Source organism: Heptranchias perlo, chromosome 5 (genome assembly GCF_035084215.1).
Source record: "Heptranchias perlo isolate sHepPer1 chromosome 5, sHepPer1.hap1, whole genome shotgun sequence".
NCBI classification, from domain to species: Eukaryota; Metazoa; Chordata; class Chondrichthyes; order Hexanchiformes; family Hexanchidae; genus Heptranchias; species Heptranchias perlo.
This window is the reverse complement of record NC_090329.1, coordinates 17,308,301-17,452,479: the sequence shown is the minus strand read 5'-3', so window position 1 is coordinate 17,452,479 and position 144,179 is coordinate 17,308,301.

Genomic DNA, 144,179 nt, shown 5'->3' with positions numbered 1-144,179 from the left:
CAATGCAACCAATGGCTGATCAATTGCTACAATTAACTATTTAAAACACTAGCTACTTAATAATTTAGCTTCTAAAATGGAGGAATGAGAAAGCAAATAAACCACACGACTGCTAAAGACATCTGCACAGAAATGTAACCTGGAGAGAAGATAAATGAATGCAATTTTTCCAATTGCTTCTCAATTGCTCGGTTACTCTTTCTTCCTTAACAAAAGACAGACGTGTTTGTATAGTATTTTTAAAAATGGCCACATTGGCTGTGTTCTGTATGAAACAGTAGTGAGGGCCTAGAAATTCGGGTGAGCCCATTTTTGGGCACGTGGGGAGGGGGCGCAGGGTGCGTTCCCTAGGCCTGAATGGTGAGGCCCGAGTCTTCCCCAATATTCCATCAAGTGGGGGAGTAAGAGACAGCCAATGAGAACTCCCCTGCTCTTTTTGGAATAGTGGTGTGGGATCTTAGATGGGGCCTCAGTTTAACATCTCATCCGAAAGACGGCACCTCTGATAGTGCAGCGCTCCCTCAGCACTGCACTGGTGTGTCAGCCTAGATTATATGCTCAAGTCTCTGGAGTGGGGCTTGAACACACGACCTTCTGACTCAGAGGAGAGTGCGCTACCCACTGATCCACGGCTCGAGACCTTTTTTTAAAGTTTGGAAAATGCTGATGCTGATTTTAAGAATAAAAATGTTTAACATGTTCATAGGATATTCCTGTGTCTGATATTCTAAGGGAGGCAGGAACCCTTTTAAAATAAACGCGTTAACAGCCGCATTAAAACAGCAGTCATACGAAAGCATTCACTCACTGACATCACCAACAATCATTTTGAGGCTGCGGAGTATACAATGGATAAAGCTGGCAATTAACTCACATCTTGTACTGCATGCCTCACTGTCACTTCCTGTGTTTGTATGCTGTAAACTAGATAAATTTTAGGCTCACCATAGTGGAAAATCTGATTTGCGAGCGCAGGACAAGTTATGTCAGTGATGGAGGAGCCAGTATTAATTTGCCCAGTGAAGTATTTCATAGGTAAGGCAGGCAATATTAAATACATATATAGTACAAACTCTTAATATCTCCTGTACAAATTACATAACTTTATGGTAAATGTGCAGTATTTACACATACCAATGTCAGGTCCTATACAGTATGTATTGTACATACAGAAAGGTAAAAAATAAATGCAGTTATAGACAAAGGAACAGATAGATAAATAAAAAGACAGATAGGCACAGATTCAATAGTAACTTTCAAAGGGAATTGGATACCTACTTGAAAAGGCTAAAATTCCAGTGCAGTGGTGAAACAACAGCGGAGTGGGACTAATTGGTAACTTGCTCAGAGAGCCAGCAAAAGCACAATGGGTCGAATGGCCTATTTCTGTGCTGTATCATTCTCTGATTCTATGATAGAGAGCTAGAAAGAATGATAGGCAAAGGGATAGATAGATAAATAGACAAGACAGAAAATAGAACTGACACTCCCCCAATTGCTTCGTGAGTTTATCCAGTGAATAACTGAGCCATTAAGAGTATCTCAGATTCCATCTCTGCTTTATGCTGTGGTAGTTGTTCTCCATCCAGGGCAATTTAAGAAGTGCTACAATTGGCCTCAGGACACTGGGGAAGGGAAAAGCAACTGGGGGTTCAGCTTCTGGTGGAAGTGAAAGTGTGTGGGTGTCGAATGGTGAACAGGATTGGGCACGGCTGCAAAGTCATTTCGTCCAATGGACTGTCGACAGTAACTGTCAAGGCATCACACGTCAGTAGTGGGCAGAGAGTGACCAATGACCGTGGAACTGTACCCCTAGCAGGGAGTCAGTGCATTCTGGAGAGCAAAGGAGTGGAGAGAAATGGCAGGAAAAGAAATACAGATAGACAAGACAAACAGACAGAGGGGCAAATAAAGAGACAGACAAGATAAGCTCTGCCAAAGTGAGAGATCACCTGGTGAGACTTCTGCAGATGTACAGACACTGACTAAAAATCACTCCACTAGGTGATGGCTGCAAGCAACATCAACCAGCAAATCACCCACCAAGGCACCCGCAGTAAGATAATTTCAAACTATGCTGCATGCGGTGCACAGTGAAAAACAAGCTATCTTGAAAGATAATTAGATGCATAACTTCACATACCATGACATATGCAAGCGCCAATCAAAATAATCTCTCGTTATTCAGCAGGCAGGTTTCAGGTACCATTAATGGCAATCAGGTTTAATTTTCTCTACCCACAGCATTATCTGTGTTGATAAAGGTGGACGTCAGGATGATTTTCTGCATTTGTGCCAGTTTTAAAATAGCTCAGTGGAATGCTATCTGGAAGTGTGATTCTTAACTCAGTGCACAACTTTACTACAGAAGACAAGCCAAAATGTGTAGGCCTTAGTTGTGCCTGTTCAGCCACATTGGGGGTAATTTTGACTTTGGGCGATAGTGTAAAACAGACAATATCAATGGTCGCTGCTATCAGAAACTTGTCCGCACTTTTCAGCCTGCCTGTACAGTTTCCTATCCATTAGTATCGTGCAGGCTAAATTGATGCTGTCCCTTCCCATGCTCGAATTCCCAATATGCTCTCCCTGTGTGCGAAGCTCTATGCTGGGATTGATAACTCGGAAAATTTACCCCAATTACCGTTGAGGTCGAGGCTTTTTGTTCTTCCTGCCCCCGCACCCCCCTCTCCAGAAACCTCAATTTTCTCCTCTGCTCTGCTGAGGCCACTGACTCTTGTTGGGCTACAGTTCCACAGGCAGGAGCATCTCTTTAGTACCTTGCCCAGGTAAATCTTCATACAGAAACCTAGACAGTGATGGTCAGCACAAAGGGTATTAAGATAGCAGCAGATACCATCTTCATTCAAAGTCCAAACACGTGCACATTGTAGCATGACTCGCTAAAAATTGATTAGAAGTATGAATTCTGGATGATTTTTCCCCATTTCCTAAGTCCACTATAAACTGGATCTGAAAAAAGACCCCTGAACATTCATCCATATTCGACTTGTCAGAGAGCTCCAGGGAAACAAGACTTTGAGCAAAGTGCTTTTCGATTAAAACAGTTATGTCTAGTCGCACAATACCAAGTCAATGAAAGCAAGTAAGCATGACCATGAAGGAAGTAAGTCTGTTGTAAACTCATCATATTTGCTATGGGAGCAGAAAATGGAATTAATCCGTGTCTTAAGAAACTGCTCCCTTTCAAACAATGTCTTGATTAACAGGATGCCCAGTTTGTACTGCAACAGCTCAAATTAATTGTGTGGAATGTGTTTCCCATCTAATGCAAACAAATCCCAGCATCTTATAAAGTACAATGCCACCTCTTGTTATTCAATATTGTTTAGCGAACAATGGGAATTGGCTGGATTTCATTATTTTTCCTTTATTTACAATACTCACATAGGATTTGTTCAGCTTGGGGAGTCCCTTGGTGGCTGGTGAGAAGCCGATTGTAGGAATGTGATCTGACTTTTAAACACATTTTCAGTATGACTACGGCCTCAACTAAATGTAAACCAATCTAAATAAGTTTTCTTTTCAAAAGGTGGAAACATACCGATACGCAATCCAATAAGGAATCTTCACATTAAAAATGGTTGCCTTTTATGATATTTAAAGCTATATCAGAGTTTAAGTGGGTACTTGTATTAGTTTAGTGTTGTGTTCATGAGTTTGTTAGGCAAGGGTATTAAGGGTTATGGAACCAAAGCGGCTAGATGGAGTTAAGATACAGATCAGCCGTGATCTAACGTAATGGTGGAACAGGCTTGAGGAGCTGAACGGCCTCCTCCTGTTGCTATGTTCCTATGAGTCACACACCATTGCTACAGGACAGTGGTATTGATAGTACAATACAGGGACTACTTGTAGCACACCTTTATTTCGTTACCTGTGGCCATCAGCAGACCCGCTGGTCCATGTATTTCTGGGCCTCCACACACAGTTATGAGGTGTTGCTTGAGCAGGTATTTGGGGGTGGGGAAGACGACACTATTTTAATGAAAGAACCAATATAGCCCTTAAGATTAAGCCAGTACTCCTGCATACTGTATTGATGGGTTGCGCTATAGTCCCATAAGCTGTATCAAACTCATCAAATTGATTTTAAAGTTAAACTTTGCAGTACTACTAGTTTGTTACGAAAATGTTGGCAGATCCGCTTTTTAAATAACTTTAAGTGGAACTTTTTTGCGATGTTAAATTACTTTTAAACCTTAGGGCACCATTGACAAAATAACTCATCAGGGGCTTCAAGGAACTGACATTGATCTCCTACCCCTCCCCCTTTCTCATTTCCTTCCTCTTCTTTCTCCTAAGGGTCTGACATTTGCTGGGTTCCAAGGGCACTGGAGACCCTAACCCAAGAGACCATTCTTCTCATGTGTGCCAGGCAGTGAGTGTCAGCAAATTAGTTGAGCAAGGTGGGGGAAGTCATCACAGCTTAAGGATTTTTGGACTTTTCAATAACAGCTTTATGGAAACGAAAGGCTTGACTAGAATCCTGGATGAATTACCTGCTAAAGGAGCTGAGTTTGGTTGGAAGAACTGTTAAACTGACAGTTCAGGGCGGCATGCTGGGAAGGTTGGTCACATTCGAAAAGTCTTATTCAGCAGACCACCTAGAAGGTCAAAGATAAGTCCACTGTGAGGCCTTGAAAGTCTGTGAGAAGCTGTTGTAAACATCAGATGGGATAGAGAGAGTGGAAAGTTACTGAAAAAGCATGTTCTGCACTTGCAAGAAGGGTACAAAACCAGCCATGTTTGCAAGTTCAAGGAGACAGTCCACGAGAGAGTATCCAGTGATGGTCCAGATGAACATCTAACTTGGTTAGATGTCAAGAGGTGGTTCTTTTCCCAGAAAACGGTTGACCTATGGAACAGGCTGCCGGCTCGTGCAGTGGACGCTGATCCGCTGAATTCCTCCGAGTTTCTGGCTGGGGCAGCAATCATCTCATACAAAAGGTAGGTAACTGCATAGAATAATCAGTGATCTCCTGGACTGGTTTCGATTGCCATTGGTGGGGCGGGGGGGGGCGGGCATCGGAAAGGAATTCCCCAGATTATTCTTCAGGAAATTGGCATGGCTTTTTAATCTGGTTTTTCGCCTCTTCCAGGGGATCACATGGTTTTGGGTGGGGTGGATGGACCAGAGGGTCCTTTTATGTCCGTCATCGTTCGTATGTTCGTAACACTACTCAGGATGTCGACAGAGAATTAACCTCCCAGTCTCCCGAAGCAAAAGAATTGGCCGTTCTGAGTTTCGAGTTGTACTATTGACTTAAAGGTTGTATGGATCTCACTCTAAAACTTCTTGTATTTTAATGTTAATAAAATCAATTAGTTAGAAAAGTAATAAACCTTGGTTGATTCTTACCTCTAATTACCCTGAAGGGTTAAAACAAAAACCTTACACAGCTGAACTCCATCCTGTTCTGCTGCCCGTATCCTAACTTGCACCAAGTCCCGTTCACCCATCACTCCCGTGTTCGCTGACCTGCAGCTCGATTTTAAAATTCTCGTCCTTGTTTCTAAATCTCTCCATTGCCTCACCCCTGCCTATCTCTGTAACCTCCTCCAGCCCTACAACCCTCTGAGATCTCTGCGCTCCTCCAATTCTTGCCTCTTGCGCATCCCCGATTTTAATCTCTCCACCATTGGCGGCCATGATTTTAGCTGCCTAGGCCCTAAGCTCTGGAATTCAAATCCCTAAACCTCTCTGTCTCTCTACCGCTCTCTCCTTCTTTACAAACACTCCTTAAAACCTATCTCACCTGTTCTTATATTTCCTCATGTGACTCGGTGTCAAATTTTGTTTGATAATGCTCCTGTGAAGCACCTTGGGAGGTATTATACGTTAAAGGCGCTATATAAATGCAAGTTGTTGTTGTTGTTCTGACCCGACATACGCACTTTCCAGCAGGGGTCACAATATAACAACCAAGAGCAAGAACCCTGCATCTTTTCTATTCTTCCACTCCAGTGGGTACTGGGGATTGTTGGAACCCAACTATTTCCAAGACTGAGATCAGCTAATAGACTTGGAATCAAACCTGCCTCTTTCTGGTCTGTATGGCTTTGTGCTAGGACATCAGGGAAGTTGTCATTGCCCTTTAAAAGATCTGACAACTTCAAAGGCATGGCCAAATCAACGCTCAGGGTCGAGGCACTCCAATAGCCTTTGAAGGCAGTTTTCCAACTAATCAAGGATTGAATTTCAAAGGTGTGGACCACAGGCAGTGAGGTCCTTGAAGGTAGGAGAAAAAAAGGTTAGTTTAGATCTTAAATGTGACGTAAGTTTAGATGGATAGTATCAAGAAGAAATTATATAAAATCGAAGTGAAAATTGAAGAAATAGACACCAAGGAAGGAAGAGACATAGGGAAAAAAAATCAAGAGACAGAACAAAAGTATTTTTTTACATTTTTGAAGTATATATTATGGGAATATCACATTAATATTACAATAATGAGGTAATTGTAACAGCTCAGTGGCATAATTATTTTAATGTTAAGGAGTTTCTTTCTGTACTCTTTTTTGAAAAAAAGTGGGCCAATTAGCAAGAACAGTATTCCCTGGAAATATTGACCCTGGAAGGGTTAAGAAATATGGGGCAGAATTTCCATGGGGATTCTCCTGATCGCCTGCTGTAACTTTTAACAGCAGCCCCAGAGAAACAGCGTAAACATTAATATACACCATTTCTCCCGGGTTTGAGCCGACCCCTTTAACTTGAAGGGCAAGAGGGTACCATAGTGTGGTTCTGAACTAATATGTGGCACAACAGGGAGGTGGGATACAGATATTCCCTCCCTGTCTGCAGCCTATATGTTAAAACCTGTGTAGAACCTTGGTTAGACCACACTAAGAACACTGTGCACAGTTCTGGTCTCCATATTATAAAAAGGATATACAGGCACTGGAGAAAGTGCAAAAAAGATTTACAAGGATGATACCAGAACTGAGAAGTTATAACGATCAGGAAAAATTGAACACGCTGGGGCTCTTTTCCCTAGAAAAGAGAAGGCTGAGGGGTGACCTAACAGGTTTTTAAAATTATGAAGGGGTTTAATAGGATAGACGTAGAGAAAATGATTCCACTTGTGGGGAATCCAAAACTAAGGACCCTAAACGTAAGATAGTCACTGATAAATCCAATTGGGAATTCAGGAGGATCTTCTTTACCCAGAGAATGGTTAGAATGTGGAACTTGCTACCACAAGGAGTAGTTGAGGTGAATAGATGCATTTAAGGGGAAGCTAGATAAGTACATGAGGGAGAAAGGAATAGAAGGATACACGATAGGATGAGATGAAGTAGGGTGAGAGGAGGCACATGCGGAGCATAAACACCGACATAGACCAATTGGGCAAAATGGCCTGTTTCTGTGCTGTAAGTTCTATGTATGACCTGAGTTTTCAGTCGACATCCAGTCATGATACAAAAGGCTGGTGAGGTAAAGAAGGAAGTGAAAATGGGAGTCAATCTGGACAACTCATGCTCCTACTAGTGGCCAGCTGCAGAACAGCACGAGTGGAAGCGAGTCATAAGTAAGTGACAGCAGGATGAGAATTGAAAGGCATTATCCATTGTACCAGTTTTTTATCTCTCTCTCTCTCTCCCTAATAACAAAGACTGGGCTCGCTAGAGCTCATACACCAATGTCAACATGGAAAGCAGAAGAGATTACATCGGATGTAGCAGATACTCGCCATCAACTTGAATAAAAATAAAGCAAATTAATATCACAGAGACGGGTTCATGAATATTTACTAAACAATCACCTTGAAATTGATTACAGGCTCAGAGGTCATTTGAATGAAATTTATCAAAACAGACAGGTGAAAAAAGATGACATGACTCATATTTATAAATCAGAAAAAAAATTGTTGTTTTTTTTAAAAATAGACAGATCTTTGCTTTTTTATGGTTCCAATTACCATTTGCATTTTGGAAGAGTATTTATAATAATATTTTTTTGAAGAATCCAAATCAGCAAACTGCCAGGCTTGTCTTGGGCATATCAGTGAAAGGCAAACTTGAATATGGGTCAAACATACCTTGCTGGCTGCGCCTAAATCTCCCGTGTATGTCTTTCATAATTCAAGAACAATGCAAACACTAGCGGACTGACAAGTCACATTTAATCATTGCACAGTGTCAGCAAGAGAAGAACTGTCGCAGAAGCAGACAGAAAATGGACTTGGATGTGACAATTTCACAAAGATCTTTGAAATGTTTCTGATGAGCATCTGGCTGATTCTTCAAATGGTCACAAAGGGCTAAAATTATGGCAAAGAATTATGGCAGAAAAACACAGCATAACACAAAACTTGGGTAGATTGCAATAATTTCCTGGCCCCAGTTTTCTCCCTTCCATCTGAAGATGGGCTACAGTTCCAGGGGTGCTGTAGCCCTTTTGGTCGCTCACCCAGATGACCATTTTTTTAGATATGAGCCTTGATAGTGAATGCCAGCATGTTATTCCACCAGATTACCTCTGGTTGGGGAGGCAGTGAGGAGCGACTGTCAATTAAAAGTCACTAAGAACGAGAAGGGTTAGGAGGAATTTCCTTATGCAGAGAATATGGATAGTTCTGGCATATGGAGAGTAGTTGGGTCAGCAAGCCATTGCATCTTTTAAGGGAAGAGTAGATAAAACATTTGTAGCAGTGGAAGATAAAGGGCTATGGAGAGTGATCAGGGCATTGGGATTTGCTGGTACAGACACAATGGGCCGAATTGTTTCCTTCAGTGCTGTATATTTCTATGGCACGATTGGCACACTTAATCCTTTTCTCAGCCAACGCCCACATAGGCACAGTGCAGGAGGAATCATGGTGTAGAAATCTGGAGCAGGAGCCCTGGCTGATTTTTCCCTTCCCCAGCCCAGGATTACCAAGGCCAACTGAGCGTTCCTCGCACTGCCCTGGCTGAGATCAGGCAAATGAACACAAGCCAGGGATCAAATCTAGGTCTCTCCTGGTCTGTAAGGCATAGTTTCACATTAGATGTTGCATTTGCCAACTGAGTCAGAGAGAAGCATTTTGCAGTAAGTTCGACACCAACTTAATACCAAGGGGTAAATGCCGATCTGGGTAAATTGCTGCCTGCGAATTAAGTCTAATTTGGGCGGTAGTTGGTAAAATCCAACATAGGTTTAACACAGCGGTAAATCTTTTATCCCAATTATTGAGGGACAGATTCAGCTAAATTTAGTTAAGCTGCACATTCTGAATAGGTACATGTTGTGCACTGCTGGAGTTGAAAGTCTCACTTCCAACATAAAAGTCACATTCTAACAGTCCTTAATTTACATCACAAGATAGAAGTTGCATTTAACTATCTGTTAGAATAAGTCAGTTAAAATTAGGGGGAAATTGGCTGCTGCCTTTCCTACATTATAACAGTGACCACACTTCAAAAAATATTTCATTGGCAGTAAAGCGCTTTATGATGTCCTGAGAACGTAAAAGGTGCTATATAAATGCAAGTCTTTCTTTTTCCTTGTTCTTAATAGTGGAGTTGACATTTCAAGGTTGTAACAAAGGGATTCTCAGAGAGTTGGACACCTAGCCCTCTCACTTATTTCACTGACAAATTTGCAGAATATCTTTAGTGATCCTCACCACAGCTGTGTATTATAACCTATTTTCACACATCTTTTACTCAGCTGTCATTCAACAGCCATAATAATACATTGTTAAGACCAATTGATGGCAATAGCACAATGTGTTGCTTTGTATCAATAAAGTGTCAGCACTCTGATGAGATTTCTTTCTGCCCTGTAATTTCACACCTGGTCCATTGGGAGCCTGGTAATATCCTCTGGAGGCAGGGGTTTCAAACAAAACAATTGGTCCCCCCCTCTTCCTATTCCCAAAAGGTTTCTAGCTTCAGGTTTCACCTCTTCATGAGTGCTGCTTTGAGACAGTGAGAGAAGCAAAGATCTTGCTTTCCTATGCAATTGTTTCTCACACAATATGCTGGTCACACAGGCACTGTTCCCTCCGATGTAAGTTATTTTATTCATGTACTGTGGGTGGTTCAGTCCTTCAGTTTACATGGAAGATCACTGTCTATTTCCAACGCTGCTTCAGTGTGTCTCCTATTAAACTAATGCCTTACTGAACCAGGCACTATATTTGTATGTTACATTGCAATTTACAGGAAGCCTCTGTTCCAGAGATTCCATCAGCTTCTGCCACCAACATGGAATAAACTGAGAGTCTGGCTACATCCCTCAGATATTGTACAGGGTGGATTTTGAACATGAAGGAGGTCCATCTTCCAGACGAGTTGTTGAACTGAGACCCCGTCTGCCGTCTCGGGTGGACATAAAAGATCCCATGGCACGATTTCGAAGAAGCGCACGGGAGTTCTCCTCGGTGTCCTGGACAATGTTTATCCCTCAACCAACATCACTAAAACATTTGTGGGATCTTTCTGTGGATAAATTGGCTGCCACATTCTCCTACATTACAACCGTGACTACACTTGAGAAGTACTTCATTGGTTGCGAAGTGCTGTGAGCCACCTTGTGATTGTGAAAGGCACTATACAAAAGCACATTCTTTCTTTCTTTCACCCTTATCAAGTTCTGGATCACAAGATAAATATAGATGAGGAAAGCAATGTGACTCATCATTACTCAACTGTCCAAAGAGAAATATTTACAGTCCCCGCCTCCCCGCCCATTATAGCATCCAACTAGCTTTTCAATAACTAAGGATTTCAGCTACACTACTCTTTCTGGAAAGTGCTGATCAGTTGACTTGTAATAAAAAGTTCTTCTGGGCATCAGTGCTAATGTCACCTTTCACCAGTTTTAATCTGTATCCCCTGTTTTTTGTTTAAAGTGATTTTGGTTGAGGGATAAATATTGGCCAGGGCACCGGGGAGAAGTCCCCGGCTCTACTTCAAAATAGCGTCATGGGTCTTTTACATCCACCTGAGGGGACAGTCGGGGCCTCGGTTTAACGTCTTATCCGAAAGACGGCACCTCTGACAGTGCAGCACTCCCTCAGTGCCGCACTGGGAGTGTCAGCCTCGATTATGTGCTCGAGTCTCTGGAGTGGGACTTGAACCCACGGCCTTCTTATTCAGAGGTGTGAGTGCTGCCCACTGGGCCACGGCTGATATCATGGCTTACTGGGAAGTCGTGCTGTGGATTTTGCGGGACAAGTAGGGATGGGAGATAAATGCGCCCTTTACCAGTGGCACCCACATCCGGAGACCAAATTTTATAAGTTCCATTCCTATTCCAAAGATTTGCTTGGTTGTCACGAAACATCATGGAAAAATGTCCAAGTTTTATTGTTGGAAGCTTTCCCTGTTTATTCACCTCCGTGAGAGGATGGGTGGGGAGAGTTAATGACAGCACAAACTGTACAGTCTGTGGGAAGAGAATGGGATTCATGGCCTTCCCTGGTTGCATAGTTTCCTATGTACTTACGTTCTCAATCTTAGATGTCATCTACCATCTCTATACATTTATTTGAATGTTACGTTCTACTTACTGAATTGGAAATACTATCAACATTTTAAATTTCCACAACTTTCACATCCCTCCACCTTGAAAATCATAATGAAATTATTTATTTATTTCCCTCCCTGGTTATCTAGTGCAAATTTCTCCTTCGGTGCCAATATGGTAGTTTCTCGTACATTATTCTTAGAAACTCTTTTTACCTCCCGCGCACTGTGATTCCTTAAGTCTTTTCAAGCATTTTTTCCAGATGCCATTTTAATCAGCCCAGTTAACCAATCAGGGTTTGGTTTTGATATTAACCTTACACTGCTAATGTGATATATAATTCACTCACACCCTCTCCCACATAGCCTTAGAAACAGGCCAGGTAAACAACTGAAATTTATGAAACATTGAAATATTCTCAAAAACAATGAGATTGGAAGAAATAACAGATAATTTATGTTATAATCCATGGAATGCACTGTCTGAAAGGGTGGTGGAAGCAGATTCAATAATAATTTTTTTAAAAAGGGAATTAGATAAATAATTGAAGAGAAACAATTTGCAGGGCTATGGGGAAAGGGCAGGCGAGTGGGACTAATTGGATAAGCTCCTTCAAAGAGCCGGCACAGGCACGATGGGTCAAATGGCCTCCTTCTGTGCTGTGTCATTCTATGATTCTATCATTCAGAAATGTCGAATATAAAAATAGATCACAGTTTTAAATTGATATCTACCAATGATGTTGAACTAGCCTTTGCGTGAAAACTGACGCTCTATTCTGTAATGACAAGGAGTCAAACGTGGCTTGACAACAGGGGGAAAAAATGCCACTAAGCAATTTTCTCTGGATTCAAATTTTACTCCATTATTTCAGTGATGCCTACCTCACGCCGTGATGTGAATTAGTAAACCCAGCATTGCCCTCACAACCGCATTACTGACAGTACAAACCTGCTATTTAGTTTATTAAATGCTACAGTACCCCTGTGGATAGTATCATTTTCATTAGAAGTCAATAGAAGGAATATCTTCACTTTATTTTCACACTAATTCAAAGCAGCTTTATTAAGCTTCTCAATCCCTCTCATATATCCTTGCTGCACTCGATACTAAATCTCCCTTATCGACAATTCTTACACTTGGGATCTACAATAACAAAAAGCTGCTTTACTTAAGTCAGATGTCGGGTTGTTCCCACGAGATTTACTACATGCTTAAACATATGAAACAAAAATGCTAATATTGAGGCAACTAATAAAAAACAAACCAAAAAGCCACTGCCGTCTCTCCCTGTTATTTTACTCTTTATCCCTTGTGTCAGCATTCAATTATCTTTCTCTCAATTTCATCCCTGAAAATGACTAATGCAGCTGAAATCCAGAATTTTCGGTACAGCTCATAATATTTTAACTAGTAATCCCACAAAGATTGTTCATATGCATAATTTAAACTCCAGGATCATTATGGATGAATGAGCTTTCTATAAAGAAAAAAAAAATCAATCATGTTCTCTTCGCTAGCACGCCAATCAAAATACACCATTTGATGCTATTCCTTACTCATAACAACTATGCTATCATAAACCTGAAAGTTCTGAAAATACACAGGAAGTAGGTCAGTATCTGTAAAGAGAAAAGAAAGCGGGGAGCAATTTTCAACTTCAAGAATTCCACTGCCTTTTATAGAACCCATCTGATTCTTGTTCCATTGAAAAGGTGTTAATTTTAAATGGGGAGGTGTAAGAATTCTGCGAATTCCACCTTTTCCCTGAGTATGTAAAACTTTGGCCATTGGCCAAAATCCTGAGATGGAAGGATAGGTGAGAGGTCACCAGACGAATCAACAACACACAGTGGAAGGTGGGAGAATTACTGCTTCAGACATGTCTCTGTTTTAATGCAAAACCTACAGCAGGTGGTCAACGATCAGCACTAATTCAAGAGGCAGTAGGCCATTGAGAGAAGCAACTGCTCCAGACATACCTCGGTTCTGATGCAAAACCAATCGACACCGAGGATGTGGATGAAAAGGGAGCCTTGTGTGGCAAGTGCTTGACAATCGGAATGAATTCGAAGAACAATGGTCCATCGAGAAGCAATTGCAACATGATGAGAGACCATCAAAAGCCATCAAGGACTCTTAAGGACTTTGTAAGCACTGTTTAAACAGACATGGAAGTGCCTCATATAACGACGAAAACTATTGTAAGAGAGGGGTATATAAGTGGAAGCTTGAAACCCCTCTGCCCTTTCTTTTTTTGCTCTTTTGCTTTTGGTCTCTTGTTTTTTGCTCTTGTTTGCTGTCTCTGGTTCTCGTTCTTTTGCTTCTTAGCTCTTATCTCTTTTCCAGCTCTCTCTCTTACTCTTAGTTCCTGCTCGTTTCTTTTTTTTTCACCCGAGCTCTCCAGGGAGGAGAGCAGCTTCCAGCAAAACCAACGAACCCTACGTGAGAGAACCGGTCAGCCAGACCTGCAAGTGCAAAGGATTGGTGAGCCTCGACCATACGTGTGTGTGTGTGTGTGTGTGTGTGTGTGTGTGTGTGTGTGTGAGATAGGTATCTCCAGGGTCCCCACTAACCTCTTAGTTTAGTGGGATAAAGTACTGCAGTGGGTGTGTGTAACTCAATGTACTGTGTAGGACCGTTTTTATCATTATTTTCTTCGTGTTGACGGTACAATAAAACCAACATTTCAATTCAATTCAAATACCGAGTTTGTGTGTTCTCTGTGCTTTTCGGCTACGTGATCCATCACCAGGTGCGTTAGCATAAGTCCCGTTTTCCTGAACCCCCAATCCGTGAGGTATAAGTGTTCCTTGGCTAGACCGGGGACCAGATATCTGCACCGATCAATAGGGTGAGAACAACCCCAAGACAGAGGTTTTAAACCGAAGTATATTCATCGAAGTTCAAAAAAAAGCACTGAGACAGGAGGTAGCTAAAATGCCAATGAGCTTGGAATTAAAATGGTTTCCCCAAAGACAAAAAGAAATGCAATTCATGAATAAACACCTCACAGTCACTGTGTTGGGAAGTCCCAGGGCCCCGAGATTCTTGGTAAAGGTTGTCTGGCATAAGCCATCCCTTCTGGTTATGAACACGGGGAGATAAAAATAAGTACAAGAACACACTGACAAGTTGTAAACAGAAGGTTGCTAGGACAGTCATTTGCCCAGTCTCAGAAGGTTGGGATGCTAATTAGAAGTTATTTTGTTCAAGTCAACCAAGGCAACTCACTGATGTGGGGGAAGCATAGTGTGTTTACTGTTTTGTATTAGTACACAAAGAGAAGCTATACTGATTAAATGTCCAATCAGAACTGTTACTCTGGATGATCATTTGCTGTTTGTGAAATAAAATAGATGAATGATTCGTATCTGGCTTTGTCTTGCCAAGTGCTTTTTCAGTCTGCCTTCAAAAAGATTAGATAGACATACATTGGGGGTGGAGGGGGTATGTGAAAGACATGGAATCCAGTTCAGATCACAAGAGGGTACTATTGTTACAACCTAGGTTATGCTATTGTACAGTTAAATAATGGGCAGTACGAGCACACTCCTGAACACAAGACACTCAGACCACTTACAGAGTGACCAACACTGCTGTACCCAAGTATCCAAGGCAGACCTGAATTTGTTACACAGATTATTAACATTTTGGTGTGTGCACTCTTCATCAGTTCGAATCAAACTATACATTTGAAACCATGGGGCAGAAATTGCTTGCAAAATAACAGTGAGCTCAACAGCGCTCACCGTTGTTAGTGTCGGAATGGAGGAGCAAGTTCCAGCGTTCGCACATGTGCAGTGAAGCACAGAAATCCAGAACTTGATCCTACAGGTTCGCCGGTGATATGACAGCTATGAATTAAAGGTATATCATACGCTGCAATCTGGAAAATCATTGAAAAAGTGCCAACTTGTTCATAGGGGCCAAAAAGGACATCTGCGCATGGAGGCAGAGGGCATGGCTGAGGTACTAAATGAGTACTTTATATACGTCTTTACCAAGGAAGATGATTCTGCCAAAGTCACAGTAAAAGAGGAGGTAATTGAGATACTGGATGGGCTAAAAATTGATAAAGAGGAGGTACTAGAAAGGCTGGCTGTACTTAAAGTAGATAAATCACCCGGTCCGGATGGGATGCAATCTAGGTTGCTGAAGGAAGTAAAGGCGAAAATTGCAGAGGTGCTGGCCATAATCTTCCAATCATCCTTAGATATGGGGGTGGTGCCAGAGGACTGGAGAATGCATTGTTCAAAAAAGGGTGTAAGTATAAACCTGGCAACTACAGACCAGTCAGTTTAACCTCAGTGGGGAAACTTTTAGAAATGATAATCTGGGACAAAATTAATACAGGCTTGGACAAGTGTGGATTAATAAAGGAAAGCCAGCACGGATTTGTTAAAGACCAAATCGTTATTAACTAACTTAATTGAGTTTTTTGATGAGGTAATAGAGAGGATTGATGAGGGCATTGCAGTTGATGTTCAACATCCTGGGGGTCACCATTGACCAGAAACTTAACTGGACCAGCCATATAAATATTGTGGCTACAGGAGGAGGTCAAAGGCTGAGTATTCTGCGGTGAGTGACTCACCTCCTGACTCCCAAAGCATTTCCACCATCTACAAGGCACAAGTCAGGAGTGTGATGGAATACTCTCCACTTGACTGGATGAGTGCAGCACCAACAACACTCAAGAAGCTCGACACCATCCAGAACAAAGCAGCCCGCTTGATTGGCACCCCATCCACCACCTTAAACATTCATTCCCTCCACCATGGCTGCAGTGTGTACCATCTACAGGATGCACTGCAGCAACTCGCCGAGGCTTCTTCAAAAGCACCTCCCAAACCCGCGACCTCTATCATGTAGAAGGACAAGGGCAGCAGGCACATGTGAACAACACCACCTGCACATTCCCCTCCAAGTCACACACCATCCTGACTTGGAAATATATCGCTGTTCTTTCATCGTCACTGGGTCAAAATCTTGGAACTCCCTACCGAACAGGACTGTGGGAGAACCTTCACCACACGGACGGCAGCGGTTCAAGAAGGCGGCTCACCACCACCTTCTCAAGAGCAATTAGGGATGGGCAATAAATGCTGGCCAAGCCAGCAATGCTCACATGCAGAGAATGAATTTAAAAAATGTTGTTTATAAGGACTTTCAAAAGGCGTTTGATAAAGAGCCACATAATAGACTTGTCAGCAAAACTAAAGCCCATGGAATAAAAGGGGCAATGGCAGCATGGATATGAAATTGGCTAAGTGACAGGGAACAAAGAGTAGAGGTGAAGGATTATTTTTCGGACTGCAAGTAGGTATACAGTGGTGTTCCCCAGGGGTCAGTACTAGGACCACTGCTTTTCTTGATATATATTAATGACAAATTTGCAGATGACAAATAAACTTGGAAGGGTAGTAAACAGTCAGGAGGATAATAATAGACTTCAAGAGGACATAGACCAGTTGGTGGAATGGGCGGACACATGACAGAGGAAATTTAACACAGGGTAGTGCGAAGTGATACATTTTGGCAGGAAGAACGAGAAGCAATATAAACTAAATGGTACAATTCTAAAGTGGGTGCAGGAACAGAAAGACTTGGGGGTATCTGTGTACAAATCTTTGAAGGTGGCAGGACAGGTTGAGAAAGTGGTTAAAAAAGCATACAGAATCCTGGGCTTTATAAATAGAGGCAAAGAGTGAAAAAGCAAGGAAGTTATGTTGAACCTTTATAAAACACTGGTTCAGCCACAACTGGAATATTGTGTCCAATTCTGGGCACCACATTTTAGGAAGGATGTGAAGGCCTTAGATAGGGTGCAGAAAAGATTTACTAGAATGGTTCCAGGGATGATGGACTTCTGTTACGTGTACAGACTGGAGAAGCTGGTGTTGTTCTCTTTAGAGCAGAGAAAGTTGAAAGGAGATTTGATAGAAGTGTTCAAAATCATGAAGGGTTGAGATAAAGTAAATAAAGAGAAACTGTTCCCATTCGCCGAAGGATTGAGAACCAGAGGGCATAGATTTAAATTGATTGGCAAAAGAACCAAAGGCGACATGAGGAAACTTTTTTTTACGCAGTGAGTAGTTAGGATCTGGAATGCGCTGCCTGAAATGGTGGTGGAAGCAGATTCAATCGTGGCTTTCAAAAGGAAATTGGATAAATACTTGAAGGAAAAAAATTTGCAGGGCTACAGGGAAAGAACGGGGAAATGGAACTAACTGGATTGCTCTGACAAAGATCCAGCACAGGCTCGATGGGGCGAATGGCCTTTTTCTGTGCTGTAACCATTCTATGATTCGCCCAGCTGGAAAGTAACTAATATCACCACAAAACAGGTATGCTTAAAAATACCACGTCTAAACTAAGTTTTAACAGCACGATAACTCTTATGACTGCCAAACAACTAAAAATTAACTTTTAAAATTGTGGAGTCTCATTAGTCCTTACTTTAATAGTTATTGGTCATTAAAAAAAAATGTTTAAATTAAAAAATTATTTTTTAAAAAACTTTTCCCTTCTGTCTTTTTGAATTAATTCAATTATTTTTTTACCCTCTCTTTTCTCTGTCTATAACTGTTTGCACAATGATTTTAATGTTGTGCCTTTCACTTCCTGGTTTTCTCGTTCCAAGCTGGCAGAGACAGTTAACTCAGTGTGTTAAAAATGCTGCAATCTTGATTGGTCGAGGGGAGCGATCAATCCTCTCGCTTCTCCCACAGGTCCTAGCTTCGCTTGAACTGACGCTGGGCTTTTCTCCGCTTCCTATTCGAGGAAGTGCCCGAAGAAATGACCGTGGTAAGTTAGTGGGTTGGTGCAAATCTATGGAGCGGCGAGCAGTGTTGGTTCGTTGCTTCGAACAATTTCTGCCCCATTAACTTGTTTTCATTTGTCTTTACAGATGCTGACTGACATGCTGTATATTTCCAGCAATTTCTGTCTCTGCTTACAATTTCCAGCATTAGCTCTTTTCACTGTACCAGAGCCACATTCCGTTACTCTAAGGTTAAAGACTAAATTCAATTATAAGTCAAACTCTGAAGCTTCCTGCGGATCTGATGGATTGCCTGATTCTCTATTCTGTGGCGATGCTACAAAGACAAACAATCAAACAAACACAGCTCAAACCGATATGCAGAGTCATTACGACTGTCCTTGGCACTAGGATTTGACCGCACAAGAGAAAGCAAAAACAGCAACAACGATTTTCTACTGAACCCGAGTTTTGCTCATTTTACTGAGCTGCGTCTTGTTGAAATCCATGGGTTAGTGAATAATGGATGATACCCAATCAGAGGCAATTTACAGGACACCAGAGTATCTGGATAGTGTGAAATCGAACTGTTTCTTGAGGTTTTAACTAAGTTTGCAAGGGCTGGATGTAGGATTGCCAAATTTGGTTGGATATAGTGAATCTAGCAAGTTTACTTTGGAGGCTGTATGAAACCTGTGAGTTGGCGGCCCACGGCCCTCGCACCCCGCTAAACGCAAAACAAAGACAGCTTTAGTGTAGATGGTTTGCCTCTTGCGCATCCCCCACTTCCTACGCCCCACCATTAGCAGCCGTGACATCAGCCGTCTTGGCCCTAAGCTCTGAAATTCCCTCCATAAACCTCTCTGCCTCTCTCCCCTGCTTTGAGATGCTCCTTCAAACCTACCTCTTTGACCAATCTTTTGGTCACCTGTCCTAATACCTCCTTCTTTGCCTCGATGTCAATTTTTGACTGATCACACTCCTGTGAAGCGCCTTGGGACATTTTACTGTGTTAAAGGCGCTATATAAATGCAAGTTGTTTACTCTGAACCCTGCACCTGGGGGACTGTGGGCCCATGGCATAAAACTGTCCAGAAGTTAACACTAGCTAATAACAAGGGATAGAATGCCTGTTCTGTCAGCTCGGCTCAGTTGGTAGCATTCTTGCCTGTAAATCAGAAGGTTATGGCTTCAAGCCCAGCTGTGGATTTGAACACATTCTCTAGTGCAGTACTGAGGGAGTCAGAGGTACTATCTTTTGGATGACCCCGTTCAGGTGGATGTAAAGGATGGTAGCATGATTCGAAGATGATCAGCGAGCTCTCCTATTGTCCTGGCCATGATTCCTCTCTCAACTATGAAAAGATTATCTGGTCATTTATTCATTTGTTGTTTGTGACACCTTGCTGTGCGCAAATCATATCTGCCAACATCACAACAATGACCACACTTTAAAACGAATCCGTTGGTTGTAAAGCACCTTGGGATGTCCCTAGGATGGGATGAGTTGCTATATGAGTGGAAGATTGTTTATTCTTCCTTTGTTCTATCTTTAATGAATTAGTTACAGTTTAATGGCTTTGATAGAATGGTGAACAAATGAATTGCACTTAAAAGTCGAACCAATTTGATAAAGATATTTGAGGGAAATTTCTGCCTCTACATTGACAATTTCATTCAAAGAGTCCACCAGGATGGCTAGTGTTGGAAATGGAAGTATCACGCTGGTGAAGTTAGGGTGAAGTCACAATAAGGGGTGGAATAGAGGGAGCTTTATTCTGTCATGTTACAACTAACTAGGGGATCCCTAGTGCTAACACCAAGTGCAAAGTGCAGAATAAAATATCCCATTCTCCAGCACTAGTAACACATATATTGACGAGCGCATGTATACACAAAGCAGAGATAAAATGCAATCAGGTTTACATGGCATTTGTTGAGGTGTAAAATTATTCAGCAAAATTAATGCTACATAGAAAACCCAGTAAGGAATCTTGCCAGTTCCATTCTCATGGAAAAAATACAGGTTAACTCATCAAAACGATGATGCTGTCCTCACTGAACATACAATACATCGCCTTTTCATTATCTCAGAATATGTTTGCTCAAGTTTCTTAACAGAAGCTCAGGCAAAGGATAAAATCCCATTTTAGCAGCTTGTTTAATATAAGGCTTGGCCACAATACAATTTACATGCTACTATTAATTTAAAGTTGTTTGATTCAAATTATTGAACAACTTTCAAGTGTTTTTGTATTGCACTAAAGTTCTACTTGGCTGCTTTCTATTCATTGTTTAATTCAAATGATTGGATGATTCTTCTTCAGTGTAAAAGAGGACTTAGCAGACTGTATTTGTAGTTTTTACATTTCTTACCATCAGAATGGTCCAAAATTCAAAGTCAAATCAATGTTTGCAATTGAGAGCTAAGGAACAAAGAAAAACTTGCATTTTATAACACCTTTCACCTCCTCAGAATGTCCCAAAGTGCTTTACAGCCAATTAAGTACATTTGAAGTGTAGTCACTGTTGTAATATAGGAAATGGGCAGCCAATTTGTGCACAGCAAGATCCCACAAATAGCAATGTGATAATGACCAGATTATCTTTTTCTTAATGAGGTTGGTTGAGGGATAAATATTGGCCAGACACAGGGAGAAGTCCCCTGCTCTTCGAAAAAGTGCCATGGGATCTTTTAGGTCCACCTGAGAGGGCAGACGGTACTTCGGTTTAACGTCTCATCCGAAAGACGATACCTCCGACAGCGCAGCACTCCTTCAGTACCGCATTGGGAGTGTCAGTCTGGATTATGCACTTGTGGGACTTGAACCAGCAACCTTCTGGCTCAAAGGCACTCTGAGCCACGGCTAACAACGGGTACATCACCGGATGGATGTAAAGCAGGTATAACCAACACACGTTCTAACCACACAGCTACGGAACACGGCATTAGGGGTCTCTGTAAAAGATGCCTGACAGACCTACAAAACTGCACAGCAAAGTAAACAGAAGACACAGTGTTGTTAACCATTCACCCTGCTCACCATAAAGGCAAATGCACTCAAACCGATTAATCAGGTCAACGCAGGTCGCTCCATGCAAACAAGGCTCAGAGTAGCACTCATCTATGTTCACAGAGCACGTTGTCCCTATAAAGAAAGAAAATAAGACATGGTCACTAGGATCTATTCGAGATGAATGGAATACTGCATCATACAGTGTATTGGCCCTATAAGTACATTATGCTTCCAGAAGGTGCCCTGTGATCTGCCTAAGAGTCCTTAGACACTATGCAGAGCAATAATGCTTTACTATTGCCAACCTTTTTACATTAAATCAATTGTTTTGTATAAAAATAGAAACTTAAACTGAACTATAGCGTCAGTAACATGAAGTGGCAGCAGAGAGGAGCTTACAACACTGCTTTCCCCTCTCGTGGAGAACTATGAGAGCACAATGCTACGTGCAAACATCATTCTGCCTGGGGCAAGACCGATTTTGACTGCTCGCTCATACTCCAATTGTTCATTAATGGGAGTGAATGGTGAAATGTGCCAGAAAGTCATTCTCGGATAAGGACCCCATGCATGTAAACAGACCAATTCTACACAGTTAGCCATGATGTAAGCTTCCTGTTAATCAGATGTACTAATCAATTCAAACAGCTTCATATTTTTAAAACTGTTAATTTTCATTGATAATTGCAGAACATTTGGAGTGGAACAATCAACCCAGTAAATCTAAATAATTTCACCATAATAAAATAAAATAAAGTAGATCAGAGCATACAGTATTAATTAAAATGAATATTTACAACCAGTCCGTACAACTGCATGATTTGAAGTTCAATCAGGCTCTCGGTGTAAAAAGACCTTGCATTTATACAGCGCCTTTCAGGACCTCAGAACGTCCCAAAAAGCTTTACAGCCAATGAAGTACTTTTGAAGTGTAATCACTGCTGTAACGTAGCAGCCAATTTGTGCACATCAAGGTCCCACAAACAGCAATGTGATAATGACAAGATAATCTGTTTTAGTGATGTTTGTTGAGGGATAAATATTGGCCAGGACACCAGGGAGAACTCCCCTGCTCTTCTTCAAAATAGCACCACAGGATCTTTTAGATCCCTGAGAGGGCAGACGGGGCTTCGGTTTAATGTCTCAATCGAAAGACGGCACCTCCGACACTGCAGCACTCCCTCAGTACTGCACTCGAATATCAGCATAGATTTTGTCAGGTGCCTGGAGTGGGGCTCGAATCCACATCCTTCTGACTCAGTGGCATGAGTGCTATCCACTGAGCCACGGCTGACACCTAATTGACACGTGTTAACCAGTCTTCAAGAGTGACCTTCGACCCGAGTGCCTGTGCATTAAAAAGGGTGGGGGGGGGGGGGGGGTGCGGGTTTGAAACTTCTCCATGAATAGTGACTAAAATATTAGTCTAATGATATGCACAAGGTAATTTTCTGATTTCGTGCTCCTGCCAGCGAGCTGCGCCTGCTGAGAGAGCATACAGAAATGTGATCGTGCACGGACCATGCTGAATTTCTGATATTCACTCCCAACGGGTGAGGCGTCCTGCCGGGAGTGCTAAGTTGGACAGTTGCTTGGAACTTGGAATATTTTTGCACTGCGAGAGATCTGGACCTATTTTTTAAAGGCTCTACCACCAATGGTGAACATGATGTGGAGATGCCGGTGATGGACTGGGGTTGACAATTGTTTACCAATGGTGAAGAGGGAGACAAGGAGTAGATCAGAGTCTAAGGAGCAGCGGGTAGAAGTAGATTTGTAGGGGTGCAGAAGGTTGCAAGGGCCGTGCAACCAGACCAGGCCCGGGAGGGAATTATAGACAAGGGTAAGGATTTTGAAATCAATTTGCAAATGGAGACTGGTGAGGAAATAGAGGGAAAATTAGTGTGGGATAGGATATGGATGTTTAAGTTCTGCACGAGTTAGAATTTCTGTAGAGTGGAGCTTAGAAGACAGGTAAGGGGAGTATTGAAACAGTCAAGTCATGGAGGTGATGAAGATTTGGATTAGGGTATCGTTGGCAATGATAGTGAGGTAGGGTTGGAAAAGGGTTATATTTAGAAGGGGGAAGTGGGCAGTCATGGTGATGGAGTGGATGTGGGGTTTGAAGTTCAGCACCAGATGAAGCAGACATCTAGATTGTGCATCTTTTACATCGAGTTACATCGAAACTATAGCACAAAAACAGGCCATTCGGCCCAACTAGTCTATGCCGGTGTTTATGCTCCACACGAGCCTCCTCCCTCCCTACTTCATCTATCCCCATCAGTATACCCTTCTATTCCTTTCTCCCTCATATGTTTATCTAGCTTTCCCTTAAATGTGTCTATGCTATTCGCACTCTTCAGGTAAATGCTTTTGGTTTAACCAGGGAGAACAATCAAGAAGGAGAATGGGACTGGGGAGAAACATGTGAAGTTACCATTCGAAGTCAAACAAGAATTCTGAATTGTAAACTTGAGCTCATCCAAAACTCTGCTGCCCATAATCTAACTCACATCAAGTCCTGCCTACCCATTACCCATGTTCGCTGACCTACATTGGCTCCCAGTCCGGCAACGCCTCAATTTTAAAATTCTCATCCCTGTGTCCAAATCCCACAATTAGCTTCGCCCCTCCCTATTTCTATAACCTCCTCCAGCCCTACAACCCTCTGCGATCTCTGCGCTCCTCCAATTCTGGCCTCTTGCACAGCCACAATTTCTTTCACTCCACCATTGACGACCGTACCTTCAGTTGCCTAGGCCCTAAGCTCTGGGATTCCCTCACTAAACCTCTATGCCTCGCTCACCTCCTTTAAGTTGCTCCTTAACCAAGCTTTTGGTCACCTGTCCCAATATCTCTTTATGTGGCTCGGTGTCAAATTTTGTCTGATAACGTGCCTTTGAAGTGATGTGGGACGTTTTATTACATTAAAAGGTGATATATAAATGCAAGTTGTTGTTGTCCTTCCTTAATTTTGTGTATGATTCCACATGCTCTGCCCAGCAGTGATGTACTGGTCTCATAATCAGAGGATATTAGATGCCATCTTTGCCGAACCATTAAACAAAGCACTCTGTGGTAGAGTAGCACTTCTTCTCAGATGAAGTAGAGGAGAAACACTCGCCAGTCCAGTGTTTTAATCTGGCCACACACTGGCATTTGTAGCAGTTATGGAGAAGTTATTAGTCTTTGTCCTCATGACTAAAGTATGGTACTGAGACATGGCAGTGGGAGTGGGTTCCAAACGGGACAAAAAGGAGGGGAAATTGTAACTGCTTTTTTGTGAAAGGAAAAGCAAGCTCTTCAATTCAAAACTTGAGAGAATTGCCATATAACTGACATTTGATAAAATTCACAGTAAAGAGGTTTTGCCTTTGTGAAAAAGTGATTGCCCTGCAGGCTCAGAATTACTTCGAAATAAGTTGCACCGCTGTTATCGCTTTTTAAAAATGTGCTCACCAATGGTCTGCAGAGGGAGTTACCTGTGGGATTCCTGGGTCTACTCATTTGCAAGTCACTAGAAGCTTGTGCACAGGCACAAAAGTAATCAAAGAGGCTAATGAAATGTTGGCCTTTATCTCAAGGGGGTTAGAATACAATAAGTGAGGAAGTGATGCTTCAATTATACAGAGCCTTGGTCAGACCTCAACTGGAGTATTGCATTCAGTATAAGGCGCCAATCCTCAGGAAGGGAGGGGGTACAGCTTAGATACAACAGAATGATACCAGGACTAAAAGGGTTAAATTACGAGGACAGGTTGCATAAACTTAGGTTGTATTTCCTTGAGTTTAGAAGGTTGCGGGGTGATCCAATCAGGGTGTTTAAAATGATAAGGAGATGCGATAGGGTAGATACAGAGAAACCAGGTTTGAAATTGATATGCATTACGCCCGTCTTTTTAGAAACACACGGAAGCTTTGCCTTCCTTGTAGGAATTCAAATGGAGAAAGTGGCAGCTTCATAAGGAACTGTGGCACATTCCCAGCTAAGATATTGACCAGGGACCAGTCGGTGCCTCCACAGAGAGCTCTGGAGGCATCAGGGAACAGGTTGGAGTGGAGCATAAATTGCACCTTCAAGACCATGGCAACTGCTGAGTCTCATGGCTTTCAGGATGCGGTAGCTGCCATTAAACCACCAATGCCGCTGACCAGTGCGGCCAAAGATCCAGGACCCAGTGGAACGGCAACGGATGGAGTTGCCCTGCCTGATACCGTCGTCACGGAGGAAAGCAGCACAAGCCAGGCCTCCGGCTTTCCCCTTCAGAGCACCACGCCAGTGGAACTTCTCCAGGCTGCCCAGGAACAAGCTGCCACGAGATGAGGTGCCAACCTAGCCCAAAGAGGATTTATGCAGAGAATGAGCAGCCAACCACCTTCTGCAATCCTGGTCCTAAGGTGGTACCTGGAAAAAGCAGAAGAATAGGCTAAAAAAAACAAGGCACGTGTAGGCACTCAGGACAATCACGGTGTTAAGAAAGAGCAGGTTGATTGTGCTATGGAATTCCCTGTAATAAAACAGAACGTGCACTGACATGACACTTTGTTATTGATGGAGGTTAGAGTCATGAAGGGAACTCGGTTGGTGATAATTGGCATGGTCATGTGAAGGCAAAGATGGCTGACATAGGCCCTGTCTGCCTGTCAGGTGGATCCCATGGCAGCGAGAGCAGGAAGTTCTCCCTGTGTCCCAGCCACTGTTCATCCCTCAACTAACACCATCCAAAACAGATTGACTCTTATCTCAGTTGCTATCTGTGGGACCTTGCTGTGCACCAATTGGCTGCTGCTTTTGTCGACAACACAGGTGACTGCACTTCAAAAGTCACGCATTGACTGAGAAGCACTTTGGAATGTCCTGAGGATGTGGAAGGTGCTACATTAGTGGAAGTCCTTGCTTTCTATATCAACTTATCTGAAACATTCCACTGCTCTTAATTCAAAGTTGCTTAATTCAAATTAACTGATAAATTCATTCCTTTTGCACCAAATTCCTATTTTTTGTGTTATTTGCGTTGCTTCATTCAAATTATTGGCTCAAACAAACTATTTAGCTCAAAACTGACTGAATTATCAGGAAAATTGTATATCGTCTGAAGTTTGTGTGTTTTTAAGGATGAGACGTTCTTGCTTAAGATTGTAATATGTTTCAGATACAGCAACAGCTTTAGAAATAAAATTACGCTAAAGTTGTCGTCTTTCTATGGATAGAGTGTGATCAAAGTGTCCTTTGTCTCAGAATGGCCAGCACCCCCTTGTGTTCTCAAAACCGATTCAGTTCAGCTCCTGCACCCTTTTATTGTTAGATTCAAACAAAATACACTTACTTCAAACTTGTCATAGGCCGATGGAACCTGTGCCTCTCCATCCTGACAATCTCCCCTAATCTGACGTGCTTAATTTGTCCAAGCCCCTTGTTTTAATCAGGGACATCTATGCCCATTGATTTGGAGCCCAGATGGCTTCCACCATCCACTCCCCATGGTTCAAGTGCCCTATAATATTGAGAGTTGTTGTACGCTTCATCACAAGAGACATTTGATCCCATTAAAAATCCCTTTTAACCTTTCTACCTCAACAACTGAGGGACTGCTGCAAACCAATTTAAAACGTAAAGCCTGTTGGCTTTCTGACATAAGTTACAACTTTATAAACTCTCTTCTGATTGTTTGAAACCAGTTTTAAAGTTCAGATTTCCAACCAATCAGAAGGCCAATCTCCAATGGTGTGTTTCGTGCACCCATTGAGAATGATGCATGGGGAGTTGCATGGATACAGCATAAAAAGCCTGTCTGTGTCAATATTGATATATTTTACACGTCTGAGATGAATTTAGCATATAATATATACTGCAGGTAAAACCTTTACAAAACCTGGCTGCACAAAAACCACTGCGGACTGTTGCCTCCACCGTGAAATCAACCCCACACACATTTTTTTCTCCTTCCTTCATTGCTCAAACAATCTTTCCCATTGCAGCTACCTGGTGTATAAATACCAATACCTGTGGATGATCCATCTCGGCCTCCTCCTGAGGTCCCCACCTTTACAGATGCCAGTCTTCAACCTATTTGGTTCACTCCATGCGACATCAAGAAATGGCTGAGTGCAATGGACACAGCAAAGGCTATGGGCCCTGATAACAACAGAGACCTTTACCACCTCCGCTTGACATTCACAGGCATTACCACCGCTGAATCCCACACCATCAATATCCAGGGGGTCATATTGACCAGAAAGTCAACTGGACCAACCATATAAATAGAATGGCTGCAAGAGCAGGTCAAAGGCTGGGTATTCTGTGGAGAGTGGCTCACCTCCTGACTCTCCAAAGCCTCTTCACCACCTACAAGGCAAGAGTCAGGAGTGTGATGGAATACTCTCCACTTGCCTGGAAGGGTGTAGTAGTTGTAATAATACTCGACACCATCCAGGACAAAGCAGACCGCTTGGTCATCACCTCATCCATTAGCCTAAACATCCATCCGCTCCACTGTACTTTGTGCAGAACGCACTGCAACCTCTTCAGCAGCACCTCCCAAACCCACGACCTCCACCAGCTAGAAAGACAAGGGTAGCAGGCGCATGGGAACACCACCACCTGCACGTTCCCCTCCAAGTCACACACCATCCAGACTTGGAAATATATCGCCGTTCCTTCATCGTCGCTGGGTCAAAATACTGGAACTCCCTTCCTAACAGCACAATGGGAGCACCTTCACCACACGGACTGCAGCGGTTCATGAAGAGCCACCACCTTCTCAAGGGCAACTAGGGATGGACAATAAATGCCGGGCTTGCCAGCGGCTCCCATAGAGACGCGAGGGAGATAAAATTATTCAGTTCTATTTGCCACTCCATTCAGCCCCGCTGCGAGTTTAACCCTGCGACCTTTGCCGGCAGCTGAGACGCCCGCTTGACTTGGGCTGAGCTTCATTAGTTTATAGTAATCTTTATGCTAATGAGATACATAGGACCCCTTTGCAATTATTTTAAGGGTGTCCTGAGCATGGGGTGCCCTTCCTGGATGCCCCACTCAGTAAAATCTCTCATGGAAGAAGCGGAGGCCCCCCAAAAAAATTGAAGTTTTGAACTTATCTTTGTGGGGCCAGGAGGAAAAGCAAGAGTGCTCCAGTGGGCCCCACAAGGGAAGTCTAGGTCCCTTCTCGCCCACAATTGGGAATCGAGCCTGGGATTTTCGGGTCTGTATGACTCGGGTACTGACTGAACAAACAAAGGACGGGCCATTTGATTGAAACATGATTAGTTGACTGGTTATTCAATGACTCTCCATTGGGTCCACATGTCAAGGTTACTTGCTAATGTACTTTCTGTGCATTTCATCATAGTTACAATTAACTTTCAAGCGTTTCACCAATGACTTACTCCATCTTGCTCTAAGTAGGCACAAACGCTTTGGTACAAGAATGGTGATATACTAAAATAATCTTGGTTACCGTTGACTGCCATCTACGTGCCATGTACTTATAATGTCCTCTAAACTCTAAATTCTTCATCTAGAAGAACAAGACTAAAGGGGTGAAACTGTAGATTTATCTAGCCTGGGACCAACCATAACAAACTCTCAAAGGGGATTAAAATGTCAGCCATCCATTATCTGTGTCAGAAAAGGCAGACTGGAAAACTAGCATTTTTGTCACATTTTCTCCTAACAGAACCTACTTAGCAAAAGAATCCCAAGTGCTCTCTATCTTCAATTTTTTTTGAAGATTATTCCTGTGGTGAGAAGTGGGTTTGATGGTGACAGGAATGGCTATGGCCATTTTCTCATCGAGGGGTAAAAAGATTCAATCCATCTTCAAATGAACCCTTGCACATCCCTCAGAGTTCAGGGAGTGGTATCTCCCTTCAAATGTGCGATCCTGGCACTGAGAATTGAATGATTTAATGAATTCTAAACCTATCCCCCAAGTGCTCAAAAAATCTGTTACATTGCCATTACTTGCAAGCACAATAGAGCAGATGAGGCAGCATTTTGGGTGACGGCAGGCCAGTGCAGTCTCTATTGGATTTTCTGCTTTTGCTATGCAGGAATCTACAGAACAAACAGAATGAGGAAAATAGGGTGGTAATAGTAGGGGACTTTAACTTTCCCAACATTGACTGGGACAGCCATAGCATTAGGGGCTTGGATGGAGAGAAATTTGTTGAGTGTATTCAGGAGGAATTTCTCATTCAGTATGTGGATGGCCCGACTAGAGAGGGGGCAAAACTTGACCTCCTCTTGGGAAATAAGGAAGGGCAGGTGACAGAAGTGTTAGTGAGGGATCACTTTGGGACCAGTGATCATAATTCCATTAGTGATCATAATTCCATTAGTTTTAAGATAGCTATGGAGAAGGATAGGTCTGGCCCAAAAGTTAAAATTCTAAATTGGGGAAAGGCCAATTTTGATGGTATTAGACAAGAACTTTCAGAAGTTGATTGGGAGAGTCTGTTGGCAGGCAAAGGGACGTCTGGTAAGTGGGAGGCTTTCAAAAGTGTGTTAACCAGGGTTCAGGGTAAGCACATTCCTTATAAAGTGAAGGGCAAGGCTGGTAGAAGTAGGGAACCTTGGATGACTCGGGAGATTGAGGCACTAGTCAAAAAGAAGAAGGAGGCATATGACATGCATAGGCAGCTGGGATCAAGTGGATCCCTTGAAGAGTATAGAGATTGCCGGAGTAGAGTTAAGAGAGAAATCAGGAGGGCAAAAAGGGGATATGAGATTGCTTTGGCAGATCAGGCAAAGGTGAATCCAAAGAGCTTCTACAAATACATAAAGGGCAAAAGGGTAACTAGGGAGAGAGTAGGGCCTCTTAAGGATCAACAAGGTCATCTATGTGCGGAACCACAAGAAATGGGTGAGATCCTGAATGAATATTTCACATCGGTATTTACGGTTGAGAAAGGCATGGATGTTAGGGAACTTGGGGAAATAAATAGTGATGTCTTGAGGAGTGTACATATTACAGAGAGGGAGGTGCTGGAAGTCTTAACGCGCATCAAGGTAGATAAATCTCCGGGACCTGATGAAATGTATCCCAGGACGTTATGGGAGGTTAGGGAGGAAATTGCGGGTCCCCTAGCAGAGATATTTGAATCATCCACCGCTACAGGTGAGGTGCCTGAAGATTGGAGGGTAGCAAATGTTGTGCCTTTGTTTAAGAAGGGCGGCAGGGAAAAGCCTGGGAACTACAGACCAGTGAGCCTGACATCTGTAGTGGGTAAGTTGTTAGAGGGTATTCTGAGGGACAGGATCTACAGGCATTTGGAGAGGCAGGGACTAATTAGGAACAGTCAGCATGGTTTTGTGAGAGGAAAATCATGTCTCTCGAATTTGATTGAGTTTTTTGAAGGGGTAACCAAGAAGATAGATGAGGGCTGTGCAGTAGACGTGGTCTACATGGACTTCAGCAAAGCATTTGACAAGGTACCGCATGGTAGGTTGTTACATAAGGTTAAATCTCATGGGATCCAAGGTGAGGTAGCCAATTGGATACAAAATTGGCTTGACGACAGAAGACAGAGGGTGGTTGTAGAGGGTTGTTTTTCAAACTGGATGCCTGTGTCCAGCGGTGTGCCTCAGGGATCGGTGCTGGGTCCGCTGTTATTTGTTATTTATATTAATGATTTGGATGAGAATTTAGGAGGCATGGTTAGTAAGTTTGCAGATGACACCAAGATTGGTGGCATTGTGGACAGTGAAGAAGGTTATCTGGGATTGCAACGGGATCTTGATCAATTGGGCCAGTGGGCCGATGAATGGCAGATGGAGTTTAATTTAGATAAATGTGAGGTGATGCATTTTGGTAGATCGAATCGGGCCAGGACCTACTCCGTTAATGGTAGGGCGTTGGGGAGAGTTATAGAACAAAGAGATCTAGGAGTACAGATTCATAGCTCCTTGAAAGTGGAGTCACAGGTGGATAGGGTGGTGAAGAAGGCATTCGGCATGCTTGGTTTCATTGGTCAGAACATTGAATGCAGGAGTTGGGATGTCTTGTTGAAGTTGTACAGGGCATTGGTGAGGCCACACTTGGAGTACTGTGTACAGTTCTGGTCACCCTATTATAGAAAGGATATCATTAAACTAGAAAGAGTGCAGAAAAGATTTACTAGGATGCTACCGGGACTTGATGGTTTGACTTACAGGGAGAGGTTAGACAGACTGGGACTTTTTTCCCTGGAGAATAGGAGGTTAAGGGGTGATCTTATAGAAGTCTATAAAATAATGAGGGGCATAGATAAGGTCGATAGTCAAAATCTTTTCCCAAAGGTAGGGGAGTCTATAACGAGGGGACATAGATTTAAGGTGAGAGGGGAGAGATACAAAAGGGTCCAGAGGGGCAATTTTTTCACTCAAAGGGTGGTGAGTGTCTGGAACGAGCTGCCAGAGGCAATAGTAGAGGCGGGTACAATTTTGTCTTTTAAAAAGCATTTGGACAGTTACATGGGTAAGATGGGTATAGAGGGATATGGGCCAAGTGCAGGCAATTGGCACTAGCTTAGTGGTATAAACTGGGCGACATGGACATGTTGGGCCGAAGGGCCTGTTTCCATGTTGGAACTTCTATGATTCTATGATTCTATGAATGAACATCTATCCTTATAGATAAAATGGAACAAATCACAGTAAGGTCAGTGTGAGCAGGCATACTACAGGCCTTTGACTGAGGCAGGTAGGGTGGAGGGAAGGAAAGACAGAAATACCGACAGACCGAAAAACCGAAAGACTGACCAGCCGACCAGCCGAAAGACCAACTGAAAGAAAGGCCGAAAGAAAGATCTGCATTTATACAACGCCTTTCATGACCTCAGGACATCTCAAAGCCAATCAAATAGTTTTGCACTGTTGTAATGTAGGAAATGCAGGAGACAATTTGCACAAAGCAAGGTCCCACAAACAGCAATGTGTTAAATGACCAGATCATCTGTTTTTAGGTGTTGGTTGAGGGATAAATATTGGCCAACACACTGGGGAGAACTCCCCTGCTCTTCTTCGAAAAGTGCCATTGGATCTTTTACATCCACCTGAGAGGGCAGATGGGGCCTTGGTATAACATCTCATCTGAAAGACGGCACCTCCGACAGTGCAGCACTCCCTCAAGTACTGCATTGGCGTGCCAGCCTAGATTTTGCACTCAAGTTTCTGGAGTGGGACTTAAACGCACAACCTTCTGACTTCGAGGTGAGAGTCAGAAGAGTCAGAAATCTGTTTTAGTCCTAGGCAACAAGAATGCTAAAATTATCTAGTTTTTTTTTTAGGATTTGTGCGATGTGGTGTTTCTCAAAAGGACGGCACAATCTGTCTTCATCCTTTTTGTCCCTGCCAACCTCAAGTGTTCAATGTCATCTGGGGCATCAGAGACTGGCCCTCAGGGGATTGAGCACAATTGGCCCGCTGGCACTCGGGGCAGAAGCACTGAACTTTGGAGATATCGACACAGAGAGCTCGGAGGAAGCAAAGTTTTCCACCTGAGGTGAACCGTACAAGGAGAGAAGTACCAGAAAAAACAAAATCGAGCAGCAGCTATAATTCCCTATGCATTTGTGATTAGCACGGTCTTCATGTGAAAGCTCTGCAGATTGGCCCAAGTCACTGTCTACACAGGTTGTGGGAAGAGCAGTGGCACAAGCCATTTATTTTCGGTGTGTTACATGTCACAAGCAAACCTTTTCTCCCCCTCCTCTTTCTCTCTCTCGCTCTTTAATAGGTTATAGTTCCACACACGCTGACAGCCTTTCAGTATCTCACCCAAGAGTCCCAGAAGTGCATTTTAGCAAGCTACATGATCAAAAGAAGCTGGGCTTGTTCTCCTTGGAGCAGAGAAGGTTAAGGGGAGATTTAATGAAGGTGTTCAAAATTGTGAAGGGTTTTGGTAGAGTAAATAAGGAGAAACAGTTTCCACTGGCAGGAGGGTCATTAACCAGAGGGCACAGATTTAAGATAATTGGCAAAAGAACCAGAGGGGAGATGGGGAGAATTTTTTTTACGCAGCGAATTATGATGGAATGCACTGCCTGAAAGCACGGTGGAAGCAGATTCAACAGCAACTTTGAAAAGGGAATTGGATAAACACTTGAAAAGGAAATATTTGCAGAGCTATCGCGAAAGAGCAGAGTAGTGGGACTAATTGGACAGCTCTTTCAAAGAGCCGTCACAGGCATGATGGTCTGAATGGCCACCTTTTGTGCTGTATTATTCTAGGAGCATCACAGCCAAGCCTGATCTTGTCCTCACCTCACAGCCACACACATGCATTTTATAAAAGATGTTACTGGATCTTAAGAGAAGCAGGATCTCTGACTGAGTTCACCCTCTATAGTCCAGGATATTGGGGACAACTAGGGATGGGCAGTAAACATGGCCTTGCCTGCGACATATGCATCCCAAAGTCAAATATAAAAAAAGCCGCATCATCACCTTTTGTTAAGATCAGCTAAGTCGATACTAAGATAATTGGTGATCTCTTTTGTAAGATATGATAATAAAACAGTTGCTTTTGTTCCCTTGCAGAACCTGAATTTACAACATTTTAAATTTTGTTGTAGTTTTCAGCGTTTCAAAGTATGCCTTTCAGTACAGTGGAAGGTGTTCCGTTGTTTAGTGACATCTAAGTTGCGCTAATAAAATTTCATTGTTCTGCTAAACAATGAAGCATTTCACAAACTGATTTAGAATCTCCACTGCGTCATAGCTTGGTTGAAATATCCTAAAATGTTGTTTTGATTACTTAGGCTTCCATCCAATTAAGCCATAACAAACATCTGTAAACAAAGTACTAGCTGAAGGACGAGTGACAAATGGTTCAGTTCAGTTCTGTAGATCCCTGCTAGAGTAATGTACAGGCATGTTCTGACTATTCAATGCAACCTTTTTTAGATTTAGAAGAGAATGGCATTGGAACCATCTACATGTGTTATATCTCAAGGTTTTAATGAGAGTCGATGTGTGTCGGGGGACTGGAGAGAGGCTAATGTTATACTCATTTTAAAAAGGGGAGATAACTAATCTAGCTAATTACAAGCCAGTTAGCTTAACGTCTTTGGAAGGTAAAATTTTGAAATCTTTAATTATAGGAGAAATCACTAAATATCTAGATGAAGAGAATATAATTGAAGCAGTCAACACAGATTTCAGTTTGGAAGATTGTGTTTGACAGGTCTGATAAGGGTTTTTTGAGGAGGTGACAGATATGGTGAAGGGGAGTAAATGTGGTCAACATGGGCTTTCAGAAAGGCTTTGACAAGGTACCACTCAAGGTGAGAATTGGAGAAGATTATATGGGGTGTGGAATTAGGCAAAGGCTAGCAAATTGGATCAAAATCTATTCAGAAGGGAGGAAACAGAGAGTGGGAGTTAAGGGCAGTTTCTCAGAGTACTTAGAAATGGGTAGCGATGTCCCATGAGGTTCTGGGACTGCCTCTGTTCACTGCGTACATCAGTGATTTGGGTTTAAAGCTAGAGGGCGTGCTGGCCTAATTTGCAGATGATACTAAAATAGGAGGTAGAATAAATAATTCTGAGAAAGTAAAGGGAGCTGCAATAAAATGGACGAAGGGTAAAAAGTGCCAAATGGAATTCGTTGTCAATAAACATGAGCTAGTACACTTTGTAAAAAAAAATTTGTAAAAGTTATACTTTGAATGAGAGCAGGCCGAGCACCTGAGATTATAAACTATCCACCCTGAGGATTCGTTAATCTTCAACCTACTTTCGCACAGGATTTACAATATACAGGATAATCAGAAAAAAAACTTATATTTATAACGATAGGGGGTAGAGTTTCCACTTTGGGCGTAATGAGGAAATTGTGCCCAAATGGTGCTTGAAATTGCATAGTTCAAGCTTCCGCTAAAATTCATTTGCATAATCACAAATTTAAAATCTTCAATGAGCCAGCGCAATCAGAACGTAATTGTTTCTTTTTTTTTCCATTATAAAGTATTCTTTGATGTATTTAAGAGTGGTAACCTGGTGCTCTTTTATTAATACAGCTGAAAATGGGTTTATCACCAAAAATAATCATTTTTAATACAGGTGTCCAATCCTCCACCTGAGTGTAACCTGATTTAAAATCACTGAATGTGACTTAAAAAACTACACTGAATCATTTACTTGTTTCATTGGTGTACACTAGTCAGTTTTTTAATGAATTAAATATTTCTTGATATGAAAATACTTTTAAAACGTGCCTACTGGTGCCTGTGCGCCTAAGAAAATGAGCCCAATTTGAAGAGCCTTCCCGAACCAGCGCAATCGGTGGAATCTCTCAATGTCGACCTGGGGGAGTGGCCAGTTTTATGGGCGGGGCCTGATCCGGGCGAATTAAATCCTGAACCAGCATAAAAGATCGCGGAAAACATGAACGTAAGTGGTTTTGGGCGTAACTCACGTTTAAAATTCCTCGATCTTTTGTGCTGATTCGGTCAATTCCGCCCGGATTGAGCTGAAATTACTGGCGTAAACAAGCAGAAACTCTACCCCACAATGCTTTATAAAGTCTCTCAGAATCATACATAGCCCAAGTAGTTGATTACAAATCAGAGGAAGTCATGATCAAATGCCACAGTGGGCAGAGGTCAGAAGGTACCTCGAATACTGTGTCCAGTTGTGGTCGCCAAAAGGGAGGCAGTGTAGGAAAAGTGGTCTGGTGGTCTGAATTATGAGGAAAAGACTGAAGAGACTTGAGATTTTCAGTTGGAAAGAAGGCATCTGAGAGGTGATCTTATAGAGCGATACAAGATTGTAAATGCTATGGAAAAGGTTAATTTGGAATACTATTTTAAATTAAATTGTGGGAATAGTCCAAGGGAACACAGGTTCAAACTCATACAAGGTAACTTTAGGGCTGATGTCAGGAGCTATTGCTTCATTCAGAGAGTGATAACTCTTGCATTGGACTTCCTGGTAGAGTGGTGGAGAGGAAAGCCCTGGATCAACCCTGGTTCAATGAGGAGTGTAGAAGAGCATGCCAGGAGCAGCACCAGGCAGACCTAAAAATGAGGTGCCAACCTGGTGAAGCTACAACACAGGACTACATGCATACTAAACAGCGGAAGCAACATGCTATAGACAGAGCTAAGCGATTCCACAACAAACGGATCAGATCAAAGCTCAGCAGTCCTGTCACATCCAGTCGTGAATGGCGGTGGACAATTAAACAACTAATGGGAGGAGGAGGCTCTGTAAACATCTCCATCCTCAATGATGGCGGAGTCCAGCACGTGAGTGCAAAAGACAAGGCTGAAGCGTTTGCAACCATCTTTAGCCAGAAGTGCCGAGTGGATGATCCATCTCGGCCTCCTCCCAATTTCCCCACCATCACAGAAGCCAGTCTTCAGCCAATTCCATTCACTCCACGTGATATCAAGAAACAGCTGAGTGCACTGGTTTCAGCAAAGGCTATGGGTCCCAACAAAATCCCGGCTGTAGTGCTGAAGACTTGTGCTCCAGAACCAGCTGCGCCTCTAGCCAAACTGTTCCAGTACAGCTACAACACTGGCATCTAACCGACAATGTGGAAAATTGCCCAGGTATGTCCTGTCCACAAAAAGCAGGACAAATCCAATCCAGTCAATTACCGCCCCATCAGTCTACTCTCAATCATCAGCAAAGTGATGGAAGGTGTCGTCAAGCGGCACTTACTCACCAATAACCTGCTCACAGATGCTCAGTTTGGGATCTGCCAGGACCACTCGGCTCCTGACCTCATTACAGCCTCGGTTCAAACGTGGACAAAAGAGCTGAATTCCAGAGGTGAGGTGAGAGTGACTGCCCTTGACATCAAGGCAGCATTTGACCGAGTGTGGCACCAAGGAGCCCGAGTAAAATTGAAGTCAATGGGAATCAGGAGGAAAACTCTCCAGTGGCTGGAGTCATACCTAGTACAAAGGAAGATGGTAGTGGTTGTTGGAGGCCAATCATGCAGGAGTTTCTCAGGGCAGTGTCCTACGCCCAACCATCTTCAGCTGCTTCATCAATGACCTTCCCTCCATCATAACGTCAGAAATGGGGATGTTCGCTGATAATTGCACAGTGTTCAGTTCCATTCGCAACCCCTCAGATAATGAAGCAGTCCATGCCCACATGCAGCAAGACCTGGACAATATCCAGGCTTGGGCTGATAAGTGGCAAGTAACATCCGCGCCTGACAAGTGCCAGGCAATGACCATCTCCAACAAAAGAGAGTCCAACCACCTCCCCTTGACATTCAACGGCATTACCATCGCCAAATCCCCCCCCCCCCCCATCAACAGCCAGGGGGGTCAACATTGACCAGAAACTTAACTGGACCAGCCACATAAATACTGTGGCTACAAGAGCAGGTCAGAGGCTGGGTATTCTGTGGCGAGTGACTCACCTCCTGACTCCCCAAAGCCTTTCCACCACCTGCAAGGCACAAGTCAGGAGTGTGATGGAATACTTTCCACTTGCCTGGATGAGTGCAGCTCCAACAACACTCAAGAAGCTCGACACCATCCAGGACAAAGCAGCACGCTTGATTGGCACCCCATCCACCACCCTAAACATTCACTCCCTTCACCAGCCACGCCCACATCCCATGAACGAATAAAAAAAATGTTTAAGAAACAACTGGATGCAACAATGGTGAGACTGAAGGGTAGTTCTGGATGGATTAAGATGGGCTGAATGGCCATCCTCATCTGTAAGTATCTCAAAAGCATTTCTTATCCAATAAATTGCTTTGAATTACAGCCTAGGTAAACAACAGCCATTTTAAGCACAGCAAGAATCCTCAAACATCAATTAGTTATTTTATGGAGTTGCTTGAGGAGGAGACAACGTGAAAATTCTCTGCTTGTTTTTTAAAAAAATGCAACACACCACTGGAACTTGTTTGACAAGCACTCAGCTTAATGTCTCATCTGAAGGACGACACCTCCATACAATGCAGCAGTTTCTCAGTACTGTACTAAAGTCGTGTGCTCCAGTCCTAGACTGCTGTATTGACCTACAATCTTCTGACTCAGAGGTGAGAATGCTGCCAACTGAGCCAGGGTGACAACGATCAGCAGTGTGACTTAACCATCATCGTTAAATACAATCTTGTTTAACATTATTGTGTTTGTGCTTTGGTACCATTTAATACTTTCTGCACATGATCCCAGTACATTCACATTTCCTCAGTATAAGTATGAGGTCTTGACCGCAATCTCAGAAAAAAAAAATCCCTTCCACTACACCTTTTCACATTGCCATTTGCAGATGTTTAACCTGAGTACCTCCTAGCTATTAAAAAAATAAGGAAGTACTGTGCTGCAAGCATGCAATCAAAATGCATGTCACAAACCTCAGCTCCCCATCAATTTAAAGGCATCATTCCAGGGACCAGCTAGATCATTACAATATCTCTATTACTAACAAGCTCACCAAACAAAGAGGCTGCACGTACATTGAGATTCTACACGGAATTAGAGGAAATGAATAACACCCTAAGCTTTTTCCTTGGCTGGTGGGCATTCCCATGAGACTTGGGAACAATGCAAATTCTCCCTTTCTCTCCAGAGGATGCCCTTAAGGCAAAAGCATGGAGACTATTCTATTTTCTCAAGCTATTTGTCTGTTCCTTATAAATATGGCTTTACTGTAAACACCACTGGGTTGAAATCATGCTGTGCAATATTTGTAATAAACAGGTTGCTATGTTTGTGGAAAATTCCTCTATATGCTATTGTAAACAAGGTGTTAACATATTTTTTAAAATATTAATTCTCAGGATGCTGGCAAGACCGGCATTTATTGCCCATCTCAAGGATACAACTGAGTGGCTCGCTCGGAGTGACATAAAGGTCACAGGTAAGGACTGCAGGTTTCCTTCCCAAAAGAACATGAGTGAACCAGCTGGGTTTTTAAGACAATCCGACAGCTTCTTATTTATTTCCGGCTTGGTGTTTGTTTCTCCTCTGCTTGACTGTGAAGCGCTTTGGGGCATTCTTTACATTAAGTACACTATATAAACGCCAGGTGTTGTTTTTCCACAACAAATTAATTACTTTTCAGGTGCAGTCACTGTTTTGTAGGCAAACACAACAGCCAATTTGCACACGGCAGGATGAAACAAACAGCAGTGAGATAAATGGCCAGTTAATCTTTTTCATGCGAGTGTTAGTCAGATGGATATTGCCCAGGATACTAAGAGAAAGGCTTCTTCGCCAAAGTGCCATGGGATTTTTTACTTCCACTTCAGCAGGCAGATGGGGCTATGGTTTAACATCTCATGTGAAAGCCAGCACCTCCGACAGTGCAGCACTCCCTCAGAACTGCACTGAAGTGTCAGCCTGGATTATGTGCTCACGTCCTGGTGTGGGACTTGAACCAACAACTCTCTGACTCAAAGACATGAGTGCTACCAACTGAGCCAAGCATATTTTGCAGTCAAACCGTTCCTTGAAATTGTACTCGCCAAAGATACAGAAACCGGGGGAGAATTTCTGCAGGGATCTCCTTTCAACAGTTTAGGACTTAAAATCATAGGATTAAACAACAGAGGTGGAGGCCATTCAGCCCATCGAGCTTGTGCTGGCTCTTTGAAAGAGCTCTCCAATTAGTCCCTCTCCCCTGCAATTTTTTTTTTCCTTTTTAAGTATATATACAATTCTCTTTTGAAAGTTACTATTGATTCTGCTTCCAACGCCCTTTCAGGCTGTGCATTCCAAATCATAACAGCTCGCTGAGTTAAAAAAATTCTCATCTGCCCTCCCCTGGCTTTTTTGTCAATTATCTTAAATCTGTGTCCTTTGGTTACCGACCCTCCTGCTAGTGGATTTATCCTAGTTCCTTTTCTACAGTCGTCCTGTTCCATATCCTCCTCCAGCACATTCTCCCTTCCGCCGGCATGTCGAAGATCCAATGAAAACGTCTGATATCTCCACCATACCTTCACGCTCCACATATCGAGTCTCCCCCGCATCCGCATGAACTCCGCTTAATTAACTGATTCAGAGGACCTGTAGCTAGCTAACTTTATTACTCAGGGAGGGGAAGAGTTTGACATTATGGGCCATAACTTGCATGGGCAGGCATCGATCGGCGTCTGCCGTTAGTTAGACTTGCCCTTGCGCATTTAGGATTTTAAATTTTTTGCGTGGCAAGTTGCTGAAAGTGCGAGCTGATAACGTCGCAGCGAGGGAATCAGGGCGTTTGGGACCGGAGTGAACAGGGCAAGCAACTGGGTATCACGTAAATCAATCAGATTGTGACATTAACAGCACAAGGATTGAGAATTAAGTGTAAATTTAGAGTGGGTGAATTCAATGTCAAAGCAGATACAGAAAGAGAAATAAAGAGAGAGAAAGAAAGGTTAGATTAAGAGAGAGAGAAAAAAGGGACAGAATAGAAAAGGAAAAAAAGTTTAAAATTTTACATTTTAAAAATCTCCAACAACAATTAAAACCCGAAGGAATGAGACTCCACACTTGTAATAGTTAATTTTCAGTGCCAGAGTGGTTGACGCACAGTAATTAACACTTGTGTTGTTACAAGCGTATTGAGACCGAAATGGACAAGACTTAACTTTCTGTGGTGAGCTTAGTTCGTGTCTATTTTGCAAATGCAGCAACTTCACGTCGTTCAATGTATTTCAATGATGAGTCAGACAGTGAGATGCTGTTTTCGCGAAGCTAACAGCGGAGCGGCACATCTCGGACAGCAACCTTTGGATTCCTGTGTTTAACCGCGCAATGGCCCCTCGCCTGAAGTTGCTGTACCTTTTGCGCATAAATAACGGTGCACACCATTAGCCTCACTTTGACAGCAAATTCTGGCCCTATATTTTATTTAAATACCCAGGGTACATTTCACAAACACTAGCAGTTAAGGGATTGTGAGAGCAGTGATGAATCTCCATTCTTGCTGTCACCAAAATAACATGGATCAGAACAAAGAGGAGCCTTGTAAAAACGTCCCTCTCAAGGTTCACAGTGTAATTCTATCCTCCAGTCTTATTATTCCTTTGCTAGCTTCCAGGCGTCTTTAGTTGTCAAGCTAACATTTCAGTGCAGTACTGAAAGTGCTACACTTTTGGAGGTGCTGTCTTCTGGATAAGACACTGAACTTTACATCCTCTCAGATGGATGCAAAATATCTCATGGCACTTTTGGACAAAAAACAGGGGATATCTCCCAGTGTCCTGGCCAATCCCTCAACCAACACCACTAACATAGATTACCTGGTTATTGATCTCATTGCTGTTTGTGGGACCTTGTGGTGTGCAAATTGGCTGCCATGCTTCCTCTGTTACAACAGTGGCTACATTTCAAAAGTACTTCATTGGCAGTAAAGAGCTTTGGAATGTCCTGAGGTCGTGAAAGGTGCTATATAAATGCAGGTTCTTTCTTTTTCATCTAAAGGTGGGTGATATTACCCAATATTCCTTGCAAGCTCTCCAAATTTATGAAAAACAAACACATAGTTTGTACAGTAATGTGCAGATCAGCTCAGAAAATGTATTTGTTCATTTTCAACAGGCACATTACTTGGCCTGGGTTCAGAGCAGTGCAGCTAATAACAGCTTTAGTATAGAGCAGTGCAGAGTGCAAATCATTCGTTAATCGACTGATTGTTTTTGAAGTTATGAAATCGATGAAGCTGCAGATGAATAACTTTAGGACAGAGATTAAATATTGGAAATAGAAAGCAGGTCTACAATAAAGGAATCATTGGTGGAGAAACTCGACATCTGCCCAAAACGGCCAGGCAAGTCGGCAGAGTGCCCACTCTCCCACGAGCACCGGTGCAAGGCCTGAACGGAACTTGGGTTCAGGCCTCTTAAATGTCGCCGGCGAGCTGTGGGCGCCAAACCTGATGCAGCCGGTCGATTGCGGGAGGATGGGAAATCGGCCGACTCAAAGTGGGTGTGGGGGGCGGTCAAAAGGATCTGGAAGTGAGCCGGAGGTTTTTAAAAATGGGCCCAGGTGGAACACTCCTGCTTTTTTTTGAGTGGTCTCCAGCTGCCCCTTTCAGGACCACTGGTTTGACTGCACAATGCCGGGTACAACTGGGGTGGGGGGGGGCGGGTAGCGTGCGCAATTTTTGCAATCGGGGCGTAGGACCCCGCTTTGCATGTTTCAGGTGGGCAGGCTGCCTCACTCATTTATAGGCCTGCATGAACGTTGCATCAGGTGGGACTTGGGCACCTAAAGGGCAGTCGAGGTACACCTCCCCCCCTTCCCAATTTCAAGTGCTGCCCGCTTGTTTTTCAGGCGCTAAACCAACGCCCGTGAGTTCAATTTCCACCACATTGTTTATTTAATAAGTGTGCAACTTAAAGCAAAGTTATTTTTATTACAATCAATACTATGCTGCATGCCCTTTTTAAAAAAATAATGGATTTTTCCCATGACTCCTGTGAAGAGAACTTAAATAAATGGAAGGATAAATTCATGAAAATATTAATGTCGTATTTTAAGCTGACATGGCCAATGTGTCAGAATGTCACTTCAAGGAAGCTTATGTATAAAGGCCCATAAGAAGCCAAACCCAAATTCAATGTATTGCACTAACAGGATGGTTGATTGATGTGACTTGAGTGGTGATGAGTGCGATAAAACATTGTGCAAGACTTTTCATGAGAATCAGTCAGCTCAGGGTAATCAAGGTGTCCATTTTACTGCTTTTCCTCCACTGAGCATCTCACTCCGTTCCACTCCTCCCGCCCCGTTAAAAATCCTCTCCGTCCATTGCCCCCCACCCCCCCCAACTCTACTCTAAGTTTTGCCCAGAGATATCCTGCCTTATTTCTTCCCTCAGCTTGGCACTGAGCGACTTCTTATTCTCAGTGATTTCAATCATCTCAGCTGCCCTTGCCTCCCTTCCTCCAAAATCACTGCCCACCTGTCAATAAAAACTTTGTTACCCTTGTTCACTGCCAGCTCCATTGATCTTGCTACCTCCCATGGCCTCTACTCCTATGGTCTTGATCACAGACAAGGCTATCTCCAAACACTTCTTTATATCCCCCACCACCCCTTTTAACCCCCTTCCACCCACTTCCATCTGCCCCAGGGAAACAAAAACACTCTCCTTCAAGTCACTTACAACCACATTCTCAAATTCTCAGCTTCCTAGCCTTTTATCCTCCATTCGCCGCGATACCTCTGCATAGTTGATTTGTTCAACCACTTCCTTACTTCCTCAAACGCCTCTGTTGTGCCCTGCAACTTCACCTCCAACAAGTGCAAGAAGCTCATCATTCCTTCATTAGCAAGAAGGAAATGCTGCCTCCCTCTATTTCAAACTGCCGTCATCAGCCCTTCCGCCACCCTTCTATCCTCAGTAACCACTGCCCAAACTCCAATCGCCTTTTTCTCTCCGAGGTCCTTGAACGTGTTGTCAACTCCTGGATCCATGTCCATCTCTCCTGCAACTCCTCGTTTAAATCCTTTCACGTACATATCAAGAAGTCTTGCATATGGTCCCAGCAGAAAATACTTTCTTCGCACATTTTCCTTTGATAATGTGGTTAGATATGGTTTAATGTGTATTTGTGCCTCAGATCAGAAAGCATCAAGGTAATGCTTGGGATTTTGTATTGTGTTAGCTATGTCAATGTAGCATAAAGGCTTTTCCACCCCACATTAACCACCTATACAGTGTTTGCTAAGATTCTTTAAATTAATGATGATCTGTTTTCATAATCCTTAAGGAATGTACGTTATTGGGTGAGGACGGAGAAACTAACTATTAACAAAATTAAAACATCACCTTTTACAAATGAGCTGGATTGTACTTGTTAATTGATCTCAACCAAGGCAGTGGTACATGCAACTCCAATTGGTCTCAATACCCCTGGGCTAAACTAGGTGGGGGGGATGGGGGAGAAATCACACACGGCACGGCAGCCCTTCTGGAAGTGCACATATCAGATGAGGTCTTGACTGGGCTCAGCTGCGATGTCTCCTACCGCTGGATCGCTTGTCATTGCTCACCATCGACATTCACGCATGAATAATGGCCAGTTGGGGCAGTTAACAGACAATGACCGCTAGACATGTTCACCTGTGAATCGTTGCAAGAGGTGATACATACTGGAGTGTTGGGAGGGGAGAAAAATTGAGGAGAAAATTTTGAAATAAAAAAAATCAGCTCAATGGCATGGGATTGAGATTTAAGGACAAGTATGGATACTGATCATAGAAAAATCCTGCACAGGAGGAGGCCATTTGGCCCTTCGTGCCTGTGCCGGCTTTTTTGGTAGAGCTATCCAATTAGTCCCGCTCCCCTGCTCCTTCCCCCCATAGCCCTGTGAATGTTTTCCCTTTGAGTATTTATCCAATTGCCTTTTGAAAGTTACTATTGAATCTGCTTCCACCATCCTTTCAGGCAGTGCATTCTAGATCATAACAACTCGCTGTGTAAAAAGCTGTTTCCTCATGTCGCATCTGGTTCTTTTGCCAATCACCTTAAATCCGTGACCTCTGGACACTGACCCTTCTGCTACTGGAAACAGATTCTCCTTATTTACTGAATATCAGGTGGGACATGAGGTTTATGAGCTGCTGGACCCTTGGAACGATAACAGGAGGAAAGCAACTAATCTGGGATGAATAATGTAAGGTGTAAGGCTAGATAGAAACATAGAAAATAAGAACAGGAGTAGGCCATTTGGCCATTTAATATGATCATGGCTGATCCTCTATCTCAATACCATATTCCTGCTCTCTCCCCATACCCCTTGATGCCTTTTGTGTCTAGAAATCTATCTAGCTCCTTCTTAAATATATTCAGTGACTTGGCCTCCACAGCCTTCTGTGGTAGAGAATTCCACAGGTTCACCACCCTCCGAGTGAAGAAATTTCTCCTCATCTCAGTCCTAAATGTCCTACCTCATATCCTGAGACTATGACCCGTTCTGGACCCCCCCCAGCCAGGGGAAACATCCTCCCCGCATCCAATCTGTCTAGCCCTGTCAGAATTTTAAATGTTATGATGAGATCCACTCTCATTCTTCTAAACTCGAGTGAATACAGGCCGATTCGACTCAATCTCTCCTCATACGACAGTCCTGGGATCAGTCTGGTGAAGCTTCGCTGCACTCCCTCGATGGCAAGTATATCCTTTTTTAGGTAAGGAGACCAAAACTGCACACAATACTCCAGGGTGTGGTCTCACCAAGGCCCTGTATAAGTGCAGTAAGATATCCTTGCTCCTATACTCAAATCCTCTTGCAATGAAGGTCAACATACCATTTGCCTTCCTAACTGCTTGCTGCACCTGCATGTTTGCTTTCAGTGACTGGTGTACAAGGACACCAGATCCCTTTGTACATCAACATTTCCCAATCTATCACTATTTAAATAATCTCTGCCTTTCTGTTTTTCCTTCCGAAGTGGATAACATTATACTGCATCTGCTATGTATTTGCCCACTCACTCAACTTGTCTAAATCGCCTTGAAGCTCCTTGCATCCTCCTCACAACTCACGATCCCACCTAGTTTTGTGTCATCAGCAAGCTTGGAAATATTACATTTGGTTCCCTCATCCAAATCATTGATATATATTGTGAATAGCTGGGGCCCAAGCACTGATCCCTGCCGTACCCCACTAGTCACTGCCTGCCACCCCGAAAAAGACTCATTTATTCCAACTCTCTGTTTCCTGTCTGTTAACTCATTTTCAATCCATGCCAGTATATTACCACCAATCCCATATTCATTAATTTTGCACACTAACCTCTTATGTGGGACTTTATCAAAGGCCTTTTGAAAATCCAAATAAGCCACATCCACTGGTTCTCCCTAATCTATTCTATGAGTTACATCCTCAAAAAACTCCAGTAGGTTTGTCAAACATGATTTCCCTTCCATAAATCCATGTTGATTTTGCCTAATCCCGTTGATATTTTCTAAGTGTCCAGTTGTCACATCCTTTATAATACACTAGCATTTTCCTTACTACTGATGTTAGGCTAACCGGTCTGTAGTTCCCTGTTTTCTCTCCCTTCTTTTTTAAATAGTGGGGTTACATTTGCCACCCTCCAATCTACAGGAACTGTTCTATAATCTATAGAATTTTGGAAGATGACAACCAATGCATCCACTATTTCCATGGCTACCTCTTTTCGTACTCTGGGATGCAGATTATCAGGTCCTGGGGATTTATCGGCTTTCAGTCCCATTAATTTCTCCAGTACTTTTTTTTCACTAATACTAATTTCCTTTAATTCCTCCTTCTCACTAGTCCCTTGGTTCCTCGCATTTCTGGGAAGTTATTTGTGTCCTCTTCCATTAAGACAGAACCAAAGTATTTGTTTAATTGCTCTGTCATTTCCTTGTTCCCCGTTATAAATGCTCGTTTCTGACTGTAATGGACCTACATTTGTCTTCACTAATCTTTTTCTTTTTACATACTTGTAGAAGCTTTTACAGTCCATTTTTATGTTCCTTGCAAGTTTACTCTCATACTCTATTTTTCCCCTCTTAATCAATCTCTTGGTCCTTTTTTGCTGAATTCTAAACTGCTCACAATCCTCAGGCTTGCTACTTTTTCTGGCAACTTTATATGACTCCTCTTTGGATCTAATACTATCCTTAATTTCTTTTGTTAGCAATGGTTGGACCGCTTTTCCTTTTGTGTTTTTGCGCCAGAAAGGAATGTATAATTGTTGCAATTCATGCATTCGTTCCTTAAAATTTAGCCATTGCCTATTCACCATCATGCCTTTTAATGAAGCTCCCCAATTTATCATAGCCAACTCATTCCTCACTCCTTCATAGTTTCCTTTGTTTAGATTTAAGACCCTAGTTTCGGATTGGACTACTTCACTTTCCACCTCAATGAAGAATTCTATCATGTTATGGTCACTCTTCCCTAAAGGACAACAAGATTATTAATTAACAAGATTATTAATTAACTCCTTCTCATTGCACAATACCCAATCTAGCATAGCCTGTTCCCTGGTTGGCTCCTCAACGTACTGGTCTAAAAAAAAATCTCGTACACACTCCAGGAATTCATCCTCCACAGTATTGTTGCTAATTTGGTTTGGCCAGTTTATATGCAGATTAAAGTCACCCTTGATTACTGTAGTACCCTTGTTACATGCATCTCTAATTTCCTGTTTGATCCCATCCCCTACATTACCACTACTGCTTGGATTCCTATAGATAACTCCCACCAGTGTTTTCTGCCCCTTGGTGCTTCTTAACTCCACCCAGACTGATTCTACATCTTGATTTTCTAAGCCAATATCGTTTCTCACTATTGCTCTGATTTCATCCTTTACTAACAATGCCACCCCATCTCCTTTTCCCTTTTGCCTGTACTTCCTAAATATCGAATACCTTTGGATATTCAGCTCCCAAGCCTTGGTCACCCTGCAGCCATGTCTCTGTAATTGCTATTATATCATATCCGTTTACATCTATTTGTGCTGTTAATTCATCTACCTTATCACAAATGCTCTGTGCATTCAGATACAGTGCCTTTCGATTTGTCTTTTTAACATTTTTAGACATCTTTACATTTTTTTGTACTATGGCTCTACTTGTCTTATTACCATAAATATTAGATGTTTTGCCTGATGTACCTTAGGTACTTTTCCTCAAAACACTTAGTAGGTAGAGCTCAGATAGAGTGAATTGTATATGGTTTGTGGAAGGAACCAGTTTGATAGACTGAAAGCTGATCCATGTTTTCTGTCAACTCTTATGAATGAGATGGTTCTATTTTAAACTCTTATTCCCTGAAATCTGCCTTTTTGTATGCTTTTCCAAGGAAAATTAATTGCACCAATACCACTGCATCCAGTGTGCTCCAGATAATACATTACCCATTTGATACTAGACAATCAAACCCATCCAAGGCTAGTAACGGGAAGATAAAAATGTGATATTTGTAAGCAATTCTTCAAAAACACAAAGCTTGGAGAAGCATTCCTTCTCAGCTCTGGTCGGAGTTTGTAAGATGATGAAATTCCACAAAAGAAAAAAAAATGAGGGAATGCCCATTTTTTCTTTTTAATTGTTCACCCACTAACAGAAATGAGATCCTGAGATATCGGAGTTTTAAAAGCCGTCTGTTCCTGCAATTTCATAAGCGGGTCACTAATTATGGAGAAAAGCAGACTCTCTCCAGCTTTCCTTGAAAGAGGAATTTCACCACCAGTCACCAGCTCCTGCACTCCATAAATATTTTATATACTCTACATTTACAACAACAACTTGCATGTATACAGCTCCGTTGACGTAATAAAACGTTCCAAGGCACTTCACCAGAGTGTTAGCAAACAAAATTTGACACCAAGCCACACATGATGATATGAGGACAGGTGACAAGATGGGTTTTAAAGATTGTCTTAAAGGAGGAGAGAGCGGTTGAGGGGCGGAGAGGTTTAGGGAGGGAATTCCAGAGATTAGGGCACAGACAGCTGAAGGCACGGCCGCCAACGGTGGAGTGCTGAAAATCGGGGATGCACAAGAGACCAGAATTGGAGGAGCGCAGAGATCTCGGAAGGTTGTAGGGCTGGAGAAGATTACAGAGATAGGGAGGGGCGAGGCCATGGATGGATTTGAAAACAATGATGAGAATTTTAAAATCAAGGCGTTGCTGGACCGGGAGCCAATGTAGGTCAGTGAGCACAGGGGTGATGGGAGAATAGGACTTGGTGCGAGTTAGGATATGGGCAGCAGAGTTTTGCATGAGCTCAAGTTTACAGAGGGTGCATGATGGGAGGCTGGCCAGGAGAGCATTGGAATTGTCAAATCCAGATGTATCAAAGGTAACAGATAAGCTGAGGCAGGATGAGTTGGAAGCTACACTGATACCAACTTCATTGCTCCAGCAGTTTTGTTGCTCATTACTAGGGCTAAACAGTTAACAATGTAATTTACCTCACTTTGTATATTCCCAAATGGTGGGACACTTAAGCATTTCAATTCTTAATACTGAACCCTTCAAACAAATCCATTTTGGACTTCCAACACTATCAGAAAACACTCCAGCTATCACAAAGCTTCATTGTTATTTCCACACAGGAAGCTTTAAACTAATTTTGTTTCCTGTCATCATCTCTCACATTATTGGAAGGAACAAACAATTGCATCCCTCTATGACTCAATCTTAATTTGGTTGAACAAGCATGTAGGTAAATGCTGTGGAATTTGCCATGACAGCTCCTTATGGTCAGTTGCTTATACCCTTCTATCAAATAGTTTCATTTGACAAAGAGATAATTATGTTTTTTCTCACTTTGATTGACTAACCAAACATCAGAGTATTTCCACGTGGACCTGCCAAGTGTATAATCACTGGAAGCTACGGGATAGCAGCACCATATAGTTAAAATGATACCAACTTCATTGCTCCAGCATTTCTGTTGCTCAGCGCTATGCTAAAAAGCTAACAATGTAATTCTATTCCACCTTCAAATGGGAAATAAATGCCTGGCAAAGACTTATAATGCAGAGTAAATGTTTGCAGTTTACCCTGTAGACAACCTCCAATGAATAAGTCACCAAGAACAATTGAAATACAGTTATACCTAGTGGCTGGATAAACATGTCACAAGAGATGTTATGCTGACTTTTGCTGAATAAAATTACCCTTTCTTGAATAACAACTATTATTTTATACCATACTAAATGAAAATAATCAATATAGTGGCAGGTATATTGAAGGCAGAAACAAGCAGAAAGAGTTTGCATTTATATAGCACCTATCAGAATGTCACAATCAGTGAATTACTTTTGAAGTGTAATCACTGTTATAATGTAGGGAAGCATGCAGCCAATTTGTGCACAGTAAGATCCCAGAACGAGACAAATGACCAGATAGTCTGTTTTAGTGCTTTTGGTTGAAGGATGAATATTGGCCGGGACATTGAAAGAACTCCCCTGCTCGTCTTCAAGTAGTACCAGCGATCTTTCACATCCACCTAAGAGGGCAGATGGGGTCTTGGTTTAACATCTCATCTGAAAGACGCCATCTCCAACAATGCAGCACTCCCTCAGTACTGCACTGAAGCGTCAGCCCAGATTATGTATTCAAGGCTTTACAGTGGGGCTTAAACTTACACCTTCTGACTCAGAGGTGAGAGTGCTACCACTGGGCCAAGGATGCAAGTATAATGAGCAGTCGAAGATGTAGGTAATGACAGAATAGAATGTGCTGAGACCTTCTGCTTTTGTTGGTTATACTGCGGTGGTAAATTATGAAAAGAAAAAGAAAGACTTGCATTTATATAGCACATTTCATGACCCCAGGGTATCCCAAAGCACTTTACAGCCGATGAAGTACTTTTTGAAGTGTCATCACTGTCGTAATGTAGAACACGCGGCAGCCAATTTGCGCACAGCAAGGTCCCACAAGCAGCAATGTGATAATGACCAGATAATCTGTTTTTAAGTTATATTGGTTGAGGGAAAAATATTGGCCAGGACACCAGGGAGAGCTGCCCTGCTCTTCTTCAAAATAATGCCAAGGGATCTTTTACATCCACTTGAAAGGACAGGCAGGGCCTCGGTTTAACGTCTCAACCAAAAGACGGCACCTCCGACAGCGAACACTCCCTCAGTATGCACTGGAGTGTCAGCCTGGATATTGTGCTCAAGTCCATTGAGTGAGACTTGAACCCACAACTTTCTGACTCAGAGGCGAGAGTGCTACCAATTGAACAACGGCTAATTTAGTAATAAAGTCTTGAGTAATAAGTCTAAATGCCAGTTTAAAAATACCTACTTCATTCCGTCAAAGGAAGAGATCAATTTAACATGGGCATGATATCATCGGATTGTGGTATCGTCCTTCTGAGCTGGGCAAATGAAAAATCTCACCCAAAGTTTTCAATACTGACCACTGTTAAATGTCTCTGCTGTAAAGTTGTTGTGCCTGGACATTGGGAGAGGCAATCCCAGGGGGGAAGCTTTGCACAGGTTGGTTTATCTTGATAAGCATATCACTGCAAATTGGGTAACTATTAAATCTCCCCCGCCCCCTCCAACTATTGGTGGATTATCAAAAGGACGCAGATTCTGGATGGTAGAGGACAATGCTCAGTTAGAGGAATTGAAACCACCGAGAAAATAGTTCTATTAAAAGCTGCAATTGTACTACTGGCCTTCATTATCCACCATCTCCATGTATCCCCAAAGCTGCACGCAGGTATCTGAATAAGAACCATTAGTTCGAAATGTTACGTCAGCTCGTCTCAATGCCAGAAGTAAGGTATGTTGCATGATTTCTGACACCTTTTGAAAACCAGGTTCCACTGGGAAGTAAAGATGTAACAAAGCCAATCAATGTTCTTCGGTGTGAGGCGAAAAGGGGCAAACCATTGTGAGCAGTCTTATCTCTCCACCATATGCTCCAGCATAATCTAGCAATGTAAATAAACTGCTGCAGGACGTGTAATGCCCTAAAGGGAATACTAGAAATATATCGCTCCTGCTTGTTGCTTACAATATTATTTTGTGGCTATGAAAAAATATATTTTCAAATTAGGATGGAAGGAAGATTTTCTTCTCGGAGAGTGCACTCCCAGCCCTTGTCTGTTGAGGGCATCGACTCCTTGTTGAGTTTTTGGGCTCCCCAGCCATCTGTTGGTACCTAACCCAAATTGTCACATGTTTGAGCATCGACAGGCAATTCGACCACAAGAGGACATTGTGACCAAGTCCTCACCCAACAACCACTTCCATCGGGGAGTCACTGGATCGTGATCTTGAGTGGGAATCGCACCCGATTTTCCTCTCCCTAATCCTGGGTACTTAGGCCAATTCTACTGCCTCTGCCACTGCATCAGCTAACGTAGCAGAGTTTGGGGATTTAACCGGCAATCTTCCTGGTCGGTATAGCTACTCATTATCTGAGCCAAGATACTAGCCCACTTCTAAAGTGAACGTATCCTAATAGTCCTTTACTGTTGATCCACTTTATATGCTTTCACTGACCTAGTTTTGGGTGGTTTGCTTCTGCTGTCGAAATAGCTACTGAGGCAACCGTATGCAACCAAAAATACATTTTATTTTGCCCCTTTTCAAGGCAAAGTTATTTAAAATGGAAATTCAAGCTCCTTTGATAGCTAAGTCAATAAACACACTGTTAATTCATTCATCCTTTATCGTTGCTGGGTCAAAATCTTGGAACTCCCTACTTAATAGCATTGTGGGAGCACCTTCACCATACGGACGGCAGTGATTCAAGAAGAAGGCTCACCACCAACTTCTCAAGGGCAACTTGGGATGGGCAATAAGTGCCAGCCTTGCCAGTGATGCCCACATCCCGAGAATGAATAAAAATAAAGTTTTCCTTGTCCATGTTTGACCTGAAGCCATGAAACTTCACGGGATCCAGAGTCAAAGTTGAGGACTCCCAGGGCCACTCTCCTCCCAACTGTATACCAGCCAGCTTTCCTGCTCCTGATTCCTATCCTGGGACCCCTGCTAAGAAAGTCTGTAGGTGTGGATGTTAGGGGAGAACATTATCGACCAGTGGAAATTGTTGTTTCCCCATTTACCTAATCAAAACAACTCATGCCTCTGAACATCTCAATCAGATCCCCTCTTAACATTTTTTGTTCTCATGAAAAGAACCCAATTTCTATAGGTCCCCATAACTCAAGCCTTTCATCTCAGGTTCCATCCTAGTGAATCTCTCCATGGCCTTGATATCCTTTCTAAAGTAGGATGCTCAGATCTCAACCTAATATCCTAATTGCAGCCTAACCAATAATTTTGATAGGTTTGTTAGCTTTTGTACTCAATGGCTCTATTTATAAAACCGAGGATCTTTTATGCTTTTTATTATTTTTTTTAAAAAACACCTCTTTATCAACTTGTTCTCCCACTTTTAAAGATTTGTGTATCCGAACCTCAGTCTCTCAGATACTCTGCAACTTACGTTTTACTATTAAGTGTACATTTCCTCTCCTTATTCTTCCATGCAAAATAGATCACCTCACTATTCTGCACATTATATTCCACTACCTTTACTATGTCTTATTGATGGCATTCACAGTCCTCTCTGCACTAAACTGTGCTCCCTATTTTTGTCATTTGCAAATGTTGATATTGTATCCCCTATACCTGCAGGAACATAGGAACAGGAGGTGGCCATTCAGCCCCTTGAGCCTGTTCCGTCATTCGATTAGTTCATGACTGATCTGTATCTTAACTCCATCCTGGTTCCGTAACCCTCAATACACTTTCCTAATAATATATGTAAATTATCTGGATTTGGATATTTTTAAGAACAATGATTGCAGCAGTGACCTATGGGGGACATCACTGTTTTTGTCCAAAAAAAAATCCATTAACCACTAATTTCTGTTTTCTGTCCCGAGACATTAAACCGAGACCCTATCTGCTCTCTCAGGTGGACGTAAAAGATCCCCTGGCACTATTTTGAAGTACAGCAGGGGAGTTCTCCCTGATGTCCTAGCCAATATTTATCCCTCAACCAATATAACTAAAAAACAGAAGATCTGGTCATTATCTCATTACTGTTTGTGGGACTTTGCTGTTTGCAAATTGGCTGCCGCAATTCCTACATTACAACAGTGACTACACTTCAAAAAGTACTTCATTGGCTGTAAAGTGCTTTGAGATGTCCTGAGGTCATGAAATGCACTATATAAAAGCAAGTTCTTTCCTTTTGTTACCTGCAAATCTTTCTTCATACCCTCTCTTAGCCTTTCTAATCTTGTTCTTTTGCTTTCCCTCTATACTATGATTTTCTTGTTTTATTAGCCCTAGATTTGAATTTCTCTACTTATCCAAGGAACTCCAGCTTTTGCTCCACACCCTTTACTCTATGGGAATACATGTGGTCTGTATCATAAAACATCTTTTGTTTGGACATTTCAATTTTACATACAATAAAATGCTGAACCTTAACTGTCCCAGGTTAAGACAACAGAGATGACAGTGGTGAGACTGTCAGCGTTCAACAATTTATTCAAGAAGGTACAGATCCATTAATCATCCTCTAATATCAAGATATCCAGTATATATTCCATCTCCTGAGGCTTTGCATATAAGGAGTGAAAAACAAGTGCAGCATTCAATTTGAACAGGGTTAGAGGGTGGAGGGATAAAGGCAGAGAAGAAAGAGAGGGAGGGAGAAAGGAGAGGAGGATGCAACAAGTGGGAGGGAGGAGAAAAGAGGGAGGGGAGAGGGTGCAAAGGAAGAGGGTAATTAGACCAGAGAGTGAGAAGATTGGAGGGACATAGGAGAGGGCTTTTTCAGAAGATAATCAGGCAGGTTCTATGACATTACCCGACTATTATCATTGCAAATGCCTATCACGGCACTACCTAGAGGAATAACTGGTACTGCAAGTAAATGTAGACACTTTTATAATGGATTTTCTTATTGAGATTGGGTGACATAGGAATTTTCAATGCATTTTGAAATGGAATATGGTGATGCAGCACTCTCTCTCTATAGATAGGAGATTAAATATTTATCTATTTTTTTCACATTGCTAAATAAATTATAGTATGTGTTCAGGAAAGCATTTGTGAGCATTGGCTTTTACTTGGGAAAGAAACTTAGAGTACTGTGCACAGGATATAGAAGGAAAAGATGCAAAAAAAAATCTCCAAGGATAATACCAGAATCAAGGTATACTTATCAGGAAAGGCTCAGCAGGCTGGGGCTTTCTTTTCCCCTCTAGAAGAGAAGGATGAGGGGCAACCTATCGGGGCAATAGAGGTCTTTAAGATTATGAAAGGGCTCAATAGGGTAGAAATAGAGATGTTTCCACTTTTGGTGGGGGGGGGGGGGGGGGGGAGGGAGGGAGAAGAAAGACCAAAATTAGGGGCCATAAATATAAGATAGTCACCAATAAATCCAATAGGGAATTCAGGAGAAACTTCTTTACCCAGAGAATGGTTAGAATGTGGAACTCACTACCACAAGTAGTTGAAGCAACTTGCATCAATGCATTTAAGGGAAAAGCTAGGTAAACACATGAGGGAGAAAGGAATAGAAGGATATGCTGAAAGGGTTGGACAAAGAGGGGTGGGAGAAGGCTCAAGTGGAGCATAAACACTACCATGGACCAGTTGAGCCAAATAAACTATTTCTGTGCTGACTCTATGTAATGCTGCATAAACCAACTGGTTAAGAGAAGAGTTCAGTGTCTTCTAATTTCTAGTTGTATTCAAGAGCCCCTTGAGTCAGGATGGCCAACACTTGTACCACCCTGTGTTCTCAATACAAAGGCAGTTCAGCTCCTGCACACTTTTATTGTTAGATTCAGCAAACAAAATACACTTACTTCAAACTTGCAACAAATCTGCATCTTTCTATCCTAAGAACCCAACCCTAATCTAAACACCTTTTAGTTTATATAAACCCCTTGCTTGTTTGTTTAATCAGGGACACCTATGACCACTTATTTTGGAGCCCAGATGGCTGCCACCAGGTCCTAGTGCCCTATATGTTCGGAGTGGACGTACACTTCATCACACTGGTAGATGATCAGACGGAGGACTCCAACATGAATCTTGTTATGCACATCACATTTCAGTTTGAATCAAACTAATACCTAATACAAATGAAGATAAAACCAGGCAGAATTTCCCAGAGGTTTGGAGGTATGCCTTACTGCGTTCTTCACTTTTTAAGCAATAAGGTTAAGTAACTATATTGCCAGCAACACTGCTTTATACTCACAGGTACTTTTTTTGCTAAATGTGATAGTGAAGAGAGGAAAAACTGCCCTTACCAAGGGTAATTTTCCATTACAGCCTTCTCTAGTTATACTTGCAATTATCTTTTGTACTCTCTAATATTAGGTACAGTAGTGTAGTGGTTGACTCTTAACTGTGTCAAACAGCAGTTCAAGAAGAAGACCCACCACCACCACCACCTTCTCAGGCGTGGGCAATAAATGCTGGTCTTGCCAGTGTCGCCCACATCCCGAGAATGTGAATTTTTAAAAATCACTGCATTGATTTCATTGGAACAAAAATCAGGCGAGTTCCACCATGGGCAATGCTCTTTTCCACCAGGTTACCACCCAAGTGCCACCATTGGAAATTACCTCCATTTTCTTGCAAAGCAAAACAGTACTAAAAATATTTGCAATCACCTCACATAAAGTCCATTCTCCTCATGTTGTAAAAAAACCCCACAGACATCATGCTTATCTTTTTCATGTCCTGAATTTTGTGTTAACATAATGCAATCATTTGAACTCATTGTCATGTGCTTGCATTTGTAAAACAATGTCATGAGTTGGGTCAATATCAGTGCTCGATCCAATCCACAGACACATGTAGAAATTAGTAATCCCTAGAAATACACACAGAAATCAGCAACCTCTGATGAAACCCACATGATAATTAGCAATTAGAGATACACAGAATACAAAAACATAAGCATAAACAAAGGCAGAGGTGAGAAAAAGGCTATTCCATTCATACAAGCAGATAGGTTTATATTCAAGACATGTACAGACAATTATCATCATTTAAACATGATTACAGGTAAATGGCAATTAAATGCAAATTGACCAGCTGAATTGAAAATGAGCAATAGCAAGTAGGAGGTAGTGATAAATGGACACGACACTGGGGGTGGATGTTCAACTTGTCGCTGTGGCGCAAAATTGTCATTGCAGATCGGGCACCAGCTTTGATTTGTTGAACACTGAGGCAGGTGACCTGTATGAATCACATAATCTCAATCCTATCTGTTACTTGTATAGAAACCACCCAGCTTTAAAAATCCAAATCCATCCATGGCCTCACCCCTCCCTACCACCTCCGGCCCTACAACCCTCCGCGATCTCTGCCTTCCTCCAACTCTGGCCTCTTGCGCATCCCCGATTTTCATCGCTCCACCATTGGTGGCCGAGCCTTCAGCTGCCCAGGCCCTAAGCTCTGGAATTCTCTCCCTAAACCTCCCTACCTCTCTCTCCTCCTTTAAGACACTCCTTAGAACCTACCTCTTTGACCAAGCTTTTGGTCACATGTCCGAATGTCTCCTTATGTGGCTGGGTGTCTAATGTTGTTTGATCATCGCTCCTGTGAAGTGCCTTGGGACATTTTACTCGGTTAAAGGCACAATTTATAAGTGGCTTAGAAGAGGGTTTATGTGGAACAAAGCAGCGAGTTGTTAGGATCTGGAATGCACTGCCTGAAAGGGTGATGGAAGCAGGTTCAACAGTAACTTTTAAAAGGGAATCGGTTAATACTTGAAAAGGAAAAATTTGCAGGGCTACGGGGAAAGAGCAGGCGAGCAGGACTAATTGGATAGTTCTTTCAAAGCACCGGCATAGGCACGATGGGCTGAATGGCCTCCTTCTGTGCTGTATGATTCGATGATTTGCTGACGGCACCAAACTATGTACAATGACTCTACAGCAGTTGTTAAATACCTCCTTTAGAACCTTTTGCTCAGATGAAAGAGGAAAAGTTGCATCAGATTAGCATGAACAGTGTAGGAGGATAATGATTAATATATGGTTATAAAATGATTTGGGAGTTAAATTTCTGTGGGGGGTTCTCCCAATTGTCCGCTGTACCTTCAGCGGAACATCCGGAGAAATGGCGCAAACACCATTTGTGTCAATTCCGCGGATCTTCCGTTGAAGTTATGATGGACGATTGGGAGAATCCCAGTGGAAATATAAGCCCTGATGTTCTTAAATAAACAAATCACCTGGCTCATATAACTTCGGCTCATGACTCTTAAAGGACATGAGGACTGAAGTTAGTGAAAATTCAATTTTTTTTGTACGTTCGCTTGATTCAGGAGAGATTCCTAAAAGGATCAGAAAGAAGGTAACATAACTTTCATCAGTTAAGAACATAAGAAATAGGAGCAGAAGTAGGCCATCCGGCCCCTCGAGCCTGCTCCGCCTTTCAACAAGATCATGGCTGATCTTCTACCTCAATGCCATTTTCCTGCACTATCCCCATATCCCTTGATGCCTTTAATATCTAGAAATCTGTCGATCTCTGTTTTGAATGTACTCAATGATTGAGCCTCCACAGCCCTCTGGGGGAGAGAATTCCAAAGATTCACCACCCTCATCTCAGTCCTAAATGACCTACCCTTTATTGTGACCCCTGGTTCTAGATTCCCCAGCCAGGGGAAACATCCTCCTTGCATCTACCCTGTTGAGCCCTGTAAGAATTTTGTATGTTTCAATGAGATCATCTCTCATTCTTCTAAACTCCAGAGAATATAGGCCTAGTCTAGTCAATCTCTCCTCATACGACGATCCCGTCATCCCAGGGATCAGTCTGGTGAACCTTCGTTGCACTCCCTCTATGGCAGGTATATCTTTTCTTGGGTAAGGAGACCAAAATTGTACACAATACTCCAGGTGTGGTCTCACCAAGGCCCTATATAATTGCAGTAAGACATCTTTACTCCTGTACACAAATCTTCTTGAAATAAAGGCCAACATACCATTTGCCTTCCTAATTGCTTGCTGCATCTACAGTTTAGCTTTCAATGACTCATCTGAAAACCACAGACCAGGAAGTTTAACTTCTGTTGGAGAGAAAGTCTTTGAAATGATTTAATGACTAAGCACTTGGAGAAAACATAACCTGTTAAAGGACAATCAGCAATAGGCATGGGTTAATGCTAGGCTTTGTAAAAGAAAGAACTTGGATTTATATAGCGCCTTATCACACCTCTCAGTCATGTCCCAAAGCTTTTGCATACAATCAATTACTTTGATGTGAAGTCATTGTTTAAGTAGATGAACACAGCACCTCATTTGCACACAGCAAGGTGCCATAATGAGCTGAATGACCAATTAATCCGATTTTTTTTGCCGGTGATTGAGGGATGATTATTTGCCAGGACACAAAGAAAACTCACTGCTCTTCTTTCAACTCGTGCCCTGGAGTCTTTCCCATTCACTTCAGCATCGGAAGGACAGCAATTCCCTCAGTAGTGCCATGAAGTCTCAGCCGAGGTCATACACTCCAGTGGTGGGGCTTCAACCCACAACCTGCTGATTCAGGGCAAGAGTGCTACCAACTGACACTTGCATTTATATAACGCCTTTCACAGCCTCAGGACGTCCCAAAGCGCTTTACATCCAATGAAATACTTTTTAAGTGCAGTCACTGTTGTAATGTATGCAAATGCGGCAGCCAATTTGCGCACAGCAAGGTCCCACCGAGGGCGCTCCCTCGATACTGCCCCTCCGACAATGTGGCTCTCCCTCAGTACTGCCCCTGACAGTGCAGCACTCCCTCAGAACTGCCCCTCCGATAGTGCAGCACTCCCTCGGTACTGATCCTCCGACAGTGCAGCACTCCCTCAGTACTGATCCTCCGACAGTGCGGCGCTCCCTCAGTACTGATCCTCCGACAGTGCAGCACTCCCTCGGTACTGATCCTCCGACAGTGCAGCACTCCCTCAGTACTGATCCTCTGACAGTGCAGCACTCCCTCGGTACTGATCCTCCGACAGTGCGGCACTCCCTCAGTACTGATCCTCCGACAGTGCAGCACTCCCTCAGTACTAATCCTCCGACAGTGCGGCGCTCCCTCAGTACTGATCCTCCGACAGTGCAGCGCTCCCTCAGTACTGATCCTCCGACAGTGCAGCGCTCCCTCAGTACTGATCCTCTGACAGTGCAGCACTCCCTCAGTACTGATCCTCTGACAGTGCAGCACTCCCTCGGTACTGATCCTCCGACAGTGCAGCACTCCCTCGGTACTGATCCTCCGACAGTGCAGCACTCCCTCGGTACTGATCCTCCGACAGTGCAGCACTCCCTCGGTACTGATCCTCCGACAGTGCAGCACTCCCTCGGTACTGATCCTCCGACAGTGCAGCACTCCCTCGGTACTGATCCTCCGACAGTGCAGCACTCCCTCGGTACTGATCCTCCGACAGTGCAGCACTCCCTCGGTACTGATCCTCCGACAGTGCAGCACTCCCTCGGTACTGATCCTCCGACAGTGCAGCACTCCCTCGGTACTGATCCTCCGACAGTGCAGCACTCCCTCGGTACTGATCCTCCGACAGTGCAGCACTCCCTCGGTACTGATCCTCCGACAGTGCAGCACTCCCTCGGTACTGATCCTCCGACAGTGCAGCACTCCCTCGGTACTGATCCTCCGACAGTGCAGCACTCCCTCGGTACTGATCCTCCGACAGTGCAGCACTCCCTCGGTACTGATCCTCCGACAGTGCAGCACTCCCTCGGTACTGATCCTCCGACAGTGCAGCACTCCCTCGGTACTGATCCTCCGACAGTGCAGCACTCCCTCGGTACTGATCCTCCGACAGTGCAGCACTCCCTCGGTACTGATCCTCCGACAGTGCAGCACTCCCTCGGTACTGATCCTCCGACAGTGCAGCACTCCCTCGGTACTGATCCTCCGACAGTGCAGCACTCCCTCGGTACTGATCCTCCGACAGTGCAGCACTCCCTCGGTACTGATCCTCCGACAGTGCAGCACTCCCTCGGTACTGATCCTCCGACAGTGCAGCACTCCCTCGGTACTGATCCTCCGACAGTGCAGCACTCCCTCGGTACTGATCCTCCGATAGTACAGCGCTCCCTCAGTACTGGCACTGGGAGACCTTCTGACTCAGAGGCGAGAGTGCTACCCTGAGCCACGGCTGTCATTGCAGATTAGGAAACAATAAAGGGCGCAGACTATAAGGGTGAGTGAAGGAGCAAGCAAGAGCTGGGTCACCTGTAATCAGTTCGCCCAGCACACAAAACGAGTCCCCATCCTTTTTAAAAAATAAAATCCAAGGCTTTACTCTCCTTTGATACAGATTTAATTTTCTCCCCAATTTGAAAAGCGCCTTGGTTTTTTTTTTAATGTTAAAGCCACTATGGCCCTGAGTTTCCTCGTTGTCTTCAGAACTTAAGTCCTTGTTACACCGTTAATGTGCTGAAAAAAATCGAGGAAATTTGCGCTTTAGCGGATTATGCCCCGAATGTGCCGTTATTGCACAAAATACAAATCTCTTTGATATTTTTAACACTGTAAAATCTTATGCCCGTCAAATCCTCTCAGGGCTCATTCGCAAAGCTGCACAGTTCAAGTCCATTGAAGTTTCCTGGGTTTACGCCTCTCCTGCAATCAGCGTAACTTTACACCCAAAAAAAATCCAGTCCAAACTGAAGAAGCTGGGGTTGTCCTCCTTCGAGCAGAGAAGCTAAAGGAGAGATTTAATAGAGGTGTTCAAAATTATGAGGGCCTTTGATAGAGTAGATAGGGAGAAACTGGCAGGAAAGTCAGTAACCAGGGGACACAGATTTAAGGTAATTGGCAAAAGAACAGAGGGGAGATGAGGAGAATTTTTTTTAAGCAGCGAGTTGTGATGATCTGGAATGCACTGCTTGAAAGGGTGATGGAAGCAGATTCAATAGTAACTTTCAAAAGGGAATTGGATAAATACTTAAAAATGAAAAATTTGAAAGGCTATGGAGATTGGGACTTATTGGATAGCTCTATCAAAGATCCGGCACAGGCACGATGGGCTGAATGGCCTCCTTCTGTGTTGTATGATTTTATGACTCTAAAACAGCTCCCCCTAGCACGTCAGACAGAGTAAGTGAGGAGATGGTGAACTGAAGAGGGCACCAACTTCACTTATTAATTACAGGCTTCGGAGGAACTTTTTAAAACCCTTTCTGTCACGTTTTTTTTAATCACTCTTACCTCCATTTAATTTTACTCTGGTGCTTTCCTCTCTTAACAAAGAAAAATAATTGGATCTCCGACCTCGCCCACCCCAAACCCAGACTCAGATTGACTTCGGACCAGGGACTGCTTTCCCCATGGGCACATCACTCGATGCCCACATAATGGAGGAGGAGTTGCAGCAGCAGCAAGTCCAGGTCAGGAGAATCAGGCAAGATGGCAGAGGACAGAATCCCACCAGGTACAATCCCACCCACCTTTCGTCAAGGAAAAGTCATCGACCTGAAACGTTAACTCTGTTTCTTTCTCCACAGATGCTGCCTGACTTGCTGAGCTTCTCCAGCATTTATCTGTTTTTAGTACAGTAGTCATAAATGGGACATCATCAAGCTGGTTCTGATTAGGGTACCTCAAGGATCATTGCACATACAGCAGGGGTTGCTGGATAATTTGAGCCTGTCTAGCTGAGGGACACTGAGGCAAATTGTGGTACTTCTATTGCCAACCCGACTGAGACCAGTCAACTCAGGACAAACTAAAACAGATGAACACAAGATATAGGAGCAGGAGTAGGCCATACGGTCCCTTGAGCCCGCTCTGCCATTCAATAAGATAACATCTGGCCTTTGACCTCAACTCCGTTTTCCTGCCCGATCCCCATATCCCTTGATTATCTTACAATCCAAAAATCTATCGATCTCAGCCTTGAATATACTCACCAACTGAGCATCCACAGCCCTTTGGGGTAGAGAATTCCAAAGACTCTCAAACCTCTGAGTGAAGAAATTTCTCCTCATCTCAGTCCTAAATGGCCGGCCCCTTATCCTGAGACTATGCCCCCCAGTTTTAGACTCGCCAGCCAGGGGAAACAGCCTCTCAGCATCTACCCTGTCAAGCTCTCTCACTTTGTATAAAGTTTGTACCAGGGGGTCTTCCTGATCTGTATGGCTCACTTACTCACTGCCTGAACTACCAGCAGATCTTATGGACACAACTTAATGTAGATAAATATCAGGCAATGCACAAAAAAACATGAAACGTGGATCAAAAAAAAGACGGACCGTTCATTGCGAAGATGATAAAGAGAAAGATTATTGATTATTCTCTGCAAGCATCCAGTCCATCGGAGGTTGTTAACACAGTTGCTGCTGTTCAGGATGCAGCTAAAGGATGGTTGATAAGGAGCCTGGTATGTTGGAGGCCAGATGGTGCAGCGCATTGGGCTGGGACAGACTTTTGACAGCTCAGACCAGAGTAATTGCACAAAAGCCTCTTCTCTCTGGCCCCCTATCCCTGCTCCATATTCAGTTAAGCAATTTTTAAAAAAACTAACATTTTTTGGTGACGACCTTCCCTTTGAGGCCACCACCACCTGATTAGGCCGCATGTAGACCACGTTTCCTGAACACAGCTGGCTCGGCGCTGACTACATTCAGGGCAGCCCAATTTTGCAAAGGGGGCTTCAAACAGGCAGTAGGCCCCCTATTTTCATATGCAAAGGCCGTGACGCCTGTTTCTGGCAGGGGACCTGGACGCCTCTTATTCTGCTTTCACCTAAGCATCCATTATGGCGGTTGGAGCACTTCCAGGATGTAATGAGTGTGCACACATCTCACCCACCATATTGGATGATTAGGCACCTGTTTTGTGCCTGAAAGATTTCTCTGCTGTGGGCTCTATTGGCACAAGACCAGGTGCTGAGCCTGGCTACATACAGCTAAGAAGACGATGACCAGAGTGGTGAACGTTTAAACTGATGGGACACAGGACCTGCTTCTGTGTAAACCAGCTCAAGCATTTCTTTATAACTTCTCCCTTCGCCTGATGCTCCGAGCTCACACTCTACCCTAGACTCCTTCCTGTCTCCATCATCCAGGTGAGTTGAATTCATGCCTCACAAAAATGGAATTGAATGGCCTCCATATTAACCCTCCCACGATGGGCAGGAGAGGGCCTGATGGTGGGGCAGGATGGTTAAAGACTTAAATATAGGGAACGCGACCCTAACTCGCCGCATACGTGCCTGCTGCCTTTTTTACGCCAGCGGATATCAGGGCGTTCGAGTGCCCCGCCATGGAATGGTGGGAAGCTTCATTAATGTATTTAATTTGGGCTCCCACAGTGCGATTGAGAGCCCGATTTAAAATTCTCTGCTGCTGGGTAGGTTTCCCAGTGGTCAGAAAAACCCAGCATTGAACGGGAGGCAGGAGCCACCAGGCTCCACAAGGTAAGTGTCTTTTCCAGCATTCCTGGTAGGCCAGGAGGAGCAGGAGTGTCCCCCCACCCAGCCCCCCTCTCCGGCACTCCCCCTCCCGATCGGTGACCTCTCACACCCCCCTCTCCCTATGGTCAACCTCACCCAGCCCCCGAAGCCACGGTGGTGGTCCTTACCCCCTCCCAGTTGCTGGGAACCGTCCCCAAGGCTCCATGGCTGTGGCCTCCTGCTGCTGGATTTCCATCCCGGTGGGCGGGAAACGGATCAAAAACATGATAATGAGGGCCTGCCTTTAAGTTCGGCAGGTCCTCCGCCGCCGGGTCTTTCATCCGTTTTTGGCCTCCTCCCGCACCCTCCCCGCCTCGCCGTAAATATCGGGGCCAATGTACCTAACCTTAATCATAACTGGGAGAGAAAGAAATCGCACTCTCAAAATGTCCTCTGGACTGCAGCTTATGGCAAATTCACACCAGCAAAAGTTTCACATGACAAACAAGGTATTAAATAGAGACTAAGACCTCGATATTCTTCACATCATGACCCTGAGGGATGTGCCAGGATCACACTCAAAGGTGCCCTCCAGTGCCTTTAACACACATCTAACTAAACAGGTAGTTTGTAGGGTCAGTGGGAGGGCAAATGCGCTTTTGGGTACCTGCTCAACTGCCCATACCTGAAACTCGGACATCCGTTTGACCATGGTGGGGGGGTCAGGGAAGGTGCTGCTCCAGTTCCCAGCAACGGTCCTATCGGTGCCTGAGCAAGGGAGTTGATCTGTGCAAAATTAACAAAACAAATTACCTTGCCCAGCCTGAACTCCACCAGTGGGGACCACATAGACCCTTGTGGAGGCTGACACACCTCTACTTACCAGTACAACACCGAGTCCAGGGAGCCCCCGCACCTGGTCGCACCCGCCTACCTGTCATTAGCCGTGTCAGCATCAGACAGAAGTTCCGCCTCTTAAAGGCATTGGGGAAACTGCCGCAGATGGTGGGCACCCATTGCAATTGTGGTGATACAGAGGGAGAGTAGTGGAACCCGCATGGGATTTCAGGCCCTACTTGTTTAGTTGGATGTGTGTTAAAGGGCTATAATGGACGAGAGGGTTTGGATAAGATTCTAAACCATGAAAGCTAGGCTCAGCAAGCATGATCTGGCTTTGCGCAGATAAAGAAAAGACTTACGAACATACAAATTAAGAGCAGGAGTAGGCCATTCGGCGCCTCGAGGCTGCTCTGCCATTTGATAAGATCATGGCTGATCTGATTGTGACCTCAACCCTACTTTCCCGTCTTCCTACTATAACCTTTGACTCCCTTGTTAATCAGAAATCTATCTAAGTCAGCCTTTAAAATATTCAATGACCCTGCCTCCACCGCTCTCTGGGGAAGGGAGTTCCACAGACTTACGACCATCTGAGAGAAAAAATTTCTCCTCATCTCCATCTTAAATGGGAGACCCCTTATTTTTAAACTGTGGCCCCAAGTTCTAGTCTCTCCTAAAGGGGAAACTTCCTCTCAGCATCTACCCCTTCTAGTCCCCTCAGGATTTTATATGTTTCAATAAGATCACCTCTCATTCTTCTAAACTCCAATGTATACAGGTCCAACTTGTCCAACCTTTCCTCATAAGATAAGATAACCCCCTCATCTCAGGAATCAGTCGAGTGAACCTTCTCTGATCCGCCTCGAAAGCAATTATGCCCTTTCTTAAATAGGGAGACCAAAACAGCACACAGTATTCTAGATGTGGTCTCACCAATGCCCTGTACAACTGTAGCAAAACATCTCTACTTTTATATTCCATTCCCCTTGCAATAAATGACAACATTCCATTTGCCTTCCTAATCACTTGCTATACCTGGATACTAACTTTTTGTGATTCATGTACTAGGACACCGAGATCCCTCTGTACCTCAGAGTTCTGCAATCTCTCTCCATTTAAATATACTGCTTTTCTATTCCTCCTGCCAAAGTGGACATTTTCCCACATTATATTCCACCTGATAATTTTTTGCCCACTCACTTAACCTATTTATATTCCTTTGCAGACTCTTTATGTCCTCTTCACAACTTACTTTCCTACCTACCTTTGTGTCATCAGCAAATTTAGCAACCATACATTCGGTCCCTTCATCCAAGTCATTGATATAGATTGTAAATAGTTGAGGCCCAAGCACTGATCCCTGTGGCACTCCACTCGTTACATCTTGCCAACCTGAAAATGACCCATTTATGCCTACTCTCTGCTTCCTGTTAGCTAACCAATCCTTTATTCATGCTAATATGTTACCCACTACACCATGAGCTCTTATTTTGTGTAGTAGCCTTTGATGTTGCTCCTTGTCAAAAGCCTTCTGGAAATCCAAGTACACCACCTCCACAGGATCCCCTTTATCCACGTTGCTTGTTACTTCCTCAAAGAACTCTAATAAATTAGTCAAACGTGATTTCCCTTTCACAAATCTTGGATTTATGGAGCGCCTTTCATGACCTCAGGATGTCCCAAAGCGCTTTAAAGCCAATGAAGTAGATTTGAAGTGTAGTCACTGTTGTAATGTAGCAAACAGGGCAGCCAATTTGTGCACAGCAAGGTCCCACAAACAGCAATGAGATATTGACCAGATCATCTGTTTTAGTGATGTTAAGGAATAAATATTGTCCAGGGCACCAGCGAGAACTCCCCTGCTCTTCTTCAAATACAGCCATAGGATCTTTTATGTTCAATTGAGAGGGCAGAAGGGGCCTCGCTTTAACGTCTTATCCAAAAGACGGCACCTCCGACAGTCCAGCACTCCCTCAGTGCTGCACTGAAGTGCCAGCTTGGATTATGTGCTCAAGTCTCTGGAGCGGGGCTTGAACCCACAACTCCCTAACTCAGAGGTGAGAGAGCTGCCCACTGAGCCAAAGCTATAATTTTAATATTACAAAATATTAACGCTAGGAATTTCCTCGCAACTTTGGCGGAAAACACAGTTGGACAGTGTGAATGGGTTTTCTACCGATCTTCCTCCGAATTTACGCCGGTCAATTGGGAAGAACCCCACCTCCCCACCCCCCCCCAAGGAAATACCAGGCCACACACACATACATATATATATATATATAAATAAACAGTTCAGTGCAGTTGGCAGAACGCTCATCCATTTGAAACTCACTATTGGAGCAGCAATCTTCTAGCAGTCCTGACGTCCACTATTATGACCAGCAAGCTTTTCAGGGGGTTGGCTCAATGTCAGATGGCGTGAAATGGGTGCTCTTCATAATAATTCTAAGCTACGTGTATAATGGGCTCATGTGGCAGGAAAATAATTTATTTTTAAAAAGTAATGCATTGTTTTACTCGATTAAAAAATTAAAGCTCAAGGAATTGGTTAGTTGATTGGCTAGTTGGTAGAAGACAGAGAGTAGGGATAATGTGTATGTACTCGAATTGGAAGGAGGTGACTAGTCGTGTCCCACAAGGATCTGTGCTTTGGTCTCAAATATTCACTATCTTTATTAATGACTTAAATAACACAATGGAGAGCCATATATCCAAGTTTGCCAAAGATCAGTAGCATAGTCAGTAGCGTAGATGGGAGCATAAAATTAGAAAGAGACGCAAGTAAGTGTGAGGTTATCCAATTTGGACCAAAAAAAGGATTGATCCGAATATTTTTTAAGTGGTGAAAAGCTACGAACAATGAAGATGCAAAGAGATTTAGGGATCCATGTAAACTTATCACTAAAATGCAGTGGTCAGGTACAAAAAATGTTCAAAAAGGCTGATGAAATGTTAGCCTTTATAACTAGAGGATTAGAATATAAAGGGGGAGGAAGTTTTGCTCCAGCTATACAAAGTCCTGGTTAGACCACATCTGGAGTACTGTGTACAGTTCTGCGCACCGGACCATAGAAAGGATATATTGACCTTGTGAGGAGTGCAGCGCAGATTCACCAGAATGTTACCAAGGCTCCAAGGGTTAAATTATGAGGAGAGATTACATTAACTGGGATTGTATTCCTTGGAATATAGAAGGTTAAGGAGTGATTTGATTGAGGTTTTCAGGATTTTGAAAGGAAATGATAGGATAGATAGGTAGAGAGAAACTTTTTCCGTTGATGGGGAGTCTAGGATCGGGGGACATAATCTTAAAATCAGAGCCAGGCCATTCAAGAGAGAAGTTAGGAAACACTTCTTCACACAAAGGGTGGTTGAGGTGTGGAACTCTCTCCCACAAAAAGCAGTAGATGCAAGCTGAATTAATTATTTTAAATCTGAGATTGATAGATTTTTGCTAGTGAAGGGTATTAAGGGATATGGAGCCATGGCAGGATTTAGGATACAGATCAGCCATGATCTCATTGAATGGTGGGAAAGGCTCGAGGGGCTGAATGGCCTACTCTTGTTCCTATGTTCCTATGCCTGGCACAATAGGCTTGAGGATGACTCAGAGATCTGAAACAAGGTTCCATTAATGATTACATTCATCAAATGTCCTAAGGATAATGTTGTTCAATTGTTGTCACTACAATTTCTCATTCTGCAATTTTGTCTAGTACATGAGCAATGCCCAATTCTGATGTAGAATTTTGCTGTCTTACACTGGCATATTTTACCAATACTGTATGAGATATATCTGCTTAAAGAGGTTGAGCACTCGTTGCTCCGTGACTCTAGACTTCTATATAAATCCTGATTTTGCAAGGCTCCACCAGTGGGTCCTCCATTGAATTTACTCCTTTGGGTGAGACTGTGGCTGCTTAATAAGCGTTATCCATAACATGAAGTGCAGGAGTCTCCAGAGGACCTGGCCTGTTGAAACAGGCTTCTTAAAAGGCGAAGGTAGATTTCTTCATGAAGATTTTTCTTTGTGTTTTTATGTACTCCCTTGATTTGTGTTCCCTTGAGTACGGAAGATTGAGGGGTAATCAGATCGAGGTGTTTAAAATGTTAAAAGGATTCATAGGGTAAATATAGAGAAGCTATTTCCTCTAATGGGGAATCAAGAATGAGGGGACTTAAACTTAAAATGAGAGCTAGGCCATTTAGGAGGGAAATCAGGAAGCACTTTTTCACACAAAGGGTAGTAGCAATCTGGAACTCCCTTCCCCAAAAGGGTACAACTGAAGCTTTCAAGACTGAGATCGACAGATTTTTGTTAGGTAAGGGTATCAAGGGATATGGAGCCAAGGCGGGTAAATGGAGTTGAGGTACAGATCAGCCATGATCTAACTGAATGGCGGAACAGGCTCGAGGGGCTGAATGGCCTACTCCTGTTCCGATGTTTCTGTGTACTCCATGGTGAATTTTGCTCCATGCATTAGTTGATTTTTCAGGATGGGCCTCCATTTTTACATTTTGGGCATTTCCCCTGCCAATAATTTGCTTCATCATTTCCGGTTGCTGCTGGCTTTGATGACACATGGTGCAAATAAATAAGGTTCAATATTCCTTCTGAGCATTCTGTATGAGTGAGATGAGGAACAGGAGTTCATGAAGGACTAACAAATAGAAGTTCACTGATCCACAAGGCATTTTGGCCACACCTATCACCAGCTTGGAACCTGTATTGATAGCCTCATCCACATGTATCTGGGCATGCCAGAGGAGGCCCCTCTGTAACACCCCTACTCTACCAGAGCACCAGCAACAGCGTTGTGCCATCTGCTGCACAATGACCCGCACACAGCAGCTCAATGTTACCACAGCAGCACGCTTTCATGCTACTGGAACTTTCCAAGCTACCCCCCAGGAGACATCGGCTCTATCAAGCAGTTTGCACTACCCATCCAAAACTCTGCTGCCCATATCCTAACTCGCACCAAGTCCCGTTCACCCATCGCCCCCCTGAACTCGCTGACCTACATTGTTTCATGGTCCGGCATCACCACGATTTTAAAATTCTCGTCCTTGTTTTCAAATCCCTCCATGGCCTCGCCTCATCCCTATCTCTGTAACCACCTCCAGCCCAACAAGCCTCCAAGATCTCTGCACTGCTCCAGTTCTGGTCAATTTCTGGTCACTTGTCCTAATATCTTGTGTGGCTTGGTGTCAAATTTAGTTTGATAACACTCCTGTGGAGCACTTTGGAAAATTTTACTATGTTAAAGGCGTTATATAAATGCAAGTTGTTGTTGTTGTACACACATGTATTAAACAAGGAGGAACACCATCACTGGATAGGGAGCATAGGTGGCTCCCTCGAGTGCAAAGTGTTGCACGTGCTACTCAAGTTGACATCAAGGCTCTTCACATCAACCTCATGGCCTCCATGAACAGAAAGGATTTACACTTGCTTTACAGTGTCAGTTTTGGCTCAGTGGGTAGCACTCTCACCTCTGAGACAGAAGGTTGTGGGTTCAAGTCCCTCACCAGAGACATGAGCACAAAATCTAGGCTGACACTTCAGTGCAGTACTGAGGGAGTGCTGCACCGTTGGAGGTGCCGTCTTTAGGGTGAGACGATAAACCAAGGTCCTGCCTGCCCTCTCAAGTGGACGTAAAAGATCTCATGGCACTATTTTGAAGAAGGGGAGTTCTCCCCACTGTCCTGGCCAATATTTATCCCTCAACTAACATCACTAAAAGCAGATTATCTGATCATTATCTCATTTTTGTTTGTGGGACCTTGCTGTGCATAAATTGGCTGCCACATTTCGTACATCACAACAGTGACTACACTTCAAAAGGACTTAATTGGCTGTAAAGCTCTTTGGGACATCCTGAGGTCATAAAAGGCGCTTTATCAATGAAAGTTCCTTCTTTCATCTTTCTTTTCATGCACGAGTATGCAGAACAAATGCATACCTAAAATGAGCAAGAGCAGACCCAAAACACAAAACCAGCCTCAACCGAATGCTGCTGGACAGCGACTCGCCCATATTGCGTGGAAAACAACAGCTGGGCAGTGGTGGTGGTGGGGGGGGGGGGGGGTGGGGGGGTGGTGGTGTTTAAGCCGAAGATCAGATCTCACTGGCTTCCCATCAGCTTTACCTGGACGTTATCGGATCCTGATTCACATTTATTGACGAGGCTCCCACCAGAGTCCGACAGGAGCTTCATCCGCCGCCAAAACCAGCAGGGTTAAAATGAGGGAAGCAGCGGGAACGGAGCGGGAAATTGAGTCACCCCATTTTAACTGCTCCCCCCTCTCCTTTCTCGCTGACTGGGGCGAGTGAAAATTCCCCCTAAGAGCTCTTCGTTGCTACCTCATTATTGTAACCAGTAGGCTACCACACCGTGCTGAGATTTCGAATGAATGATATCGGAAAAATGTTAAACCTAAAGGAAGGGAACTTTAAACAACAGGATTGCTTGCTCACATCTTTGCCTATCAGATGAATGCATTGCCCAGCACTGCCTTCGAACTCATTTGTTAAAGCTGTCCTTGACAAAACACTGGCTGGCATAATCACTGAATGGGAAACAATGTGAAGAGTGCTGGAATATTTCCCTCGCCATTATTGTTTGATATAAACTGTTTTTGCTTTGTTTGAACAGCATTTAAAGTAATGTTAGGACATTCTTTATGGTTTCTGATATAACTTAGATCGCTGCCTGCATGGAATTAGAATACTATATCCCAACAATAATGGCTGCTGAAAGACTAGGACGCTTATGATTGGTCCCTAAGCAGTGATTTGCAAAGCGACTTTTGACAAACTTCAAGAATACCTTTAGAAATTGAGTTGGAAAATAAAGTAGACTGCACATTCTGAGCCACAAAACTTTTCTTTCGTTCAAATCACACTTTAAGTTGAACATTTTAAGCTGCATCTTTTTAATATGATTTAAATATTTTTGATCTCAGTGGATGCTTGAACACGTCTGATAGGCCAGAGTTCAATCTGACTTCTAAATGGTCATAGTGTACATGGATTGACTACACTTTGGCACACACACAAACACAAATCTAATCAGTATTTCCTCTGCCCAATTCTGGGCACCACACTTTAGGAAGGATGTTAAGGTCTTAGAGAGGGTGCAGAGGAGATTTACTAGAATGGTGCCAGAGATGAGGGACCTCAGTTACATTGAGGGACAAGAGAGAAGCTGGGATTATTCTCCTCAGAGCAGAGAAGGTCAAGGGGGGATTTAATGGAGGTTTTCAAAATCATGAAGGGTTTTGATAGAGTGAATAAGGAGAAACTGTTTCCTGTGACAGAAAGGTTGGTAACCAGAGGACACAGAAATAAGGGGCATCATTTTAGCACCCGCTATCGGGTGCGTTCCTGGCGGGGGGGCTCCGAAAATCGGAGAATCCCGGAGCAGGACCGGAGCCCGGCTCCAACCCGCCCACTTCCGGGTTCCCCACTGACGCGCCGGCATGCGCACGCCACTTTCAGGCCACTTGAAAGTATTTATCTTACTTGTTCAGGTCATTAACTGACCTGATTAAGGGATTATGCGAGGAGGGGTGGGGGTTTATCGAAAACTTGGAACTGTTTTCCATACTGGGGGAAACACTCCTAGTTGAAATGGACGTGTTGCAGCTATCAGCCTGTGGCAGCTACAAAGGTCCATTTGACAGGTGGGGGGGGGTGGAGACCCTCACTCATTGCAGGAGGCCACTCTGTCACTTGGAACAAAGTTTGGCCTCCACCACCCTCCCCCTGACAATAAAATGCACCAACTTGCACACTTACCCCGGGGTCCAGAGACAGGTACCTACCTTGCGGACCCCCTCAGATGTACATCTTCCGGATGGGGGCCGCCGTAGCTGCAGTCATGACCTCCTCGGAAGGCGAACAGCATCACCAGCCTCACTAGCCTCGCCATCCACGCCGTCCACCTCTGACACGTGGAGCTCCACAACACAGTGCTGTGACACATCCACCTGTACAGCAGGAGGGACGGCAACCGCAGAGAGAGATGCGTCGCAGAGGGCACTACCCTCGCCACAGGGTCCACAGACCGAGGCTCAGCTTCCTGGACCTCTCTGAGCAGCAGTGCACACGGAGGCTCAGAGTCACTCGACATGTAGTCGTGGACATCTGCAGCCTCCTTCATGCCGAGCTGCTCCCGGCTGGCCCGAGCACCATCTTCTTACCTGTCGCTGTCAAAGTCACCACTGCCCTCAACAACATCTCCTCCGCATCCTTCCAGGGTGCCACCGGGGACATCGCCAACGTCTCTCAGCCGTCTGCACAAAAGAGCCCTGCAAATACACCGACACCCATTCTGCAGTGACACAATGGGTGGCATCAGGTGTGGGTCTTCATAGTGATCCTCAGGAAAGGGCATTATTGCACAAACCAGATGAGATTCGCAAAGACGTGGCAGTAGTGGTGCCAATATAATATGTGATGTGAGTTGGTCAGGAATTCAATATAAGTGACAACCATGACAAACCCTCAAACACCCTTGTGCATCCCCTTCATGCTCACGACATGTTTGCCTTACGCTGCCTACTGCACATATGTGATGCATGCCCTGTGGCTGCAGCACAGGTGGTGGCAGGTGAGTGAGGCTGGCCGTGAAAGAGATGCACGAGAGGGTGAGTATGAGATAGAGCCATGAGATTGTATGAGGACTGGGTTGAGTGGTAGTGGCGGGATGAGTACTGGCGAGGTGAGTAAGTGCAGGTAAGATGAGGATGAGGTTTGAGTGGGTATGAGGAGTGATGTGACAGAGTAGTGTTGGCAGTGCAGAAGGAGATGTGGGGTGGGGGCGGTGATGTAGCAGATGGAGTGTAGGGGAATGAGTAAGTGTACTCACTTTGGCTGACCTACTGAGGTCATTGGAGCGCCTCCTGCACTGTATGCAGGTGCGTGATATGTTGGTGGTGCAGGTGACCTCCTCTGCCACCTCGAGCCAGGCCTTCCTGGTGGCAGAGGCAGGCCGCTTCCTCCCGCCCGCCGGGGGGAAGATCTCTGTCCTCCCCCTCCGCCTCACCCCATGTATTGATACCTGGAGTGAGGCATCATTAAACTGGGAGCAGCCTTCCCCCTGGGCTGCTCCATGCTGTAATTTTTTCTATTTGTTGCAGCATCTGTCAGTGGAGGACTGCCCCTTTAAATAGAGCTCCTCCAGCTGACAGATCTTACTGCACATGCGCAGCCCGCCCGACGCGCAGATCAGCAGTGGGGAACCCGGAAGACCAGGTAAGTGGATCCAATTGGGCTGCGATCGCCCGGGTGGCTGACTCATTTCACCGGGTGCAGCCCCCCCCCGACCCGCCGCGAACCCACAGCCCTGCTAACATCGAGCCCAAGGTGACTGGCAAAAGAATCAGAGGGGAGATGAGAAGAAATTTTTTTACACAGCGAGTTAAGATCTGGAATGCACTTCCTGAAAGGATGGTGGAAGCAGATTCAATAATAACTTTCAAAAAGGATAAATACTTGAAGAGGAAAAATTTGCAGGGCTATGGGGAAAGGGCGGGGGAATGGGACTAATTGGATAGCTCTTTCAAAGATCCGGCACAGGCACGATGGGCTGAATGGCCTCCTTCTGTGCTGTGTCATTCTATGATTCTATGAGGTATGAGTATTAGCAATGAATGTTGATGTATTGTTAAATAATCCAACCAGTTGCCCCTGAGAATTATTACACATTGATCTGTGTTAAAGGCATATAACCTTCAATGCATTAAATGAAAAGTTAATTAATCACTTAGAAAGCTTTGGTACTGTTAGCGAAGAATGAGAAGTCACTTTACATGTTGGTTCTGGACAGGTATTTAGAAGTTATTTGATTGATTTGACATTCTATTTAGCAATATTCAAGTGACAAGTGACAAGATACTAAAATGGGTTTGATTGATCACGTGCAACATTCATGTGTCCCAAACAAACAGTAAATGAGTATTGTCAGGTCCTGGTGATTTTGTAGGTGGAGTATATTCATATAATAGAGAAGGCAGAGGGGTGACCTAATAGAAATCTTGAAAATTAAGATGGGGTTTGATAGGATAGATGTTGAGAAAATGTTTCCACTTGTGGGGGAATCCAAATCTAGTGGTCATAAAAATAAGATAGTTGCTAATAAAACCAATAAAGCATTCAGGAGAAACTTCTTTACCCAGAGAGTGGTTCGAATATGGAACTCTCTACCACAAGGAGTGGTTGAGGCGAATAGCATAGATGCATTTAAGGGGAAGCTAGATAAACGCATGAGGGAGAAAGGAATAGAAGGATATGTTGATCGGGTGAGATGAAGAGGGGAGGGAGGAGGCTCGTGTGGAGCATAAACACCGGCATAGACCAGTTGGATTGAATGGCCTTTTTCTTCACTTTAAATTCTATGTAATTCTATGTAAGATAAAGCCTGAAGGTGATTGCTAAATAAGTTTAAATATGGATTTTCCTTCCATTTCCTGCAGAAACTTTCATTTCCAGGAAGTGTTATCTCAGAAAACTGTCCAGGTTCGCTAACGCAGAAGAGAAGAAAACAAACTCTTCACGCTAGATTTCCCTCCATTAAAAGAACAGAATTGCCAATTTTTCTTTATAATTTCTGGAATACGTGATTTTAAATTGCACGATTCTTGAGAAAGTGATTATATTAGCACTAAAAAAGTAGCTGCCTATCACGATACACATGTAACAATCAACCTTTTAATATTTCCCTAATGGCTAATGAGGCACTTAAGCTATAGAAACGTCCCAGAATTCATTATTACAATCGGGCAGTACAGAATTTGTGGTAAATGGCTTAGCCAAAACTCAGAGGGGGTAGACATTCGTTTGGGCCTATTTTCGGGCCCAGACACGGGCAGCGCTCTCCCCAACCAAGAGGCCCGAGGCCAGCCCAAAATTGGGCCTCGGGTCTCCCTAACATTTCACGCACGAGCTGCTAACGCCTGTCGTGCCTCCACAGGGCATTTGAGGAGCACAAAGGTCGATCTGCTTGCCTTGCGGCCTGAAGTTCCGGGAAGGGGATTGTTGTGGGCAACAGAGGGGGGATGAAGTGAGCAACGGAGGGGGCAGAAGCGTCGCTCGTGATGACTGCAGGGTAGGGAAGTACTTCTCATAACATTACTAATGGTTGGTGGCCGCTGCTCAGGCTGCAGCGGCCGCTTAAGAATCCTGACCAGGGTAGCCCTGAAGCCTGGCTCGCTCATCGCAATCAAATTTCTGTGACGGGACCTAAAGCGGACGTTAGACCCCTCATTTACATATTTTTGAGGGACCTAACGCCTGTTTCAGCTGCCGCCAGGGACGCCTGAAAAATCCAATCCATATCGGATGTTTTTCAGGCCTCCTCGGGCTGCAGGGCTTCGGTCGCCAAAACTGGACCTCGTTGCGTCTATTTTACACCAAAGTGTCCCAATTTACAGCCGCACATCCGTCTGCTAAAACGAGTCAGATACAAGTGTGCTCAGCTCCAACTTGATGAACAATGACATCGTCCCGATCCCCACCTTTATCCTTTAGTTGCAATAGCGATTTTATCAGAAGATACAGAATGCAAAGGCGTTTCTTTCGAGCAAAGATAAATCACACTGGTGCAGGACTCTGCTGTCATTTCAAGGGCACCTTTTTCCCCGGTGAAATCAAAGTTAACAGCAAGAGGAACATAAAGTAGCAAAATCTGATAAAAGCTGAGCATATTCTGCTTGCCGTTGTCTGCAAAAGCTTTTATCTGTCTTATTTCATATTGGCTCGCAATAAATTTAATAATAATAAGAATGGATATAGATGCAAGGGAAGCTCGTGGATAAAAATCACCTGAAAGATGTGTTCCGGGCACGTTACTAATTTATTTACATGTCCCTTATTTACACCTGTTATGGGTTTATGGTAGTGATACTAAACATTCTTTTGGTAATATGAGATAATTTTACCCTGGGGTTTTCTGTGCAGAACAACGTAACAAGGCAATAGTTAAGTTAAGTTAAATTAAGTTCCCTTTTTTTGCTCCTCTGGAATCATTTTAGGACTTGCTTCCATCGTCAAGGGAGAGGGGGGGGGCGAAATTGGGCAGGGGCGGGGGATGCAAAACAGGCATTATTGCAGCGGTCGCCTGTTCGGCGCCCCATTGGATATTCAGCTCTGCTGACTTCAGTATAACTGAATATCAGGGAGTGACCTATAACGGGCCCCAAAAGTGATTTCGCCTGTTTTGCGCCCATGTCCAATTTCACCTCCAAGATCTTTTGCACATTAGCACAGAACATCTTGGGATATTTGTCTCTGTTTGAGCCGGGCTCCTTTGATATGATCCTTTGCTTATATCATACTGCGACACAAAGCAGACACCAATCAATGATCAATTAACCATTCCCAATGAAACTTTTTTTGATGACGCCCACTCTCAGGGATTAGTAATTGTACAGAACAGAGTTGGGCTTTGTTGGTCAATCTTCAAAGAGATAATTCACTTTGCAGATAGGACTAGGTTATAAAGATTGTCCCTAGCTGAACCACTGAACAAGAGATATTCTAAAGATCTTTCCGCTAATCGGGCGTAAAGTCTCATCTATTTACAAGGATGATACCAGAACTTAGAGGTTATAACTATCAGGCAAGACCGAACAGGCTGGGGCTCTTTTCTCTCAAAAAGAGGAGGCTAAGGGGTGACCTGATAGAGGTCTTTAAAATTATGAAGGGGTTTTGATAGGGTAGACATTGAAAAGACATTTCCACTTGTAGTGGAGTCCAGAACTAGGGGTCATAAGCATAAGATAGTTACCAATAAATCCAATAAGGAACTCAGGAGAAACTTCTTTACCCAGAGAGTGGTTAGAATGTGGAACTTGCTAGCACATGGAGTAGTTGAGGCGAATAGCATAGATGCATTTAAGGGGAAGCTCGATAAGAACATAAGGGAGAAAGGAATAGAAGGATAAGCTTGATAGGGTTAGATAAAGTAGGGTGAGAGGAGGCTCATGTGGGGCATAACACTGGCATAGACCAGTTGGGACAAATGGCCTGTTTCTGTGCTGTAAATTCTATGTAATTCTATGTAGTGGCCTTAATGAGCATGAAGACAGCTTTCATTACAAACTTGCTTTCCACTGATACTCACTAATCCACTCTCGAGGAAGAGGTAGGTATCCTCAGGTCAGCATTCAGCACACACAAGTCAGGATACATGTTCATCTGCACTGCCTGATCTGGTGGAGTGGATGAATGGAATGAAAATCGGGCAGGTTCTACAATGGGTGGATTAATTACCACCCGCACCCTAGTGACCAAAATGTGCTCGTAGTCCATGACTAAATTTACACCAATTTTTAAGCTGCATTGGCTAAAATTAGCAAGGAGAGGAAATTGCTCTTCATGGTCCCCGCGTTAGTTTAATGGTTAAATGTACCACTGGATGTAGAATTGAGCCGTATAGATCAGCGAGGCCCAAATTCAAGTCCTGTTCTGTGCTGATCTTAGCCAGGAGCAAAGTTGGAGTGATATAATTGGCATCAGTGTTCTCAAGCTTCTCAAGAAGGATATATTGCCCTTGGAGGGAGTGCAGCGCCGATTCACCAGAATGAGACCGGGGCTTAGAGGGTTAAATTATAAGGACAGGTGGCTTAGAATAGGCTTATATTCCCTTGAGTATAGAAGATTAAGGGGTGATCTAATTGAGGTGTTTAACATGATTAAAGGAGTTGATAGTGTAGATAGAGAGAAACTATTCCCTCTAGTGAGGGAGTCTAGAACAAGGGGGCATAACCTTAAAATTAGAGCTAGATCATCCAGGGATGATGTCAGGAAGCACTTCTTCACACAATGGGTAGTGGAAATCTAGAACTCTCACCCCTAGAAAGCTGTTGAGGCTGGGGGTCAACTGAAAATGTCAAAACTTAGATTGATAGATTTTTGTTAGGTAAGGGTATTAAGGGATATGGAACCAAGACAGATAGATGGAGTGAAGAGACAGATCAGCCACGGTCAAACTGAATGGCAGAACAGGCTCGAGGGGCTGAATAGCCTATTCCTATGTTCATATGCTACAAGTGCTCCTACTCCTCTGATCAGTGGTCAGTGACCCCATACTGAAAGATGTGGATGTGTGCATACTGGGCAAGATCAAACTGTCTGATGGCTCTAAGTTCATGAGAAGCTTGAGCAAGGGACCAAGGAAGCCCCAGCGCTCATATCCCCAGCAAGAGTAAAGGCCTTGAGGAGGGAAGGGAGGAAATTAAATTGTTTTTCGGAAACCATGAACCAACCTCCCTTTCCAGATGTCAGGTCTTCCCTAATCACCTTGAACAGAGATAGAGATTTAAATACAAATGGAACATTATTTATACCCAGTCTGCCACTACAGCTGCACATTAAGCTCCTTATGCGGCAATAGTACATCTCATATTAGATTAAAAGCGAGACAGACTTCTGACTATTAACTATTTTAATTGGACAGGGTTCTTCGACTTTTCAAGGGGTTTAATTATTTCTGTAATCTGATAAGAACTGCTTGTAAACGATGTCATGGGCATTGGGTAAATATCTTAATTAGTACGCAAAGAAATAATTTGCTCATTTTGATTTGAACTCTGACCGATGCAGATAGCAGTTGACATCCATCGTGACAGACATCTGATGCTCTTGCACGCTAAGCGCCTGACAAAAAATTGTCGCTCTGCTGATGTTTCCAGCTGCATTACGTTATACATTTGATGACAGAGTGATTGGAAATGTGGTTAATGGGGTCATTTATTTAGTTAAGCATCTTCCCACCAACAATTCTTTGTTAAAGATTTTCAATTGGATTTTGCTTAATCAGAATTGTCTGCTAAATGGAACAATTCAGGGCATCTCAGTTAACAGAGTTCTACTTTATAACTTTCTCTTATCATGCACGCTCATTATTGGTAGGTTACATGGTAGGTCGGAATAGAGCAGTGTTAGCAGAATGAGATGTCTCTCTCTCTCTCTCTCTCGTACTCATGCATGTGAGTCTCACTCATTCATTTACATCTCTCACTCTCTCCTGTACCTCTCTCTGGCTCATGTACATAGGACCATAGGATCAGGAGTTGGTCATTCAGTCCCTTGAGCCTGTTCCGCCATTCAATTAGATCATGGCTGAACTATACCTCAACCCCATTTACCCGCATTTGATCCATATCCTTTGATACCTTTGCCCAACAAAACTCTATCGATCTCAGTCTTGAAAGTTCCAATTGACCCCCAGCATCCACATCCTTTTGGGGGAGAGAGTTCCAGATTTCTACTACCCTTTGTGTGAAGAAGTGCTTCCTGATTTCATCCTTTAATGGCTTAAATTTTAAGATTGTGGCCCCATGTTCTGAATTCCCCCATGTTAGAATTTGCTTTGTGTTCCATCAAAAGTTAATCACATCTTGATGTGACTATCAAATAAAGATATGTGTTAATATCAGAGGTTAGCTGGAACAATGGAGGCCAGCCAATCATCACATTTTCTCTCTGGGATCCCCAGGGTATCTCCTGTCCCTTTCTATTGCCAGGCAGGAGACATCAGGTTAAACTGATTAGCAATTAAACTATCAACACGGCCATTATGTCAATGTCTGGAGGAACCTCACTTCAATATACATTCTAGACATCATGTGAGATGACTCACATTAAAGGGGAAGTTTTTGGACATGTAAGGGGAAGATATAAGAACAAGTAGTGGGCTTTTTGGAGTTAAGCTGACAGGTCGGTCAGCAGTCCAACCTATGGAAGCCAAGTCTGATCACCTTGGATATGCAGGAAACCAGGTTGCATGAGTTTATTGTATAACTGTAATAGTTATTATTCTATTGGTGTCTGAGTAATAAACTTGCATCTGGACAGTGCGCTCGAGCCTGAACCAGGAGGAATCATTTAATTGACTTCATGAGGCTTCTTTACAGCCCACCTGAAGAAAGTTTCTCTGTATCTACCACATGTAGCACGTAATCCAGGCTGACACTCCAGTGCAGTACTGAGGGAGTGCTGCACTGTCAGAGGTGCCGTCTTTTGGAATTACATTACAAAAGCATAACTTGTACATTTACTTGAACAAGTAAATTAGTCATCAGGATCATGATAGAGGTCACTGAATCAACTTGTACTCAAACTCTAGCTGTCACTTCAGCCAAGCGGGTTCAGGAATATTCTGCACCTAACCTACTGTTGTCCCACACTCCACGAGAAAGAGTTGTAGGTGGAACATTCAGAAAGGCAGGTGATCAGCGGGAAGAAGGTGCTTCAGGGAGCTTTAGGAGGGCGATACATTGTGTGGGCATTCACAGCATAGGTGTGGTACTACAATAAGCTTCACATAATCAAGATGGAATAACTTCCTTATGTATGCTGCCCCTGGCATTTTACTTTCTATGGTCGTATAATGATTCATAGAATCATACAGCACAGAAGGAGACCATTCATCCCATCGTGCCTGAAAGAGCTATCCAATTAGTCCCACTTCCCCTGCTCTTTCCCCATAGCCCTGCAAATTTTTTCTTTTCAAGTATTTATCCAATTCCCTTTCAAAAGTTATTGAATTCTGCTTCTATCACCCTTTCAGGCAGTGCATTCCAGATCATAACAACTTGCTGCATAAAAATATTTCTCCCCATCTCCCCTCTGGTTCTTTTGCCAATTATCTGAAATCTGTGTACTCTGGTTACTGACCGTTCTGCCAGTGGAAAGAATTTCTCCTTATTTACTCTTATCAAAACCCCTCATAATTTTGAACACCTCTATTAAATCTCCCCTTAACCTTCTCTGCTCGAAGGAGAACAATCCCAGCAACTCTAGTCTCTCCACGTAACTGAAGTCCCTCATTCCTGATACCATTCTAGTAAATCTTCCCTGCACCCTCTTCAAGGCTTTGAGTTCCCAGTATAAAGTACTAGGGAGGCTTGTTATTTTAAGACTGCAAAGCGACTGAGAATAACCTTTACAGTAAAATGGAAAATATCCTACAGCTTGGCTATCAGTGGAAAGATATAATAAATCCTTCCAGCATGATGCGGAGTAGCACGTTGTCACTCTGTGCCTACAGTTCTGCATGAAGTGAGCTGCTGTCAGAGCGAGGAGATCCTATCAGCCGCCTTAAAGCTGGAGACTTGTGAACAAGTCACCCGTTAGCGAAGAATGTTGCAGGATACGACTGAAAATAGAACTGGAGTCACTACAGGTGGAAGATAATCATGATGGATAGGGTGAAATGATTCTCTTGGAGTTGTACTCGGAGACAGCTGCCTCAGTCTAGATATTAAGAGCTGAAAGATAGAGGCCGAGGGGTAAATTTTCATCTTCACCGCCGAGGTAGTAACCCAGTGGAGCAGATCGCTCGCCCTTTATAAATAATCGTTCCAATGTAACAGTAAGTACACGCCTCTTAAAAGCAATAGGAAAGTGCCCCCTATCACAATGTACAATATATTGTCTCTCATGAAAACTGCAGTATTTTTTGATAAATTTTGTCTTTGTTGGTGCTTTTGTTGCAATTTTGAAGAAAGAAAAATCAATGAAAGAAAAAAATTGATTGGAAGCAGACTGGGCCAAATTGCAATTAGTGATGTGCTGCACAGCCACATGAAAGGGTTTATGTAACCAGAAGAAAATATTGTTGTGATGTTCTGGCTTTGCACTGAAATCTCATTAATTAATGCAGCAATTGTAGGAACATCGGAAACATATGAACAGGAGTAGGCCATTCTGCCCCTCGAGCCTGTTCCGCCATTCAATTAGATTATCATAACGCCATTTAACCGCCTTGGTTTCGTAACCCTTGATACCCTTACCTAACAAAAAGCTATCAATCTCAGTTTTGAAATTTTCAATTGACCCCCAGCCTTAACAGCTTTTTGGGGAGAAAGTTCCAGATTTCCACTCCCCTTTGTGTGAAGAAGTGCTTTCTGATATCACCCTTGAACGAACTAGTTCTAATTTTAAGGTTATGCCCTCTTGTTCTGGACCCTTCCACCAGATGAAATAGTTTCTCTCTAACTACCCGATAAAATCTTTTAATTATCTTAAACACCTCAATTAGATCACCCTTTACTCTTCTATACTCAAGGGAATACAAGCCTAGTCTATGCAACCTCTCCTCACAATTTAGCTCTTATCATTCTGGTGCACCTGCGTTGCACCCCCTCCAAGGCCAATATATCCTTCCTGAGATGCAGTGCCACAGCTGAATGCAGTACTCCAAATGCGGTCTAACTAGAGCTTTATATAACTGTAACATAACCTCCACTTCTTTGTATTCCAGCCCCCTTGAGATAAAGGTCAACATTCCATTAGTCTTTTAAATTATTTTTTCTACTTGTCCACTAGTGATTTTGAATAGCTTGCTTAGGATGTGGCCTTTCACATCCAGATTGGTCTTCAAAATTGACAATTTAGTTATGTGTGGCTGCTTGCAGAAGGTATTTGAGATTCCTATTGTGCACCCAGCCCAAAGGTACTTTAATGGGACAGGGCGAGTCACATGGCTCTCCAGTGTTATCTGAAATCCAGCCAACACCTCGCTAGCTAAGGGCCTGCCAAGAAAGAGTTACAACGCTGCCAATTCAGAGTCGAACCTCAGCGTTTCACAGAATGAAAGCAGTCAATTAAATTAGCACAGTTAGCTCCGTTGCGAGATATTGAGTTTGCAAATGCAATTCCATCATTTGAATTGAGATGATGTGGTTACTGCATGATGCACTACAAGTTAATGGTGTCTTTGAACAAGTCATTGCAATATTATGATTAAAGTGGCAGGTTGGGAGAGGGGTGAGATGAAAAAAAAATCACAGCATTACATTTCACAAGTAAAGACCGATTTATATAGCACAATTGCATGAATGAGGTATCTCATGAGGTCCGGTTAACCCCTTACTATCGCAGTCTGGATGTGGGGATGGATGCTACAGGATGGACTGATTGTTGTGAAATTAACTGTGAATATGGCTCTCGCCTAATTTTTAACAAAAGCATCATTTTTCATTTTGCTAAAATTCTGTTCAGCCAATTGAAATCCGCAGGGGTCGTGGTTCATTTGAAACAAGGATGAATTTTTAAAAATATCCCTGAGACAAGAAGGTTGGATGACCTCCGTAAACTTGAGCTCATCCAAAACTCTGCTGCCCGTATCCTAACTTGTAATGCCCGTTCACCCATCACCTCTGTGCTTGCTGACCTACATTGGCTCCTGGTCCAGCAACACTTCGATTTTAAAATTCTCATCCTTGTTTTCAAATCCCTCCACGGCCTCGCCCCTCCCTATCTGTGTAACCTCCTCCAGCCCTACAACCCTCCAAGATCTCTGCGCTCTTCCAATTCTGGCCTCTTGTGTATCCCCGATTTTCTTCACTCCACCATTGGCTGCCATTAAATCTCTCTGCCTCTCTACCTCTCTTTCCTCCTTTAAGACGCTTCATAAAACCTACTTCTTTGACCTACCTGTTCTAATATCTCCTTATGTGGCTCGATGTCAAATTTTGTTTGATAACGCTGCTGTGGAGCGCCTTGGGACGTTTTACTACGTTAAACAAGCTATATAAATGCAAGTTGTTGTTGTTGCAGTCTGTGGTGAAGCTTGCTGTAGCCCATGTATCGGTTTCTGTTGGCGAAAGGGTTAAAAGGTTGGACGTTTTCAAAGAAGCCTACCTGCAAATCCTGCATCGCACCGACAAGAGAAGCGGCCAATTAAATCTGAACAGGTAGCACCATTTTCACAAGGTGAGCTTGCACATTCATTTGTTTCTGTCTGGCACAAGGGCCCTTCATATCCAATCTTACAGCGGCAGGTGTAATTATATGTGTGATCCAGGCAGGTGCCATGCTCGGTGCACAAGTTTCCAATGCAGTGGTCTATGTCAATGCCGCAGAATTGCCCTGTATATCCAGGAGGGCATATGCACCTAGGAGAAACAGAAGTGCGTTTTAACACAAAAGGAAGGACGGATATGTGTGAAGGAATTAACCAATGTGTTCTTTCCCTTCAATTCTCCCCCTCTCCTGCAGACGCTGACACATCTGGTGCATAGTTCTACGGGCGTAAGCTGTCACAGGTGCTTATCCAACCGTGCAAAGCCAGACGGTGAATGCAGATGGGCTATTCAACCACTGAAGGTAGCACAGTCAGGCTTCTGCACTCTCCAGCAGGGTTTGCTGGATAGCATTAAGGAATGGGAACCTTGGTTGATTTTTGCCCTTCTGTAGCCCCGGGTGCTGAGGCTAATTGGAGCCTCCTACTGGTTGAGATCGGTTTTCTCAGCACAATCCACAAATGGAACCTCAGCTCTTTCCTGATTTGTACAACTACACGCTGGCTTGTGTTCACTACCAACTGATGCAGCAGTGGACGTTTAACCTTGTGCTGATTAACAAAGACGTATTCATTGGGCCGCCTCTCAAAAGCAAGATACTTAAAGGGGCACTGTCTACCTCAAAAAGGACTGGGCAAACCTCTTCTCATTTGTTCGTCAACATTAAAGGTCGCAACAGCTCACTTGGCGTGATCAAGACATAAAAAATCAAAATAATTAACGGGCTTTTCGAAGCATTTCTCAATCTTCAAGCAAAAAAGCTTTGACAATGCACATGACTTATCCTTGGGGTCAGAGACAAATTGATGGTGTCAGCCATGGTTCAGTGGTAGCTCTCTCACCTCTGAGTTAGAAAGTCGTGGGTTCAAGTCCCACTCCAGTGGGACTTGAGCACATAATCTAGGATGACACTTCCACTACAGTACTGAGGGAATGCTGCATTGTCAGAGGTGCTGTCTTTCAGATGAGATGTTAAACTGAGGCCCCGTCTGCTCTCTCAGGTAGACGTAAAAGATCCCATGGCACTGTTCGAAGAAGAGCAGGGGAATTCTCCCCTATGTCCTAGTCGATATTTATCCATCAACAAACACCTAAAATACATTATCTGGTCATTATCACAGTGCTGTTTGTGGGATCTTGCTGTGGGCAAGTTGGCTGCCGCATTTCCTACATTACAACAGTGAATACACTTCAAAAATACTTCTTTGGCTGTGAATTCCTGAAGTCATGAAAGGTGCTATAGAAATGCAAGACTTTCTTTCGTTTTCCTCAGGGGATCGACTGGACAGGCCAGAGACTATGATAGAGCAGATTGTACATGGTCTATCGAGGGATAACCTTTCCTCATTCCAATGCTTTCTCATGTTCTTAACACTTTTACCATTATCATAAACATTAATTCTGAGATCCTGTCCAGCTGCCGAGGGAGCCATTCTCAAAATGACTGCTGGCCAGAGACAGAGCTACAACATTGCAGCCCTGATTCCCCAACCTGTGCTCCCCATGACTGAAGGTCACTGCTGGGATCGCAGAGTTAACCCTTTGGTGTAACCGGAATTCCAAGTGAGCTGATCGGCTTCCATTGGGATAAACAGATCAGGAAAGTGAACGCTGAAAGAGTAGTGTGGGAAGAAGAGGTTCCTGTTCATGGGACGCTGGCACCTGCACTGGGACAGGAAGGAGCTGTACCACTGGGATGGGCTGCATCTAAACCCAGCAGGAACCAAGGTCCTAGTGGAAAGGATAAATAGGAATGTAGAAAGGAGTTTAAACTAGTATGGGGGGGGGGGGAGGGTTTGAATGGCTATAATACTAACCCAAAGATAAGAAAAAGAAAAGATGAGAGAAAAGGTCAGGGTACAAAAGTAGATAAAGATAACATAATTACTCCAGAAAAGATTATAGGAAGCAAAAATAAAATATCTGATAAAAATAGAACAGGAGTAACTAAAAATAAAAGCATTTTAAATTGCTGGTATAGCAATGTACAGGGCATTAGCAACATAACAGGGGAATAGGAGGCAAAAATTGGGACTGAGGAGATAGGTGTAATAGGGATAATGGAAACATAGCTGCAGATTGGACAGGATTAGCAATTAAATATTGCAGGCTACAATGGATTTATAAATGACAGGGAAAGAAGAAGGGGTGGTGGGGTAGCTGTGTTCATAGAATCATGGAATGATACAGTGCAGAATGAGGCCCTTCGGCCCATCATGCCTGCTCTTTGAAAGAGCTATCCAATTAGTCCCACTCCACTCTTCTTTCCCCTTAGCCCTTAGCAAATTTTTCCCCTTCAAGTATTTATCCAATTCCCTTTTGAAAGTTATTACTGAATCTGCTTCCACCACCCTTTCAGGCAGTGCATTCCAGATTATAACAACTGTCTGCGTAAAATTATTTTTCCTCATATCGCCTCTGGTTCTTTTGCCAATTACCTTAAATCTGTCCCCTTTGGTTACCGATCCTTCTGCCACTGGAAAGAGTTTCTCCTTATTTACTCTATCAAAACCCTTCATGATTTTGAATACCTCTATCAAATCTCCCCTTAACCTTCACTGCTCTCAGGAGAACAACCCCAGTTTCTCTAGTCTCCCCACGTAACTGAAGTCTTTCATCCCATTCTAGTAAATCTCTTCTGCACCCTCTCTAAGGCCTTGACAACCTTCCTAAAGTATAGTGCACAGAATTGGGCACAATGCTCCAGCTGGGGCCTAACTAGTGTTTCAAAAAGGTTCAGCATAACTTTCTTGTTTTTGTACTCTATGCCTCTATTTTACCCAGAATGTGGAACTTGCTACCACAAGGAGTGGTTGAGGCGAATAGCATAGATGCATTTAAGGGGAAGCTGGATAAACACATCAGGGAGAAAGGAATAGAAGGATATGCTGATAGGATTGGATGAAGTAGGGTGGGAGGAGGCCACCGGCATAGACCAGTTGGGTCAAATGGCCTGTTTCTGTGCTGTAAATTCTCTGTAATTCTCTGTGTCTGGTCACTCGGATGTTTGTGTGTATTTTGTTCCTTCAGCTCACGGCATCAGTGGGAAGCAACAAATGTTTTAGCAACCAACCCTTTCCACCTGAGGAGGTTTTACGAAAAGAAAGGAGAAAATAGAAAAGGAAACGGGGGGAAGAATTAACTAATTGACTCCATCTTCTCCTGTCACCAGTGTCGGGCAATGCAAAATCCTTTCAAAAACCTGACAAATATGTAACAATTTATCTGACATTCTAATACCTGATATTCTAATTGATTTGTTTACTGACATGATTATTTTCCCAGGCAAAGTATTTTTATGTATAAAGAGTTGAATATAACTGTAAGTAAGCGCGTGAGCAGATCTTGTCTAATAATCTTTGTCTAAGAAACTAAAAGAAATTAGAAAGAACTCCCAGCTCCGTGTGACCTTACATGACCGTCGATCAATTTACAAAAAGGCACATTTTACAGAAATTTTAAAGGAAAGTCAGTGGAGGTAAACACAGAGAGCTAAAATTAACTCAGTCAATCTCTTTAGTGGGAGGGGGAACACAAAAACAGCCGAAACGTATTTTTATAATCACAGTTCTATGGCTGCTATCGGGAATATTTTATTTAAAATGTAGCATTGTCAAAAAGACGATAGAAAGAAAACGGTTTCAAACTACATCGGGATCTCAGCAAAGTCAATGCCTATGCTCTGGTTCCCCTGCGAAACCAATCACTGACCTTTAAGGTGCTACTAACTCGACAGCTGGCTGCTCCTGGTGGAATAGGGAAGGTCTATGAAGCAAACAGCTGCCGAAGCAATTAAAAAGTAATATGGAAGGCTGTGTCCAAACAGGGGGGGAGGGAAGAAAAGGAAAGAAGCTCATCGTGTATCGGAAAATAGCAATTGTGAAATAAGGTATTAGCAGGGCACTGTATGCTGATTGTTTGTCAGCTCCCAGTTCACTGGGAATATTGCAAAGAATCTACAACACAGAAACAGGCCATTTGGCCCAACTGGTCAATGCCGCTGTTTATGCTCCACACAAGCCTCCTCCCTCCTCTCTTCATCTAACCCTGTCAGCACATCCTTCTATTCCTTTCACCCTCATGCACTTATCTAGCTTCCCCTTAAATGCATCATAAAGAAAAAGGGTGGGGCTGCCAAATCTAGAACCCCCTGGATGACAAGGAGCATAGAGGGTAAGATAAGGCAAAAACAGGAAGCTAATGTCAGACACCAAGAGCTCAATACTGCAGAAAGCCTAAAGGAGTATAAAACGTGCAGGGATGAAATTAAAAAGGAAATTAGGAAAGCAAAGATAGGGCATGAAAAAATACTGGCAAGTAAAATTAAGGAAAACCCAAAAATGTTTTATAAATACATAAAGAGCAAGAGAATAACTAAGGAAAGAGTAGGGCCTATTAGAGACCAAAATGGTAACCTATGTGTGGAGGCGGAAGAGAGGGACGATGCAGAGATTGTAGTTAAGGAGGAGGAGTGTGAAATATTGGATGGGGTAAACATAGTGAGAGAGGATGTATTAAGGGGTTTAGCATCTTTGAAAGTAGATAAATCGCCAGGCCTGGCTGAAATGTATCCCAGGCTGTTAAATGAAGCAAGGGATGAAATAACGGAGGCTCTGACCATCATTTTCCAATCCTCACTGGCTACAGGCATGGTGCCGGAGGATTGGAGGACTGTTAACGATGTACCGTTGTTTAAAAAGGGAGCAAGGGATAGACCGAGTAATTACAGGCCAGTCAGTCTAACCTCGGTGATGGGCAAATTATTAGAATCAATTCTGAGGGACAGTATAAACCGTCATTTAGAAATGCACATAGTAATCAAGGACAGCCGGCATGGATTTGTTAAGGGATGGTCGTGTCTGACGAACTTGATTGAATTTTTTGAGGAGGTAACAAGGGGAAACAATGAGGGTAGTGGGTTTGACGTAGTCTACATGAATTTTAGCAAGGTTTTTGACAAGGTCCCACATGGCAGACTGGTCAAAAAAGTAAAAGCCCATGGGATCCAAGGGAAAGTGGCAAATTGGATCCAAAATTGGCTCAGTGGCAGGAAGCAAAGGGTAATGGTTGACGGGTGTTTTTGTGACTGGAAGGCTGTTGCCAGTGGGGTTCCACAGGTTATACAGTTCTAACATAACCTCTCTTCTTCTCCACTTCTCAGTATCCTCCCATTTATTGTGTATTTCCTTGCCTTGTTTGACCTCCCAAATGCATTTGGGGATGGCAAACAAGGCAAAGGAATACACAATAAATGGGAGGATACTGAGAGGTATAGAGGAAGAGAGGGACCTTGGAGTACATGTCCACTGAGCCCTGAAGGTAGCACGACAGGTAGATAAGGTGTTAAAAAGGCATACGGGATACTTTTCTTTATTAGCCGAGGCATAGAATATAAAAGCAGAGAGGTTATGCTAGAACTGTATAAAACACTAGTTAGGCCACAGCTTGAGTACTGTGTGCAGTTCTGGTCACCACATTACAAGAAAGATGTGATTGCACTAGAGAGGGTACAGAGGAGATTTACGAGTGTGTTGCCAGGACTGGAGAATTTCAGCTATGAGGAAAGATTGGATAGGCTGGGGTTGTTTTCTTTGGAACAGAGGAGGCTGAGGGGTGATTTAATTGAGGTGTACAAAATTATGAGGGGCCTAGATAGAGTGGATAGGAAGGACCTATTTCCCTGAGCAGCGAGGTTAATAACCATGGGGCATAGATTTAAAGTGATTGGTAAAAGGTTTAGAGGGGAGCTGAGGAAATTATTTTTCACCCGGGGGCTGGTAGGGTTCTGGAACTCACTGCCTGAAAGGGTGGTAGAGGCAGAAACACTCATTACATTTAAAAAGTACTTGGATATGCACTTCAAGTGCCGTAACCTACAAGGCTATGGACCAAGTGCTGGAAAGTGGCATTAGGCTGGGTAGCTATTCGCCTCAACCACTCCCTGTTGTAGCAAGTTCCACATTCTCGCCACTCTCTGAGAGAAGAAGTTTCTCCTGAATTCCCTATTGGATTCATAATACTGTCCTTCTGTCTGGGAAGCACTAAACCGGCTTCTAAACGATTAAATTACAAAAAGCACAACTTAGTTCGGAATGTTTAAAAACTTTTAGTACCGTTTCCTGTGGGACCCTCATGCTAACAAGATTTGGAGGTGATCTATGCCCCTCGAGTGTTCCTATAAATTACAATACTGAGTATTCATTACACATCAGGGTGGACCTCAAATCAAAGGACTGTAACTAATGGGGTGCCGCAAGGATCGGTGCTTGGGCCTCAGCCATTTACAATCGATATTAATGACTTACATGAAGAGACCGAGTGTAACATATCCTAATTTGCTGACGATACAAAGCTAGGTCTGAAAGTAAGCTGTGAGGAGGGCACAAAGTGGTCAATTTTCAGATGGCCGAGTGGGTGCGTTCATGGCGGCGGGGGTGGGGGGGCTCCTAAAATTGGGGATTCCTGGAGCGGGTCTGGAGCTCGGCTCCAACCCGCCCACTTCCGGGTTCCCCAATCGGTGCGCGCGCAGCCCCCGCATGCGGGACTCCCACCGGCAATCAAAGCTGGCGGGATCCCACTTAAGATCATTATCTGGGTACTTGAGGTCGTTTACAGACCTCACTAGTTGGAGATTTTAGGAGGATTCGGATTTTGGACTACCCAGAGTGTGTTTCCCATGCTGGGGGAAACACTCCCTGTTTAAACAGACGTGTTGCAGCCAGCAGCCAGTGGCAGCTGCAAAGGTCCATTTAACAGGTGCGGGGTAAATTCTCATTCATTGCAGCAGGGCACTCTGTCACCTCAGACAAGGTTTTGCCTGCTACACCGTTGTCTCCACACTCCAAATTATTAAATCATACCCTAAACTCTGCTGTCCAAACACATTTACCTACTTTGTGGACCTCCTCACACTCACACCGTCAGGATGTGGCGGGGAGGGGGGAGGTTCCATTGCTGCATTCATCTCTCCATTGGAGGACGAGCAACATCACCGGCCTCGCCAGGAATGCCGTCCACCTTCGCCACGTGGAGCTACACAACACAGTGCTGCGCAACAGGCACCTGCACAAAGTAGTCGTGCACCTACACATAAACCCGCTGTAGGGTGACCCAATGGGTGGCATCAAGGGTGCTCATGGAGAACCTCATAAAAGGGCTTTATTGCACAAGACAGTCAAGAATGGCCAAGATGTAGCAGTAGTGGTGACAATATAATATGTAATGTGGGTTGATCAGAAATCAAATATAAGTAAAAACTATGACAAACCCTCAAATACCCTTGTGCATCCCCTTCATGCTCACAACACGTTTGCCTTACGCTTCCTACTACACATACGTGATGCATGCCCTGTGGCTGCAGTACAGGTAGTGGCAGATGGGGTGAGGCTGACCATGAAAGAGATGCATCAGAGGGTGAGTATGAGATAGAGCCATGAGATTGTATGAGGATTGGTTTGAGTGGTAGTGGTGGGATGAGTACTGGCGAGGTGAGTAAGAACAGGTAAGATGAGGATGAGCTTTGAGTGGGTGTGAGGAGTGATGTGATAGAGTAGTGTTGGCAGTGCAGAAGGAGATGTGGGGTGGGGGCGGTGATGTGGCAGACGGAGTGTAGAGGAATGAGTCAGTGTACTCACTTCAGCTGACCTACTTAGGTCATTGAAGCGCCTCCTGCACTGTATGCAGGTGCGTAATATGTTGGCGGTGCTGGTGACCTCCTCTGCCACCTCGAGCCAGGCATTCGTGGTGGCAGAGGCAGGCCACTTCCTCCTGTCTACCGGGGAGAAGATCTCTGTCCTCCCCCTCCTCCTCACCCCATCCAGTAGGACCTGGAGTGAGGCATCATTAAACCTGGGAGCAGCCCTCCCCTGGGCTGCTCCATGCTGTAATTTTGGCTCCTTTCTGCAGCATCAGTCAGTGGAGGACTGCCCCTTTAAATAGGGATCCTCCAGCTGACAGCCTATGATGCGGGTGCGCAGTCCGCCCACTGCGCAGCTTTCCAGCGCGAAACCCGGATACCAAGGTAAGTGCCTTCAATTAGGCTGCAATCGCGTGGGGAGCCCACCGATTTTACTGGGCGGGTTACCCACGCGCCCAGTCGACCTCCCACTGGCAACCCGCCTCCCTCCTAATGTCGGGCCCAAAGAGTCTGGAAAGGGATATAGACAGGTTAGTTTTGTGGGCAAGAAGGTGGCAGATGGAGTATAATGTGGGGAAATGTGAGGTTATTCGCTTTGGTAGGAAGAATAGAAGAACAGAATATTTTTTAAATGGTGAGAAACTATTAAATGTTGGTGTTCAGAAAGATTTGGGTGTCCTCGTATATGAAACAGAGAAAGTTAACATGCATATACAGAAAGCAATTAGGAAGTCAATTGTTATGTTGGCCTTCATTGCAAGGGGGTTGGAGTACAAGAGTAAGGTAGTCTTACTACAATTGTATAATGAGACCACACCTGGAGTAGTGCTTACAATTTTGGTCTCCTTATCTATGGAAGGATTTACTTGCCTCAGAGGTGGTGCAACAAAGGTTCACTCGATTGATTCCTGGGATGAGAGGGTTGTCCTATGAGGAGAGGTTGAGTAGAATTGGCCTATACTCTCTGGAGTTGAGAAGAATGAGAAGTGATCTCATTGAAACATATAAGATTCTGAGAGGACTTGACAGGGTAGATGCTGAGAGGCTGTTTCCCCTGGCTGGAGAGTCCAGAACTAGGGGGCATAGTCTCAGGATAAGGGGTCGGACATTTAAGACTGAGATGAGGAGGAATTTCTTCACTCAGAGGGTAGTGAATCTTTGGAATTTTCTACTCCAGAGGGCTGTGGATGCTCAGTTGTTGAGTATTCAAGGCCGAGATCAATAGATTTTTGGAATTTAAGGGAATCAAAGGAAATGGGGATCAGGCAGGAAAGTGGATTTGAGGTCAAAGATCAGCTGTGATCTTACTGAATGCCGGAGCAGGCTCGAGGGGCCGTATGGCCTACTCCTGCTCCTATTTCTTATGTTGTTATGACTCATTCGGAAGAGCCAAGACCCCCATTTTGCTTCATATTATCTGGATTTTGGAAGGAGTTATTTTTGGGTGTCACACTGTATGTTTCAGATTAGTTTCATCGATTGGAAACCAGGCACACAATAAATGTCAGCAGTGGCTCAGTGGTAGCACTCTCACCTCTGAGTCAGAAAGTTATGAGTTCAAGTCCCCCTCCAGAGGCCTGAGCACATCATCTAAACTGAGACTTCAATGCAGTGCTGAGGGAGTTCTGCACTGTTGAAGATGCTGTCTTTCAGACGTTAAACTCAGGCCCTGTCTGCCCTCTAAAGTGGATGTAAACGATCCCACGACACTATTCGAAGAGCTGGTGCATTCTCCCTGGTGTCCTGGATAATATCTAACGCTTAACCAACATCTGAAAGAGATAATTTGGTCATTTATTTCATTACTGTTTGTGAGATCTTAATGTGCCATAGGGATCCTTGCTGGGACCACCATTGTTCACCATAAACATTAATGATTTGGACTGAGTACTGCACCAAAATACGGAAAAACATATAAAGGATTGCAGAGTGGGTGGATAAATGGCAAATTAATTTCAATATAGCAAAGTGTGAGGTGGTTCATTTTGGGAGGAAGAACGGGGTAGAGGCAAATTGATCTGAGATTACAGATACATAAATTGCTAAAGGTAGCAGCACAAATTGATTAGACCACGCTTGGCAGCACTGTGCGCAGTTCTGGTCAAAAAGGATATTGAAGCACTAGATTAAGTGCAGAAAAGAGTTACAAGGATGTTACCAGAATGGAGAAGATGCAACTATCAGGAAAGATTGAGGAGGCTGGGGCTCTTTCACTCTGGAAAAGAGAAGACTAAGAGGAGAACTGATGGAGCTCTTTAAAATTATGAAGGGGTTCAATAGGGTGGATGTGGAGAAACTGTTCCCACAAACAAGGGGACATAAATAGAGGATAAGCACAAACAGGTCAAATAACAAACTTAGGAGGAATCTCTTTACTCAGAGCTTGGTGAGAATGTGGAATTTGTTGCAAGTTTGAGTGGTCGAAGCAAGTAGCATTGATAGATTTAAGGGGAGGCTTGCTGCACACCTTAGGGAGAAGTGATTAGAGGGGTATGGAGGCAGGGAAGGGAGTGGGAGAAGGCTTGTGTGGAGTATAAACACCAGTGTGGACCAGTCGGGCCTCTTTTTGTGCTGTAGAAGCTATGCAATTCTATTTAAAATAAAAGAGAAAATGCCATTTAATGTTTCAAAGATCCAAACTTAAAAAAAAGTGTTTAAGGTTCTGCAGATTTCAGCCCCGATATTTACGGGGAGGTGGGGAGGGAGCGGGGTGGGGGGGGGAAGGTGCAGCGGCCAGGAAACTCAGTAGTACGGGTTCCCTGGAGGTCCTGCCAAATTTAACGGCAGGACCCGAATTAAATTTTTGGATTCTGTTTCTGGGCCCCAGCCAGATTAAGAGGCCGGTTGCCGAGTTGCCAGACGGAAAGGCTGCGGCACCAGGATGCAGCCGGGGAGCAGAGAGGAAGGAGAGAGAGAGAGATCGAGGGTGGGGGACTGTGGATAAATTGCAGACCGCAGAGATAGAAGTAGGTCGGGCGGGGGGTGGGGAGGGGGGTGGATAGATCACGGGCGGGAGGGATCGGGGTGGGTGGGGCCGTGGATAGATCGCGGGCTGGGGAGATCGGGGGGGGGTGGGTGGGGCCGTGGATAGATCGCGGGCTGGGGAGATCGGGGTGGGTGGGGCCGTGGATAGATCGCGGTCTGGAGGGATCGGGGGGGCGGGGCCGTGGATAGATCGCGGTCTGGAGGGATCGGGGGGGCGGGGCCGTGGATAGATCACGGGCTGGAGAGATCGGGGGGGTGGGGCCGTGGATAGATCGTGGGCTGGGGAGATCGGGGGGGGGGGGGTGGGGCCGTGGATAGATCGCAGGCTGGAAGGATCGGGGAGGTGGGGCCGTGGATAGATCGCGGTGTGGAGAGATCAGGGGGGTGGGGCCGTGGATAGATCGCGGTCTGGAGGGATCGGGGGGGGGCAGGGCCGTGGATAGATCGCGGGCTGGGGAGACCGGGGGGTGGGGCCGTGGATAGATCGCGGGCTGGGGAGATCGGGGGGGGCCGTGGATAGATCGCGGTCTGGAGGGATCGGGGGGGGGTGGTGGGGCCGTGGATAGATGGCGGTCTGGAGGGATCGGGGGGGTAGGGCCGTGGATAGATGGCGGTCTGGAGAGATCGGGGGGTTGGGGCCGTGGATAGATGGCGGTCTGGAGAGATCGGGGGGGTGGGACCGTGGATAGATGGCGGTCTGGAGAGATCGGGGGGTGGGGTGGGGCCGTGGATAGATGGCGGTCTGGAGGGATCGGGGGGGTAGGGCCGTGGATAGATCACGGTCTGGAGTGATCGGGGTGGGGGCGTGGGGCCGTGGATAGATGGCGGTCTGGAGAGATCGGGGGCGTGGGGCCGTGGATAGATCACGGTCTGGAGAAACCGGGGGTGGGGGGGGGCGGAAATATCGGGGGCTGGTGGATTGTTTGTGGGTTGGAGAGATTGAGGAGGGCCTGATCACGGCGGGGGGGGGGTGGGGGGTCCCATTGCAGGAGGGGGCAGATTTTGCAGGGGGGTTCTGGTCGCAGGGGGGTTTTGATCATGGGGAGGGGGTCCGTTTGCAGGAGCGGAGCATCGGATCACTGGGGTCCGATCGCAGGGAGTGGGAAACAGGTTTGCTTGAGGGGCCGGGTGGGGGGAAGCACTCCTGCTCCTCCTGGCCCACAAGCAGTGCTGGAAAAGCACTGACCTGCTGAATCCGGCCGTTCTCGCCACCCTTCAGCTGCCGGCTTTCCCGAGCCCTGGGAAACCCGGCCCGCAGCCATTAAATTTAAAACACAGCTAAAATCTGAGGCACGCAGCCTCATTAAAATATTTAAATTAGGGACTCACCTCTGGAGAGCAGGTTAGTCTCGCGCTCCCCCAATCCGACTCTGTTAAAACCGCGTCAGAGGCGGGTTGGGGGTCAGGTTTCCCATTTTTGAATTTTTAGCCCCCCTCCCCCTTGTTGGGGGGGGGTTTTAAAATTCCTCCCCGTTGTTTCTATTATTACATTGTCTAGGTCAAAGGCAAGGATTCATTTTGTTAAGGACAAAAGTTCTAACGTCCAGTAATAGGTCAAATGGACACAAAGGTAAAACTATGGAAAGGGCAGACATATTCCTTCTTTTAATAGTCCTTCTTTTGGTTAGCACGGCAACTCATCGGGGGGCTGCATGCCAGAGCAAAGTTGTCCTGATTAGTGTGAGCTGATCTGGCTGTGAGCTATAAGGAAGCTGCGTGAGGTTGAAAATGGAAATTTAATAAAAAAACATGTCTGGAATGAGAAAAAGAAAGTCAGGGATGGGGAGAGATGCTCGTTACTCTAATGGCTAGAAGCTGGACACAGCATACAGCTTGACAGGGAGAAAAAAAAAAGTATCATGCAGATACATGTTTTTAAATTTAAAAAGCTAATAATCAACATTAATATCCAAAGAGTGAATAGAATACGAGATCAGTGTAGACGCACTCCTAGGTTTATTTTGTCTTCGAGAAAGGCCTTATAACACCACCACTAATGTCTTCATCTGCAGAATGTCTGATACACACATCACACCTCTCCTTATCAAACTTCCCTGTGACCCAGTGAATTGACTTTCTTGCTTTCAAATCCCTTTATGTTCTCAACCCACTGCACCTCAGTGGTGTCCTCCAGCTGTATCTCCCCGCTCTTCTTGGCCTACTCTATGCTTCCCATCGATGGCTGAGCTTTCAGTCATTATTCCCTATTCTCTGCAACTCATTCTCCCTACCATCTCCCTCCCTGCTTTCAACAACTCTCCTTTTGGTCCATGGTTTCAGCTCCATTCCCTAACCCCTTTCCCCCACATTACAACCGTGACTACACTTCAAAAGTACTTCATTGACTGTAAAGCGCTTTGGGATGTCCTGAGGTCATGAAAGGCGCTAAATGAATGCAAGTTCTTTTTTTCTTTTTCCTCTCCCTCTTCCCTCCTGAATGACTTGCCCTTACATAGAATGTACAGCACAGAAACAGGCCATTTGGCCCAACTGGTCCATGCCGGTGTTTATGCTTCACACGAGGCTCCTCCCACCCGACTTCATCTCATCCTATCAACGTATCCATCTATTCCTTTCCCCCTCATGTGCTTATCTAGCTTCCCCTTAAATGCATCTGTGCTAGTCGCCTCAATTACTCTCTGGGTGAAGAAGTTTCTCCTGAATTCCCTACTCCCCTTGTTTTTTTCCCTCCACTTTGTGAAGTACTTTGAGGCCTCTTTCTGCAATGGGAGGAGACCTGTAGAAGTGTAAGTTGTTGCTGTATAATTCTCACTTGTAAAAATAGGTCCAGCAATTAAAAGCGAAAGCTAAAATGCCCCAACATTTAACAACAAACCAAGATGAAGCCTAATTGCTTGACATAAGTCCAAACTAAATGTAATAAAGAAAAGTTGTGGATGATTATCTTAGGCTTGAATACAAGATTTAAAAAAAAAAAATGCTTTACTACCAATTAATGGGATGTCGGTGTGCTTCTCCTGCTGTCAGATTTATTAGCCTGGCGAAAGAACCAGGGAGGGAGATGAGGAGACCTTTCTTTTACACAATGTGTAGTTATGATCTGGAATGCACTGCCTGAAAGGGTGGTGCAAGCAGATTTAATAGTAACTTTCAAAAGGGAATTGGAAAAATACTTGAAGGGAAGAAAACTGCAAAGGAAACATTTGCAGGGCGATGTGGAAAGAACAGGGGAGTGGGACTAATTGGATAGCTCTTGCACAGGCACAATGGGCTGAATGGCCTCCTTCTGTGCTGTAAGATATTATGATTCTGTTGAATTGTTAAACTGTAGACTTCAATTCCCCAGTTACAAACTGACCAGGTGTACATCACAGTACTTATACAGAAATTACAACATGGAAACAGGCCATTCGGCCCAACCAGTCCATATTGGTGCTTATCCTTCACACAAGCAGTAGTCCTAATCCTATATGCCGGCTCTGTTCCCATAGCCCTTCATCCTGTTTTGTCATATTAGTACATTTGACTCTAGTGGGTTATTAAAAGGCAAGTCTTAATGCTTTTGGGCAGTGGCATCTGGAATTACAATATGTAGAGTGTCTTTTCTATCAATGGACTGAAAAAAGTTAAATAGGGTGTGCATAAAGGCCAGTAGCTGCAGAATCCTGCAACTCACTGGGAGAAAAATTAGATAGGGCCAATTATAGGGTGTAGGTAGCATGATCCACTGTTAACCCGTGCCCAATGGCCACTGCGCAGGCAGGACAAGAACTTTGTCTGGCCTCAGTACTCACCGTCAATCTGCTTTGAAACCCAGACCATGCATGTCAATTCAATGCAATTCGTACTTTGCACCAGCAGGGGGAGCCCCAATCACTTAAAGGGAGGATGTCGCTTCAAATCTCTTAAAGGTGGACTGTACCTGTTATTTGCGAAAAATAAGTCTGCTGTCTGCACAGAGTCTGAATGGAGATCAGACATCGCACACATAAAACACAGATGCAGGTCCCGTCCCTATGTTTACAAACTGATGAGTTATCTCTATCTCTGTTTTTTTTTTTGTTTGTTGTTTTTTTTGGTGATTTGTATATTCTGAGACCTGGCAGGTAACACCTGTCTGTCTGCACACTGATTGCCTTGGCAACGGGCAGTTGAAAAAACTGTCTGTTATCACCAGCATTGTTCTGTGAATTATAAATGCGACTTCATTTCGAGGACTTCATTTCCGCATCGTTCACCTGAGGAAGGAGGTAGCCTCCGAAAGCTTGTGAATTTAAAATAAAATTGCTGGACTATAACTTGGTGTTGTAAAATTGTTTACAATTGTCAACCCCAGTCCATCACCGGCATCTCCACATCATGAGTTATGTTAAAGCACTGATTGAAGGTTGCGCACTACTAAATCCAACATCCTCCAATCTGCTGATCTGAATTAGTACCAGGCTTGCGAGAGTGCGTGCGCCAAGGTTCTCTGCTGATACACCACAGGCCTTGGTACAAGAGGTGGACAGAAGGAGGGACAGCCTATATCCACGGTGGGGAAGTGGGGAGGAAGTGGCCCTCCAGACATATGACCAAAAGGCAGTGGGATGCAGTTGGGGATGAAGTCAATGCCAGGTGCAAAGCACCACGAACATGGATGCAATACAGAAAGAAGTTCAAAGCTTTGACACGAGTGGTCAAGGTGAGTGAGGTCAACTGTCAAGTGGCGCCTCCTACCACTGGCTGCGTCCACTGCTCCATGCACTACACCCCCATCACCCACGAACCAACAAGCTCTTTCCATCAGTACTCAATTCTTCCAATCACGTGCTTCCTCTCACCCTTACACATTACCACTGTTGCAAGCCGCCCACCCGCAACTCACAGGCCACACACACTGGCAGCTATTCAACCATGACAGGCACATCATGCAAACACATGTCACACTTTCTTGCTGAAGAAGGTGGCACATAACAGGAGGTAGCAAGTGGCAGTGGCATTTAGCCCCTCGAGCCTGTTCCGCCATTCACGAGATCATGCTGGACCTGTGACCGAACTCCATTTACCCGCCTTAGCCCCATGTCCCTTAATACCCTTGGTTCACAGAAATCTATCAATCTCAGATTTAGAATTCACAATTGAACTAGCATCAGCTACTATTTGCATAAGGGCGTTCCAAACTTCTCCCACCCTTTGTCTGTAGAAGCATTTCCTAACTTCACTCCTGCATGTCCTGGCTCTAAATGTTTGGCTATGTCCCCGCGTCCTAGTATTCAAGTCTAGGAGGCTTCCAAAAACAGTTACAAATGTCTCAGCAGCCAGAAGCAATAATCCAGCCACGAACCCGTAAATCCCGCGTGGTCCCTTTAAATAGAACTGGTTGGGGTCCTCCAGGCACTCGAAGACATGTTCAGATAGTCGTGGTTAAAACTGTGCGTTGAAAGGCATAGTGGTCTTAATGGGGGACTTTAACCTTCACGTAGATTGGGAAAAGCAGACTAGCAACTGTCAGAAAGGTAGTGAATTTCTTGAGTGTGTCCAGGATAGTTTTCTACAGCAGTATGTCCTAGAGGCAACAAGGGGGAAAGCCATACTAGATTTAGTAATGAGTAATGAACCAGATTTAGTTAACGGCTTAACTGTACTTAAACATCTATCCAATAGTGATCATAACATGATCGAGTTCAATGTAATGTTTGAAAGGGAAAAAAGTGAGTCAGCTGCTAAAATTCTAGACTTGTGTAAGGCTGACTTCAATGGGATGAGACAGAGACTGTCCACAGTAAACTGGGCAAATCTGTTAATGGGTAAAACGACTGATGATCAGTGGGAAATGTTTAAAGAAACATTTAACGTGATACAGAATCGGTTTATACCTTGAGGGGCAAGAACTCTACTTGCCAAAAAAAACAGCCATGGACAACTAAAGAGGTAAGGGACCGTATAAGACATAAGGAAAGGGCATACAAAAAGGCAAAAAATGGCACAGATCCTGGCGAAGGGGAAAGATACAAAGATCAACAAAGGGTCACAAAACAGATAGTAAGAGCTACAAAAAGAGAGTATGAAAAGAAACTTGCAAGGGATATCAAAACCAATACGAAGAACTTTTATTGTTATATTAGGAAAAAGAGGGTGGTCAGGAGCAGTGTTGGCCCCTTAAAAACTGAAAGTGGAGATATTGTCATTGACAATGGGGAAATGGCGGACATGTTGAATAATTACTTTGCGTCAGTATTTACAGTAGAAAAAGAGAATAGCATGCCGGAAACACCAAGAAAACTAATATTGAATCGGGGACAGGGACTCGATAAAATTAATATAAGTAAAGCATCAGTAATGAAGAAAATAATAGCACTAAAGAGTGACAAATCCCCAGGACCAGATGGTTTCCATCCCAGGGTTTTAAAGGAAGTAGGTGAGCACATTGCAGATGCCCTGACTATAATCTTTCAAATTCTCTAGATTCAGGAACTGTCCCTCTGGATTGGAAAATTGCACATGTCACTCCGCTTTTTAAGAAAGGAGAGGGAAACCAGGGAATTATAGACCAGTTAGCCTAACATCTGTTGTGGGGAAAATGCTGGACTCTATAATTAAGGATAGGGTGACTGAACACCTCGAGAATTTTCAGTTAATCAGAGAGAGCCAGCATGGATTTGTGCCTGACAAACCTGATTGCATTTTTTGAAGAGGTGACTAAAGTAGTGGATTGGGGAATGTCAATGGATGTTATTTATATGGACTTCCAGAAGGCATTTAATAAGGTCTCACATAAGAGACTGTTAGCTAAGATAGAAGCCCATGGAATCAAGGGAAAAGTACGGACTTGGTTAGAAAATTGGCTGAGCGAAAGGCGACAGAGAGTAGGGATAATGGGTAGGTACTCACATTGGCAGGATGTGACTAGTGGAGTCCCGCAGGGATCTGTCTTGGGGCCTCAATTATTCACAATATTTATGAACGGCTTACATGAAGGCATAGAAAGTGTCATATCTAAGTTTGCCGATGACACAAAGATTGGTGGCATTGTAAGCAGTGTAGATGAAAATATAAAATTACAAAGGGATATTGATAGATTAGGTGAATGGGCAAAACTGTGGCAAATGGAATTCAATGTAGACAAATGTGAGGTCATCCACTTTGGATCAAAAAAGGATAGAACAGGGTACTTTCTAAATGGTAAAAAGTTAAAAACAGTAGATGTCCAAAGGGACCTAGGGGTTCAGGTGCATAGATCATTGAAGTGTCATGAACAGGTACAGAAAATAATCAATAAGGCTAATAGAATGCTGGCCTTTATATCGAAAGGACTGGAGTACAAGGGGGCAGATGTTATGCTGCAGCTATACAAAACCCTGGTTAGACCGCACCTGGAGTACTGTGAGCAGTTCTGGGCACCGCACCTTCGGAAGGACATACTGGCCTTGGAGGGAGTGCAGCGTAGGTTTACTAGAATGATACCCGGACTTCAAGGGTTAAGTTATGAGGAGAGATTACACAAATTGGGGTTGTATTCTCTGGAGTTTCGAAGGTTAAGGGATGATCTGATCGAAGTTTTTAAGATATTAAGGGGAACAGAGAGGGTGGATAGAGAGAAACTATTTCTGCTGGTTACGGATTCTAGGAGTAGGGGGCACAGTCTAAAAATTAGAGCCAGACCTTTCAGGAGCGAGATTAGAAAATATTTCTACACACAAAGGGTGGTAGAAGTTTGGAACTCTCTTCTGCAAACGGCAATTGATACCAGCTCAATTGCTAAATTTAAATCTGAGATAGATAGCTTTTTGGCAATCAAAGTATTAAGGGATATGGGCCAAAGGCGGGTATGTGCAGTTAGATCACAAATCAGCCATGATCTTATCAAATAGCGGAGCAGGCACGAGGGGCTGAATGGCCTACTCCTGTTCCTATGTTCCTAGTTGAGTATTAAGTGCCAAAATGGTGTCTATTACTTTAAAGCAGCGTTGCACACTGATTGCATCCATTTTCCCCTTACTTTACATGCTTCTGGCGTTCGGTATTTGACAATGCATTAACTCCTATAACAAGATAGAGTCAGGCGCACATCACAACGGAAACACGCATGGGCAGCCAAGACACCACCTTGGACGTTCGAGAGGCCGCATAGCGCCGTAACAACGGGCGTTACATGGCCCAATTTAGCGCCCATTGGGTTTGCTGCAGAGATACAGTTCTAAAAATAATTAAGAAAAAAGAACTTGCATTTATATAGCGCCTTTCATGACCTCAGGACACCCCAAAGTACTTTACAGGCAATGAAATACTTTTTGATGTGTGGTCACTGTTGTAATGTAGGAAACGCGGCAGCCAATTTGCACACAGCAAGATCCCACAAACAGCAATGTGATAATGACCAGATAATCTGTTTTTAGTAATGTTGGTTGAGGGATAAATATTGGCTGGAACGGCGAGAACTCCCTCGTTCTTCTTTGAAATCGTGCCATGGGATCTTTCATGTCCACCTGAGAGGGCAGACGGGGCCTGGGTTTAATATCTCATCCGAAAGACGGCACCTCCCGACAGTGCAGCATTCCCTCAGTACTGCACTGAAGTGTCAGCCTAGATTTTGTGTTCAAGTTCCTGGAGTGAGACTTGACCCCACAACCTTCCGACTCAGAGGCGAGAGTACTAACACGTGACAGGTGCTATATAAATGCAAGTCTTTCTTTTTCTGCTGCCGACATAGATACACAATTCTTGTGGCATCAGCAACCAGTCTTTAATTGACCTCAGAATGTGCTTATTTAGAGCACTACCCCAAAGGGGTACTCTCTGTGGCCTTAAAGATAGAGGCCACTGTTAAACACAACTCCATTTGAGCAGCAGGCAGCTTTCTTCAAGGCTGTCCCTCTACACCTACTAAGGAGATGGTTTTCACATTGTAATTGCTCCATTCATCTCTGTGTTACCATCCATTGTATAAATACTCCTAGTATTATAAAACAGTGTGGCCTCTGACTTAACTGTGAAAAACCTCACTGAATTCTGTTAGCTTTCTTTAGAAAGAAAAGAGCCAGGTAATGTACCTCAGAATTGACATTTTTTTAGTCAAGTGTCCAAAAAAAAGCAAGTCAATCGTTAAATTCATTCAGGGCAACCTTTATTTGACTATCAAGAAGATGTTTCTCTCTACCTCTTATTTATAATTAAGAGTTCTAAACGTTTCATTTATATTCAACATTATGTGCTTTGTTTGCACACTAAACATTTTTAATTCTATTTAGAAACAGCAATCATGTTTTATTTCCCAATTAAAGTTCTCAATGTTCCTGTTTGAAATTAATTTTTCAAGAAGACGTTTCTGGTGAGCCAAATGTTATTGCCAAATATAAATTAACAAACCGATCTTACATTCAACAATACGTGTTCCACTCATGAGGATGTATTGTAGAACCATACAGTAAAGAAGCAGCCATTTGGCCCATCTTGCTTGTACTGGCTCTTTGAAAGAGCTATCCAATTAGTCCCAAACCCCTGCCTTTCCCCATAGCCCTGCAACATTTTCCCCGTCAAGTATTTATCCAATTCCCTTTTGAAGGTTATTATTGAATCTGTTTCCCTTTCAGGCAGTGCATTCCAGATTTTGGAGCAAAAAAAATTCTCCTCATCTCTTGAGATTGATTTCTTAATAATGATTGTCCTGAAAGAGCTTAGCAACTGACTTGCTTTACTTTGGAGACCCGCCAAAGGCAGCTCTACTATCTCTTCCTCGCTTGTTTCGAAAAGAAAATAAGGCAATTTCTTCAAGCAACTGCATTGGTGGCAGTCGATGAAAGAGAACGAGGGGACTGGTCACGTCGAGAGATTCACGTGGTTTGAACAGAAGGAAAAAACGCATAAGAGAGTCTACAGATGAAAATTTAATACGGCTTGAAAAATAGCTTGAGCAATTGTAGTCTAAAGATTCAGCAATCCTTTTGTTGAGCAGTCACCCTCCCAATTTATCTATACATACAAAAGTCTTGCATCTGGCACATTCATTGCACCTCAAAGCATCCCACCTGAAGTCCCACTCCTATACCAAAGTGGCTCAGATATCCAATAGATAAAACAGCAACACTTTACAACTCGGCAATCTCTCAACCACGAAGTGTCAAAAAAAAGAGAGATGCTTTGAATTTAATATGATCAACATTTAAAACTGGCTTGTAAAGTAGTGTATTAGCATGCACATCTCAAGCAATTATTTAGAAGAATCAATCTTACCATACACTGTCATTCGGGGTTATCTAATCTTTGGGTAGACACGTTTGCAGAGATATACTGATCACTTTGCATTAACAAGTATTGAAATATTGATGTGAGTGGGACAAAGGGCTGATGAGAGAATCTATGCACTTAAGCTGAGTGTCTGGACCAGCCAAACCAGTGAGTCTGGAAATTTGAACAGGGAGTGCATTTAACCAAAAGCCTAATTATTTCCTCTCTGTCTTCATAGAATCATAAAGAGGTTACAGCACGGAAGGAGGCCATTCAGCCCATTGAGTCCACGCCGGCTCTGTGCAAAAGCAATCCAGCTAATCCCACTCCCCCGCTCTATCCCCGTAGCCATGCAAATTTTTCCTTTCAAGTACTTATCCAGTTCCCTTTTGAAGGCCATGATTGAATCTGCCTCCACCACCCCCTCGGGCAGTGCATTCCAGATCCTAACCACTTGCTGTGTAAAAAAGTATTTCCTCATGTCACCTTTGGTTCTTTTGCCAATCACCTTAAATCTATGTCCTCTGGTTCTTGACCCTTCCACCAATGGGAACAATTTCTCTCTATCTACTCTGTCTAGACCCTTCATGACTTTGAATACCTCTATCAAATCTCCTTGCAACCTCTGTTCCAAGGAGAATAACCCCAGTTTCTCCAGTCTATTCACGTAACTAAATTCCCTCATCCTTGGAATCATTCTAGTAAATCTCTTCTACACCCTCTCTAAGGCCTTCACATCTTTCCTAAAGTGCATTGCCCAGAACTGGACACAATACTCCAGTTGTGGCCGAACCAGTGTTTTATAAAGGTTCATCATGACTTCCATACTTTTGTACTCTATGCCTCTATTTATAAAGCCCAGGATCCCGTATGCTTTTTTAACCACTTTCTCAACCTGCCCTGCAACTTTCAATGATTTGTGCACATACACCCCCAGATCTCTCTGTTCCTGTACCCTTTTAGAGTTGTGCCTTCTAGTTTATATTGCCTCTCCTCGTTCTTCCTACTGAAATGTATCACTTCGCATTTTTCTGTGTTAAATTTTTAATGCAGAAAATTTTGAAATTGTGCTCTGTACACCCAAGTCCAAGTCATTAATATATATCAAGAAAAGCAGTGGTCCCAGTACCGACCCCTGGGGAACGCCACTGTACACCTCCCTCCAGTCCGAAAAACAACCGTTCACCTCTACTCTCTGTTTCCTGTCACTTAGTCAATTCTGTATCCATGTTGCTACTGCCCCCTTTATTCCATGGGCATGGGCCGCAATCTTGTTGATCAGCCAACCGTGCAGCACTTTATCAAATGTCTTTTGAAAGTCCATATACACCACATCAACTGCATTGCCCTCATCTACCCTCTTTGTTACTTCATCAAAAAACTCTATCAGGTTAGTTAAACACGATTTGCCTTTAACAAATCCGTGCAGGCTTTCCCTAATTAATCCACACTCGTCCAAGTGACTGTCAATTCTGTCCCGGATTATCGTTTCTAAACGTTTCCCCACCACTGAGATTAAACTGACTGGCCTATAGTAGCTGGGTTTATCTTTACACCCTTTTTTGAACAATGGTGTAACATTTGCAATTCTCCAGTCCTTTGGCATCACCCCCGTATCTATGGATGTTTGGAAGATTATGGCCAGTACTTCCGCAATTTCCACCCTTACTTCCCTCAGCAACCTAGGATGCATCCCATCTGGACCGGGTGTCTTACCTACTTTAAGTACAGCCAGCCTTCCTAGTACCTCTTCTTTATCAATTTTTAGCCCATCCAGTATCTCAACTATATCTTCCTTTATTGAGACTCTAGCAGCATCTTCTTTCTTGGTAAAGACAGATGCAAAGTACTCATTTAGTACCTTGGCCATGCCCTCTGCCTCCATGAGTAGATCTTCTTTATGGTCCCTAATCGGCCCCACCCCTCCTGTTACTACCCTTTTACTGTTTACGTACCTGTAGAAGACTTTTGGATTCCCTTATATGTTGGCCGCCAGTCTATTCTCAAACTCTCTCCTTCCCCTCTTTTTTCCTTTTTCACTTCCCCTCTGAACTTTCTATATTCTGCCTGGTTCTCATTTGTGTTATCAACCTGACATCTGTCATACACCCCTTTTTTTTCTGTTTCATCTTGTTCACTATCTCTTTTGTCATCCAAGGAGCTCTGGCTTTAGTTGCCCTACCTTTCTGCCTCATGGGAATGTGCCTAGACTGTACCCGAACCATCTCCTCTTTAAAGGCCGCCCATTGTTCAATTACAGTTTTGCCTGCCAATCTTTGATTCCAATTTACCCGGGCCAGATCAGTTCTCATCCCATTGAAATTGGCCCACCTCCAATTGATTATTTTTACTTTAGAGTGGTCCATGTCCTTTTCCATAGCTATTCTAAATCTTATGATACTTTGATCGCTGCTCCCTAAATGCTCCCCCACTGATACTTGTTCCACTTGGCCTGCCTCATTCCCTAGAACCAAGTCCAGCAATGCCTCCTTCCTCATTGGGCCGGAAACGTACTGGTTAAGAAAGTTAACCTGAACACATTTCAAAAATTCCTCCCCCTCTTTGCCTCTTATATTATTATTGTTATACCAGTCTATATTAGGATAGTTGAAGTCCTCAGTTATCACTACTCTATAGCTTTTGCACCTCTCTGTAATTTCCCTGCAAATTTGTTCCTCTATATCCTTCCCACTAGTTGGTGGCCTATAGAATACACCTAGTGGTGTAATGGCACCTCTATTATTTCTTAACTCTAACCAAATAGATTCTGTCCTTGACCCCTCCAGAACATCCATTCTCTCCAGTACTGCAATATTCTCCTTAATCAATACTTCCACCTCCCCTCCCTCTCCTTTCTTTCCTTCCCTATCTTTCCTGAACACCTTGTATCCAGGGATATTTAGTACCCAGTCCTGCCCTTTTTTGAGCCGAGTCTCTGTTATTGTCACGTCGTATTCCCATGTGGCTATTTACGCCTGCAGATCACCAACCTTGTTTACCACGCTTCGTGAGTTTACACACATGCACTGCAACCAGTCTTAGACTTTTTTCGACTCTCTCTTAGTCTGATCCCACCTAATACTGTACTATTACTTGCTCTAGTGCTATCTTTCTCCCCCGATCCTTTGTGCACCTTGTTTCTCCTTTCCATTGCTACATCCTGCTGCCTATCCCCCTGCCAAATTAGATAACCCCACCCCCCCCACCCCCACAGCACTAGCGAACCTCCCCACGAGGATATTGATCCCAGCTCCGTTGAGGTGCAACCCGTCCAGCCTGTACAGGTCCCACCTTCTTCAGATCTGGTCCCAATGCCCCAGGAATCTAAAGCCCTCCCTCCTGCACCATCTCTCCAGCCACGCATTCATTTGCTCTATCCTCCTATTTCTATACTCACCAGCGTGTGGCATCGGGAATAATATGGAGATTACGACCTTTGAGGTCTTGCTTCTTCATCTCTTTCCTAACTCCTTAAAATCTGCCTGCAGGACCTCATCCCTCTTTCTACCTATGTCATTGGTGCCGATATGGACGACGACCTCTGGCTGTTCACCCTCTCCCCCGCCCCCCCAGAATGTTCTGCAGCTGCTCAGTGACATTCTTGACCCTGGCACCAGGGAGGCAACATGCCATCCTGGAATCACATCTGCAGCCGCAGAAACGCCTGACTGCTCCCCTAACTATAGAATCCCCTATCACTATTGCTCTCCTGACCTTTCTCCTCCCCTGCCCTGTACAGCTGAGCCATCCATGGTGCTGTGGACTCAGCTCTGGCTGCACTCCACAGAGGAGCCCTTTCTCTCACCATTGTTCAGAACTGAATACTGGTTAGAGAGTGAGATGCACTCAGGGGAATCCTGAACTACCTGCCTGGTCCTCCTTGTCCATCTGGCAGTCACCCAGTCCCTCTCTGCCTGCTCTCTCTTAACCTGTGGGGTGACCACCCCCTGAAACGTGCTATCCACGTCACCTTGTGGATGGACTGCAGTGACGCCAGCTCAAGCTCCAAAACCCGGAGCTCGAGCTCCCCCAGCTGACAACACTTCCTGCACATGTGGTTGTTCAGGACACAGGAAGCATCCTAGAGATCCCACATGGCACAGGATGTGCATTCGACGGGTGTGAGCTGCCCTGCCATGCCTTGATTTATTCGACTGCTTACTAAACTAAACAAAAATAAATTAAGCCTTAAAAAAAACTCAACGGAAAAAGAAATGCTCACCAGCTACCAGCCAATCAGCTCCTTCCCCTGTTTATTTATAGTTTTATTAGTCTAGTTAATAAACTAATTTAAGTTATTAATTTTAATAAACTAACAGCAGTTTTATGCTTCCAGCTTTTAATTTAATTTTACCTCATTCCCTAACTCAGAGGGCGAAAAGAAACTCTTCCACTTACCAGCCAATCACCTACCTGCTGTCCTGTGACGTCACTCCTGAAATTCTTTGATTAAATGAATCCATAAATGCATTTATAAACGATGGAGAAATACATTTGCTAAAGCTAATGAACAGAGGGAAATATGATCTGACATTGAGTTAATGATGAAAGAATCAGATTCTGAAAAATTGCACGTTTAACCAGTTTGTGCATTTCACTATATAAATGCAAGTCTTTCTTTTTATTACCACACTGCTGTTTGTACGCTCTGGCTGTGCACAAAGTGGCTGCCACTTTTCCTACATTACAATGACTACACTTCAAAAGTACTTCATTGGCTGTGAAGCGCTTTGGGATGTCCTGAGGGCATGAAAGGCGCTATACAAATGCAAGTCTTTTTTAAGGGTTTGAAGGATTGAAACATATTGTGAGAAGGTGGGCTTGTGGGGAGCATCTCTAAAAAAGGATGCGCTTGTTGAGCCGAATTTGCTTTTCGCTTTTTCTGAGCAGTCTTAGGTTGTCGTTCTCATGTAAGCTTCTCATCTGGAGATCTATTCTTGGGTCCACGGTTATCAAAAGTGCTCAGAATTGCATCCATAGTGGTGTCAATAATCACAGACCACAAATACTCCAAATCTGGCACATGATATATAAGAGTGTCCATTTCTAATACCTCACCTAATCTTGACGAACATTTAGCCCGCGCGCCATGTAAAAATGCCATTCTCTGGTGCCGCCCCTGCTTACTGCGGCAAGGTACTAAAACACTAATGGAAATACAGTGTTTGGGCATCTGAATTATAATGTACGACGTTTAAATATTTGCTCAGGGAAAAGTAATTTAGAACCGTGGCAAAACATGATTTAGGTTAATATAGCCGATTTGTTATTTTGGCAGGTCAGCTGCTACTGGCTTTGATCACATTTATAAATAAATATGTGCAAAAGCAGGAATGTTTGGCTGGCAATTCATCAACATTCATAATGGACATCTGGTCAAATTTATTGCATGCCAGGAAAAAAACTGTAATATTGTTACAGTATAGGCTGGGTGGAAAAAATAAAATGAACCTCTAATGTTCACACACAAACTTTGCATGGTCAAATAATTTATGGCACAAATGTGGTTTATGTGTTGTCTGCAATGTCATTCTCATTTTCCTTGGTAAGAAATCACTGGAGAAAATCTGTCAATAAATATTTATCTTGCTGCATCCTAGCTTACTGCATAATATTTAGGTGACATATTTACACCGGGTACATTTGTGCACAAATGCGCTGCTCTGGTGCTCCAAGTTATCTTGAGTTCACTTAGGCCATCCTGTGATATGGGTGCATGGTTGAAAAAGCAAGTCAGCTACATTCTCTTTGTATCATTTGAAGATTTTGCTGGTGTACAGATATCACAAACACCGAACCTTTACTTAATCGGAGACTTAACTAATTCACCGTCATTAACAATGCATGACTGTCCCTGGACAACAGCTGCATTATTTCGAGATTATTTTTTTAAAAAAGCTTTATTTATAAAACTGCCTCATAGCAGCTAAAATATCGTGGGGCTGAAATTCTGTGGCAATCCCACCAGAAGTGGGCAGAAGACCTGTGGAGCACCCAAGCAATTTAGCCTTCTTTATAATTTTCTTCTACTGAAGTTTAATCAGAATCTACTACGTAGTCCTTGCCCATCTATGTATGTACTGCAGAGCTTATAATAATACTGAATAACTTGCAGACTAAATAAAGGTATGGTTAGATAATTTAACTCAATTTAGTTAAAGAAAAGCTTTAAATTATTGGTAGTCCCAGTTATTTTCAACTCATAGAATTACATAGAATCTACAGCACAGAAACAGGCTATTCGGCCCTACTGGTATTTGCCGGTATTTATAATCCACACAAGATTCCTCGCACTCTAATTACTTCTTCCCACCCTGCCCCTGTATCCCGCTATTCCCCTCTCCCAAATATGCACCAAGATTCCCCTTAAATGCATCAATGCTATCTGCTTCCACTATTCCATGTGGCAGTGAGTTCCACATTTTCACCACTCTCTCTGTGTAAAGGAATTGCTCCTAAATTCTTCATTTGATCTGTTAGTGGCTATCTTATATTAATGCCCTCTTATTCTGGGCTCATCCACAAGTTTCGCTACATCCACCATATCGAACCCTTCACAATTTTAAACACCTCTATCAAGTCTCCTCTTAGTCTTCTCTTTTCCAAGAGAAAAGAGCCCCAGCCAGCTCAATCTTTCGTGGTAGTTACATCATCTCAATTCTGGTAACATCCTTGTAAATCTTTTCTGCACTGTTGCCAATGTTTCAATATCCTTTTTGTAGTATGGAGACCATAACTGCACACAGTACTCCAAGTGTGGTCTAACTAAGGTTCTATATAAATTTAACATGACCGCTCTGCTTTTGTATTCTATTCCTCCAGAAATTAACCGCAGTTCTTTGTTTGCATTCTTTATGGCCTTATTAACTTGTGCTGCCACATTTAGCAATTTATGTATCTGTATTCCCAGATCACTTTGCTCCTCTACCCTATTTAGTTTCTTACATTCCAAGGAATAAGTGGCCTACTTATTCCTCCTAACAAAATAAACCATCTTACACTTCACTATATGGAATTTCATTTGCCATTTATATGTCCATTCTAAAAGCCTCGCTATGCAGTCCTCCACATTATTAACAATACCCTACAATTTGGTGTTATCTGCAAATTTTGACACCATACCTCCAATTTCTGAGTCCAAACCTTTTATGTATATGCTGAACAACAGTGGTCCCAGCACAGATCCCTGTGGGACATCACTTCCCACATTCTGCCAGACTGAGCAACTTCCCTTAACTCCCACCCTCTGTTTTGTAGCCATCTTTCAATCCAATCTGCTACCTGGCTCCTGACTTCACACGGCCCGACCTTTGACATGAATCTCCTATGTTGCAACTTATTGATCGCCTTCTGAAAATCCATGTATACCAACCACATCCACTGCATTGCCCTGGTCTACTCTTTCTGTTACTTTGCCAAAGAATTCAATAAGGTTGGTTGAACATAACCCTTATCCAAAATAAACAAGGAACTTAAATTTTCTTAATTTACCTGCAAAAAGAAACATGATATTTTTGACTGGCAAATCACTTTGTTTCAGTTTTATCTTTGTAACCTCCTCCAGCCCTACAACCCTACGAGATCACTGTACTCCTCCAATTCTGGCCTCTTGCACATCCCCAATTTTCACCATTGATGGCCGTGCCTTCAGCTGCCTAGGTGTTAAGATCTGGAATTCCCTCACTAAACCTCTCTGCCTCTCTATTTCTCTCTCCTCCTTTAACACACTCCTTAAAACCTACCTCTTTGACCAAGCTTTTGGTCACCTGTCCTAATATCTCCTTACGTGGCTCGGTGTCAAACTTTGTTTAATAACGCTCCTGTGAAGCGCCTTGGGATGTTTTACCAGATTAATCATAGAATCATAGAGTGATACAGCATAGAAGGAGGCAATTCGGTCCATCATGCCTGTGCCAGCTCTTTGAAAGAGCTTTCCAATTGGTCACATTCCTCTGCCCTTTCCCCATAGCCCTGCAAATTTTGCCCCTTCAAATATTTATCCAATTCCCTTTTGAAAGTTATTACAGAAACTGCTTCTACCACTCTTTCAGGCAGTGCATTACAGATCATAACAACTCAGTACGTAAAAAACATTTCTCCTCGTCTCGCCTCTGGTTCTTTTGCCAATTACCTTAAATCTATGTCCTTTGGTTACCGACCCTTCTGCCAGTGGAAACAGTTTCTCCTTATTTACTCTATCAAAACCGTTCATGATTTTGAACACCTCTATTAAATCTCCCCTTAACCTTCTCTGCTCTAAGGCGAACAACCCCAGCTTCTCCAATCTCTCCAAGTATCTGAAGTCCCGCATCCCCGGCACCATGCTAGTAAATCTACTCTGCATCCTTTCTAAGGTCTTTACATTCTTCCTAAAGTGCGCTGCCCAGAATTGGACACAATACTCCAGCTGGGTGTATAAATCTGTGATTTATAAAGGTTTAGCATATCTTCCTTGCTTTTGTACTCTATGCCTCTGTTTATAAAGTCTAGGATCCTGCCACCTTCAAAGATTTGTGTATGAACACCCCAAGGTCTCTCTGTTCCTGCACCCCCTTTAAAATTGTACCACTTAGATAATATTGCCTCTCCTTACTCTTCCTACCAAAATACATCACACTTTCATCTGCCATGTGTCTGCCCATTTCACCAGTCTGTTTACATTCTCTTGACGTCTGTTACTATCCTCCATTTTGTGTACCACATTTCCGAGTTTCGTGTCATCTGCAAACTTTGAAATTATATTCTGCATAACCAAGTCCGGGTCATTAATACATATCAAAAAAAGCAGTGATCCTAATACCGGGCCCTGGGGAACACCATTGTTTACTTCCTTCCAGTCTGAAAAACAACCGTTCACCTCTACTCTGCTTTTTGTTTCTTTGCCAAATTTGTATCCACGCTGCCACTGCCCCTTTAATCCCATGGGCTTCACTTTTGCTAAGTGTATTATGTGGTACTTTGTCAAACACCTTAGCGTTAAAGGTGCTATATAAATGCAAGTTGTTGTTGTTGTTGCTTGTCTTCGTAAAAGTGTCATAGGATCTGTTACATCCAACTGAACATGAGGATTTGGTCTTGGTTAGCATCTGATATGAAAGACGGTACCTCTGATAGTGCAGCAGTGCTTCAGTGCTGCACTGAAGTGTCAGTCTAGATTACGTGCTCAAGTTGCTGGAGTGGGGCTTGAAACCATGACCTTCTGACTCACAGGCGAGCATGGTGGCATTTGGGCACTTTGTAAGATTAATTAACTGAAATGGACAAAGGGACCATTGGCCTCTGTGCATGAATTCATGCAAAGATGCACTCTGGGCATGTAAGTCCATTTAATGCACCCTGTCGTATTTCAGGATTTTTGGTCTTCCCTTTTCCTTCACAGCAAGGATTTGGGGAATTAAGTGTGTGTTTAAGTGTTGTGTTTTTAAATGAAGTTAATTCACGCAGGTTTAAAGGGAAGAAAAAGCCACAGACTTCAAGCAATGATGCATTAAAGCCAGATCAGCCAGTTTGTCAATTGTCACAGCTCCCAGTCTATTTCAAACTGATACAGCGAGGATCTATTCTCTCATCCCTGGCCTATTAATGAGGATTAGCAGGGATGTTTAGCAATTCGTCATCTTATATCAGATGACCAACGAGCATTCCGCCTAATTGTGGTAAAAATGATTATATCCTTGTGATCGCAGTCCATGGGTTGTCTGCAGAGAACATAGTCGTGGGACAAGGGGCAAACAGCTTGGTTGACAGGCCTTTTGGCAAATCCTTGCTGGGGAAGTTGTCAGAAATACCACCTCTCTCCTTCCTGGGATCAGCATTAACAAGACATGAACAACACAAGGACTATGAGACACAGTCCTTGAACCAGAGCTGGTAGTTAACAATTTAGTCAGGTCAGGCGTACAGTTAGATATAGTCTAGAAAGAAAGGTAATGTCAAAACCAAGTGAGTCAGCTGATGAAAGGGACAGGGCATGTGCTTTATTATTTTATTCCCATTTTTTTAAGAAAGCAGTGAGATTGAGTTAACTAAGTGGGAAACTGCTTGCTGTCTGCAAAATAAAGCAACTTAATGATTCATATCTGGTCTTGTCTCAACATGTTTGAGCTCACCTTTGGAAAGGTAAGTGAAGCGCACATGAGGGCATGTGTGAAAGACCCAGTAACAAGTTCAAATCGCAAGGGGGAGACCCTATTATTACACTCCCAGGTTACACTATTACTGTTTAATGCTTGTATGGGCACATTACTGAACGTAAGTTCGTCAGATCACTTACAGTAGTGATCTACAACACTGTACCTGAGAAATTATCTGAGGCAGACCTGAAATTTGTGATGTACTCGTACATTTTTCTTTAGCTTCCGGTGCAACATTATATTTGTCCTCACAAATACATTGCAGCATAAGAAATAAGCTGCTTAAAATCATATGACAGCTTTGACTTCAAAGTGAGCAAATTGGAACTACGTATAAAAAATCAATCACTTGATAGTGTGTTGGGGCTGAGGGGGTAATTTTCTCAGTCCACGCTGTCGGCAAGCATCCTTGCCTGCTGGAACCGCAAACACGTTAAATTTCCCTCCTAACTCCCAAATGTTCTTGGAATTATTAAATCTTACAGTGCAGAAGGAGGCTATTCGGCCCATCGTGCCTACACTGGCTCTCCGAAAGAGGTATCCAATTAGTCCCACTCCCCTGCTCTTTCCCCATAGCCCTGCAAATTTTTCCTTTTTAAGTAGTTATCCAATTCCCTTTTGAAAGTTATTATTGAATCTGCTTCCACCACCCTTTCAGGCAGCGCATTCCAGATCATAACAACTCGTTGAGTGAAAACATTTTTTCTCATCTCCCCTCTGGTTCTTTTTGTCAATAACCTTAAATCTGTGTCCTTTGGTTACCGACCCTCCTGCCAGTGGAAACAGTTGCTCCCTATTCACTCTATCAAAACCCTTCTTATATTAGATTGGCATGAAGATTGATTATAGTTTTGTCCTCTCTGAAGCGCATCCAATCCTTGCCTATGACTATCCAAGTTGTAGACTCCACCCAATTCATCAATTTAAAACATCCAAGAGGAATAAAAATTAAAATATTATGCAAATATGTTAAGAACTCTGCTTCCTGCGATGTAACGAGATTGGATCTCTATAGATAGGCTGTCCTTGTTAAGATACTCCATTTCCTGTGTTTAAGAGGAGTTGCCCAGTGCATGTGGTATCTCTTCAGGATGTTGTACGGACGATACTGAATCCCTCTCAGTGAGCTACGAGATAATAATCCAATCGACAGGTTTAAACAACAATATAAACTGTGAAAGTGAAGCCAACATGGTTTGTGTTTGATGCTTGAACTCTTTAATTAGATTACAGTACCAACATCACTCAGAAGTATCTGGTGTGTACCAGATAGTGAAATCTTTTGATGTAAAAGATGTTTTCTTGCAGTGAAAATACTGCTGTAATTGATGACACACAACTTCTTCGACCGTGTTGTTACCTATTCTTTTTTCAGAAGTGCCATGCAACATAAGAGGTCCGGTTTTATGATGTAGGAAGTGAAAGGATCAAAATGTTTTGTGCAGTAGCAGTAAGTTATTTAGGAGAGTGGACTGGAGAAATATTCACTCCCCCAGATGAAACGATGCACGAAAGAGAGACCTTAACTTGGGACATATGCAGAAGCCACTGTGCTCTGTCTCTCCCTACTCTGTCAACATCACTTACCCTGGAACTGAACTGTACTGAAATAATGGAAACCCTCAGCTGAACATCTTGAACGGAAAACCTGCTCCCAGCTTGGTCTTGTCTAATGAGAGTTACCTGCGAACTTATTTCCTCCTTTGCCATTTTGAAAAAGAACATTTGCTCCCATGCCCAATGCACAAAAATCACTGATTGGTTGATAAAGATCGTCAATCAAGTCTCTGACAACTAAAGTTAAAGGCACAGAGGGCAATTTTAACCAAACCCGCTCGTCCAAAACAGATGAGATCGGGAGGTGGGGCAACGCTGGTTTTACATCCAGCATGATTTTACTCGCCGTTGAAATCACACAAAGGGTAGTGGAAATCTGGAACTCCCTCCCCCAAAAAGCTGTTGAGGCTGGGCGGGGGGGGTCAATTCAAAATTTCAAAACTGAGATTGATAGATTTCTCTTAGGTAAGGGTATTAAGGGTTAGGGAACCAAGGCGGGTAGATGGAGTTAAGATACAGATCAGCCATGATCTAATTGAATGGCGGAACAGGCTCGAGGGGCTGAATGGCCTACTCCTGTTCCTATGTTCCTATTTAAGTCAGTGGAGAGTAATATTGGGCGGGGTGTAAAACCAGGGTTCCACCCGTTCCTGTGGGATTCCCAATGTTTGAGTTAGGTTAAAATTACCCCCCCATTGTCCTCGCTTTTGATAATTTTTTAAACACTTATGAGCTCAACCAGCCTTCATTCTGGCATTAATGAAATTAAAAGTTCAGCAAATTACATCCAAAAGAAATATTGAATTTCATATGATCCTCTGCTTTCAGTCACGTTACATATAATCAGACCCAGCAGAAGAAACCAAGAGAAAAATCTCAATTTCATGGTTAAAAATGTTACCTATGCGAAGAAAAATGTGTTGCATTCACCTCTGTGGCTCTTTACACCCCCTCGAATAACCAAGAAAAAGCGATTTGATTAAAAAACAGGCTTGCTGCTCCGTCAGCTGTGAGCACGGAACCTAATGGAGACACATTGAGCCTCCAATACTAGCAGCAGAAGCAGCCTCTCCCATCTCATTAATCACACACCTGCCTCTTGCCGACCGACGTCAGCCTACGTTCAGCAAAGTCTGATTTAAAACAGGGCAAATTCCTCGCAGAAACATTAATGGCATCAAATTCAAAATGACAGTTTCGACCCACAGGCACTGCAGATGCAGCAGGCAATATTTATGAGTTTGCTCTCCTGGTGGGGAGCCTCACCCGCTGGGAGCGTGTATCAGAAACTCGGGTGCACGTCACCCATGCTTTTTCAACCACTTCAGTCAGAAAATTGTGATGCGTGATCCCGGAGGGCAAGGGTGACCACAGAAAGTGCGGACTTGTTAATGCCTGCTGATGCACTTATGGGCAGCAGGATGCAGTTCCACCTCAGGATGTGCAGTATTTTTTTCATCATTCAGAAACATTGCTGAAAGTCCAGCGCCTGTAGAGCAAAACACCCACAAGGCTGAAAACAGGAGGGGAGAGAGTACAAAGTCAAGAAATACTGATTTACTGGCACCAAATGGTTTTAGCCCAACCCGGTCATTGAAAACCGGGTGGGCAGGCACTTAAAATGGCCCATGGGTCTTACCCACACCGATCCAGCTGTCTTTCTGTGGGTTTCAATCTTAACCTACTCAGGGGCATCCACCAGAATTCAGTGGGGTCCTTTATTTAAGTATGCAGATTGGGCTCCGATGATGTCATCTGGGCCCTGACTGCAATTTTAACTGGAGGCCTGCGTGGAGAAGCTGTTGTGGCTTCTCCATCAGGCCAACCTAACAAGAAGAGGAGCCGGGTCCAGAATTGGTCCAAAAAGGTTAGTAGATTGTATTTTTTTTTACTTTCCTTGTGGAGCCAGGAGGAGCAAGAGTGCATCTCTGAGTCCCACAAAGAAAGTTTAGGCCTCTCCTGCCCCAGGCCTTCACCCCTCCCACGAGACCCTCCCAAACCCATTCCCAACCAATTGCCTGAGTGCCAAGGACCATTCCTTTGGGTCCTCAGCAGCAGCCTCCTGCCATCCGACATTCTGCATCAATAGATCTTCGTTACAACAACAGCTTGCATTTATATAGCGCCTTTAACGTAGTAAAAAGTCCTAAGCCACTTCACAGGAAAGTAATCAAACAAAATTTGACATAAGGAGATATCAGGACAGATGACCAAAAGTTTGGTCAAAGAGGCAGAATTTAAGGAATGTCTTAAAGGAGAGAGAGGTAGAGAGGTGGAGAGGTTTAGGGAGGGATTTTCAGAACTGAGGGCCTAGGCAGCTGAAGGCACGGCCGCTATTGGTGCAGGGATTAAAATCGGGATTGGCAAAAGACCAGAATTGGAGGAGCACAGAGATCACAGAGGGTTGGAGGAGGTCACAGAGATAGGGAGAGGCGAGGCCATGGAGGGAGTTTTAAGATTGAGGCATTGCCGGACCGGGAGTCAATATAGGTCAGCGAGCACTGGAGTACTTTACTTATTCTTGGACCTATGTTCACAACCGTAGTATCTTATTCAACCTCAACCTGATCATTAAACCCAGTATCCTCTCCATCACAAAGACCGCCAACTTCCACCTCCGTAACATCGCCCAACTCCGCCCCTGCCTCAGCCCATCTGCTGCTGACAACCTCATCCATGCCTTTGTTATTTCCAGACTCGACGATTCCAATGTTCTCCTGGCCGGACTCCCATTCTCCACGCTCTGTAAATTTCGGCTCATCCAAAACTCTGCTGTCCACATCCTATCCCACACCAAGTCCTGCTCATCCATCACCTCGTCCTTACTGACCTACATTGACTCCTAGTCTCACAACACCTCAAACTTAAAATTATAAATGTCACGCTTAAATGCCAATTTCTGTAATGTCTTCCAACCTTATAACCCCCCACCCGAACTCTCCTTTCCACTGACTCCGCCCTGTTGTACATTCATCTTTCTCTTTCCCCACCATTGTCGGCCGTACCTTCAGCCCACTAGGCCCCACACTCTAAAACTCCCTTCTTAAACCTCTCCACTTCTCCATCTCCCTCTCTTCCTTCAAGACCCTTCTTAAAACCTACCTCTCTGATCAAGCTTTTGGTCTCCTCTCCTAATATCTGCTTCTTTGCTTCGGCATCCATTTTTTTTGGATTACACTTCTGTGAAGTACCTTGAGACATTTTTCGAAGTTAAAGGCTCTATATAAATGCAAGTTGATGTTGTGATTTTAAGGTAATAAAATTTGAGGTAATTTTACAAATTCACTCAGAGCTTTGCACCTGAATTCCCAATATCGGGGAACGCAAAATTTCCCCTATAGTTTAGTCTACGTAGGGATTGGGTAGCGCATGCTTTAGAACAGTAGCATTATATCGAGAAGTGTGAGTTCAAATCCTATCAGGATTCTAAGTGAAAGACAGCTCTCTTCTCCCCTGTTAAGGATCAATGTGAAATTAACTTGGGCAGTCTCAATTTCACTTAATCTAGTGGGCGTAAACCAACACACAAAAAGAAAATCAGAATTAAATTACATTAAAATTAGCAGTCTTATTCAGAGAGCAACTAGAGTAGAGTGAGAAATGAAAATCTCACAAAATGAAAATCACTTTAGAGATTGAGGTGAAGGCACACTCCCCACTAAAAAAAAAATAAAACTAAATCATTGAAATTTGAAAGTATGATGTGAAAGAGATTCTTATAATAAGGAGGTACTGGCAATGGTGATTGCACATTTGGTTTTCCTGTTTGTTCAACAGAGGAAATTATGTTGAGATTTTTTTACTCTTTTAAGTCGAGAAGTTTTCTGGAGGACTCAAGACACTGGAATATTCAGAACAGTCTACCTTGAAAATTCAGCTCCCATTCTTTTCTCTGCCCTCACGTCACAGAAAGCATCATAGGAACAGGAGTAGGCCATTCAGCCCCTCAAGCCTTTTCTGCCATTCAATTAGGTCATGGCTGATCTGTATCTTAACTCCATTTATCCACATTTCCGCCATATCCCTTGATACTTTTACTGAACAAAAAATTCACAGAAGCCATCATTATGTGCATCGGCTATTTAAAACTGAGATAAGGAGGAATTTCTTCACACAGAGGGTTGTGAATCTTTGGAATTCTCTACCCCAGAGGGCTGTGGATGCTGAGTTGTTGAATATTTTCAAGGCTGAGATAGATAGATTTTTGGATTCTAGGGGAATCAAGGGAGATGGGGATTGGGCAGGAAAGCGGAGTTGAGGTCGAAGATCAGCCATGATCTTACTGAATGGCGGAGCAGGCTTGAGGGGCCATATGGCCTACTCCTGCTCCTATTTCTTATGTTCTTATCTTTGTTCCAAACCTGCTGCAGTATTTTAAAGGATATTTTACCAAGTAACAGTGGGCACTTTTTATTTATTTAATTTTGAAGGGGGAGAACCTTGTGATAATCATTAAAATATTGGAAGTCCTTGTTGAGGAATGGGAGTTTGTTGCATCTTAGTATCAGCATTAGACACTCCCAAATGTTCCTCTAAAGTACTCTAACAATATACTTTAAGCTTGGTATTAAAACAACACTTCCTCTGGTATTTCCATTCCCCACTTAGGTCTTCCTTCTAGTTTTTCTAGGCGAGACTCCAAATTTAGTGCTGAATTATGGTCAGATTTGTCTTGTAAAATTGTACGCAGTACAATCTAGTTTGAGAAGGACCAAGCTCACTTCACTAGATCTTACAGTAATCACAGGGAAGACACTTCATAATCATGGCCGCTTAATGTACACAGAAGCTAATATTTATCACGATTGAAGACAACATGGGCCGAAGGGCCTCTATCCGTGCTGTATGACTCTAACATTTCTCTCTGTGGCAACAATACCCTTTTTCCCATTAAAAATCAGTTGGTTTTTTTCTTTGCATTAATGGCTCTGTGTCAAGAGTGAAATCTTTGAGATTTATTACGATGTTTCCTTTAATTACACATACCTTCTCCCGCTGCCCGTTTAATGGTTAGATGATTGTATTTGGTAATTTGGTACTGCTTCCCTCATATGCATGTTTCCTTATCAGAAACAGATTCCTTCCGTGAATGACTCTTTTCATGCAGAGTGGTGCCAATTCAAAAGCTTTCAGCGTTTTAAGGCAGTGGACAATTTGCAACCCTAATAAAAATGGCTCTAATGAGGTATTCTGTAGCCTGTCTTACTGATCAAAGCCACCGAGGAAAATGATGTGATAATGCATTAAAGGATAATATATCATCGCCATAGGGTATCTCAGTCAGCAACTACGAGTGACTGCTGCTAGAAAAGCTTGCAGAAGCATCATCAATCCTTCCGTCTGAACACCATTGTGCCTCAGTGTCATGTAGTGCACAGCAATACTTGTCAGCATTGTCAGTGGTGATGGGTACAGAACAGACTCATAATAATTAAACTATCTGACGAGCAGTAGATATACGTGACAAAGCAAAAATAACAGAGCGATTTCAATTCAGTGATCTCATCTTGCTGGTTGTGTGTGTCAGTTCTTGCAGTTTTAAGAGGCAGAGTTAAAAGAAAGAAAAGATGTGCATTTATATAGCTCTTTTCGAGACCTCAGGATGTCCCAAAGCGCTTTACAGCCAATGAAGTACTTTTGACGTGTCGGCACTGTTGTAATGAAACGCAGCAGCCAATTTGCACACAGCAAGCTCCCACGAACAGCAACAAAATAAATGACCAGATCATCTGATTTAGTGATGTTGAGGGATAAATATTGGCCAGGACACCTGGGAGAACTCACCTGCTCTTCTTCGAAACAGTGCCATAGGTTCTTTTACTTCCACCCGAGAGGGCAGACGGGGCCTTGGTTTAACATCGTAACCGAAAGATAACATCTCCGACAGCGCAGTACTCCCTCAGTACTGCACTGGAGTGTCAACCAAGATTATGTGCTCAAGTCTCTGATTCCACTCCCTTCTCACCCCTTCGTTCAATGGGACCCAGAGATAAAACCCCTACAATCATTAGCAACACAGTATCAGCAGCCCTAAAATGAAAGTCTGTTTCTGGAATCAGTAACAGAAAGTTCGGCCAGGAACTGAAGACTGGAGCCCCAGTTTGGGACAGACTCCCACTGACTTCTGCCACTGAGAACGAGTGCCTGTGATTCTCTTTCCTTTACCGGAGGCAAGTAGTCTTTTTCTTAACAATATGAAAGCGGGCTACCTTTCTAATATAATGGGCCAAAACTTGCTGTCAAAATAACGGTGAGGCTAATGGCGCTCGCCGTTATATTTGCGCAAATGGTACAGCAACTTCAGGCGAGGGGCAGATCCGCGGTTAAATGTGGAAATCCAAAGTTGCTGTCTGAGTTGCGCCGATCTGCCGTTAGCTTCGCGAAAATGGCATCTCGCCATCTGCCTCATCATTGAAATGCATTGAACGGCGTGAAGTTGCTGTATTTGCGCGTTAGATACGAACTAAACTCGCCACAGAAAGTTAAGTCTTGTCATTTCAAGTCCAAATACCCTTTTAACGATGTGATAGGTGTTAGTTACTGCCAGTCAACCTCTCTGGCACCGAAAATTAACTATTACAAGTGTGGAATCTCATTCCTTCAGGTTTTAATTGTTGCTGGAGATTTTAAAAATGTAAAATTTATTTTTTTTACTTTTCCTTTCTGTCTCTATTTTCTTTCTCTTTTAATCCAATCTTTCTTACCCTCTCTTTATTTCTCTTTCTGTACCTGATTTGACATTGAATTCACCCACTCTAATTTACACTTCCTTCTCAGTGGTTGCGCTGTTAATTTCTCAATCCTTCGATCTGATTGATTAAGGAGATACCCAGTTGCTTGCCCTGTTCACTCAGTTCCCAGACGCCCTGTTTCGTTCATTGCAACGTTATCAGCTTGCACTTTCAGCAACTTGCCACGCAAAACAATTTAAAATCCTAAACGTGCAGGGGCAAGGTAAGCACCGTCAGATAACCTGCTACATCAAATTATGGCCCATAATGACAATGGACCAGCAGAAAAATTGAATAATCCTCCTGATTATGCTCCGTGACAAATCGCACATCAGCGTGTCCCGTAGAACGTAGATGTCCTTTCACCGGGTCCACTCGGGGCCCTGTACAATTGCACGATCTCTGATCTAATTTGTTCCACCATTGGTGCCTTCAGCTGCCTAGGCCCTAAGCTCTAGAATTCCCTCTCTAAACCTCTCCGACTCTACCTCTCTCTCCTCCTTTAAGACATTCCTTAAAACCTAGCTCTTTGACCAAGCTTTTAGTCACCTGTTCTAATATCGCCTAATGTGGCTTGATGTTAAATTTTGTTTGATAATCGCTCCTGTGAAGCACCTTGGGACATTTTACTACATTAAAGGCGCTATATAAATGCGAGTTGTTGTTGTTGTTCCCTCTCTTATTCTGTCTAATATTATTTCTCTGTAGCCTGTTTTGATGCCTTTTTTCTCTACAGAGACTGCTTGGACTGGCTCTTTATACAAGTAACCCATATTCAATGTAAGTGCTGCACCTGCTAATGCTATTATCATTTTCATAACCAATAATGCTGCAAATAATCCCTCATTGCTCGTGAAGTTAAATGCTGCCACATTATACCCTGTATGAATAATAAAAATCTGTTGCCCATTTTCTGCAAAAATCAATAATAATAATCATCAGCAGGAGAAATCCAAACGAGCTGAAATTGTTTCACCACAGGGATGAGCTGACAGCAGTTTGTTCAAAATGCAAGACAGCATAAAAGCAAAGCTGGAGGCTAGAACATTAATGAATTCCAGGCCATAGGTAGCAATTCAAATAGCGACAAAGCGCTCACATCTTCTTCTGGCCCATGTGGCTCCTTCCAAAAGAACAGGATATCACAAGTGGCCTGGCAAACATTCCTACAATCCACATTCAAATTCACGGCTAGCCCACCAGTTACAGCCAACATCAAAGAGCTGACTGAAGGGATCGTTTCTGACTTTCAATCACACATTCTTTTACACAATGCAGGGTACCTGGCTTTTAACTATGTGCATGCCAAATACTTGAGTCTTTCGATTGCTCCTTCATTCCGATTTTCTTCTCAATTTGTAGGAGAAGAGAGCCCAGAATGCAAGGGAGAGGGCGAGGACCGGAGAGGGTCTGCAACAGATAGTCGTCCTCACAGACGCGAAGCAAGAGGCACTGGATCTGAGCCGCATCCTCGAGTGCCGGTCTGTCGAGGATGCCAAGACTGGCACCCGACAAGCGTCTGGTGACAGAACTTTAACATTCACCACACACAATATGAATTGATGTTAACATGCCTTGCCATCTTCAGCACCTCAGTATGCTCATCGCAACATGACACATCTGTGATCATGCTTAATATTGCCTTCTGTTCTCTTACAGAGCCTTCAGCAACCGCTGTGACGGCGGAGAGCGATTCCTCAGAGGACCTGCCGGCCCCTGAGGGGACACTGTCACATCAGAGCGAGCCATCCACCAGCGCAGATACACACACCTCATTGGGTCCCGGTCCGCAGTTAGTTGGGGTCGCACAAGGTGAGTTACCACACACATGTGAGCATGAGCAGACACTGGTGGCAGGAGCAGCTGTGGAGAGTCTGCGTCGGTGGGAGCACTCCTCTCCAGGCTCTGCTCAGCTGGATACAGATGCTGAACCCTGGGGGCTATCCTTTAAAAGGAGAATGATCGAGGGGCAGCAGCACACTTGCGAGGTGCTGGAACAGGTGCCATGCGCACTCTCCACAATCGCGCAGAGGATGGAGGAGTCCAACTCCTGCATGAGTGGAATGGTGGCACAGGTACAGGAGGGAATCTCTGAGATATTGTCACAGGGACGTGAGGGCATCTCGGAGATAGTGTCGCGGGTAAGTGTGGGAATGTCTGCGATGGAGGGAAGGCTAGCCTCCAGGGAGTTTCAAGCACGGCTCACAAATGAGTCCATTGAGGCCCTGACAACGGCCATTCGGACTCAGGGTGATCAACATTCTGCCACCTTAAACAGGCAGGCAGATACACTAGCACTGGCCTTACAAGGCTTCACACATGTCCTTCAAACTGTCGTCCAGCAGAGCGGCAGGAGTGGTGTGGGCCTGGCCCAGGGGAGGGATGATGACAAAAGGGAACATGGAAGTGAGGACGCCACTCAAAGTGCCCCCACGTCTCACCCGTTGCCCCCTCTCAACCAGTACCCACAATGCTGCCTCCTGTCCAGGTGGTCGAGTCTGCCCCTGCACAGGTGCAGGTGGAGCAGTCTTTGGAGGGGCCCTCACGGGCACCAAAACCCAGAGGGTGTAGGCCCAAAGCATCTATTCGGTTAGGCCATGAACAAGAGCAACCTGACACTGCCTCTGCTGCAGCCACAGGGGATGCACCACGTAGAAGTGGTCGGAAGTGAAAGGCGAAGGTTTTGTAAGCTTGAAGGGGATACACAAGGGTGATTGACGGTTGGTCATGTTTTTTATTTATGTTTGCTTTTTGTTAAACTCACATTAAATATTATTATTGTCACCACTACTGCCACGTCTTGGCCATTCTTGACTGGCTTCTGTAATAAGGCCCTTTCATGAGGTTCACCATCAACACCCACACTTGATGCCACTCATTGGGTCACTCTACAGTGGGCGTACGTGTAGTTGCACAACTATTTTGTGCAGGGGGCGGGGGAGGTGGTGGGGGGCTGGTGTGGCCACTGCTCTATCCAGGTGGTGAGGACTGGACTCTTCACACTGTCTGATGTCAGGAGAACCGTTCACATATCAGTGACTTCCTGGCCTCACGAGCAGCCAGGTGAGCCGCTGTTCTGCCCATGGGTTGCTCCTCCGCCTCCTCCTCCTCCTCTTCAATGTGGGTGACAGATGTGGATGGGGCGTCCTCCAGCGGCACCCCTCTCTGTTGTGCCCTATTGTGCAACACACGACTATAATGCGTCCCACTCTGTCTGGTGCGTATTGAAGCGCTCCCCCAGAACGATCAAGGCACCTGAAGCACATCTTGAGCAGCCCTATAGCATGCACAATTGTAGACCTGGTAGCGATGTGGCTGTTGTTTTATCGATGCTGTTGCTCGGTGGTGGGATTCCTCAGAGGTGTCATGAGCCACGTGTGCAGGGGGTATCCCTTGTCCCCGAGGAGCCAGCCCTTGCGGGTGTTCGGTGCGTGGAAGGGGGCGGGATGTTGGACTCCCGGAGGATGAAGAAATCGTGACAGCTGCCAGGGTATCTGGCGCACACGTGAAGGAATCTCTTGCGGTGGTCACAAATGAGCTGAGTGTTGATGGAGTGATACCCCTTCCTGTTGATGAACAGTCCTGGCTTGTGTGGAGGTGCTCGTATTGCTATATGGTTGCAATCGATTACACCCTGCACCCATGGAAAGCCAGCCACAGCATGGAATCCCATTGCCCTCCTTATCTGGCTGAGATCAGCCATGGGGAAGTTGACGTAGTGTGAGGTCCTGCGAAACAAGCCATCGGTAATCTGCCTTATGCACTTGTGTGCAGACGACTGAGAGACCCTGGCGATGTCCCCGGTGGCATCCTGGAACGATCCGGAGGCAAAGAAGTTGAGGGCAGTGGTGACTTTGACAGCGACAGGTATGGAGATGCTGTTCGGGCCAGCCGGGAGTAGCTCGGCATGAAGGAGGCTGCAGATGTCTGTGATTACCTGGCGACTGACTCTGAGCCTCCGTATGCACTGCTCCTCAGAGAGGTCCAGGAATCTGAGCCTCGGTCTGTAGACCCTGTAGCATGGGTAGTGCCTCCTGCGACGTCGCTCACTCTGTTGTTGCCCTCCGTGCTTTTGTGCAGGTGCCTGTGGCACAGCACTGTGTTGTGGAGCTCCATGTGGCGGAGGCGGACGCTGTGCCTGGCGAGGCTGGTGATGTTGCTCGTCCTCGGATGTAGTGGTGAATGCAGCCATGGCGTCCCCCATCCTGATGGTGTGAGTTTGAGGGGGTCCTCAAAGTTGGTAAATATGTTTGCACTGCAGAGTTTTGGGTGGAAAGTAAGAACTTTGAGTGAAAACACAAAGGTCTTGCAGCCAAAACTTTGTCTGAAGTGACAGAGTGCCCTGCTGCAATAAATTACGTTTTCTCCCCACCTGTCAAATAATCATTTACATCTCCCACTGGCTGCTGGCTGAAACACGTCTGTTGCAACAGGGAGTGTTTCCCACAGCACGGGAAACACGCTGAGGATCCTTCAAAATCGCACCCCTGCCAAAATGTCGAGTCAATCAAGTAGTTCAACTACCTCAACTATCGGAGAAACTATGCAAATTATCATCCCGCCGGCTTTAATTGCTGGTGGGACTCACGCATTCGGGAGGCGGGCGCACCCGGAGCGTCACTGGGGAACCTGGAAGTCAGTGGGTTGGAGCCGGGCTCCGAACCTGCTCCGGATTTTACAGATTTTCGGAGCCCCCCACCCTCAACGCACCCACTCCGAGACCCGAAAATCGGCCCCCTAATATGGGCTCGAGCAAGCTACTGAAGAAAGGAGAACTGGCTAATGATTATGGGGGCAGTGAGGGCAAGTACATTACAATTAAAGTACTTTCTTCAAATAGCTTTCTCCTTTAATGATGATAGTCCATGAAAATGGTACATCTTGTTTACATTGTGAGCCTGAAGAATGATTACTGGGAATGGGAATGGGCCAGGAATTTACATTGCGAACGATCTAATTACACCATAACGTTTTTCATTGTTTCAGTTTTTGTGATGTTTGGCTGTACCACAATACCCCATCACAGGGAGGCAAATAAATGCCATAAATTGCTGGATTTTTGCAGAATTTAATAATGGCGAGCGCCATGCATGAGTCGTTATTTTCCCGGCAATTTCTGGCCCAATGTTTTGCTTGCAGATATCAATCAGACCCCCGGGCAACCATCTCAACTTTACCGTCAGTGCTACAGCTTAATTCTTGATCAAGAATGCAGACATAAAAAGGCTCCTGAAATTCCTTGGAGGGTCGGCCAGTCTCCCGTCATAACTCCGGTGGGAGATTTGGCAGAACTGCCCCTCCCCCAGCAAACGGTGGAAATCTCCAGGTCTCCAGGAGTTTCCTGGCTGCATCTTGAGAGGTGAAACCTCCGTCTACTCCTTCCAGATGAAGCGGTGAGGACTCCCTGAGCTCCTCAAGCTCCAGTGGGACTCTGTGTAGTTGTAGCAGCCAACACGCTGAATGATTGAAGGCATTCCGGCCTCCATGAGGGCATGTCTGGGCCCTAGCGGAGGGCTGCAGGCCAGGTAAGAAGCCTGAACCTCAAAGGTGGTGATAGGGCCATTAGAAGGGTTGAGAGGATGCCTGGTCAATCCCACTCCTCACTCCACCGTGTGTGGGATGGGGGAGGGGTGGGGTTTCTGGCAGTCATGTGCAGGCAAACACCAGGAGGCATCTGGAGTGGCACTTGACTCGTTTGACCCATGCAAACAACATGCCCTGCCACTAGCCCAGCAAACTTTCCATATTACACAAAGGATACAGAGGCACTGGAGAGAGTGCAAAAAAGATTCACGAGGATGATACCAGAACTGAGAGGTTATACCTATCAGGAAAGACCGAACAGGCTGGGGCTCTTTTCTCTAGAAAAGAGAAGGCTGAGGGGTGACCTGATAGAGGTCTTTAAATTATGAATGGGTTTGATATGGTAGATGCAGAGAAGATGTTTCCACTTGTGGGGGAGTTCAAAATTAGGGGCCATAAATGTGATGGTCACTAATAAATCCAATAGGGAATTCAGGAGAAACTCTGAGGTGGAGTGCCCAAAACTGAACACAAAACTCCAGATGGGGTCTGACCACAACTCTATATAACTGAAGCATAACTTCCTCCCCTTTGTATTGAATGCACTTCCTTTATATTCCTGTGTGGAGCACAAGTGACATGATATTGTTTTGTGCTACCCATGAACTTTATTGAAAATTTCAGTCGGAAGATCTTCTTTGCCACTGATATAAAATGTTTCAAACAAGTAAGTGAGAAAGTAATTGTTTTTATATATCGAGTGTGATATGTACAACAGGTGGGAAAATAAATTGAGCAAAATGTTCCTCCTGCTGTTAAAATGCAAAAATCAGCTCGGATCAGCGGAAAGCAATTTTGTCATCAGGTGTTTTTTATTGAAGCACAAAATGTGTTTGCAAAATGTTTTGTGTGCTGTTCCGTCTTCTCCCCTTCCCCCTCCTTTCAACTTCAGTCTGCAATGCTGCGTTTGCTCGATGTCTGATCAATGCCCCTCTAACACCCTGTGTGTGGTTCACTATTACATAGAATGACATAGAATTTACAGCACTGAAACAGACCATTCGGCCCAACAGGTCCATGCCGGTGTTTATGCTCCACATGAACCTCCTCCCACCCCATCTTCATCTCACCCTATCAGCATATCCTTCTATTCCTTTCTCCCTCATGTACTTATCTAGCCTCCCCTTAAATGCATCTATGCTATTTGCCTCAACTACCAGCGAGTTCCACATTTTAACCACTCTCTGGGTAAAGAACTTTCTCTGAATTCCTTATTGGATTAATGAATGACTGTCTTATATTTATGGCCCCTAGTTTTGGATTCACCCACAAGTGAAAACATCTTCTCTATGTTTACCTTAACAAACCCCTTCATAATTTTAAAGACCTCGATCTGGTCACCCCTCAGCCTTCTTTTTTCTAGAGAAAAGAGCCCCAGCTGTTCAGTCTTTCCTGATAGTTATACCCTCTCAGTTCCGGTATAATTCTTGGAAATCATTTTTGCACCTTCTCCAGTGCCTCGATATCCTTTTTATAATATGGAGACCAGAACTGTGCACAGTACTCCAAGTGTGGTCTAACCAAGGTTCTACGCAAGTTTAACTGCTTTTCAATTCTATTCCTCTAGAAATGAACCTCAGTGCTTTGTTTCCATTTTTTTATGTCCTTGTTAACCTGCGTTGCTACTTTTAATGATTTGTGAATCTGTACCCCTGGATCCCTTTTCTCCTCTACGCCATTTATACTCTTATTTTCCAAGGAGTACGTGGCCTCCTTATTCCTACTACCAAAATGCACCAGCTCACACTTATAAGTGTGTTTTTAATAACCGTGCAAGTGGGGAAAGAGGCAGAGCCCTGCCCAGCCAAACTCACGCACGTGCACACCAACATCTGAAGTTTTGCACGGTTGAGAACAGCCGACAGAGCACCGAGTTGGCTTTCATCATCGGAAATTGAGAGGCTGTCTGAGAATTTGAAAGGGAGAATCTCAAAAACGTGCTGTGCCCTGGCTGCAGTTACATAGCGCGTGATTTTTAACTCGGAGCCGGGTATCCAGAGCGCCCATAGATATTCGGGTGGGGAACCCAGAAGCCAAATGAGTGCATTGCAATCTGCGATTGCAACTCAACTGAAGATATGTATTTGTGCTTCCAGGTTTCCCACGCGTCAGGCAGCCAGATTGACAGGCTGACTGCCTGTCGGGAGGGAAAGGAGCCGCAAATCGGAGAGGGGGAGGGAGGAAGAGCAAGATCGTGGGCCGTAACATAAAAACCCAGAAAAGTTAAAATCGAGCATATCATTTAGAAATAACAAGACTAAAGTTTAAACAGCAAATTTAAAGAAAAAATGAGTAAAAAAAAGACTGGGGAAGTCAATGTGTACTTTAAAAAAAAAGTATTTTAGTTTATAGTTATAGTACAGAAACAACATTATTGCTAATATCTGAGCTGCCTTAACACTAATATTAAAGCTTGTTTCACTGTCGCTATGTGTGAGCTGAAATCTGAAAAAAATGGTTAGCTCAGGAGCCTGAAGTTCCAGAGTTTTTGGCATCAAACAGTTCAATACCTGTTGGGCTACCCCAGTGAATCGATCTTTGTTGGAAATACTACAAATGTTAAAAACTGGTGGCTGGGATTAAAGGTCATTCAGGAATAAATTATAATTTGTGGAATCATTTTCGAGAAGGAAAGAAAGAAATGTAAGGAAGCTGGGATTGGAGGAATGTTTTACTGTAAGAGGGCCAAAGGGGATAAATTTTAACCCCCAGGAACGGGTGGGTTGGGGTGGGTGGGAGGTTAAAATAACATTTTTTTTGGAGCGAGACCGCATCCCGGCTCCAACGCGCCCACTTTTGGGTTTAACCCAGGCAGGGGTTGTCTGCATGTGGACACCAGACACCAGGAAATCCTGCCCCCACTTAAAGCCGGTGGGCCGATACTTAAAAGGGCAATGTACCTCATTGAGATACTTGAGAGACTTGATATTTTGTGTATTGGACGGTTAAAATGAACACCTTACCTGTTCGGGTTTCCCAACGCTTCCGAATCACGTCAGGTGAAAGCAAGCAGGAAGGGCCGGATCCATGAGGTGAGTGCCTTTATTGCACTGCTTGTGGGCCCAGAGGAGCAGGAGTGCTTCATCCAGGCCCAACAAGCTCACCTGGCCGACAGGACCCCCGGCGATCGGCCAACCCCCCGCCGCTGATCTCTGTTGCTGGCTGACCGCCCTCCCCAACTCTACCCCAATCTCCGCTGCTGACTGGACCCTCCGATGTTGTCGCTTGCTGACCCCCCCAAATGTCCGCAGCTGGCTGACCGCCCACCTCCCCCCCCCGGATCCACGATGCTGGCTGATCCCACGATCCACAATGATGGACCCCCCCCGCAACCCCCCGCAATGTCTGATGCTGGCTGACCCCCCCCCCGCCAAATGTCGTCCACGTCCCCCCACCACCCCCCCACTCCGATTTTTTTTAACCCAATGATCTCTCCCATCCCTCCTGCCCCCCTCTCTGATTTTGCAGCTCCTTTTACTGCAGACAGGCAGCCAGCCTGTCAATCTGGGAAACCCAAAAGCTCAAATACTCACCTTCGATTGAGTTGCGATCGCAGATTGCACGCACTCAATTCGCTTCCGGGTTCCCCACACGAATATCTCCGGACTTGTGGGGCACCTGGCTCCGAGTAAAAATTATGCCTCTAGTGGGAGAGAATGAAGGGAGAGGTACATAAACAGCAGAAATAGAGAGAAGACAAGCAAAAATAACGAAAAGGAGACTCAGAAGAGAAGTGTGAGTCAGGTTATTGTGTGAAATTAAAGAAAGCAGCAATAAGGAGGAGAAACAGCAGAGGAGCAAAGAGAAGAGCAGCAAAGGATGAGACACTGGAAGAAATCAGAGGGATGGGGAGAGGTGGGGTGATTTGGACAACATTGGGTAGGGTCTTGGAGATCGGTGGGTGGTCCACCATCGGGGGAGGGGGGTACAGCATCTGGGGCGGGGGGTCGGCCGATTGCGGGGCTCTGATCACACCAGGTGAGTTTGTTGGCCCTGGATGAAGCACTCCTGTTCCTCCTGTGCAATAAAGGCACTCACCTCATGGATCCGGCCCTTCCCGCCTGCTTTCACCTGAAGTGAATCAGAAGGGATGGGAAACCCGAATAGATACGGTTAAATTCATTTTACATTTGTAATACACACATAGTGCCTCCACTATGTAAACGAGGTACATTGCCCCTTTAAGTATCACCGGCGGGATTTCCAGATGCCTGTTGTGCGCGCACATCCGAACACGTCAAACCCAGAAGTGGGTGCGTTGGAGCCGGGATGCGTTCACGCTCCAAAAAGCTGGCACTTTAAACTCCCACCCGAACCCACCCATTCTTGGGGGTTCAAATTACCCCTATAGTCATCTAACCACTATTTCTTGATGCATCTCCTTTCCTCTGCTACTCTTTTCAATAAAAAATTAATACTTATAATAGAGGTTTTTGAGTCAAAGATTGCTCTTTGGCAGGCAGTCTGGAATATTGCCATGGTATAAACAGCTGCAAAATACCCCAGAGATGTTAGTGCTACAAAACAGTTCACAAGGACTTTTTCCAGCTTCCTCGCACATAATCCTCTTGTAAACCCGATTGATGAGCATTATAAAGTAGCATTTGGGGAATTTGCCAAGTCAAAAACCATCATATGCCGGGAATGAACTGAAAGAATCAAGTTCTTGAATTAAGTTTGACTTTGAAAGAGAAGAACTTGAATTTATATAGCGCCTTTCACAACCTCTGGATATCCAAAAGTGCTTTGCATCCAATGAAGTATATTAGGCCTTTAGCACATCCCTAATTTTCATCACTGCACCACTGGCGGCCGTGCCTTCAGCTGTTTAGGCCATAAGCTCTGGAATTCCCTCCCGAAACCTCTCCCCCTCTCCTCCTCTCTCTCCTCCTTCAAGAGGGTCCTTAAAGCCTACCTCTGTGACCAAGCTTTTGATCACCTGTCCTAATATCTCCTTATGTGGCTAGGTGTCAAATTTCATCTGATAACGCTCCTGTACCCTGGGATGTTTTACGACGTTAAAGGTGCTATATAAATGCAAGTTGTTGTTATTGTTGTTGAACTGTTGTAATGTAGGGAAACACGGCAGCCAATTTGCACACAGCAAGGCCCAACAAACAGCAATGAGATAATGACCAGATAATCTGTTTTTAGTGATGTTGGTTGAGGGATAAATATTAGCCGCCACGGCAGCTGGCGAATTTAAATTCAATTAATTAAATTCAATTAATTAAATTAAAATCTGGAATTAAAATACTAGTATCAGTGATGGTGGCCATGAAACTACCGGATTGTCGTAAAAACCCATCTGGTTCACTAATGTCCTTTAGGGAAGGAAACCTGCCGTCCTTACCCGGTCTGGCCTATATGTGACTCCAGACCAACAGCAATGTGGTTGATTCTTAATTGCCCTCTGAAATTGCCTAGCAAGCCACTCAGTTGTAAAATCTCGCTACGAAAAGTCATAACAAGAATAAAACCGGACGGACCACCCGGCATCGGGCCCCGAGGCACTGGACACGACAATGACAAAACAAGTCCAGTTGACCCTGCAAAGTCCTCCTCAATAACATCTAGGGACTTGTGCCAAAATTGGGAGAGCTGTCCCACAGACGAGTCAAGCAACAGCCTGACATAGCCATACTCACAGAATCATACCTTTTAGCCAACGTCCCAGACTCATCCATCACCATCCCTGGGTATGTCCTGTCCCACTGGCAGGACAGACCTACCAGAGGTGGCGGCACAGTGATATACAGTCAGGAGGGAGTGGCCCTGGGAGTCCTTAACATTGACTCTGGACTCCATGAAATCTCACGGCATCAGGTCAAACATGGGCAAGGAAACCTCCTGCTGATTACCACCTACCATCCTCCCTCAGCTGATGAATCAGTCCTCCTCCATGTTGAGCACCACTTGGAGGAAGCACTGAGGGTAGCAAGGGCACAAAATGTACTCTGGGTGGGGGACTCAACGTCCATCACCAAGAGTGGCTCGGTAGCACCACTACTGACCGAGCTGGCCGAGTCCTGAAGGACATAACTGTCAGACTGGGCCTGCAGCAGGTGGTGAGCGAACCAACACGAGGGAAAAACTTATTTGACCTTGTCCTCGCCAATCTACCTGTCGCAAATGCATCTGTCCATGACAGTATTGGTAGGAGTGACCACCGCACAGTCCTCGTGGAGACGAAGTCCCGTCTTCGCACTGAGGACACCATCCAACGTGTTGTGTTGCACTACCACCGTGCTAAATGGGATAATTTCAGAACAGATCTAGCAGCTCAAAACTGAGCATCCATGAGGCACTGTGGGCCATCAGCTGCAGCAGAATTATATTCCAGCACAATCTGTAACCTCATGGCTCGGCATATTCCTCACTCTACCATTACCAACAAGCCAGGGGATCAACCCTGGTTCAATAAGGAGTGTAGAAGAGCATGCCAGGAGCAGCAGCAGGCGTACCTAAAAATGAGGTGCCAACCTGGTGAAGCTGCAACTCAGGACTACATGCATGCTAAAAAGCGGAAGCAGCATGCTATAGACAGAGCGAAGCGATTCCACAACCAATGGATCAGATCAAAGCTCTGCAGTCCTGCCACATCCAGCCATGAATGGTGGTGGACAATTAAACAACTAACGGGAGGAGGAGGCTCTGCAAACATCCCCATCCTCAATGACGGCGGAGTCCAGCACGTGAGTGCAAAAGACAAGGCTGAAGCGTTTGCAACCATCTTCAGCCAGAAGTGCCGAGTGGATAATCCATCTCGGCCTCCTCCCTATATCCCCACCATCACAGAAGCCAATTCGATTCACTCCACGTGATATCAAGAAACGGCTCAGTGCACTGGATACAGCAAAGGCTATGGGCCCCGACAACATCCCAGCTGTACTGCTGAAGACTTGTGCTCCAGAACTAGCCGCGCCTCTAGCCAAGCTGTTCCAGTACAGCTACAACATTGGCATCTACCCGACAATGTGGAAAATTGCCCAGGTATGTCCTGTCCACAAAAAGCAGGACAAATCCAATCCGGCCAATTACCACCCCATCAGTCTACTCTCAATCATCAGCAAAGTGATGGAAGGTGTCGTCGACAGTGCTATCAAGCGGCACTTACTCATCAATAACCTGCTCACCGATGCCCAGTTTGGGTTCTGCCAGGACCACTCGGCTCCAGACCTCATTACAGCCTTGGTCCAAACATGGACAAAAGAGCTGAATTCCAGAGGTGAGGTGAGAGTGACTGCCCTTGACATCAAGGCAGCATTTGACCGAGTGTGGCACCAAGGAGCCCGAGTAAAATTGAAGTCAATGGGAATCAGGGGGAAAACTCTCCAGTGGCTGGAGTCATACCTAGCACAAAGGAAGATGGTAGTGGTTGTTGGAGGCCAATCATCTCAGCTCCAGGACATTGCTGCAGGAGTTCCTCAGGGCAGTGTCCTAGGCCCAACCATCTTCAGCTGCTTCATCAATGACCTTCCCTCCATCATAAGGTCAGAAATGGGGATGTTCGCTGATGATTGCACAGTGTTCAGTTCCATTCGCAACCCCTCAAATAATGAAGCAGTCCGAGCCCGCATGCAGCAAGACCTGGACAACATCCAGGCTTGGGCTCATAAGTGGCAAGTAACATTCGCGCCATATAAGTGCCAGGCAATGACCATCTCCAACAAGAGAGAGTCTAACCACCTCCCCTTGACATTGAACGGCATTTCCATCGCCGAAGCCCCCACCATCAACATCCTGGGGGTCACCATTGACCAGAAACTTAACTGGACCAGTCATATAAATACTGTGGCTACGAGAGCAGGTCAGAGGATGGGTATTCTGTGACGAGTGACTCACCTCCTGACTCCCCAAAGCCTTTCCACCATTTACAAGGCACAAGTCAGGAGTGTGATGGAATACTCTCCACTTGCTTGGATGAGTGCAGCTCCAAAAACACTCAAGAAGCTCGACACCATCCAAGATAAAGCAGCCCGCTTGATTGGCACCCCATCCACCACCCTAAACATTCACTCCTTTCACCACCGGCGCACAGTGGCTGCAGTGTGTACCATCCACAGGATGCACTGCAGCAACTCGCCAGGGCTTCTTCGACAGCACCTCCCAAACCCGCGACCTCTACCACCTAGAAGGACAAGAGCAGCAGGCACATGGGAACAACACCACCTGCACGTTCCCCTCCAAGTCACACACCATCCCGACTTGGAAATATATCGCCGTTCCTTCATCGTCGCTGGGTCAAAATCCTGGAACTCCCTTCCTAACAGCACTGTGGGAGAACCTTCACCACACTGGACTGCAGTGGATAGAGAAGGCGGCTCACCACCACCTTCTCACGGGCAATTAGGGATGGGCAATAAATGCTGGCCTCGCCAGCGACGCCCACATCCCATGAATGAATTAAAAAAAAGACATCGTGGAGAACTCCCCTGCTCTTCTTCAAATGGTACCATAGGATCTTTTAGTGGAGGTGGGAAGCCCATCAGTTTAACGTCTCATCTGAAAGACAGCACCTCCGTCAGTGTAGCACTCGCTCAGCACTACACTGAGGTGTCAGCCCGGATTATATACTCAAACCTCAGGAGTGTGGGGCTTGAACTTATATCCTTCTGACTCGCAGGTGCTACCACTGAGCCACCTTTATGTTAAATCGCTCTCTTGGTTCTGCAGTGGTTAAATTTTTAAGAAAAGAGTAGAGTACAAGAAACAGCCTGCAGAAGCAGGGAGGATGCTGCGATGTGGAGACAAATACAAGTCAGAAGTAATCATTCTGTGAGGGTCCTTGGACACCACATTCTGGCCGGTGGCCCTGAATTTGACAGCTGTGCTGAGCTCCTGTGCCATCCCTGCTGGCAATTTTGCAGCCACCAGATGATCCGCTATGTTCAATATTATTGCTCAGGTAACAGCTTCTTTGGTCATTTGAGCAGGTCATCATATGCTTCCTGGAGCTGAGCAGCTGCAACAACAAACAATGCAAAAAATTCCATGACAGAGCCTGCGTTCCTGGAAACAAGTGATTGCAAAAATGTGCAACTTTGGGCAATGCTACTGAATAAAGTCATTTACCACAATATCAAGGGTTTCATTCGCTGAATGTCCAGGTCATTTCTTACAATGTCATCAAACACGTGTTAACAGGGACCTGGATAGGAAATTATGACATGTTTATTTCAGTACAATCTCCCACCGCCCCACTCCATCTCCTTTGCAAGAGATGTGAGATCCAAAATTGAACAGGTGGATGGATGGTTCGTGGGTGACAGTGATGATCCGAAACTACGGCTGATAACTTCCCTTTTAACATTGCAAATATCCTTCGAAGGTGAAGTAAAACGAGGCACACTCTGGTTGTTAGAGATGATTTTTTTAAAATTCCTTTTGGTGGCATGATTCTATGAAGAACACAAGAAAGAAACTTAAAAAATTCCGTTCATCTATAATTTTCTTCCAGTTCTGATGAAAGGGATGTATGTGAAGTATTAACTCAGATGCTGACTGACCTGCTGAGTGTTTCCAGCATTTTCAAATCAACCTTCACCAAGCAAAGGTCGATTATCTTTACAATTGAGATTGCTGTGTGAAAACTGCACAAATGCCGGATCGAGTAAGCAGGGGGGGGGGGGGGGGGAGATGGAATATTTCTCTTTTTGCTTGTGTTTGTGCTAATATTTACATTAGCCTGAAATATGCAATAATATGAAATATTAGTCTAACCTTTGTGACGCATGTTTATTCATCAAAGTGAGGAACCACGCTATTAGGGATTGTCTTTTCATCTATTCTAAAGAAAATTTTATTCCTTATTTATGCCAAGGATTGCAATTAAGCCATTCAGCCCCTCGAGCCTGCTCCACCCATTCAATTCGATCACCGCTGATTAACTCCATTTACCTGCATTGGTTCCAGATCCCTTAATACCCTTACCTACAAAAATTTATCAATCTCAGTTTTGAGATTTTCAATTGACCCCCAGCCTCAACACTGTTGACTGTTTCAATGGTGTTGTAGCTCAACGGAAGAAAATCTATAACATTTACTTCATGAGCCCTAATATTGGCCTGTAAATTGCTCCAAGCAGCATACGAATGGCACTCGCCTCCCCATAGATTTATACTCACGCACTAACTTACCGTGGTCTTTATTTCGGGCACTTCCTCTAATAGGAAGCTGAGAAGAGCCCAGCGTTAACTCAAGTGAAGCTCGGAGCTGTGGGAGAAGCGAGAGGAAGCGACCAATCATCCTTGAAAAGCCACGAAGAGTAAAACCTTGAAGTACAAGCTGCAACCAGGAAGTGAAAGCTACAGCAATGTAATCATTTGTAAAAACAGTTATAGACAGCGAAGAAAGAGAGCATAAGAAATGTCGAATTAAATAAAAGAGTCAGAAGGAAAAAGTAAAAAAATATATATTTTAAAAATGACTATTTAAATAAGGAGTTATGAGGTTCCACATTTTAAAAAATTAATTTGTGGTTCTTTGGCAGTCATTAAGACGTACCACACTGTTAAAACTGGTATTTTTAAGTGTACCTGTTTTGTGGCGATATTAGTTAGTTTCCGGCTGGGCAGAAGAGCAAGTTGGCGCTGGTCCATTGATTCTGTTGATTGCAGCCGGCGATATCCCTTTAATGCGAAGCTGTCAGATCACCGCCGAACCAGGAAGAGCAAGTCCCGGATTTCCACGTTTGTCTGCGCATGTCTGGACGCCGGAACTTGCTCTTTCATTTGGCCACTAACAACGGTGAGCGCTGCTGAGCTCACCATTCTTTTTAAAGCAATTTCCAGCCCAATATAAAACATTAGAGCTGATATTAAAAGTTACTTTTCACAGACTTTGACATATGAATCCAATGACAGCACTTTAAGAGAATTTTTTCAGAATCCATTTTCTCGTCAAATACTGCTATTAAAAGACACCTGTCCATTAGCTCTTCAAATACCCCCTTTCCAGTTCATGCCCAATGATAGCAATTTTCAGTCGTTTATATATTTGGAATGCTTAAGTGCTTTTCAACACTGCACCAACATTGCGCTCAACTTTTAGTAGTTGACTTCGCAGCAGAGGTACAAGCACTGATGGCTGTGCCTAATGACTACAAACTGCTAAACCATGACCTTCTAAAGGGTTTCGCACTCCGGCACATAAGCAGCAACAGTGGCATCATCAACAGATGATAACATCTGGAGTCTGATGTCTGGAGTCATAAGAGATTTGACTCACATCAAACAGCTGCTGCTCGGTAAAAAGTAAGGACAATGCAAGGAGAACGCTACATCAAAAATAAATATGTCCAGAACAAGTACACACAAATTTCCCATGTACTTTCAGTCAATCACTTCCATGCTTTATTAAGTGTGAATTATGTTCATGCTCGGCAAATGAAGTACTATTAAACTATGAAACAAAAGCAAATAATACTGCGGATGCTGGAAATCTGAAATAGAAAGAACTTGATTTATACGGTGCCTTTTACAGGTCGACCCAAAGCCCTTGACAACCAATTAAGTACTTTTGAAGTGTAGACACTGTTGTAATGTAGAAAACGCAGCAGCCAATTTGTGCACAGCAAGGTCCCACAAACAGCAATGAGATAAATGACCTGTTCTAGGTGTTGGTTGAGGGATAAATATTGTCTAGAACACCGGGAGAACACCCCTGTTTTTCTTTGAATAGTGTTGTGGGATCTTTTACATCCACCCGAGAGGGCAGAGTCTGTTATAGTGTAACACTTCACCTTTTTGTGTAACACCTCAGCATAAACCCCATAGGTTACCGCAAATTACCACCTGGGTACTACAATGTTCACAAAAGATGTGAAGATGCCAGTTTCTGAGTGAATCTGGGCAATAACATAAAATAGAAACACTCAGGTCAGGCAGCATCGGTGGAGGGAGAAACAGAGTTAACATTTCAGGTCGATGAACTTTCAGCAGAATTAGACGATGTTAGAGATGAAGAGCTTTTTCAGCCAAGTACAGAGCCAGGGGAAAGGGAGGCAGGAAAAGAACAAAAGGGAGAGAATCTCTGATTGGGTGGAGGGCCGGAGTGGTTAAATGACAAAGGTGCAAGGCAAAAGAAGTCATAGAGTCATAGAGTCATAGAGTTATACAGCACGGATAGAGGCCCTTCGGCCCATCGTGTCCGCGCCGGTGCTAAAGGGACAATAAAGAAATACAAGATGGGTCCAGAGGAGGTGTCAACGGTTACAGCAAAATAGCAGAGGAGGAGGGAAGCATGGGAAATCTGGCTCCCGTGACCCAGGAATGTGGTGGAGAAAGACAGGTAGACCCCAGGGGTGCGGACCATCCCGCCAGCCGTGCCCCGATAGGGGATCCCCGTCCCAAACACCAGCCGTACCTCCTCCACTCCCAGTGGCTCTGGTGTAAGTGTCCTCCAATATCGGCACCTCCTGTCCACACCTGCCGTGCATTATGCTTTCATCAACAGGTCTAGGCATGAAAAGGCTAGCCAACTGGAACATAGGAACGGGAGTAGGCCATTCAGCTCCTCAAACCTGGTGTGTCATTCAATTAGATCCTGGCCGATCTGTACCTCAACTCCCTTTACCCACCTTCTATTATTGAACTGTCTATTCTGCCTACAATGGATCACACTCCAATCTGAGAACAACAACTGTTGGCTACACACCAACTACATTCTCAGAGCTGAGACTGCCAGTTTGTTACACAATTCAGGGCGTCATTGTTTACGTGAACTCTTATTCCTTCTGGCTTGCAGAACACAACCATTCACCGGCTCCCTCTGAGGCCCCAGGCACAGGAATTCCCGAGGCAGGGATTGCTCACCCCCGACCCCACATCCCTTTCTGATGATGGCCTTGCTATGCAGACACTTCAGCCCTAGGTTGGGACCTGGTGCATTCGGGTCCCAGCTCAGCTTCCAGCTGCTCCAGAGGACCCCAAGGTTACGGTGGGAGTACTCCGAAGCATCTGTGGATTTCGGGGTCATTGTACTTTAACTTAATCTGTAAGTTTAAAGCATCCTGCTACCACTACCTTTCCAGACATCACTGCCTAACTCCCCGCCATTTCCCTGGGCATCGCCTGGACATCATTTTCACTTCTTGGACTCTCCTGGCCCCATTCAATCTTTTTTACTCCTCTGATTTGGGACTTTGCTTCTCCCAGACTGAAACTGCCTGCCAGGGGGTTCTCGTATGTCTTGAACTTCACGTACAGAATAGTGTCGTGAGGCTCAGTTATTGTGTTTGAAACACAGCACCCTCCTAATTTGGAAGCCTCTACTGACAAAACATTCTTTGGTTATTTGGTTTCTCCTGGTCACCATATCAAAGATCTCCATGCTAGTAACCTGCTGATTCTTTAATCCCTGCTACTCCTATGGTGGCCTCAATATTCTCCACTCTGCCTTCCTGCCTAGGGCTCTCTGCTGCTTCTCTATCCAGATCCCTCCCCTTCCCTCTCCCATGGTATCTGCTGCTCAAGCTTTTGCTCTCGATCACACAGTGCTCGCAGATTCTCCGGTCTCCTCGCAGACCATGAATCTTCTCTGACCTGGCATGCTCCTTGACTATGGGGCAAGCAGCTCAGAATCAAGAAGTCCTGCCAGCACAGAAGGGAGGCAGTGACCAGGAGGAAGTAGCTCCAGTAACGCTTGCGAAGCCCGGAAGGCCGATGCTCCTGGAAATAATTCAAGATGCAGTTAGCTCAGTGCCTGAGTTGCCCCTTTAACAGACCGACTGTTCACATGTGTCAAAGCAACTGGCTCAAAAAACCAACAGCAACACTGTCTGCAGTACTTCTCCCACCATGATCAATACCCATCTTTTGGTGTTGTGCTATACTATTCTGCACAATTAGAAAGACATTCTTAGCAGAATATATGCACCTCGGGCATAACACTTATTGAATAAATTGAATGATGTATCAATGGTGTTGATGTTAGTACTTGTGGTTTGTACAGTATCTAACCAATGAAAGCTTCCAATTGATTCCTCCAGGAAAAGAGTAAGTGCATTGGTTGGCTGCAGATTTTTACATCGAATCATATAGCACAGAAGGAGGCCATTCGGCCCATCATGCCTGTGTCGGCTCATTGGCAGAGCTATCCAATTAGTCCCACTTCCCTGCTCTTTCCCCAGAGCTCTGCAAGTTTTTCCATTTTAAGTAGAGATCCAGTTTCCTTTTTAAAGTTACTATTGAATCTGCTTCCACCGCCCTTTCAGGCAGTGCATTCCAGATCATAACAACTCGCTGAGTAAAAAAATTTCTCCTGATTTCCCCCCTGGCTTTTTGCCAATTATTTTAAATCTGTGTCCTCTGGTTACCGACCCTCCTGCCAGTGGGAGCCCTCATCATTTCGAATGCCTCTACTAAATCTCCCCTGAAGCTTCTCTGCTCTAAGTTAGAACAATCCCAACTTCTCAAGTCCCTCCAGATAACTGAAACCCTTCATCCCTGGTACCATTCTAGTAAATCTCCTCTGCACCCTCTCCGAGGCTTTGACGTTCTTTCTAAAGTATGGCGCCCAGAATGGGACACAACAATTATTTGGAACTACATATCCAAAATAAATACATATTTGGAAATGTAATCCATTAGCATTCAAATCCCACACATGGGCCCCGATATTACCAGGGAGGCGGGATGGCGGGGGGGA